Source organism: Rattus norvegicus, chromosome 1, assembly GCF_021556685.1.
Source record: "Rattus norvegicus strain SHRSP/BbbUtx chromosome 1, alternate assembly SHRSP_T2T, whole genome shotgun sequence".
Taxonomy (NCBI): domain Eukaryota; kingdom Metazoa; phylum Chordata; class Mammalia; order Rodentia; family Muridae; genus Rattus; species Rattus norvegicus.
Genome location: NC_141534.1, coordinates 156777542 through 156921720, shown reverse-complemented (window position 1 = coordinate 156921720; position 144179 = coordinate 156777542). Strand labels below are relative to the sequence as shown.

At 41.7% G+C, this 144179-nt stretch overlaps 2 protein-coding genes across 27 annotated transcripts; both read right to left on the bottom strand.

The window, feature by feature from the left end:
- Positions 1 to 23930: 23930 nt before the first annotated feature.
- On the bottom strand, positions 23931 to 25193 carry Ccdc89 (coiled-coil domain containing 89). Its single transcript, NM_001134833.2, has one exon. The coding sequence runs from the start codon at positions 25162 to 25164 to the stop codon at positions 24052 to 24054; it is 1113 nt and encodes a 370-aa protein (NP_001128305.1). The 5' UTR covers positions 25165 to 25193; the 3' UTR covers positions 23931 to 24051.
- A 7059-nt stretch (positions 25194 to 32252) lies between these two features.
- On the bottom strand, positions 32253 to 139837 carry Sytl2 (synaptotagmin-like 2). 26 transcript variants are annotated; one of them, NM_001108492.2, is given in 20 exon segments: positions 32253 to 33296; positions 34140 to 34345; positions 37455 to 37554; positions 39952 to 40030; positions 41475 to 41645; positions 43482 to 43584; positions 47363 to 47532; positions 48840 to 48959; positions 51752 to 51846; positions 55420 to 55467; positions 56669 to 56722; positions 59033 to 59134; positions 60897 to 64586; positions 67894 to 68694; positions 71391 to 71505; positions 72783 to 72864; positions 83859 to 83991; positions 85723 to 85874; positions 94671 to 95142; positions 139407 to 139837. In NM_001108492.2, coding segments are annotated over 19 exon segments (6468 nt in total). In that variant the 5' UTR covers positions 94772 to 95142; positions 139407 to 139837; the 3' UTR covers positions 32253 to 33150.
- Between the last annotated feature and the right edge of the window lie 4342 nt (positions 139838 to 144179).

Genomic DNA, 144179 nt, shown 5'->3' with positions numbered 1-144179 from the left:
GCACAGACCAGAACCGTGGGTCCTGGTGGATGTCTGTTCCTATATTCCTGTGTCCAGAGGCACTGTGCAGTTTCCCTTTGGATCTGGGATGTGGGAAGATGTGTGCAGAAGTGGCAGTCTGTCCTGCAGTCTCAGGATGTCTGCACTCTTGGGTGTTGGGCTCTCTCTTCACCCATGGGATTTGGGTGCAGGGAACTCTTTCCATTATTTTTATTCAATGAGTTCATGCTCATAGCACTGATGCAGTGAATTCTTCTTATGAATATCACTGTACTTTGGGCAAATATTGTGAGGGTGGGAGCGAGGGTCTGTAATTACCACAGCAAGCAGAGTAATGTAGTTCAGTTTAATACACTTGGTAGTCAGTGTTGATTCAAACTTCAAGAATATGATCTCAGAGTATGCATTTTAAAGCAAAACACTTAGTGAAAACATTTCCTGGTAATAATTAATCTAGTGTACACAACAATATGACATACGTGACATCTTCCATAAAGAGAGATGTCTTAGATAGGGTTTCCATTGTTGTGAAGGGACAACATGACCAAGGCAACTCTTAAAAAGGACAACATTTAATTGGGGTTGTCTTACATTTTCAGATGTTCAGTCCAATATCATCATAGTAGGAAGCATAGCAGAGTCCAGGCAGGGTCCAGTTCCCCTATGGAAGAAACTCAAGAGTTCTACATCTTGATCCCAAGGTAGGCAGAAGGAAGCATGTCTCCAAGCCCAACACTGACACACCTTCTCCTACAAGGCTACACCTACTCCAACAAGGTCACACTTCTTAATAGTGCCAATCCCTGGGCCAAGCATATTCAAACTACCACAATAGATTTTATAGATTGATAGAGAAAAACAAGCTCAAGATAAGGGTCTAGAGAAGGATCCATTGTGTCTCTGCCACATGGTGTAAACGATACCAGGTTATTAACCACATTTGCTCCCAGCTTTCTGGGAGAAAACACATTATGTCTCTTTGAAGAGACCACAATGTTTGGTTAATATTTCTGGTTCCCCTAATGCTTATCTGCGAGCACAAGGACTTCCGTGCTTCCCACACATTTAATTATTTTTACTGTAACTCTTCCAGGATAAAAACACACTGAATTCATACAGACAGTTTTTTGCTGCTTTTTAATGGAAGGCTCTATCTATGTCTTGCTGGAAAATGGATCTAGGACTTTTGTGTGCTAGGCAAGAACCCTATTAATTGAGCAACATCAACAGCTCTTAAATTCTTAACTGAGATTTTGTCCTCTTCTTTTTTGCTGATCAGGTCAACAAATTTGGAAGCAAAATAGCTCCATTTTCATTGTAAGTTGTTGCAGGATATTTGATCACACTTCGAACTCCAAGATTGTGTTAATTACTGGAAAAAGAAAGACCTGCTCTGACAAGGGATCATATCCAAAGACCTTCTTGTTGGTATCAAGAATTGCCTTCAACCATCAACGTGATCCATCATATAAACAAACTGAAAGAACAGAACCACATGATCATTTCATTAGATGCTGAGAAAGCATTTGACAAAATTCAACACCCCTTCATGATAAAAGTCCTGGAAAGAATAGGTATTCAAGGCCCATACCTAAACATAGTAAAAGCCATATACAGCAAACCAGTTGCTAACATTAAACTAAATGGAGAGAAACTTGAAGCAATCCCACTAAAATCAGGGACTAGACAAGGCTGCCCACTCTCTCCCTACTTATTCAATATAGTTCTTGAAGTTCTAGCCAGAGCAATCAGACAACAAAAGGAGATCAAGGGGATACAGATCGGAAAAGAAGAGGTCAAAATATCACTATTTGCAGACGACATGATAGTATATTTAAGTGATCCCAAAAGTTCCACCAGAGAACTACTAAAGCTGATAAACAACTTCAGCAAAGTGGCTGGGTATAAAATTAACTCAAATAAATCAGTTGCCTTCCTCTATACAAAAGAGAAACAAGCCGAGAAAGAAATTAGGGAAACGACACCCTTCATAATAGACCCAAATAATATAAAGTACCTCGGTGTGACTTTAACCAAGCAAGTAAAAGATCTGTACAATAAGAACTTCAAGACACTGAGGAAAGAAATTGAAGAAGACCTCAGAAGATGGAAAGATCTCCCATGCTCATGGATTGGCAGGATTAATATAGTAAAAATGGCCATTTTACCAAAAGCAATCTACAGATTCAATGCAATCCCCATCAAAATACCAATCCAATTCTTCAAAGAGTTAGACAGAACAATTTGCAAATTCATCTGGAATAACAAAAAACCCAGGATAGCTAAAGCTATCCTCAACAATAAGAGGACTTCAGAGGGAATCACTATCCCTGAACTCAAGCAGTATTACAGAGCAATAGTGATAAAAACTGCATGGTATTGGTACAGAGACAGACAGATAGACCAATGGAATAGAATTGAAGACCCAGAAATGAACCCACACACCTATGGTCACTTGATTTTTGACAAAGGAGCCAAAACCATCCAATGGAAAAAAGATAGCATTTTCAGCAAATGGTGCTGGTTCAACTGGAGGGCAACATGTAGAAGAATGCAGGTCGATCCATGCTTATCACCCTGTACAAAGCTTAAGTCCAAGTGGATCAAGGACCTCCACATCAAAGCAGACACACTCAAACTAATAGAAGAAAAACTAGGGAAGCATCTGGAACACATGGGCACTGGAAAAAATTTCCTGAACAAAACACCAATGGCTTATGCTCTAAGATCAAGAATCGACAAATGGGATCTCATAAAACTGCAAAGCTTCTGTAAGACAAAGGACACTGTGGTTAGGACAAAACGGCAACCAACAGATTGGGAAAAGATCTTTACCAATCCTACAACAGATAGAGGCCTTATATCCAAAATATACAAAGAACTCAAGAAGTTAGACCGCAGGGAGACAAATAACCCTATTAAAAAATGGGGTTCAGAGCTAAACAAAGAATTCACAGCTGAGGAATGCCGAATGGCTGAGAAACACCTAAAGAAATGTTCAACATCTTTAGTCATAAGGGAAATGCAAATCAAAACAACCCTGAGATTTCACCTCACACCAGTGAGAATGGCTAAGATCAAAAACTCAGGTGACAGCAGATGCTGGCGAGGATGTGGAGAAAGAGGAACACTCCTCCATTGTTGGTGGGATTGCAGACTGGTAAAACCATTCTGGAAATCAGTCTGGAGGTTCCTCAGAAAATTGGACATTGAACTGCCTGAGGATCCAGCCATACCTCTCTTGGGCATATACCCAAAAGATGCCTCAACATATAAAAGAGACACGTGCTCCACTATGTTCATCGCAGCCTTATTTATAATAGCCAGAAACTGGAAAGAACCCAGATGCCCTTCAACAGAGGAATGGATACAGAAAATGTGGTACATCTACACAATGGAATATTACTCAGCTATCAAAAACAACAAGTTTATGAAATTCGTAGGCAAATGGTTGGAACTGGAAAATATCATCCTGAGTGAGCTAACCCACTCACAGAAAGACATACATGGTATGCACTCATTGATAAGTGGCTATTAGCCCAAATGCTTGAATTACCCTAGATCCCTAGAACAAAGGAAACTCAAGACGGATGATCAAAATGTGAACGCTTCACTCCTTCTTTAAATGAGGAAAAAGAATACCCTTGGCAGGGAAGGGAGAGGCAAAGATTAAAACAGAGACTGAAGGAACACCCATTCAGAGCCTGCCCCACAGGTGGCCCATACATATACAGCCACCCAATTAGACAAGATGGATGAAGCAAAGAAGTGCAGACCGACAGGAGCCGGATGTAGATCGCTCCTGAGAGACACAGCCAGAATACAGCAAATACAGAGGCGAATGCCAGCAGCAAACCACTGAACTGAGAATAGGTCCCCCGTTGAAGGAATCAGAGAAAGAACTGGAAGAGCTTGAAGGTGCTCGAGACCCCAAAAGTACAACAATGTCAAGCAACCAGAGCTTCCAGGGACTAAGCCACTACCTAAAGACTATACATGGACTGACCCTGGACTCTGTCCCCATAGGTAGCAATGAATATCCTAGTAAGAGCACCAGTGGAAGGGGAAGCCCTGGGTCCTACTAAGACTGAACCCCCAGTGAACTAGACTATGCGGGGAGGGTGGCAATGGGGGGAGGTTTGGGAGGGGAACACCCATAAGGAAGGGGAGGGGGGAGGGTGATGTTTGTCCGGAAACCGGGAAAGGGAATAACACTTGAAATGTATATAAGAAATACTTAAGTTAATAAAAAAAAAAAAATTGCCTTCAGCAGTGACACCATTTGGTCACTATTGCCATGGCAATGGCCATACATTCCCAGAAAACCTTTTGGCTCAATTCGCAACCACACCTGGGAGTAGTTACATCATATTCTAAATAAAAGGCAGACATCTTCTGATATCTCTCTCTCTCTCTCTCTCTCTCTCTCTCTCTCTCTCTCTCTCTCTCTCTCCTCTCTTCTCTCTTTTATCTTCTTTCTCTCAACCCCTTCCTTTTGTCTCATTCTCCCATTAAATCTCTCCATATGGTTTGGTGTGCTTTGTCTGGATGGGCATGGGATGATACTTAAACAACACTTCTAGGTCTGTGAAATCTAGCTGAAATGATACATCTTTAACCTGGCTGAAATACAGACAGGGCCTTAGTACATACCTTTAATCCCTAACAATGAAGGTAAAGCTAGTTTATAGAAGGAAGTGGCCATGTTTAAAAATGATGTCTAATTAAGTAGCAGACAAAGTGATAAATCAGAGAAGGATCTGACAGAGTGAGTCAGAGATAAAATACTCCCACCTATCATGTGACTAGCACAGAGAGTCAACTTAAAAGAGCAGCACAGAGAGAGGAGGCAGTTTTACTGAGACAGTTTTAGAGAGTCAGATTGCAGGTAAGACAGAATGAGCTAGAGAATGAGAAGGAGCCAGAAGATTAGAACAGGTTGCCAGAGTTAGTTTGAAGCCGGGCTGAGCAATTTAGTCAGAAGCTGAGAGAAGCCAGATTTAATCAGTCAGCTTGGAGAGGAGTTAGGACCAGAACAGAGGAGTTGAAACAGCAAGCCAGACCTAGAAAGGGTGAGTTTATTTAGCAGTAAGCCTCTGAAATGAGAATTACATCTGGTGAATAAAAGATCAGGATGGTCAGGGAAGTATTTCCTAAGGAGATATTGAAGCTGAAATCCAAAGTGGGCAAGGAAAGGAGACAAATGAGCAGCAAGAAGAGGAATAGTGTGCAACAAACATCTCAGCATCCGTGATATCGGCAAATGAACTAAGGACGTGATTATAAATGCACAAGGATGTCATGGGCATCCTGTCATTACAATCCTTGTAAGTTTGTAGCGAGCAAGCAATACAAAATGAAAATCAATGAATGGCAGTCAGGAGATCAATATTTTCTTTGTTAGCCTTCTTTGTTTCCCCATAACACAATCATTTTTTCCCCTACTGTGAGATCTATAGTTCTTCAACAATAAACTTCTCAGGAGAAGACTGTAAACTCTTCTCTGAGACACGTATATGTAAATTTTTCATTTGGGAAACTAGAAGACAAAGGTGGTATCAGAGCTTGATGGATTCACAGAAGACTTCAGCCCATTATAAGGAAGGTAATAATTGTTAAGGATATGGGCCCAACCGTCCTACATGAAAAAAAATGGGAGTTTTACAAGGCTGATACACTTGAAATAGAGTTGTCATGGCGGCCTAGTATGACTACTGTCCTTATAAGATTAAAAAGTTGCAGGGGTAAGATTGGCAACATCACTCAGCAAGTTCTTGCTGTATAAACCCAGTGACTGTGTTTAATCCCCACAAACCACATGAAGGTAAAAGGAGAGAGCCAACCACACAGTTGTTCCTTGACCTCTGCTTACACACTGTAACACAGGCAACTCCCCCTGCATATCATACACACACATACGATGAAAATAAATAAAAGTCTTTCCATTGTAATAAAAAATTAAAATAAGAAAATAAGAATGAAAACATTTTTGAGATCTGGAGACTTAGCTCTGTTGGTAGAGTCCTTGTCTAGCACTTGGATCACCCTTGTTTGACCTTCAGAGCCATATAAATGGGGCAGGGTAGGGCGCACTTGAAATCCTGCATGGAAAGGGTTAAGGCAGAAGCACTTCAGGGCCAGACTTGGCCATACAGCAAAATTTTTGAAGCCAACCAAGGTTATGTGACACTTTCAAAGAAAGGGGGTAGGATGGAGAAGGAAGCCACAAGAAAAGAACAAAGAAATACAATGGGAGAGGCTGACTAGACAACTGGGGCAGAAAGGAAGAAAGAAAGAAAGGGAGAAAGAAAGAAAGAAAGAAAGAAAGAAAGAAAGAAAGAAAGAAAGAAAGAAAGAAGGAAGGAAGGAAGGAAGGAAGGAAGGAAGGAAGGAAGGAAGGAAAGAAAGTACAGTAGCCATGAAAGTTAGCACATCCTTGCCAACAGCTCGTTTCTGGTTTTAGCTCCTAGAATGGAGGCAGTGAATTTCTGTTCTTTTTTTTTTTTTCTCTCCATCTTTATTAACATGGGATTTTCTTATTTACATTTCTTTTTTTTTCTCATTACTTTTTTTTTTATCTTTACTAACTTGAGTATTTCTTATTTACATTTCGATTGTTATTCGCCTTCCCGGTTTCCAGGGCCAACATCCCCCCTAACCCCTCCCCCTCCCCTTCTATATGGGCTTCCCCTCCCCATCCTCCCCCCATTACCGCCCTCCCCCCAACAATCATGTTCACTGGGGTTTCAGTCTTGGCAGGACCAAGGGCTTCCCCTTCCTCTGGTGCTCTTACTAGGCTATTCATTGCTACCTATGAGGTTGGAGCTCAGGGTCAGTCCATGTATAGTCTTTGGGTAGTGGCTTAGTCCCTGGAAGCTCTGGTTGGTTGTCATTGTTGTTCATATGGGGTCTCGAGCCCCTTCAAGCTCTTTCAGTCCTTTCTAAGATACCTTCAACTGGTGTCCCGTTCTCAGATCAGTGGTTTGTTTAATGATGGCATTCGCCTATGAATTTGCTGTATTCTGGCTGTGTCTCTCAGGAGAGATCTACATCCAGTTCCTGACAGCCTGCACTTCTTTGCTTCATCCATCTTATCTAGTTTGGTGGCTGTATATGTATGGGCCACATGTGGGGCAGGCTCTGAATGGGTGTTCCTTCAGTCTCTGTTCTAAACTTTGCCTCCCTATACCTTCCTAAGGGTATTCTTATTCCCCTTTTAAAGAAGGAGTGAAGCATTCGCATTTTGGTCATCCTTCTTAAGTTTCATGTGTTCTGTGCATCTAGGGTAATATGAGCATTTGGGCAAATATCTACTTATCAATGAGTGCATACCATTTGCTTATGAATTTCATAAAGTCGTTGTTTTTGATAGCTGAGTAGTACTCCATTGTGTAGATGTACCACATTTTCTGTATCCATTCCTCTGTTGAAGGGCATCTGGGTTCTTTCCAGCTTCTGGCTATTATGAATAAAACTGCTATGAACATAGTGGAGCATGTATCTTTGTTGTATGTTGGGGCATCTTTTGGGTATATACCCAAGAGAGGTATAGCTAGGTCCTCAGGTAGCTCAATGTCCAATTTTCTGAGGAACCTCCAGACTGATTTACAGAATGGTTCTACCAGTCTGCAATCCCACCAACAATGGAGGAGTGTTCCTCTTTCTCCACATCCTCGCCAGCATTTGCTGTCACCTGAGTTTTTGATCTTAGCCATTCTCACTGGTGTGAGGTGAAATCTCAGGGTTGTTTTGATTTGCATTTCCCTTATGACTAAAGATGTTGAATATTTCTTTCCGTGTTTCTCAGCCATTCGGCATTCCTCAGCTGTGAATTCTTTGTTTAGCTCTGAACCCCATTTTTTAATAGGGTTATTTGTCTCCCTGCGGTCTAACTTCTTGAGTTCTTTGTATATTTTGGATATAAGGCCTCTATCTGTTGTAGGATTGGTAAAGATCTTTCCCCATTCTGTTGGTTGCCATTTTGTCCTAACAAAAGTGTCCTTTGCCTTACAGAAGCTTTGCAGTTTTATGAGATCCCATTTGTTGATTCTTGGTCTTAGAGCATAAGCTATTGGTGTTTTGTTCAGGAAATATTCTCCAGTGCCCATGTGTTCGAGATGCTTCCCCAATTTTCCTTCGATTAGTTTGAGTGTATCTGGTTTGATGTGGGGTCCTTGATCCACTTGGAATTAAGCTTTGTACAGGGTGATAAGCATGGATCGATCTGCATTCTTCTGCATGTTGACCTCCAGTTGAACCAGCACCATTTGCTGAAAATGCTGTCTTCTTTCCGTTGGATGGTTTTGGCTCCTTTGTTAAAAATCAAGTGACCATAGGTGTGGGGGTTCATTTCTGGGTCTTCAATTTTATTCCACTGGTCTGTCTGTCTGTCTCTGTACCAATACCATACAGTTTTTATCACTATTGCTCTGTAATACTGCTTGAGTTCAAGGATAGTGGTTCACCCGGAGTCCTTGTATTGTTGAGAATAGTTTTAGCTATCCTGGGTTTTTGTTATTCCAGATGAACTTGCAAATTGTTCTAACTCTATGAAGAATTGGGTTGGAATTTTGATGGGGATTGCATTGAATCTGTAGATCGCTTTTGGTAAAATGGCCATTTTTACTATATTAATCCTGCCAATTCATGAGCATGGGAGATCTTTCCATCTTCTGAGATCTGCTTTAATTTCTTTCTTCAGGGGCTTGAAGTTCTTATCATACAGGTCTTTCACTTGCTTGGTTAAAGTCACTCTGAGGTATTTTATATTATTTGGGACTATTATGAAGGGTGTCATTTCCCTAATTTCTTTCTCCGCTTGTTTCTCTCTTGTGTAAAGGAAGGCTACTGATTTATTTGAGTTAATTTTATACCCAGCCACTTTGCTGAAGGTGTTTATCAGGTTTAGTAGTTCTCTGGTGGAACTTTTTGGGATCACTTAAATATACTATCATATCATCTGCAAATAGTGATATTTTGACTTCTTCTTTTCCAATCTGTATCCCTTTGATCTCCATTTGTTGTCTGATTGCTCTGGCTAGAACTTCAAGAATTATATTGAATAAGTAGGGAGAGAGTGAGCAGCCTTGTCTAGTCCCTGTTTTAGTGGGATTGCTTCAAGTTTCTCTCCATTTAGTTTAATGTTAGCTACTGATTTGAAGTATATGGCTTTTATTGTGTTTAGGTATGGGCCTTGAATTCCTGATCTTTCCCGGACTTTTATCATGAAGGGGTGTTGAATTTTGTCAAATGCTTTCTCAGCATCCAATAAAATGATCATGTGGTTTATACCTTTCAGTTTGTTTATATAGTGAATTACGTTGATGGTTTTCCATATATTAAACCAACCCTGCATCCCTGGGATGAAGCCTACTTGATCATGATGGATAATTGTTTTGATGTGCTCTTGGATTCGATTTGCCAGAATTTTATTGAGTATCTTTGTGTCGATATTCATAAGGGAAATTGGTCTGAAGTTTTCTTTCTTTGTTGGGTCTTTGTGTGGTTTAGGTATAAGAGTAATTGTGGCTTCATAGAAGGAATTCTATAGTGCTCCATCTGTTTCAATTTTGTGGAATACTTTGGATAGTATTGGTATGAGGTCTTCTATGAAGGGCTGATAGAATTCTTCACTGAACCCATCTGAACCTGGGCTCTTTTTGGTTGAGAGACCTTTAATGACTGCTTCTATTTCTTTAGGAGTTATGGGGTTGTTTAAATGGTTTATTTATTCCTGATTTAACTTCGGTACCTGGTATCTGTCTAGGAAATTGTCCATATCCTCCAGATTTTCAAATTTTGTTAAATATAGGCTTTTGTAGTAGGATCTGATGATTTTTTTAATTTCCTCTAGCTCAGTTGTTATGTCTCCCTTTTCATTTCTGATTTTGTTAATTTGGACACACTCTCTGTGTCCTCTGGTTAGTCTGGCTAAGGGTTTATCTATCTTGTTGATTTTCTCAAAGAACCAGCTTTTGTTTCTGTTGATTCTTTGTTTACTCCTTTTTGTTTCTACTTGGTTGATTTCAGCTCTGAGTTTGATTATTTCCTGCCTTCTACTCCTCCTGAGTGTATTTGCTTCTTTTTGTTCTAGAGCTTTTAGGTGTGCTGTCAAGCTGCTGATATATGCTGTCTCCTGTTACTTTCTGCAGGCACTCAGAGCTATGAGTTTTCCTCTTAGCACAGCTTTCATTGTGTCCCATACACTTGGGAATGTTGTATCTTCATTTTCATTAAATTCTAAGAAGTCTTTAATTTCTTTCTTTATTTCTTCCTTGACCAGGTTATCAACTTCCATGTATATGTGGGCATTCTTTCCTTAATGTTATTGAAGACCAGCTTTAGCCTATGATGGTCTGATAGGACGCATAGGATTATTTCTATCTTTCTGTATCTGTTGAGGCCTGTTTTATGACCGATTATATGGTCAATTTTGGAGAAAGTACCATGAGGAGCTGAGAAGAAGGTATATCCTTTTGCTTTAGGATAGAATGTTCTATAAATATCCGTTAAGTCCATTTGGCTCATGACTTCTCTTAGTCTGTCGACATCACTGTTTAATTTCTGTTTCCATGATCTGTCCATTGATGAGAGTGGGGTGTTGAAATCTCCCACTATTATTGTGTGAGGAGTGATGTGTGCTTTGAGCTTTAGTAAGGTTTCTTTTACGTATGTAGGTGCCCTTGTATTTGGAGCATAGATATTTAGAATTGAGAGTTCATCTTGGTGGATTTTTCCTTTGACGAATATAAAGTGTCATTCCTTATCTTTTTTGATGACTTCTGGTTGAAAATTGATTTTATTTGATATTAGAATGGCTACTCCAGCTTGCTTCTTCGGACCATTTGCTTGGAAAATTGTTTTCCAGCCTTTTACTCTGAGGTAGTGTCTGTCTTTGTCTCTGAGGTGTGTTTCCTGTAGGCAGCAAAATGTTGGTTCCTAATTGTATATCCAGTTTGTTAATCTGTATCTTTTTATTGAGGAATTGAATCCATTGATGTTGAAAGATATTAAGGAATAGTGATTGTTGCTTCCTGTTATATTCGTGTTTGGATGTGAAATTATGGTTGTTTTTGTCTTCTCTTTGTTTTGTTGCAAAAAGTTTAGTTTCTTGCTTTTTCCAGGGTGTAGCTTGCCTCCTTGTGTTGGGCTTTACCCTTTACTACCCTTTGTAGGATTGGATTTGTAGAAAGATATTGTGTAAATTTGGTTTTATCATGGAATATCTTGGTTTCTCCATCTATGTTAATTGAGAGTTTTGCTGGATACAGTAGCATGGGCTGGCATTTGTGTTCTCTTAGGGTCTGTATGACATCTGTCCAGGATCTTCTGGCTTTCATAGTCTCTGGTGAGAAGTCTGGTGTAATTCTGATAGGTCTGCCTTTATATGTTACTTGACCTTTTTCCCTTACTGCTTTTAATATTCTTTCTTTATTTTGTGCGTTTGGTGTTTTGACTACTATGTGACGGGAGGTGTTTCTTTTCTGGTCCAATCTATTTGGAGTTCTGTAGGCTTCTTGTATGCCTATGGGTATCTCTTTTTTTAGGTTAGGGAAGTTTTCTTCTATGATTTTGTTGAAGATATTTACTGGTCCTTTGAGCTGGGAGTCTTCACTCTCCTCTATACCTATTATCCTTAGGTTTGATCTTCTCATTGTGTCCTGGATTTCCTGTATGTTTTGTGCCAGTAGTTTTTTCCATTTTACATTTTCTTTGACAGTTGTGTCAATGATTTCTATGGAATCTTCTGCTCCTGAGATTCTCTCTTCTATCTCTCTTATTCTGTTGGTGATGCTTGTATCTATGGCTCCTTGTCTCTTCCTTTGGTTTTCTATATCCAGAGTTGTCTCCCTTTGTGCTTTCTTTATTGCTTCTATTTCCATTTTTAATTCCTTCACCTGTTTGTTTGTGTTTTCCTGTAATTCTTTCAGGGATTTTTGCGATTCCTCTCTATAGGCTCCTGCTTGTTTATTTGTGTTTCCCTGCATTTCTCTAAGGTAGTTTTTTATGTCTTTCTTGAAGTCCTCTATCATCATGATCAAATGTGGGTAGTGTCTGTCTTTGTCTCTGAGGTGTGTTTCCTGTAGGCAGCAAATTGTTGGGTCCTCATTGTATATCCAGTTTGTTAATCTGTATCTTTTTATTGAGGAATTGAGTCCATTTATGTTGAGAGATATTAAGTAATAGTGATTTTAAATCTAGATCTTGCTTTTCTGGTGTGTTTGGATATTCAGTGTTTGCTTTGTTGGGAGAATTGGGCTCCGATGATGTCATGTAGTCTTGGTTTCTGTTGCTTGGGTTCCTGCGCTTGCCTCTCCCCATCACATTGTCTCTGGTGTTACATTGTTCTTCTATTTCTGACAGTGGTTAGACTGTCGTATAGGTCTGTGTGTCAGGAGTGCTGTAGACCTGCCTTCTTGTTCTCTTTAAGACTGGTATGGGAACAGTGTGTTCTGCTTTCAGGCGTGTAGTTGTTCCTGTCTAGTGGTCTTCAGGTGTTCCTGTGGGCATGTGTACTGAGTCTACCAGTCAGGTCACTGGGAGCAGGAAAGTTGGTCTTACCTCTGGTCTCAGGCCTGGATTAGCTTCTCAGATCCGGGTTTCAGCTCTCCATGAGGGCAGCAACCAGAATGGCCTGCCCTGTCTTCACTCAGGATCCTGTGCACAGGGGACCCAGATGGTGCTAGGCATTTTCCTCTAGAGTTATAAATGTAGGCAGAGAGTAGTCTCCTCTGGCTTCCCAGGCATGTCTGCCCCTCTGAAGGTCTAGCTTTCCCTCCCACGGGATTTGGATGCAGGGAGCTTTTGACAGGATCCCTTCAGATCCGGGCAGTGTCTGGACCACAGCGTTGAGTGCCCCTATCTTCCTATTCCCAAAGGCTGTATACAGTTTCCTCTTGGGCCAGGGATGTGGGCAGGGGTGGAAGTACTGGTGGTCTCTCCTGCCCCGCAGTCTCAATTTCTGTTGTTTTAAGCTGAGTTTTTGTCATTGATTATAGCAGCCATGTAGTAAAACTGTGGGGTATGAGAAGCCTGAATAGGCTGAGGATATGTCAGTCATTGCAAACAGAATTGAGTCCAGCTTTTCTAAGTAGGATGAAACATAATGCCAAAACTTATGTTAAAAAGTCAGTGGACAAACTGAAGGAGTGGACATCAGAGTAGTTAGTGGTCAGGCTTGCCTCAGGCCCCTGAAGATACAGGCCAATGATAGAGTGCTTACGTAGCAAGGAGGAGATCCTAGGTTTTAGTTCATTCACTGTAGGGTGGAGGAAGTAAATGGGGGCCAAACAAGCACATTAGGGAGGGAGTTGGTCAACAGAAAGCTGGAATGTTGTAATGGGTGAAGAGGTGCTTGCGTTTAATCCCTGCACTTGGGAAGCAGAGGCAGGTGGATCTCTCTAAGTTTGAGGTCAGCCTGGTCTACAAAGTGAGTACCAGGACAACCAGGAGAAACCCTGTCTTGAAAAATAAAGTTGGGGAGGAGGAAGGAAGGAAAGAAAAAGAGGGAGGGAAGAATGAAGAAAGGAAGGAAGAAAAGAAAGGAAAAGGAAGGAAGGAAGGGAAAGTCAGATGGGAGAGGGACAGAAGGAGAGAGGGAAGGATGGAGGAAGGGAGAACAACAGAAGAGAATTCTGCCCAAACTCTGTCTTCAAAATCGCACCCCCCCCAAAACAACAACATTTTTACTTTGTGGATTATAAGACTTAAAAATATTTGTTATATCTCTCAGTGTGTGTGTGTGTGTGTGTGTGTGTGTGTGTGTGTGTGTGTGTGTGTGTGTGTGTAAGGGGATTGGCGATATGACTCTGGTATTCTGGTATTCTCATGGGGTTTAGTCAGACTTAACTAAGATGCAAAGATTTGACTGGGGCTTGATGGTGAGCCTGCAAGGGGGTTCATTCTCATGGCCAACAGGCTGGGCATCAGGAGACACTTATTCTTCCCCACTGTGGGACTCTCCAAATAATTGCAAGAATACTTATATGACATGGGACTTTCACTGCCCAAAGAAAATGGCTCAAATGACAAGAAAGGATGCAGCAAAGCCATTTATGAGGTAAACTCAGAAGTAAGACGCTCAAGAAGTAAGACACTCTAACACTGTTCTATTGGGCCCCCTACTTCACTGAGCCTTCCAAACCCCTGTAGCCAGAGAGGAATCTGACAAATGCACTCTGCTTTTGTGGGTTTGTTGGTTTGCTTGCTTTCACCTTTATGTTAGAAGGGGGATTGATGCAATGGTGAGTATCGATACCGCAACTCTTCCATAAAGACCCCGATGCCTACACTGATACATTTTCTAAGGCAGATAATCAGATCACAGACAGCAGAGAGTGAAGTTGTGCCTTGCTTAAGAGGTTTTGATAAGAAAGAAGAGTAAGTATATTACAAAGACCAAAGTGCTCATTTCATGTTTGCTTTTCCATTTACCCTTGACCCACACATTATGAGGAGCAGTGAGAGCAGAAGGGGCCACGACTGGTTCTCAACTGAAGAACCAGGTTGGTAACATTATCTAAAGAGCAGATTTTCTAAAGCCTTTCCATTGATGACCCCTGTTGTGGTATGTCTTCTAATCAGTGAAGACCCATTGTTGTTGCTGATGTCAGAGGGGGGAACAGAAGTAAAGAGTAGAAGTTAAGCAGAGGTGGTTGGAAGGATGCAAATGATGCTTGTCATCACAGCAAGGTCCTACTAGAGTAGATGCCATCTCATGGCCCCCTCACAGGTACCTCAGATCATGCTTCGGTGCATTCTAAATCTTGCTTTCTCCAGAAACTCCAAGGTGGATGTGCTGGTGCATGTCTTTAATATCAGCATCTGGGAGCCAGAAGTAGGCATATCTCTGTGAGTTCAAGAGCAGCCTGGTCTACATAGTGAGTTCCAGGACAACCCAAGCTACATAGTAAGACTCTGTCTGAAGCAAACAAGAGGGAGAGAGGGGGGAAGGAAGGGGGAGAGAGAGAGAGAGAGAGAGAGAGAGAGAGAGAGAGAGAGAGAGAGAGGATAAAAGAACAAACAAAAGAAACTCCAGAACTTTCCAATTTTCTTTATATGCAGAAATTTAAATTAGATGCAAGTTGAAAAGAATAACATACCAATTCCCTATGGGCCTATCATCTACTATCATCTATATTTAACTATATAGGGCCTCACTTGCTTCATCTTCGTGTTTTGCTGAGATATTTTAGAATAAATCATAGGTATCATGCTAATCCACCCCTACATGTGGCACTGGACATTTTTTATTATAAGGCTATTTTAGTTCCATAACCACCACACATGGCTATAATAAAAGCATTATGGATCTTATTCTGGTGCTAGGGGAGATCATGGGCCCTTGTGAATGCTAAGCCAATGCTCTATCGCTGAGCTACACCCAGACCTCTTTGATTTCTTGATATTTATTTATTTATTTATTTATTTATTTATTTATTTATTTATTTATTTTGGTTCTTTTTTTTTCCGGAGCTGGGGATCGAACCCAGGGCCTTGCGCTTCCTAGGCAAGCGCTCTACCACTGAGCTAAATCCCCAACCCCGATTTCTTGATATTTAAACTCTATCCCTTATCAACTGTGTTGCAGCTAATGTGCCAGAATCAAAGCCAAAAATTCTACACGCTGGTCCATTTAGTTATGTCTTAAGTTTCTTTTAACCCAAAACAGCACTTCTCCCATTTTCCCCAATGCCATTTGTTTGGAACCAGGTGCATTGTCCTGTCTGATAATACACGTTTTTAGATGGGCTTGCTGTGGAATCACTTCACTTCTCCCATTACCCATTTTCCCCTCTGTCCATCTTTGCAGGAAACAGGAAGTTAATTGCCTGGGCCAGAATCATTTTCTGATGATTCAGTAACCTTGGAATATGTTCTAGGTAATACTGCTCTGCTATGTGGGCTGCACGCATTGTGGGTACATAATGCTTACTGCTTTCTGGTCAGTGGCCAGGCTATAAAATTTTCCACTAACCTATCTCTCTTTTCTCTCCCAATTCCTCCTTCTCTCTTCTCATCTCTCCTTACGGGATCTTGCTGTGTAGCCCAAGCTAGCCTATAATCCACTAGACAGCCCAGAATGAACTCAAACTTGTCATCATCTTGCCTGAAAGTCCCATATCTGAGTCTTGGGGGCTGATGATAAGTACAAGGCACCATGTTCAGTTTATTAATCCTTATTCAGTGCTAGATGACTTCCCTACAAGTTGTAAGGTAATTTTTTTATAATCTCTTTATGTTCTACTGAACACCACTTTGTCTCATTATAGATGAGCTGTTTTATTCCTTGAAATACAGGGACCAGGATAAGTAGACTAAATATCCACTCAATTCCCTTTATGACTTAATAATTTTCAGAGTAATAAGTCAAGAGATCGACGAGCATTTTATTTATTTTGCCTTTGTTATTGTTTGACTCTGGTTTTCTTCCTTCCTCTTTCTGTCTATTATTATGAATTTATACTTATAAAATATTCTATATTTCACTCAATATTATTCTTTTGATAACCAAATTACTCTCTGGCCATTGAGAGCCCCTCCAACTTAGGAGGTCTTCGCTTTTTGACAAAACAATATTAGTGCCTGTTTCTATTATAACTAGATGGCTCAGGTCCTCATGCTCTTTTTCTAGTCTAACCACAGTATCAGCCTCTCTTCTAAGAAGTGGTGTTGAGTAGAAATAGTTTGTAGTGGTCACCAACATGGCCTTAGGGACGTTCATAGCACTGGGTTGCCTTTGCTTTCGGCCATTCAATTGATGAAGAAATAAGTATTGGTAAAAGAAAGCTATCATGGATTTAGAATACTACTTATTTGAATTTAAGACTAAAAGGTTTTTAAACTTCTTTTATATCTGCCTTCAAAAATTTTGTTTATTAACATTAACGTATTTTTTGCTTGAACTGAAACATGTATAATTGTTTTAGCATTACAACCAACCACTACTGAGTACAATTGGCAATGATGTCCTTGCAGTTCTATTTCCATTAGAATTCATTCCATTGAGAACAGTCATTTAAAATGCTATTTCTAGAGTTGTTACAAGAGTTCATCTCTCTCCATACTTACACCTATGTAAAATCCATGCCTGGTTATGTTCATTTCTCTATTACTCAAGATTTTAGTTCTCTTCTTTTCTCTCTACTCAGATACACTTTCTTTAAGATCACTCAGAGAGCTGAATGAACAGAGATTGCTTCTCTACCCAGGAACAGAAGGTCCTTGTCATTCTAACACTTTTAACGCTAACATGTTTTAGTCTTCTCTTAGACCAGCAGTTCTCAACCTGTGGGTCACAACCCCTTTGGGGGATGAGCTACCCTTTCATAGGAGTCACATATCAAATATCCATCCCACTTATCAGATATTTCCATAATGATTAATAACTGTAGCAAAATTGCAGTCATGAAGTAGCAATACAAATGACTTTATGGTTGGGGGGGTCAGACAGCATGAGGACGATTGAGAACCACTGTCTTAGACAACTACTGTACATTCTACTTCTACAATGTTATTACACAATTCACTTCTAGAAAAAAGCCTTTTCTAATGTCTCCTAAATTAAGTTTGGAGACTGTATGTATTTTTCTATTCATCCCTTTCTTGAGCATTCTTTCTCATCTGTTGACAGCGAATTCAATGAGAATAAGGTCTTATTTGCATTGTATTCCAGGACTTAACATAGTGACTGGCCTAGACTAGATTACAAAAAGCAATCTATTAGATGAGTGCAATGTATCAAATATAAGTAAAATTGAAAAACTATAATGGCTTGACTTGCCCTGCCTCTATCATCCTCTTTGTAGAGTAAATGCAAAAGCCATGATCCAAAGTCTATAAGACTGAGCACATGAGGAAATGCAGACCTAAAACCCAAGGTTATAACAGCATAGAAGACATACAATATAAACCCAAGCAGCTAGAGTCACCTGAATTTTGACAAAGATGCTAAAAATATACATTACAAAACTGATAACCTCTTCTGGAAAAAAAAATGGTCCTGAGAAAACCAGATATGTACATGCAAAAAATGAAACTAAATCTTTATCCCTCACTGTGTGCAAAAATCAACCGGAAATGGACCAAGAGTCTTAAAGTAAAACCTGAAACTCTGAACCATTAGAAGGAAAAGCAAGAGAAACATTTCAAGATATAGGGAACTCGTTTCTGAATAGGACCACAGTTGTTCAGGAAATGATGCTAACACATGGAAAATGGGATCACACGGAATTAAAATTATTCTTCCCTTCAAAAGAAACAATCTGGAGAAGAGACACTCTACAGAATTGGAGGGAAATCTTCGTTAGTTATACATCTGGCATAGAATTAGCATCTAGAACATATGAAGGACTCACAAAACTAGGTAAATAATCAAAGAACTCAATCAACAAAAGGACTAACGTGGAGTAAAAATGTCCAGTAAACATATGTGAATATGTCTGGTCTCACTGGCCAGCAGACAAATGCAAATTAACCTACACTGAAATTGCATCTCATTCTAGTCAGACAAACAGGCATTACAATGGTATCAGTGCAGTAGGGATGTGGACAATAGAAACCACGAATGTACTGTGGGGATGTACACTGGCCCAACCACCATGGAAAGCTGTAAGGAGTTTCTCCTAAAACTTAAAGTAGGTGTATCTTATAACGTAGCTATTTCCCTCTAACTGTCACAGGAAGCATATCATGGAAGCATTTTTATAACTATGCTTTTTGTAGCACAATTCACAATAACTAGGTTATAGATCCATTCGGGGTACTCATCAGTATAGGAAGAGACAAAAAGTAATGTATATAGACAGAATGATAGTTTTTTTTAGGCACAAAGAACAACAAAGTTATGTTATACAGGACAATAGAAATGGCGGGGGATAATCATTATGCAAAGTAAGCTAGTTTCAGAAGGACATTGTGTTTTCTCTCATTTGTCATTTCTAGATTTTATAGACACATAAAATCATATACATGTTTGCATGCCTTACTTACAAATGCACATGTGACATAAAAGCAGAAGTGAAAATGTCTAGGAGGACAAAGGGGACAAACAGGAGTAGGGTGGGGGATGGAACATGTGCTTAAGGAACACTGTATACCTGCATGAAAGCAGTCCTTGTAATACATTATCATGTACAATGGATACACACCAATGAAAATAAATATATAAAATCTTAGGATTTAATAAAATGTGAAAATCCACAAAAACAGGCAGTAACATTCAAATCTGTAAATTTGAGAGAGAAACACTAGCTCTTAGGAGGCACTCTTTGGTGTACAAAAGATACTGTGATTTTCCATATGCCATTCAACATCTGCGAGAGTTGCAGCTTCCAGCTCAATGACCTGACCCAGATCTGTCAGGCCATGCGTGGCTTGCTCCAAAAGAAATCTCGCCTGCCTAGGTGGAGAAAGAAAATTCTGCAGGCCTTAAATAATTTACATAGAGATGGAGCCTACTGGAAATTAAGCAGGCATGTAGAAGTTTCTTTCATTTTAAGTTAAATTTAAATTCATTTATTTTCAATGTTACTACCTTTTGAATATGTAAGGTGGTAACATTTGGTGGTTCAAAAACCAAATGACATCAAAATTGTCTATATCAAGAAGTTTCATTCCAAACCTTATTTCTGACAACTTCATTGCTTATGGTTCACTACACCATTAATAACCACTTTCATTGGTTTGTTTTCAATATTTATTTGTATGTCTAGAAATAAATTGTATTCATAGTCTTATATCTTCTTCCCAGGACATAAGAGATAGTATATATTATATTGTACCCAGGACATAAGAGATAGTATATATTATATTGTATAACCTGCTCAAATGTATCCTGAAGATATTTATATTATATATATATATATATATATGAGCTTTTAAAAATTTTCCACAGATATGTTGAATTAAAAAAGGTAAAGTTAACTGATTGCTCTTTAATGCTGTATAGGCTATTTCTGTTGAGGTTTAAATCTCAACCCCATATCCAGACAGAACACACCAAGCCAACATGGTTCCATGTGGAGAGGTTTAATGAGAGAAGAAGAGTAGAAGGGGGGATAAGTAAAGGCTGGTCATGAGCATGTAGAGGGAATGGAGGACGGGGAGAGAAGGGACAGGGATAAAGAGGGCAGGACAGCAGAGAAAAGTAAGGGCAAGAGAGAATGAGGAGGGGGCAAGCAGCCCCTTTTACAGTGTCAGGCATAGCTGGCTGTTGCCAGGCAACTGTGGGGTGGAGCATACCTGGCTGTTGCTAGGTAGCTGTGGGGGTGGAGCTTAGACAGAATACCAACAATATCTAATTGTTTACTACTATAATGATGTAATGAATATATAACCTCATGTTCGCTTTCCATCACTACAACAAATAGTGAGACAGTTGGCTGATGAGGGGGAGAGGTTTATTTTCACTTACAGTTTTACAGTTTTAGTCCATGATTACTTAGCCCCGGCAGTGTATCATGCTAGAGCACACAGCAGAGCAAGGCCACTCACCTCATGGTCAGGGAGCAGAGAAAGAGGAAAGGAGAAGGATCTCACAGTCCCCTCCCATAGCAAGTGACCTGAAGACCTTCTGTTAAGCCCCAAGTCCTAAAGTTTTACCACTGCCCAATGGTGCTCCCTCTGGGGCATGTGGACATTTAAGATCCAAACTGCATTAAACCTTCAATGGGAAAGACAAATTTATTTTAAATGAGAGCACGGAAGAGTGGATCAGAATGTGGATGAGAGCAAGCTGTCATCTAGCAAAGATCAGAGTCCCCCTGTGGGCCTGGGGAGTTGGGGCTTGTGGGATATCAAAATCAATTAGATGCATAGTGAATGACCAGGCAGATTTTTCAAGGGGACATTTTTCTTGATTTGTTTCACAGGTGGAAAATGCTTGGTTCTTACATTTTTCCAAGAGAGATGCTCATCAACCTCAGTAAGGTTCAACTGCACAGCCCAGGGCATTAAACTTAAGACATTTTAGGAAATAACATCAGTGTGTTCTTAGGAAGATTGAAAATAATTGCAAAGGCCTGTTCTTAGCCAGTGTTCCACATTCTGAGAACTGTTTTCAAGATTTATGATTAAATTTCCTTAAAAAGTACTCCCCGGCTGGCATGGACATGGGAACATAAGTGGATGCACTACAGCAGAGACTGTTAGTGGTCCATTAAACATTCATCTGCCTTCCTAGCTCTCCCCGTGTCAGGGCATACGTTAGCCTCATCCCTATCACAGTGGCGCAACCTGATTCGTCTGAATTAATCATAGCAGCATGTCCTCTGAAAACACTTAGCCGAAGTATTTCCAGATGGCCTGGTTTGGGACCATGGATGCTAGAAGACACACCAACTGGTTGGGTGGGTAGGCATTAGGGAGAGAGGTAAGAGTTATGGCCCTTTTTTGCCTTGCGCCCTCATGGTTACATCTTGAAGGTCTGCCCAGTCTCATAAAGGGGAAGGTAGATTCATCTAGTCAGGGCCTGACCCAGCCACAGCTACTCCATGGTGTCTTGGTGAGAGAATAATAGGAATAACAGGCACTGGTGCCAGGGCTCCTTCCAAGGCTTGAAACTTTTTTTTTAACCTTCAATAGGATAGAGCTGTGGGGACCTTTGTTTTCCACCCATTCTTTCCTGAGAACTAACCTGAATTCATTTCACTGGAACAGGGGCAGAGCTCTGAAAACATGGCTGTTCATCAGTGTTTCTCTTTGCAAATTCTTAGCACACCTTTAGCGTTTACACTCATCCTTCGGGGCACACCAAGGACTTACGGTTTTGTACTTTTCCAAGAGATCACGCTTAGTTCGGCATCACGGCAGACAAGGTGTTTTGAGTGTAGAGTCTCTGTTCTGTTGCCTTTCATATTAGGGTGACTGCTTGTCAGCATTGAAAAAAATTAGGCTGGCTTTAGAAAAGGGTTTTGTTGCTTTGCTTTAAAATTTTCCCTCTAGGAGTTGGGGATTTGGCTCAGTGGTAGAGCACTTGCCTAGCAAGCGCAAGGCCCTGGGTTCGGTCCCCAGCTCTGAAAAAAAAGAAAAAAGAAAAAAAAGAAAAAATTTTTCCCTTTAAAGATAATGGTTAGAATAGGCCAACTTACATGTCGTCGATTTGTTCCAATGATAAATATTACTTTATAAAGGAGTGCACTCTAGTAGATACCCTGATTGCTGCTTCTTGAATGGTCAGAGATTAAGTACAAAGCGCTATAGCACACAAGGAATAGCCCACCCCTCCATGCGTGTGTTTGTTTTTCAAAGTAAGTTTATATACTGGGAGGAAGCATGGATTTTAGCGCAGACTTGCTTGATTAATTGGTAGTGTTATGCACAGGAATAAAAGTACGATGCCCTTTATTGAAACACTAATTTTGTGACAGTGATAAGTATTAAAGCAAGTCGGGGGAGTCCCCTGGCACCCTGCTAAGATCGTTCAGTTTAGATTTCCCTCAGCTTCTCTAGGTCTTCGCGGCTTTACATCAGCCAACCTCTTAGAGTCTCACTGTCTCATTTATAAAATAGTGACAACACGTCCTCTCTGAGTGTGCAAAGTGTTTGACTTGGCGGGTGGTGGAGAGAGGACTAGGTAGCTAAGAAAACATGTTGTTCTTGCTCAGTTCCCAGCGCCCACATGGTAGCTCATATCTGTGACTTTAGTTCCAGAGAATCCAACGTCATCTTCTAAGCTTCTTGGATACACACATGATGCAGGCAAAGCACTCACCCAAAAAGTCTAAAAACAAATCATTAAAGAAGAACAACTTGATATACAACTGTCCCATTCTTCACTCTTCCTTCTTCACTTATATCAGGCCATTGTCTACGTAAGTTCAAGGGCAACTTGGGCTGCATAAGTTTCTCTCTCTCTTTATCACAAAACAAAACAAAACAAAAACTAATAACAACAAGCAAAGAAAGCCCCCAAGTAATAGTTTTTGTTTGCTTTAAGTAAATCAAACTTGCTATGTAACTTTTGGTGTTCCTGGCACCAAATGAATAAGAAAATTACTATGCTATAATCTATCTTATAGGTATTCATAATTGCATATAAAACAATGACTAAATATAGGAGAAATAAGAAAATTACATTCTGGTAATTAACTTGAACACTTTACTTCCTTAAGAACTTCTACATTTAACTGTTAAATAACTATTTTTTACAAAACTGAATAATCCCTACAGAGAATGCCATAATACACATATACACATTCAACTTGGACTTTTAAGACACAAAGGTTAATTACACAAAAAAAATGTATCCACAGGAACAGAAAACAATATATGAGCTACTACCAAAATCAAACAATCTGCTATGATTCGTTTCCCTGAATTGAGGTATTTTTGCCTATTAACATATTGGGAAATAGAAAATGAAACCATTGAGAGTCTCAATAGAGAACATCTAAATCCTCTCAGTTATTAAGCAGAAAACCGAGAAAATGGGAATAAGATAAACTTGTAGGAAATTTTAGAATTGGTTGACTTAATGAACTTGAATCTTAATGCTCAATAGAATGACTAACACAGCTGGCTTTATACTTTGGCACAAAAGTGAATGATCAAACTTTTGCTTTGCCAAGCTAACACAAAATCATGTCCAATCAGACTCTTTTTGCTGAGAACTATTTGTTCTACCAGCTGACAGCTCTCTGTTTCTACGCCCAACCACAGTGCTGTACGGCTATTGTTCTGCAATGACTAATGGGGCTGTGTCTTCCCCTTTTTCACGATAGCACGTTCATTTTAGAATCCTTTAAATCATACATCTTTTCAAGCTATAGGAAGATGTCTGAGGCTGAGAATGAGTGAGTTATGAGCTAGAAGGTACAGATTATCTTAAGAAATCTTCGAAGGCACAGAGGGGACTCTGGTTAATCTTAAATGTATTCTAGGGGGTAGAACTGAAAATTAACATTAACTGTGCAACAGGAACAACAACAAGGTCATAGTAAAGTGTTTTTTGTACTTAAAAGTATAGTAAATGAATTTTCTTTGTTTTTGCCATAAATCTAAGGCACATATACTTGAAGTATTAACTGGAGACAACAGGAAGCACAATTTCTCTTATGGAAAGAGATGGCGGAGTTTGGCATTAAGTTCTCTCTCTTTGCTTAAAAGATCCAGGCTGTGCTTTTTGAAGGCTTCTGATTGGAGACGCAGATCATCGTAAGCTTTCTGGATCCCATCTACCTTGCGCTGGAGCTCGCGAACTCTCAAGTTGCTATCAACCGCCACTGCCTCTTGCTCAAAGCGTTCTAGCGCATGCTTCTTGGCCATGGCTGCTGTCTCCAATTTCTCCTCAAGCTGGCGGATCTCAGCCTGTTTGTTCTGAAGCACCTTGCCCCTCTCCATGGACAGCTGCAGCAGCTCCTCTTTCTCACGCATGACAGTGTGCAGCCTGGCCTGCAGCTCCTGGTTCATGTTGATATTCGCTTCTTGGTCCTTCCCCATCTGTTCCGTGGCCTGCCGGTGTTGTTGCTTGATGCTCTGCAGCTGGCTGCGCAGCTGCTCAGTCTCCTTGGCATGCTCACAGGCCTGCTGGTTCTGCAGAGCCAGCAGCTCCTCCTCTCGGGCCCGAGCCTGACCGGCTTCGTGAGCGCATCTCTGTTTCAAGACCTCCAGTTCCTCCACCAGAGCCTTGTTGTGTGCAGTGAGCTGCAGTACCTTGTTCTCCTGGTCTTTCAGAGCCTGGCTGAAGAGGCTGTTATTCTCCTGCCTCAGCTTCTCATTCTCCTCCTTCAGCTTGATGTTTTCACTCTTGTGCTCATCTTTGAAGCGGATCATCAGCTCGTGGTTGGCTGCTAGGGTCATAAAGCGACTCTCCAGCTTTTGGACCTGCTCATTCTGGACCTTCATCTTCTCCATCTCCTGCATCCTCTTCTCCTCCAGCTCCGAGTTGAGCAGTTCTAGGATCTGGCAGCGTTCCAGGGCCTCGTCGGATCTGCGTTTCAAGATGCAGATGAGCTGGGATTGCTCTTGGATGCGGGAGCGGAGCATTGCCTTCTCGCCCTTCTCCTCCTCGGACAGTCCCCTAAGGTTGGCCAAAGCTTCTCTCAGACCGTCCATTTCCTTAAACCCCAATTCGTCATCCTCGTTTTCCAGGTTTTCGTTTTGTCTTCCTAGGATCTCGTCGGGGGGTGGGGTATCCATCCTAAGCGTCTTCTCCTTCTGCGGCATAGACGCTCTGCAGAAGAAATGACTTTAGTCTTTCCCCCTTCTGATTTCAAAAGGGCGTTGCTATGGACGCTTGGCACTCTCTCTAGCAGTTGGTTTTTCCAGTAAGGAGTCCTGTAATTGGTGGACAGACCTGCCGAACGCAGTGAGGTAATAGGGGGAGTTCAGTGCCAATCTGGTCAGGCTACGCCTGTCTTTTGAACCAATCACAGTTCTCAGTTCACTGTCACTGTCCAGCCTGGGCAGCACAGCTATAAGCCAACCACAGAGTCCGCTTCAGGACTATTCGCAACAGGGGACAAATCTGATTTCTCCTAAGAGTAAACAAAGCAAGCTTACAGAGACTTATTCTCCTCTTTGTTCTGAAAAGAACCTTCTGTCTATAGAAACACAGTTGCTATAGGCGCGTATAAAGGAGAGTCTGGACCCAAGTCTTAGCTCAGCTGCTCTAAATGAAATTCCTTTTGTTTCTCTTAAAGCAGATACCTTTAGTTAGATACCTTTAGTTAGACACTCAACCTTCCTGTTTACCTGTTGGGAAAATACATTAACAGAAACACAGTGAACAATACAGAGGCAATCAAGGCTGAAGCAAACAACAAAATGAAAAAAACAAAACAAAACATGATGATTACACTTGTGCCTTGCACGCTGGAGAGATGGAGATACAAGTCTGTTCAACGAGATGCCAGAGGTGGTAAACAAATATGTCTAAAAGTGTCAGATAAGATTGACATATTAATATAAAGTTTAGAGGCATTAACAGAGCATCATGTTAAAGGGGAAATGAATAAATGCATTTAAAAAACAAGGAGACAGAAACAGATGCGCGACGAACTTCAAGAATGATCCAACAAATGCAAGTAAAAATGAGATGGTATTTCATCCACCCAAACCAGTAAAAATAAATAAAATTCTCATTATTTATGATTTCCAGGACTTGTAAGGGGATGGTGAAAGAAGTCCTTTATATTGTGAATGAAAGTCAGTTAAGAGTGTCTGTGCTAACTAAAAGTGCTTGAACTGTATTGAGAGCTGATAATTGCTCTTGTGAGGAGTTCTTTGTTTAAAATAATCTGAAAAAAAAAAACCCTTATGCAAGGGTTTTGCCTTGCCATCTGCCTCATAATTATTAAGAAACTTGAAACCTAAATATCCCAAAGAAATGGCCAATTGAGCATTATCATGTTTAAAAGAAAATTTTCATGGCACAGAAAATACTTACGTTAAAAAATAGCTGAAGAAAAGTAAGGTACAAAACTTGATGATCCAAATAAACTTGGTACCATGAAGCTTAGGAATAGAGAAATAGTTGGCTTTGTGTAATGATGGAGTTGGGAAGTTAGATTTCATATATACCCATGTGGTGATAGAGAAGTCTGTGTCATTACAACTATTGTAGAGATGTTTAAATGCTTCCGTTTTCACTGAGAACAAAACATTAGACAAAAGGGTTGAGATGCTGTCTTTGGTCTTGAAAGACCACCGGGGTGGGGAAGACTCCCACTCAAATCTCGAGACAACGCAACCCCCAAGAACTCACAAGAAACCAGTCTTGATGTAATAAACAAGAGGTGTATTTGAGGAACCAGAGCTCTGGGGACGACACGTATCTCACACAGGAGACAGAGGAGTCCACCCCGAGCCCAATTAGGGGAAGGGATTTATAGGGAAAATTACATAGGTAGTTGGCAACAGTCACACAAAGCAATTTCATTGGTTTGTAACTTGGGCTCAGTTCAACTCTAGGCCACCCTCCTTCTGGGGCAAGCTGACCCTAATTCTTGTTTTTCTCAGAACTGTTGAGTCAGGCCCTATCAAGGCCAGATGGTTTGTGGTGGCTATAGCCAGGCTACATCCCCAAAATATGTTATGTTATTCTTTGCTGTGAGGTGCACTTGTCCTCACAGCAGGGTCAGTGGGGGATAGTTTAAACTCTTTATTCTTTCAGTCTCAAATATTTGCGATTGTTTCCCAGATCACAAATTTTGTCTATACAGGGATGGCAAGGCTGAGGGCTAGAAATGTTCCTAAACTGGATGTTTTACACTTTTAAAACGTTTTAACTGATAAAGGCATAAATATTATAAATATCAACATTGTACTGCAAAATATTTCATATATAAATGACATATACACACATTTCCAATCAGATTAAATATATCTGTCTCCTCAAACTTTTACTTTGTCACCTCTTTCCTTCCCCCTCCTTCTCCCCCTCCCTCCCTCCCTCCCTTCTTTCTCTTTCTGTGAGAAAGGGTCTCATTTAGCCTAGGCTGTCCTCATAACAACTATGTAGCCAGGCCTGACTCTGAACCTCTTACCCTCCCATCTCTGCCTCTGGAATGTTGGGCTATAGGCGCTGAGCCACTGCACGCTGCTTATGGATTAGCTTTCCTATGATGAAAAGGTTTGCGCATCCTTTCTTCTGCCTTTTGAAATGTACCTACCGTGTGTTCCCTGCGTCCACTCTATTATTTGATGGCATAGCAGAATCTTGCTCCTATCTACATTTAACAGTGTCTTAGTGATGATTTCCACTGCTGGAAAGAGGCATGACCAAGGCAGTTCTTATAAAGGACATTTAATTAGGGCTGGCTTACAGGTTCTGAGGTTCAGACCATTATCATCATGGCCAGAAACATGGCGGCATCCAGGCAGGCATGGCACAGTAACTGAGAGTTCTACATTTTCATCCAAAGGAAACCAGGAACAGACTATCTCCAGACAGCTAGGAGGTGGGTCTCAAAGCTCATCCCCACAGTGACATACATCTTCCAACAAGGCCACACTTCCTAATACTGCCACTCCCTAGGGCCAAGCATTTTCAAACCACTACAAACAATAAATGAGTACCAGTGCTAGTTCACATTTTTGCTATTGTGATAAATCAAAAACTTCTTGCTGAAAAAAACTATTTTAGGTTATAGTCTATCACTGAGGGAAACCAGGAAAACGGCTCAAGGCAGGAACCAGAACAGAAACAATGGAGGCGGGCTGCTTTCTCAGAAATGAAAACAAACATGCCACAGACAGGGCGGCTTGACTGTTGTTTTTTATACAACAAACATTGGCAGGAAACAGAAAACAACTTCATTGGCTCCAGCCTTGCAGAGCCAGTCAACTAGTTATTAACTGGCTGTAGGGTAGTTCATGTAACAGCTGCTACTGAGTTTCCACTCTTAAACTCTGTGTTGGTTTGGGTTGCTAAACTGAAATTTTAACAAGTCCTGAAGTTTTGTAAAAAAATACATATCGAAGACTTTCAAAATGTGTATTAACTAGGCTACTGTGGAGAGTTTCAAATGTGGTCACACAGGCTAACCTGGCTAAAAACCAGCTGGTCACAAAAGAAAAGTAAGCAAAACAAAAGGAGAGGAATCTGGAGGAAAGACTTGTAAGGATGGGGGCGGGGCGTCATCAATGGGAAGGAAATCAGAGGTGGGAGGATGAGAGTTATTAAACTGGATTATATAGTTGTCTGAATTTATCAGAGAAATTTTAGCCAAAAATGATGAAAAAAGAAAATACCAAAATGTAAATAAACTTATTGTAACTTTTCACTCATTTTTACACCTCTTCCTTAAATCTCAAGCTATGTTGCATGAACTAGAACATGCAGAGTGGACACAAGTGACCAGAAAATTAGAGTGTCTCTCTTCTTGTTTTACATTTAGTGAACATTGTATTTGTTGGTTACCTTATATAGTTATGTGACATAACAAACTGAAATTACAAAGTATATTTTCTTTCCTTTTCTACAAGGTATATTCTCTAAGAGCAGGAAAAACTCTCAAAATATTAATAGCAATCGTTTCTCCAGGATGGAATAACAGTCTCCCTCACCACCTACCTCAGCACCACACACATAAGGAATATTCAGTGACCTTTGTCTGTTGAATAGTTTTTTCCACATTTAAAAATGTATTTTGTTAAGTACAAATTAACTTCTGTAACATCAAATCCATAGGTATTTTTAAAAAAATCAAAAGGAAGAACATTAAAAGATTTATTGAGGGGGCAGGAGGAGGAATAGTAACACAAAGGATGTTTGAAAAAGTTCAAGGAAATCTATTTTATAAGCTTTCTAAATATAAATATTAGAACACACACAAATATATGTATTTGGTGCATGAACTTACATTCAGGCACACACACACACACACACACACACACACACACACACACACACACACACACACACATATATATATATATATATATATATATATATATATATATATATATATATTTAATTGGAGATAGCTTACACAGGAGACAGCATCCTCCCAGAAGCCATAGATCATCAAACAAAAAGCCAAGTGTCAGAAACAAGACATTTGCCTTCAAGTTGTTGAGCACAAAGAATCCCAGAGACCCCTAAAACAACCCAGGCTGTCTTCATTCTTCTTGGTTGCCCACCAGGACTTGCTAATAAGACCCTATTCCTGAAGAAACCACACGCTTTCTGTCCCAGAATATGGAAAACCGAGCTGATGGTGGCCTGGAAGTGTCTTCCTTATTGGCTGGCTTTCATAGTGCCAGGACGTGCTCTGTAGGCTTGCTGGGGGGAAAGACATCAACAGTCTTACCCAGCTCTGAACCCTGCCAGCTCCAATAAGATCAGCTCAGCAAGACGTGCTCCTTGGAGCAAAGATGACATGAATGCTATTCAGTTTAAGGCCTATTCCTCAAGGTGGAATTCATACCTGGTACTTAATTGGGGCAAGAAAGAACCCACGCCACGGTAGGTTAGAGGCCTAAGGAAAGACTATTACTATTGTGTTGTTAAATGGACATAGAGACAGCAGCCTTCTAAACACTTATCTTCCTACCCATAGATTAGTGCAGCTCTCAACCCTGAGCAGAGAAACTACTTTCTTTGCAGTAGATAGGAAGAAGAAGTAACTAGAATGCTCAGCTCTAAATGCAGCATCCGTATTACCAGCCCCCTCTCCTCACCGGAGTTCATAGGTCATCACAGAAGACGGGGATGGAAAGATTTAAAGGTTTGACAGATTCAGACCAGTGTGTCCTGGACACCAAAGGGTACTTTCTGGGTGCAAACTCATGCAGTCATGAGTGTACTCACGAGACCCCCCACAGGATCAAGCCAGTGAAAATTTCCACAAGGATTTGTTGTATAACAGTTTCCTCAGACATATCATTCTGCAGGGAAGCTCTGCAAGCAGGAAGTTAAACAACTCAAAATAGCTTTAGGAAGTCCCTGAGACTGATCAGATCCACCAGGCCCCTCCCTGCCATCGTAAACAATAAATGCTGACAGTCACTCCCAGACTAATTGAGCTAAACTGCAAAGAAGACTCTGAGACCAGACCAGCTGTCTGGAAGAAGGAGAAAGCAGTCCAGCTTCCTGGAAGAGGTTCTGACCAACTAAGGCACATGGAAGGACACTCTCCAACCTATTGAGTAGCCTGCAGGCTGTGCCGTGTGCTCCAGGTTCCCGTCTTTAGGGAGTTGTCATCCATGCTTGTGTGGACTTTGGTGATATAGCCATCTTTGTTGAGTCATTTCTGCTCCTGTAAGTAACCCCTCATGCATAATCCGGTAAGTAACCCCAATAAAACTCGTTGGTTTGCTGATGGTATCGTCCTTTCCTGGGTAAGGAGATGTGTGTGTTGCATCTCCTTAGGAAAAGTTTTGTCACTCAACAGAATGGAAGTGGAGCCCCACCCGTAGAGGAGAACCTGTTGGCAGTTGATGGCCACTGGGAGAGGAAGCACTAGTTTTCTTCAGAGATGCTACCCTGGGTAGGTCGCCCTTTCTCCAGCTGAGGGCCCTACACCTATTCATGAACTGGAGTGCCAACTAGACTGAGTGATTGTATAGAGAAAAGGTGAGGTGGAGAGGTGGCAGGTCAGGGGTATCTGTAAGGAGTATCTGTTGGAGGGATAGAGGGGGTGAATTTGATCAAAATACATTGTATACAGATAGGACATCAAAAATTAAAAAGAATGAGTCCAACATAAATGAAAAGTGGGTGAACAAAGAGATGGAGTCTCAGGACACTAGACAACCTTTTATCCTGATTTTTACCGCAGGGGAAACCTCACTTACCTATCTAGACTTTGATTCATCAGGAAACACCAATGGTAAACCTTATCATTCCTACTCTGCACACAGTTAATGTATGCTTTATAAGCAGTATGTCCAATGAACTAGCTGGGCACTTGACTAAGGAGTGAGGATACACGCTTAAAATCCTACTGCAACACTTGAGAAAACTGCCAAAATATTCTTTGGTATATTCAGCAAGCCCAAGTGCTGTGGGGGTGAGAGGAGGCAGGTAGTCCTGGCTGGAGTTGGAGGAGGGCGACTGACGTCTTTAGTGCTTCTGAGATGCACGGATGTTGGGAGGTGATTGCACTGCGACTGTGACACAAGGCAGAGCGGGGCTTGCACTGACACTGCAATTCCAGTGCAACCTCAGAGGGGTGGCTCTGTTAACAGCACCTAGTGGATTGAAGGCTACAGCATTTGCTTTCATAAAGAGGTAAATGCCTTAGTAGGCTTTGATTTTATTTGTTTTAGTGTTCTTTGGTTTGTTCTTGTTTTTCAACCACTCTCACCATGTACCACAAACCAGCCTCAGATTTGCAACAATTCTCCTGCCTCAGTCTTCTAGGTCAGGGGTTATAGGCAAGAGCCCCGTGGCTTTGATGACATCCATGAGACATTATTACAAGATTTCACCTTCATTCATTTTTCAGACTTCCTTAACTCTACATTAGGCTGGAGCTTGCCTTTAGAAATTAAAACTAGCCGAGGTCTTAAGGTGGAACAATGCTTCCTGAATCAAAACGATCCAAAGATATCTCTGTGGAAAACTTTAAGAAGAGACTTTATCTTCAACAATAAATGCTGACTTTTTTCAAGCTTCTCAACAAGTCTTTGTAAAGTAAAAATTCTGCCTTTTATAATAACCAGAGAGCTCAGTTAGATGAGACAATGCCGAGAGCTGCATGGAAGACTCTGGAGAAATTAGCCATACCAGAGAATTTATATTTTAGGATTCCTAATACAACGTATTGTTTTTAAATCTAAGAAGGTAGGATAAACTACCAACACAATTTAAGTCATGATAATTTATTCTAAGGGTTTTTACAAAATACCTTCTGAAAATTATACATAGGAAGTCCAATACAGTTGAGCAATTTATATTTCGATTAAAACTTTGTAGCAAAGCATATCTGTGACTATTATGCTGTTTCCGTATAGTAAAATTATAAGAAAAACCATCATTATATGCAATATTTTAGCATAGTCTTATAAAATACACACTTGCCACCCGTTTTAGCAAAAATGAAGCCAAAATAAGCCAAGAGCTGAATTCCATATGCAGCCAGTAGGTGGCACCAAAGTCCGTTTGAGACTGAGAAAGGTGACGTTATAGGAGTCGGGGTGTGTGGGGGTTTCTCAAGGCAGATTTATGAGCAGTGAAGTCAGTCTTACTGCCCTGAGATGGAATTCAATGTTTCATTAGAGGTTACTAAGTAAATAGTTGTCATATTATGTAGGTCGTTGTCATCACCTCTGTCCTTCCTCTCTCTGCCCCAGCCCAGGAGTATCCTTGTCCTTTTGCTCGTAACCTTCCTATTTATATGCCCAGCAAGCATTTTAATAACCAAAAGGCAGGCCTGAACTGCAACACAGATTGTGGTACGAAACATGTAAAGCTAGCTTTTTCTTTGGTGTGGGAGCAACAGTTCAGTTTTCCTAGCTCGTTCAATTGTCTCCATGAATGTTGGCATCACATCGCACTTCTGGGCTGTACATCTTGTCATGGTTTAGTTCCCTTGAGCCATGCAAGCAAAGGAATGCGTGCAGATTAAGTTGAGCATGCTTCATAGTAGTCATTAGTGACGATGGGAGAGGATATCTGTGCACGACGTCAGCTCAAGTTCAGATCCCCCGGGGAGTAGCTCCCCCCGGGGAGTAGCTTTTGATGGTGGAATCCGCTGACTAAGATCACTTGGAAATCTTGGCGATGAGAAGCATCCTGAGGGGCAGCATTGCTTCAACCCAAGTGTTGGGAGAGTTTACCATCTTCTCCCAGAGAGCAGCTTCCTCAGAGGTAGAGTCCATCCAATCCACTTCAGTCCCGTAGCTTTTCCCTGAAAGAAAGTTGAACATTTTCATTTACGTTTCCCACTGTCGGGCAGGGAAGACAAGGAAGACTGTGCACGCCTGGGGAGCACATCTAGGGCATAAGGAAGAGCTGGTTTACCACCCAAGGAGCTTCCTTGTTTCAATCCTCCCAGATGACTGATCTTCACCTGAATGTGAATGTGAAAGCTGGATGATAATTTCCAGGGCATAGAGGAGGGAGGATTGTGTTCTGAGGTAGAGAAGACACTGGGTGATGCCTTAGGAATACTGGTGAAGGCGTTTTGCCTGAAAGACTCAATCTCATAACTTGCCTCAGAAATGAACTTTATTATTATTAATCATTATTGTTATTATTTTGTTTTGGAGTATCAGGGATTTTTTTGGCACTATTACTAACTAACTCATGGAACTGTGAAAAAATGTCATAATGTAATAAAACACCTAACACAGTGATGAAGTGGTTGTCTCTATAATTGTTAGAGCAGACTTATCTTGTTCACCTATCTCCTTGAATGTTGGCAACACCTGTCTTCTTGGGCATACCTGTTGTCAATTGTTTAACTTTCTTGAGCCCTGTAATCAAAGAATGCATGTACATTGGCTTGGACATGCAGCACAGTACTCATTAGTGGCCCTGGGTATTGGTCCACAAAGTCAGAACCTTCAAGCTCTGATTTTGGAACCTGCCAACAGTATCAGGTTCTGAAAGGACAGACTCTGCAGACCCTCTTAACCAAGAACCCTTGGACCCCTGGTGACCTTTCACCCAACGGTTTCATTACATTTAGGATTTTAGCATCTCTTGGAGAGTTTGGCTCATAGAGAATTAAACTTGTGACAAATGTTACCTGTTCCAAAGCCGATCCGGAGACCTCCCAGAAACTGGTTGGTTAGTTTATAATGGTCCCAGACTGTGAGTTCTACACAGGCTTCCATCAGATCTTCAGGCCTGAACCCATCATACACCATGGTATGGTTGAAGACGGGGTTGCTGGTTTTTCCTACAGCTCTTGTCTTCTGGCGACTTTTTCTACTGGTATCTGGAAGGATGGTACTATAAAAGGAGAAAGTGATGTGAGGGCATCTTAGTTAAGAAAGTGAACATCTGTGCTGTCCGTGTCCCTCAGCACAGCTATCTCACAGGCAACGGAAGAAGAAAACATGGAAGCCATGTGTGTGGTTCACATCTAGAAATCCGGCATCCATCAGGCTGAGGTAGATTGAAGTGAGTCTTAGAAACAAAGCAAAACTGGGGAGATAGCTGTCAGTGGAGTGTGTTGACAAGCATGAGGACCTGAGTTCTATCACCAGTGTCTGTACCAAAAGCTGAACACGGTAGTATGCATGTTAAATCCCAGTGCTGGGAATTAAATAAAAATGGAAGAATTCCTGAGTCTCTGTAACCATGCAGAATAGCCTAACTAGTAAGAGCCAGGCCACCAGTGAGAGACCCAGTTTCAAAGAAAGTAGATTCCATTCCTGAGAAACTCTGGCTTTCACACACACACACACACACACACACACACACACACACACACACACACACACACCAGAGAGAGCACATGTTGGAGAGGTCCTGCTGGTAGTTTTATAAAAGTCAGGGGAAGGTAAATTGTGTTAGAAAGATTAGGCACAGAAACAGCCAAACTGAGTTTGAAGCCTGCCTCTGAGACTTACTGCCTATAAATTCCAGGAACGTCACTCATCTCCTCAGACGCTTGCTGCCTCAGTACAAAGTTGGAATGGTGATGTTGACTTTGGGAGACTGACATTAGAAGTAACTAACATGCAGCATTCGCAGCTCAGTTAACTGAAAGTTCTTAATGAGATAGGAGCTGTTAGAGGCTTCTCGTAGAATTGAGCACAAATAAACTGAAGATAGTCATGTGAACTGAACCGTCAGACTTAGAAAGACACAAAAAAGTCACGTAGAGTGTGTGTGTGTGTGTGTGTGTGTGTGAGAGAGAGAGAGACAGACAGACAGACAGACAGACAGATACATAGACACAGACACACAGACACACAGAGGAAGAGAGAGAAAGGAAAGACAGAATTGCCTAGGAAGGAAACAAAGAGGATAAATAGAAGGAGGCAAGAAGGGGGAGGGCAGAAATACTCAAAACACATTGTGTACTTTGAAAAAATTTTTTTTTTTTGGTTCTTTTTTTCGGAGCTGGGGACCGAACCCAGAGCCTTGTGCTTCCTAGGTAAGCGCTCTACCACTGAGCTAAATCCCCAGCCCCCTGAAATGTTTTTTATGTGATCTATGTTCTTATATAATCTAGCACTATGTACAGTGAATATATGTCAATGGGGATTAATTAATCAACTGATTGATTAAAAAATAAAAACACTTTTAAGTTCACAAAGGCTTTTTATCAGCTTGTAATGGACATGAGCTTCTTCCTATCACATTGTCCTTTTGATCTCATAGTAAAGCATTGATTAAAATGTAAAATATTCATAGTAAACCCTAGAGATATAAGATAATTTGTGTAGATTAATGTATATCAGTGTAATAAATATTGGTAAGAAAATAAATGGATTAAATATAGAAATTACGCCATATGATCATAACAGTAAACTTCATTATGTGTTAAAATTTTGTCATAATTTGAGACTTATTGGTTAATGTTTCCTGAAACCAATAATTTAAAAATTTAGAACTTCAGTGTATTTCTGATTGTCAGTCTAAGGAATTAATGTCTTGTAAAATTGAAAAAATAAAGAGAGAAATCTCTCCAACAGGCTAGGTTTGACTTTTAGAATTAATAATTTGACAATTTTATATCGCATTTATTATAATAACTAAATGAACATTAACTTTCCATGCATCTCATAAAGACAAGAAAATCTGAAAGTGGGAGACTGACTTCTTGAACTGAATTAACTTACCAGAGAACCTAGGCAGAGTACTACATGTCTAACAAACAAGGCCATATCTTATACATATAAAAGTCTACGTCATATATGCCTACATAGTATAACTTATCTTCTAATAGAGTCTCTAGGGATAAAACCGGAGCTAGAAGGCCACACCAATATTTACTCAATGGTTGTTTACTAGACACAGTCATTCTGTATGTATAACAGAGGAAAGTTTGCTGTCAGAAAACTCAAAAGTATCTTATATGCTAACTCCTGCTTGGAACTTGATTGGCAAATCACTCTCAAGATATTTGCAATCTGATGTAAATAGGCAAGAAAGAAAAAGAAAGAAAGAAAGAAAGAAAGAAAGAAAGAAAGAAAGAAAGAAAGAGAGAAAGAAAGAGAGAAAGAAAGAAAGAGAGAGAGTGAGTGAGAGGGAGGGAGGGAGGGAGGAAGGAAGGAAGGAAGGAAGGAAGGAAGGAAGGAAGGAAGAGCAAGCCAAAACAAAATCTTGGCAAACAGAACATAGGAAGTAAGAGAAATCCTCCCTTGTTCATTAGGAAGCCAAATAGAATGACATCCAGCATTAAAATTTGGTTAAGCTATTGTCCTGGCCATTCTTACGTTAACTTGACACAAGCTAGAGTCAAGGAAGGAAACTCAACTGATAAAAATGCTGCCCTAAGATCCAGCTGTAAGGCATTTTCTTAATTAGTGATTGCGGAGAGAGGGCCCTGCCCATTGTAGGCGGAACTATCCCTGGGCTGTTGGTCCTAGGTTCTATAAAAAAGCAGACTGGGCAAGCCATGGGGAGCAAGCCGATAAGCAGCACCTCTCTGTGGTCTCTGCATCAGCTTCTGTCTCTAGATTTCTGCCCTGCTTAAGTTCCTGTCCTGACTTCCTGTGATAATGAACAGTTATGTAAAAGTGTAAGCCAAACAAACCTTTTCCTCCCCGACCTAATTTTTGGTCATGGTGTTTTGTTACAGCAACAGAAGTCCAAACTAAGACAGCATTTTTGTAGTAAGAATTGCCCTCAGAAACGGAGGTACCCCAGAAGAGTGAGTTACACGTGAGTTTCAAATATCTAGCTTCATTTGTAGACACAATCTCTTAGGTTTGATTTTAAAACCAAATAAAGCTTTGGGAGCTGATGTCATAGACTCTTACAGTTTGATGTCTCTAATAATCTGTAAGTGATGGATGTTGACATCACTGATACAGAGAATTGACACCAGCCAGCAAAGACAAGGCTATATGAGAGCTAAGGAAAGTGGAGTCATGAATATCCTTACCACTTAACAAAAGAATTTAGGTGGCTCCCCCTCAGCAGTGGGAGGTCAAGGCATTCCTTCACCCAGATGTGCACTTCTCCAGTAGTAGGAAGCTTTTTGCCTGCAGTTGAACAAGGAAACAAAATGTGTTGTCATTTCTTTTTGGAAAAGGTGTCACCTTGCATATGGGATAGCATGAGGAAACAAGCTAATGCTTGACAGTGTTAAGCTGATTAAGCTTAGGACATTCAGCCGTGTGCTTCTTAGTCTGAATGTCCTGAGCTCAGCCAGCTCTATAAAAATAGGAGCTGCTGTCAACAAATAGGTGCTCTGAGAGGGAGAGTTACTTTTCTTTAAGGATGCCCCCCCTCTGGTTTGTTGTACTTGAGGTTGGGGGATGGGGAGGACACAAAGTTGCTTTGGTAGGGAAAGGTGGATCTGGGAGGTGTTGGAAGAGAGGTGGATATGATCTGAATATACTCCATAAAATTCAAAGAACTAATAAAAATGGGGGAAACAATTCTGGACAGTAGGAACATTCATATTGCTTCCAAGAACAGGGCATTTGTCCTTTTTTGGGGGGTTTCACTTGGTTCAGTAACATCAGACATCAGGGGTATGGGTCATCTGTTTACAACTGTATTCAAAACATCTCAAGACAATGTACAACCCCTTCAAATACCATTGCCAGTGTGAACTGGTAAGCTGAAAGACATTTTAAAGGCAGGTTTGAGTGTAAAGGAACCCAAACTAGATACTGGCTTTTTTATTGCCCCTTCTTCTTACATGTGCCATAAGGCTATTGAACATACAAGTATAATTGTTAGTATTGTAGGTAATTACTAAGAAGTTGACTTAGTATAAAGTTGATGCTAGACTGCTTGCATATAAACAGAGGAATATTATTAGATTTTTCTTGGGTGGTTTAGTCAACTAAACCATACTCATTGATCTATAGCCACATCTATAAAGTGCTCGTGTGTGTGTGTGTGTGTGTGTGTGTGTGTGTACAAGATACACACATACATACACATATAATAAATATGATAAATAATTTATGCCCCTTGGAAATATATGTGGCTATACAGGAGAAATCAATTTAAATAAATCTAATGCAAATAGAAGCACAAAAATGAAACATGGTATGAAAGATCAAGCTATTACCCAGTGCTTTAAAAAAATGATGTGCTTTATATGTGCTAACTGAGTCAGGAAACGCTTTGTGGAGCTGAGACTCCGTCTGAGACTAAGGGAGGTTGAAGAAGGGAAGGCAAATGTAGAGAGAAGCACCTACAGAGTAAACACTCAGACAAGGAAAAGAACATTGCACTGCATAATCCCCTCAGCCCTCACCACCAAGTCAGCGAGGAAAATTAGAAGTGGCACTTCTGTGCAGATTGACCTCAAGTGACAGGATACAAAGTCATATGCAAAAAGATCCTGAAGTTATAGAATAATGGTTGGACCACAGTTTAGCTTAAAAATATGCTTTGCCCTCCTCCTCCTCCTCCTCTCCCTACCCCCCTCCTCCTCTCCCTCCTCTTCCTACCCCTCCTCCTCCTCTTCCTCCTTTTCCTCCTCCTACCCCCTTCTCCTCCCCCCTCTTCTTCTTCTTCTTTTCTTCCTTTAAGTGAAGAATGCCCTTTTCTACTTCAACCTCGTCCTTCACCAGCCATTATCCCTTTTCCTAGTAGCTTTATGGCTTGGTTATTGAACACATGAGTTACACAACTCCTGACTTCTACTACAATATTTCTACAACTTCTTAAGGACAATGTGCCTGGGAAATTAATTGTTTGTGGGATCTGTCATTCATTTCCTGCCAGTTTTTTTTAACTTGTTGAACTGGCTGGAGACCTAAGGCCCCAGTGCCCAACCTACAATCAGTAATCAAGACAGAAAGTTTTATGAGACTAATAAGGGAAGATCAAGGAGCTCCAATTTCCTAATCACTTTCTATGAACCCTTTTAGTTCACATCTGGGAAAGGAATGCTCGAGTTTCTCTCCTATCACGGCTCTGTCAATAGGTCTAGATTTTCACTACAGCAAAGCCTATTCACATGGTACAAACAAACATTTTCAGGAACCAAGAAGTCAAAACAATGGCTATCTACAGGGCTGCAAAAGATAGAACAAAGAATTTCCTCATAGAAATGGGAAGTAAATTGGTATTATCTACACTCTGGGAAAGGACAAAGGGGAGCTACTGTTTAAAGGGTATAGCATTGTTAAATGGGGCAAGATGAAAACGTTCTGGGAATCCGCTCCACAGCAAGGTCAGTACAGCTCCTATCACTGAGCTAAATGGCCAAGACAGGATTACGTATTTCTTACTATAAGAGAAGTAATGAGATTTTTCTAGTTTACAACTATGAGTTGACTCCTTTAATCTGTACAATTATTAACTTAAGATGTTAGCTCAGGAATCCACCTTTGAAAACATAACAGGGCCCAAGTTATCTGGAGAGCAAAGAGGTAAGGGGAGGCTTTGGATCTGAAGACAAAGTCATTGCATACCAGGGCTTGGCTCCGGAACATATTGGAGAGCTAGCTTCATTTCACCTCTGTTTTCTGTCTCAAGGGCAACTGGTGCTGTCTAAAAAAAAAAAGAAAAAGAAAAAAATGTTAGCAGTGTAAGGAACAGATGTTTTTCTATCCTGTTAGTGCATACTGTGTTACAGGACCATATCTGTCCCATTTCTGAGATTATGGATCACATGTTTGCTCCAAACTTAGTTTTTCCTCTACCTCCAAGCTCCGTGCAATTATTTTTTTTTTTAACTAAGAAAAAAAATGTTACTGTTGGACGGTAAAACCATGCCAGAAGCTTGGTAAGGTAGAGCAGGTTGAGACCCGGAGAGTCGGTGGCACACACGTGAGATTTAGGCGACCCTGCCAGATTCCTGGTCTGGATCACGTGCCACACTCCTCACAGAAGGAAACAGAACCTGAAGTCACGTAGGCCCAGAAAAGAGTTCCCCATGCTCAAGAGGTACCTAGAGGCCCGGAGGGCTTAGCCAATAAGCTTCCCTTCCCAGACATTCCTCCCTGCAAAAGGTATTTAATCTCAGGTCCACCCTGAGAAGTGGGTACGATATGGTATGCATCCATTTTCCGCGGTGATCAGCCAATGATATGGTTAAACATGGACTGTCTCTTTCATCAAGACCCGCTGTGAGGGACCTGGGGAAGGCCTTTGTCTACAGATTCGCAGCACAGCTCTCCCATGGAAGGTCCATCTATGCTTTTCTAACTCTGCCAAGCTAAGGATAATCACCCTAAGACAAGCCGGAGCTCTCCCTTCCCCTAGCCCTGGCCTAGACACTGTCCCCAGCCTGCCGGCCTGGGCCCCTGACTCAGATCTCGACTCTTCTGAGACTCCCAGTAGTGCCTGGATGTCCGGGAGTCAGAGAACCCCCACTTTGGTCCCGGTCTCATCACAGGCTGGGGAATCCCCGAGCCAGCTCCACTTTCCCACATCTCAGACTGTGCTTTCCCACCCCTCTAGCGGTGTCTTCCCTGAAGCCCAGCGAGCGCAGTCAAACTCCTTCTCCCAGGCTGAGGTGCCCTGAGGAGTAGGACCTTAATGAGAACAATTGGGGGCTAAACGGGGAAGACCATGAGCCTGAGGCTACCGTAGGCCAATGGGCCAGCTCCCATCAAGCATGGGCTATTGTAATAAGACCCTGTAACTAAAAAATAAAAAACAAAAAACAAAAAACCCAAAAAACAAAAGGCACATTCTTCTCAAGGGACAATCTGACCATATGCTAGGCTCAAAGTCTATCTCAGATTTCAAAGAATTGGAGCACTTAAATGACCTTTTTGAAGACCGAAGCCAAATATTTGCGTTGAATGATGTAAGTTCTCCATATAATTTTTAAAAGTCTTCCTTTACCAAATACACAAAGTAAATTCAATTCTAGCTTCAAATGGTCCCAAGTTCCACACTGGCACAATGAGGTAAATGTTTCTGGGCTCTTTCCTGTACCCCAGATCGCGCACCAACCCACCACACAAACAAGGGGATCTGAACCCACCTTCCTCTTCAGCGGGTACCACTTCAGTTGTTTGTTCTGTTTGCTGTCCCAGTCCCATGTTTCGAGGTCAAGTTCTACCTCCCCCAGAAAGCTGTTGCGCTTAAACGTATCCCGATGCCAAACAGACAGGTTCAACTTCTGTGTCTTTAAGACTTGCCTTTCAATTTTATACTGCAATGGTGAAGAGAAGAAAATGAAAACGATGACTAGCATCACCTTATGCCAAAGTTATGACACAGAGATGAAAGGTCATCTGTGTGGAGCCAAATGTCTCAGCTGTTTGATTTCCGATATCAAAAGGCTTGGGGAGGCATCTTACTCCACGTGTCTGATTTCAAAGAGCTAAAGCCCCATCTTTCACGAACGCTTTCCCCACTGCTGGAAAAGGCAAGCCATAGTTCAAATATCATAGCTGGAAATAGCTTTCTAAAAGCAAAAGTCAATTATTCAGCCTTTGCTGGATGCTTTTACAAGAGATAGATCATAAATCAGATTCAATCTAAAAATATAATTCAATATAGAATCTAGTTCTAGTTTTCTACCTAAGGACAAGGTCTTTTTTTAGACTTATTTCTCCTGTTTCTTTTTCTTGTCTTTTTGAGAGAAGGTCTCACTTAAGGCCTACTTCACAAACTTGCTGTATAATTGAGGATAACACCACGTTCCCCTTACCTCCTTTCTATGTTCTCAGATTATAGGTGTGCACTACCGTGACCAGCTAGACTTCATTGTTTAAAATAGTTCTGCATTCACAAAAAACTTAAACCCAAGGTACAGCCCCCATATGCAACCTGCCCCTACATAAAGATCTCCTGCATTATCAGATCTAATAACCATTTTTTTTTCTTAAAAAAGTAAATTTGATTTTTCCAGCCTCACATGGTTAGGTAGGAAAGACTTGGTGCCCTAACAGTTTTTCATCTCAAATTAAGTCAGTCCTTGATTATATATAATCATGGAAGGAATAATAGTAGTTCCAATCTAAAAATAATCTTCATTTGGCTTTGTGACATATTACTTGAAGGTCCATTTTGGTTACATCAGACCTACCATTCTCTGAATTTACAATTTAAATCAGCTGGCTTTTCCTGAGTATAGGGTTGAAGCAGCTGACCCAGAAATAGCAGGGTCCTGGGATATATCACAGTCAAACAGTAATTACAAACTTGCTACATAAATCCACGGATGGCTAATTCAGTCATGGATGACTGACACCATCATTAAACCACTTCTTCCCCCTTTCCTGGAGGATTATCAAATACTTGTAGTTTTCTAAAACAGAGAATGAACAACACTTCTTATTTAAGTGATTTGTCAATCATAACAGATACTGCATGACATCCCATGTAGGGAAAAAAAGAATGGATGTGAGCTAGGCAACTTTCCATTTACAACCCACCTATCCATCTTTCCAACAAACATGTGTGTGGTGTCCCCTACCCTAAACACTGTGCCGTGAATCAGTATGCATTAAATGTCTAATGTGAGGCATTAGCTCATTTAATGTCTAGTCTGTGATTCCCAAAGGGGGTAGGTAAGTATTATTATTTCCCCCTTTGTAGATATGGAAATTACAATTAGCCTTGTTTTTGAGATCTGAGGTGTGGGAGTGTTATACACTGTCGGTACACACCACAGATTAGTCCTTGCCCTGGTGGAACTTAACCCTTAGTGTCAAGGTTAAAAAGTACTGAATGTTGGCACAGGCTGTCATCAGAAAGGCTAGGGGATCAGTGGTCATCAGAAGAATTATGTTTGCTAAGGCAGAAGTATTTAAGAGTAACTTAAGGTACAGTTAAGAAAGGGTTGGGAGGAAGTCTCTTCCAGCCTGAAGGAACAGAAAATGTGGGAGTGCGCAGAATATGGACTTCTGCTGAATTACATAGCAAAGACAACGGCAGTTGAGGCCGGGGTGCTGACATTTTCAGACACCACCCAAACAGATATGACTATTTCAATGCCCAGGTTATCACAGAAGCTTTGCCTGTGGACAGAGTTTAGAAATACCCGCAATATCTCGTTGTATACAGGATTCAAGGTCTTCTTCACTACAAGGGTCTTCTTCTTGCCCATTTTGCCTTTGTCTGGTAGAAGATAGGTCTTTACATATCTAAAAAAGAAAGGTGGAGAGATGTGAAAGTCAGAGAAGATGAGTGATATTGTTTGGTTTGCATTTACCTTTTACAGCACATTGAAAACTGAGAGCAGAAATTATTACGTGGTGCTGATAAAAACAGTAAGAAAGAAATGTTCCTGTCCACACCTTTGTATTTTAAAATATTTAAATGGATTAAAAGATTTAGTAGAATGGGTCACTTAATGTTGTTTTAAGATTTGTAAATGGAAATTTCCTTTTAGAAAATGTGTTTCTTTATGTTGCTCAAGCAGGCCTCGAACTCTCGATTCTCCTGTATCCACTCTTTAAGTGCTTGTAATATAGGTGTGAGCCACTATGACTAGTCTTGAATTCATTATTTTCTGTTGGCTTTCCTAATGTGGTACATAAGGAAAAATAGACAACAGACTTCTAGTATAATGTTCAATTCTTTTGGTCTGTTTCCTGTTGAGAAAAGGCTTTGATGACTGTGGGATTTGTAAACTATTACTTTATTACCAACTTATGAACAAATGAATCTTGGCATACATCTGCTTGGTCCATCCATATTTGGTATAAAACCAATGAAGGATGCCAAGGAAGCTATTCTGCAAAAAAAAAAAAAAAAAAGAAAGAAAAAAAAAGAAAAGAAAAGAAAAGAAAAGAGAAAAAAGAAAAGAAAAAGAAAAAAGGAGGTCCAGGGAGGTTGTTCAGTGAGGAGGGGCACTTGTCACACACACCTGATGACATGAGTTTGGCTCCCCAGAACTTACATAAAAGCTGAATAGGGCAGTGTGCACCTGTAATCCCAACCCCTTTGCAATGACATGGGAGGGAGAGAGGAGAAGCCCCCCAGGAGCTCATAGTCACTTTCCATGGAGTGTGAGGTGAAGCAGCAGAATCCACAAGATAGACTCTGCCTCAATATAGTGTGGAAGCAGAGAACTGATTCCTGAAAGTTGTGAGGTTTACCCTCTGACCACCACATATATGCTATTACATATGGGATTAGTGCATCTACACTCACATATACATCACTCACACACATACATATGCCACACACAAACACACATGCGTGCATGTGCGCGCACACGCACACACACACACACACACACACATCCATGCATGCACACAGACAGAGAGGGAGGAGGAGGAGGAGAGGAGGAGGAGGAGGAGGAGGAGGAGGAGGAGGAGGAGGAGGAGGAGGAGGAGGAGGAGGAAGAAGAAGAAGAAGAAGAAGAAGAAGAAGAAGAAGAAGAAGAAGTAGTAGTAGTAGTAGTAGTAGTAGTAGTAGTAGTAGTAGTAGTAGTAGTAGTAGTAGTAGTAGTAGTAGCAGCAGCAGCAGCAGTAGTAGTCGTCAGGTGGAAAGAAGTTTCACCAAAACTAGGAGCGGATGGAAAGTCTTATGGATATGGGCAGCCTTAAGAATATCTGATACTTTGTAAAATTATTGTTTTAAAAAACGTTTAAAGGGAGTTTGAATGGGGGTAACCTGCATGGATCAATGATATCCCACCCCCTAGAAGCCAGAAGTTATTAAGTGAAAAAAGATCCTACTGCCAGATGTGAATTGTCTAAATTGTTGGTCAGAGAGGTCCCAGAGCTGCACCTTTGAATAATATAGGCTACTGCCATTGGTTTTGGTTGGCCACTAGAACTATATACTAAGACCTAACTGCCTGAATACACCACACACTCTGGTGGCAGGGCAAAGAGTAACAAAACTGAAACTGACCTGGAAATTTTCTTCACTGGCTCGCTTTCATAGTGTTGCAAGGTGATCTATATCAGCCACCAGGGTGGAAAAGTGATCGGCTATCTTACCAGCAGCGGACCCTGCATGCTACAATACTGACCTACTAGGCAAGACAAGCTCACCAATGCCACAGAGACATAGCTGTTACAGGAGTAACCAACCACTTCCTGATTGGAGTTGAAGTCTATTCTACAGGTCATAGCTCATATGTGAGTAAACTTGGTCAAAATTCCATGGTGGTATTCATGGAGTACCTACCATTTTTATGTTGCTAAGTGTACATGTTATCAAACTGCCTCTAAGTGTTTGTGTTTATGGCCATAGGTCAGTGCTGCCCTTACCCCTGGTCGGAGAAACTTCCTTTTGCAGAGGGACGTTTTTAGTGCAGAGACTCATAACTGGTCACAATGCTTAGAACAAGTGACCTTGTGTGCCCATCCCTAAATGGGTCATCTCTCTCAATCTCCTCACCCCCAAGCTCAGAGAACATTGGAGAAGGAAGAAGCAGAAGGGTAGGAGCTGGAGGGTGAAGAAGAGTGCTGCAAAACCCTTTGCTGGACATGACACGGGATAACACTCATGATCTCACAGCAGCTGTAGGTACCTATACAAGATGGAGGACTCCAGCACTCCAGGACGCATGGGGGAAGTGCTCCTAGTAGAGAAGCTATTGGCAATTGATGGGTGATGGGGAAGGACGAGTTATTTTTCCTCAGGGGTACAGCTATGATAAAATTGCCACTGATAAATCACCCATTATAAAATGACCATGGTTATGGTAAACACACACATTCATAAACATGTGAGCAACTCTAATTAAGCTTGTGTTTTGTTTTTTATAGAAATACTTGAGAGCAGGAAAGGAACATGTCAGGATAAAGAAAAGTTCCAGAGGGAGTGGGAAAGGGACAAGAGAAGGGAATGGAGATGAGAGAATAGGATCAGAATGTTTATATATATATATATCAAGGTAAATAAAAATATTGTTAAAAAGTACTCAATGGTTCAGAGCACTTTCACTGTCTCAGAGGATCCAGGCTGGTTCCCAGCACCAACATGCAGCTCACAACCATGTTTAAGTTCTAGTGACTCTCTCTGATTCTCTCTTCTGGTCTCTATAGGCACCAGGCTTTCATTTGGTTCATAAACATTCAAGCAAAAAACACACTCATAAATTAAAAGTAAAATTACATGCCTAAAAATACAAAAATGGAACGTTTTACCATTTGGTGTCTGTAAGTACCTTCTAACTTTTAGTGAGTTCTGTTTAGAATGAATGTGGTCATTCAATCTACTCTGTAATCAAATGGTATATTGCTCTTTGAAATAAAAAGAAAAAAAAAAGAAATAAAAAGAAAATAAAAACCAACTGGGAATGACCGAGAAAAATGGTCACAAATCGAACTTCTTCAAAGGCCAACCTTCAAACAAACTGAAATGCACTCACTCCTATGACTTAAAAGATGAATCAGCCATTCTTCCTAAAGACTTAACCACATTTCTTACTCCTTGGTCTTGAGACAGGGGTCTTCCTGTACAGCAGACGCTTGTTCCCAACTTACCATCCTCCAGCCTCTACCTCCCGAGAGCTGGGGTTACAGATGTGTGCCATACCACATTGGCTTTGTGGGACATAATTTAAATATGGGAACTACTTTATTAAGTCTTGAGTGTTTTCACAACAATGAACGTTATGAAGTCTGTTCCTCGTGTCTCTAATTTTAGGAAAGTTTTGAAAGTCTGCCAGGAGAGCAGGGTTCTGACTTCATTCTGGGTTTTGCTGCCTCTGAATCCATCTTTATGGAGTTCTTGTCTCAAGTGATGCCCCCAGAGTCCCCAAACTGAAATATTTAGTGTTTCTCTTTATCTTCTTTTATAATCGAATGTTTGACATATGGGTTTATAAAGCAACCAACATTTCAAATGCAAGCACACACAGACCCTGTCTTTGATGGCTTTGATTGATTCCTTGATCCCTACCAGATTGACTGAGAACTAAGAAAAAAAATGGGTGAGCCCTCCCAGGTCTGTACTCACGGGTCTGAGCGCTGTTTCTTAGCATCTGCTGCTGCTAAGTCCTTACACTGGGCCACAAACACATGCAGCTCTTTCAGGGACTCCACGTAGTCGATTGCAAACTGCACACTTCCTTTCACTTCCAGGTTGCCAAAGTCTCCGCTGTAAACGCTCATCACACTGCCACTCGCCTGGGTGTATCAGAAACAGGCAGTGTTCACATCGCGCTCCTGACACCTCAGTGCAAGCGGCTCACACACAGACCCTGCTTGGCATTACGCTTCCAGCTTGCATAGAAAACGAGTTGATTTGGTGTGGTATATGGTAATACCAACACAAGTGATCTGACATGATATATACGGCTAGGCTTCACTTTGGGTTGTTCCTAAATGACAGATTTTGCAACATAAAGTCACTTCGATGCAAGTTCACCTCTAAACAGGGTGGTTTTTAAGATAGGTGGCATTCTCTAGCCATGCTTAGTGTTTAAAGTGCTAAAGAAAAAGGATGTGAGAAATTCCAGGCACACAAATTACAGTGACGTATCATTTAAAATCCCATGGCACTGCATAGGAGTTTTACCATGTTTCTTCTCCTCTGAATCTAGAAAAGTTCTTGCTGAGCCTTGCGCTTTCAGAGTTCAGGGAGGGTAGACTATAAATGATTGATGGAGGGAGCTTAGAGCCTTCCCCAGGCATATATAGATTATCAGGGGAGAAAAATCAATTTAAATGGATTTTTTTAAAGGGCTTCAGAAATACAAGACTAGTAAGAATTTAAGCATGGCACCAGTTGTCTAGCATACCTGGTGAGCTGTGTGAATATGTATGGATAGTAGAGAATTATTTAAATAAATACATGTCGAGGCCATTTCATATGTGTTTTTCTACACAGACACTGCATGAAGTACCTTAAATTATGGGAGAAGTTCCACATAATCACATTCACTTTCATCAAATCTGAGCAACTGTGCTTCTACGGGAGCTCTCCATTGAAAAGTCTGTTCTGGATCCTTCCAGAAGGCAATGAAGTACTAACCCATTCCTCTCAAGACTCAATCTAGATTCCAAGAGGCTTATTTAATGGACAGGTACAACCATGTGCCGGAGAGTTATATATAAAGTCATGTCTGAGATAAGCAGGTTCTGTAATAGCTACTCTGTTCCACAAAAAAAAAAAAAAAAAAAAAAAAAAAAACAAAAACAAACAAAAAAAACCCAAAAAACAATTGAATGGTTCCTATTACTGCCAATTTAGAATTTTAAAGCACATCAAAAGGTTGTTGTTGTTGTTTTTTTTAATTACAATGTGCATTAAACCCCCTCATTCTATGAGAATTGGAATGTATAGCTAGCTGGAAGGTAATTACAAATTAAAGGAAATGATGTTGAGTTTTAGAGATAAGACAAAAGGCTACTTTACAGTGAGCAAGGGGCACAGAAGAGCAAAGTTTAGAGCAGCAGAGAGAGAGATTAAGATGGAGCCTTTGTTTACATACAGAGGACAAGGACGTCATGCCAGAGGAGCTGCTAAGATTGGTTAATGAGCTGGGGCTCTTCTTGTATCTCCTGAGCTGGTAGCTGCTCTCTGATGCTGTGTCTGTTTCTCTGTCATCGCTCTACAAGACATCACATCACATATGCAGTGTTTATATTTGGAATGAGTCAAGGTCAGAATATTTTAAGTTTGGAATGAGTCAACGTTAGAATCTATGTCTGGGAGAGGATGGTATCTTATAACACAATGATCTGTGACATTTCCCAAAGGCAGTGCTAGGGCTAATTGCTGGGGATTCTGGATAGAGTGGTGGTCTGCAGTGGGCCTCACCTAAGAGAACAGTGTGCTAAGAGGATGATGAAGTGATGTTTTCCCACAGTGTGACCTATGGAAGACAGTACCACTGTGAGCTTTCTTGTCACTTTTTTTTCTTTTCTTTTTTTTTGGAGCTGGGGACCGAACCCAGGGCCTTGCGCTTGTTAGGCAAGCGCTCTACCACTGAGCTAAACCCCCAACCCCTCTTGTCACTTTTAATATATTTATATACCCTACAGAAGATATATATTGATATGATATATATCATAAAATATCCATGAAATCCTATCAAAGTATAAAATACCATGCTTAAGTCTTTTCATTCTTAATATTTTAGCTTTAGCTTTCTTAAAAATCAAAATCTTTTGCTAGTGATACTATTAAACTAGGAATAATAAGGGCTAGTCTGATGAGTTTTGATTACATTTTATACTTTTAACCGTAAGGCACCCCTTATGTAACCTATAGTGTTGTTGTATTTATCCTTTTGTTGCTTTTAAGTCTTTGAAATTATCCATTCACTAGCTTTCAACACGTTGCTTTAAAACTTAAAAAGCAATAGGATACTTATTTTAAAAACATCCCAAGGAACATCTACTTAGAACAAGGGGGAAAAACAGCAATGACAAATTCAATTGCATTTGTACTTAAAGTTTGTTGAATGCTTTCTTATAAGGTTCATAACTCATAACAATTTTATTTGGGAATTGCAGGACCTATGGAGCAGTTCGATGGCTCCAGGATTATGGAAGAGTAGTTAGTTCATGCTAGTATATTCCAGCTCATGCGATTACACATCAACATCATAGGTGCCATTATAATGCAGGTTAATAAAGGAGTTAAAGAAAAAATTAATGACTAACATGGAAAAGAAAATAATTGGTCTCGAGGATTTAAAAAAATCCATACCTTCTAAATACCTCTGATGTTACATTCCCTTCCCACACACTAAACAATCCATTCTCCTCTCCCAGAACACATTATATATTCTACTAGCATACCAGATCATCAATAAGGTATGGGACCCTGTCTTATTGACCTGGTACTGAATTTTTCACATAGCTAGCACTCTGTAAAGGTGACTAAGTTTCAAAGGGACAGCTGATAAAGGAGCAAAGGTTGATTTCATCACTGAATCCTTTACTCTCCAGTTCAAGCCTACGTGCTTTGAAGGGTAAAGTGATAGTTTCATTCCGATGCCTCTGATACACAAAGCCAAATAAATGTCCCATTAAGGGCTGAGACAGCAGGTTAAAACTGAAGGATAAACTTAACATATATACCGGTACAATTCTCCGCTCAAATGATGTTTCATTCCTATGACCACCCAAGACCAGAGCCGATCTTGAAAGGTCTAAATGACAGAAATTGTGTGGAGTTTATATGTGGCTGGCACCAGCTAATGAGTTAGTTCTCCCCACAAAATAAGTGATTTCTTTTCCAAACTAGTGTAGGGCTCTTAAACATCTGCAAGGGTCAAATATTTGCAGGTGCTGTTCATCTGAAGTCCCTGATGGACAGAAGGGCACCCAGGATGGGAGTAGGGTGCTATTTACATCTTGCTCAGAATTTTGCTCACATCCTGTCTTCTAAGAAGATTGGCTTGAGTATAAAGCCTCCCATTTCCCCTTCAGAAACCAGGGCAAAATCTAGAGTCACAGATTCTCACCTTTACTGAGTGAGTGTTCACTATGCTCCAGGCACTGCGTTATATGTTTTCTTTGCATTAGGTCATTCGGTCCCAACAACCTCATACAGTAGAGAGTCAAAAACAGGACTCACCGAAAGTAAAGAATTTACAACAACCTAACTTTATAGCCAGAACAGGGAATATCTTACTACAGACCACAGGCTTCTAATCATGTGACCGCAAGAAACTGAGATCTTACTAAGTCAAAAGACCTCAGGCCAAGGGTTAGATCTAGTTTGTAGCGGTTTCTGGGTATTTGGAAACTACCTGGAGTATTGAGTTCATGGTACATATTCTGTACTTGGTAAATTGTGGAGCATAGCCACGTTCCTACACGGTTATGACACAATGGTTACCAGCAGGGAAATCAGATCTGGATGCCAGTCCACAATCTGGCTGTTTGAAGATATTTTAATTCCACAGGCTTTATTTTTTCCACCTGTAATATTTGGAGATAATGGTGGTGCATACCTTTCACAGCCATTGGAGAACTAAGTGAAATAAATGGAAAGTTTGTGGAAACCATCCGATTATTTTAACAGGTGCTCTGGAAATAGCTGTACTTTCTTTTTACAGACCAGCTCTTAGCTATAGATACAGTTAATTTATATAACATATTTCTCCCCAGATTTCTTAATTTGTACCTACTTTGAAGCAAAAGTTTCACAATCCTAGGTCTATTCAACCCAACTTCACTGGCCAGAATACCTACTGTTTGAGAGAAATGAGACACACCTTGCTTGCCCTATGCCTGGATCAACACCACTGCCTGCGTTGACTTGGGAGGCAAGATTCACCCCATTGACATCCTAGGTTCAGGTCATACTCAGAGTGCAGATGCCCTGATGGTGGCAGAGCAAAACTCCTATCAGGCTCCATTTCCCCAAAGGTTCAAAACATAAACTTGCCTCATCTTGAAGAAATGCTGGCACGGACTTGCTCATCCTTTTGAGTTTGTCAGGGTGGGAAAACGGATTATCAGGCAGTGAAGGCACTGTGGAAACTAGAGAGCAGCATTTAGATTTCAAAATTACTCACGACCACCAGACATTAGGCACACGTTGAGAATACACTTTGCTTTCATTTATGGATGCTGTTCTGTAGAGAGGTTAAAGGTGTAGTCGCTGGCATGCATAGGATCATGAGGTAAGTGACAAGCAGTCCATATAAGTCATATCCAGAGAGAGAACTTGAAGGGAGTTGAACCAAATAAAAATGAGTTGACGAGCAAACAAACGAAACCACTTGCTCTTGTTTAATTTGTGTTGGTCTTGTATTATGTTATGCACCAGGCATGAGAGCTCAGGTCTACAATCCCAGCCATGCACTATTGCTGAGGCAAGAGCATTGCTGTTGGCTTGAAGCCATCCTGCCCTATGTAGTGACTTCCAAGACAGTCAGGGATACAAAGAGACAGACCATAGCCTCAAAAAGACCCCTGCTTGACAACGTGAATTCATTTTATTTTTCCCCACATCAGAACTCTGAATCCCAAGTGCTGTAATGTATTGGTTCATCTCCCCTACCCACCCCCAACAAGATCCATCACATTTCAACATGCTGCAGGCTGAAAAACTATTTCATTTGGACACTTAGGAATTTTGTTCACAATTTAACAGTAAAGACCCTTGACTATGGAATGCCTGAGACCAGGTTTGGTTGTTTAGTGATTAGGAAAATTCCTGTTTGGTGCTCTCTCTCTCAGTATGTATGAGAGAAAGAGAGAGAGAGAGAGAGAGAGAGAGAGAGAGAGAGAGAGAGAGAGAGAGAGGTAATACCATGGATCTGATGGTAGTTGTTACTCAGAATCATGAAACTCTATAAGTTTTAAAGTAATTGTTTTAGCCAGTGAGGTGGTGCATGTCTTTAATCCCAGCCCTTGATATTTAGAGGCAGGACAATTTTCTGTGAGTTTGAGAAAAGCTTAGACTACATAGCAAGTTCCAGGTCATCCAGGGCTACATTGAAAGACCCTGTATTAAAAAAATAATTTGAAGGATATGTTTAGATACCATTTGGCTCCAAGAAGTTTCAGTATATCAAGGTCAGGTGTAAACATTTCAAGTTAATATACTCTACTAATTGATTAAGAAAAGATAGCACATGACTTCTTTTTAATACAATAATGTATGTAAAGAAGGCCTAGTCAGAGGGGGAGCTTGAGTCATAATTTGCATTTATGTAATTCGAAAATTGTTTTCTTCTTTTGTACATGAGTCCCAGTGGGTAAGCTTTTATTAAGGTGGAGTAGTAGCTCTTACAATGAAAGAGCTTCTATTTCAAGACATGTTACACTGCCTGGTGTATACTGGGTGCTCTTTAAGTATTTTCTAAGACACAAACATTTCTGATACATCATCTTCATGTTATGACTTAAACACAATACAAATATGTTGAGTTGGCTTTATCCTTAAATTACCATTAGGAAATACATGCAAATCAAATTGCCTTTCTCGTCATAACTTAAGGACATACATTTAGCCTGAAACATTAGCTGATTTCACCTTCAGTTAAAAGAAATATAAGGAGGGGAAAAACACAACTGAGCCGACTATGTTAAGTTTTTGTTTATTCTATATCAGTTCTCACCCAGCCCAGGGCTCACAAAGGGAAACACCTACAGAAAATCCATTCCGTGTCTCGTTAGAATGCCCATTTTATCATTTTCCATGCAGTTAAAGCATGTGTGTACATGTGCATATGTGTGTGTTTGTGGGAGTGCAGCTGCATTTATGAACCTCTGTGTGCATTTCTGTCTATGTGTATACGTGAGAGAATGTGTGCAAGTGTGTACATGTGTGCACATGTGGACACATGTATGCTTTTATGTGTGCATGCATTTATACTCTTGAGTGAGTTCCTGTGGGAACAATTCAAGATGAGGTCATATCCTATGTTTAGTTCAATAACATTGTAAAAGCCTTTTTGTTGCGTTGTTGCAAAAATGTATATTGTTGGATGATGTAAATAGGTCAAATTCAGCTACACCCATTACTCAAATGTAATCAGTTTTGTATTTATGACCTTCAGCTCTTTAATTTTCAGCACATAGTTTTCCTTATGGTAAGAATGTTATTTACTGGGGATTGGGGATTTAGCTCAGTAGTAGAGCGCTTGCCTAGGAAGCACAAGGCCCTGGGTTTGGTCCCCAGCTCCGAAAAAAGAACCAAAAAAAAAAAAAAAAGAATGTTATTTACTAATGAAAAGAAAGTAAGAATCACATTTTTAAAAAATTTCTAAAGAAATTACTTACCTACATCACAGCACATAATTAATCTATTAGGTCATGGATGAAGACAGAGGCATAGACATGTGTCCATCTGTGCTTTGTTTTCATGCATCACACAAAACGTTAAGCAAACGACAACAACAAAAAAATCAGACGCCCATACTTTTGCACATCCTAGTTTGAAGGCAACGGAAAAAAAAAGTCCCTTTGTCCATAAACATCTCCAGGGTCGGACCTTGTTTTGTCTGCAGCAGCCAGACAGTAGCATACTCCCAGAGTCAGGTCTGAATTGCCTTCTCTCCTAGGCAGCTCTTAAGAATTTGTCAAGTCATGTGCCAAAGCTCAGAGCCTTCAGGAAGACCTCATGAGCAGTCTCAGATTTCAAGCTAAGCATTAGAGACTCCCGGCATCAGCACAGGATTTCTCTATCTACTGGCTCCTCCACTGAGAAGCTCTCCTCAGGAGGCCCATTAGCTTATTCAAAGGCTTTAGGGGGTTATTACACACAATACTGTGGAGCTGAAAGCAGGCCTGGGTAGCAATCGATCGCTTCATATCACCAGTGTCTACATTTATGAAAGAGGGGCGTTGAGGGGCGTTAACAATCATGCAGGCATGGATGCTTGCTTTGTCACTGCCCAGAGAGCCACTTCAAATATAGAATTTGCCCTATGTAGAATAGTCTTAATACTGAAAACTGGGAACAAATACTATCTTTGTCTTTTGGTGGATATAAATTACTTGCTGGACATTAATAGCAAAAGTATGTATTTTGTTCAGATTCAAATGTTAATTGTTTTAAAAAAAAGATTGAATATTTACTGTTTGAAGCTAGTTCAGAACTTCAGAATTTAAACCCTGAATACAACAGAAATTTACTTTTATAGATATGCAAGGAGGTCTAGCAACTATGCTGGCTGTGAACCGTCAAAGCAGAGTTCTTTCAGGGATCCAAATCAGCAATAAATTGCTTTCTGTTTGCTGCTATATAAAAGTTATACAGACCCCAAGTGTATGGCATAATGCAGCACAAAAGGGAACTACAATAAAAATGCGCCAATTTGATTTTGAGCAAAGATTCAAAGAACAGAGTAAGAGAAGTTAATAGCATCAATAACAATATGCGTAAAAACCTAAGATATACAAGTCTCCTTTAGTGAAAGTATATTCTTTCAGCATAGTAAACTGTTTTTAATATGCCCTTATCAGAATGAAATAGTTTTTTTGCAAGCCTCAGAAATATAGTATTAATAAGTGCTGTGGTATTAATGGATTAGTTCATTAGCATATTTAATGTTATGTAGAATGAAATGTTTAGTCATTTATGAGAAATGTCCTGCTACTCACTTCCTGGTATACATTCATTTGTATCTGGGTCCTGGTCTGCTTTTTGATCTACCCAGAAGAGTAACATTGAGAATAAATACCATTTCGATTAAGGATTAAACAGACATGAAAGTCAAACTCAAATGCCAGTTTTACGACTGAAGTTGCAGAGTTCATCTGACAGGTTTTCAGCTTTTGTGGTGTCTCAGTGGAATCCTTCATTAACCTCCTTAAAGCCTCCCGTTTAATTAAAAATCTAAGACTCAGGGTAGGAGACCTGAGTTCCCTTTTCTGTAAGCCACTCAAACTCAGCAGGGACACAGGAAGGAAGCACTGGCCAGGAGCATCCAAATCGTCACACCCTGCTTTTTCTCTGACTGATAAGCTGTATGATTGCAAAAAGGTCACCTCACTTTTCTGAGCAGTATTTTTTAAACTTCAAGATAAAGACTAAAATTATTTTCTCAGTTGTTTCAACAAGGTGGTTGTAAATATAAAACGAGAAAACCTAGCATAATGTAGAAAAAAATTACCTCTGAGGTCTTGTGCTGCATTTTGCGTAGTAAATACACATTCTTATGATTATTGCAAGAACAGCTTGCAAAACTTAAGAGCTGTCACCAAATATAAATCATTCACTTTTAAGTGTCGAACTGTACAAATAAGACTCATTCCTTCCCCTACCAAGGCTCTATTATACAGTTAATGCTGTAACAAAAGAAATATATATTCCATTGACATGCTTCAAGAGCTTGTGGCTCCTTAATATTTGAAATCAATTCATCTCGCCATCATTCCATACTCATTTATATAATCACTGGCAGGTTTATCTACCCTAGTCCTGGGGCCCTTTCCTTTGAAATAAAGACTCTATCAGTTGTGCCTAGAAAGATCTAAATGATGAGATTTGAGAATCAAGTACAAGAACAATTTAACCCAAGATCCCCACTCTATCTACTCTTTCTGCCTTCAGAGGGTTCTGCAAGTCAAAGTTAACACAAATTAGCTCATACCCACAGAAATATAATTTCCTATTTATAGAAACCCTTGCTTCCCGAGTCTCTCTGATGAGATCCTCATGTTATCGCCAGCAGAGGCTTGAAGAATATAGGCAGTATCAAATGTACCACATTTTATAACTTAGGCACTATCGGCTACATACTGGCAAGTGACGTTCTTCTATTTACCCAACCGCTGCATGCCAGTGACTGCCCAAATCACCCCAGAACTTAATACGCAAACAGACATGCAAACACATAAAGATATTTACCATCTTCAGCACTACGGACTAATTCTTCAGGCAGATTATCTACTTTTGCTTGATCTGTTCAGGAGAAATTAACAAACGGTTAATGGGGCTGATAAGAAGAGAACAATGAGTCTGTCCCTGGGAGCTCCCCGGAGGAGTTGGAAGCAATTAGTCAAGATGCAGTGAGGGGTGCAACCAAGATGTCTTCCCCCAAATACTTTCTCTTTAGATTAGCTACTTGAGCCAGTGTCTTAGCGGGCGCTTCCATTTCAGCCTCTATGCTATGCGGCTCACAGCAGCAAACTGCTGCGCACTGACTCCCAAGGGTTAGAGGGTTTGCTCATTGCAAGCAATCCGCTGACAACAGGGAAAGCACAGGGCTGAAGCAGCCTTCTGTTCTTCTGCAGAGGGTAAGACTCTGGCCATGACTAACACCTTCCCAAACCTATGGTCATTAACAAATATTTGTGTATGCGCATCATCGTTGCATATGCCTCTGGGAGGCTTGCTTGGGAAGCCAACTTAAGAGATGTAACTGGGGACCAGCTGCTAAGTGGAATCTTGGCAGGCTAGTGTGAGAGTGGGTATCGGTATTTGGAAGAGAGAGTGCAAGAATACCCGTCAGCTGACTGTGACTTTTTTTTTAACCCTATACATTCCTGAGTACTCTAGAGCCGCACCTTGGCAATAACCCTACACTTCTCAGACAAGAGGGTTTTGTTTTGTTTTGTTCTTTTACTAAATAGGATAATTGTTGTCTTTTTCTTCTTTTTTTCCCCTCAGTGCCCATCACCAGCAAAAAAGGAAGGACAATCAGAGCTGTCCCACAAAGGACTGGGCATGCCTTTTCTGGAAGCATTCAGGCAGATGTGGGGGTTGGCCACCTGTTGAGGAGGCTTTAGAGGGAATTTTGACACTGAGAGAAATCAGAATGAGTGATCTTCAGGGTCCTTTCCAACCCTGAAATTCCAAGATCCTTAGGAGGGTTAGAGCTACATTCTGAAATGGGAATATTATCTTCCATGCCCTTGCAATCTCTGAATTTTATGAATTGTTTTGGGGAAAGAGCTTTTCTTCATTTCTGTTTAAACCCTGAATTTTGTTTAAAATCCCAAACTGAGAATACCTAAAACTTATTCAAAGTCGGACAATGTCAGCAATCAGTTGAGTTTGGCAGTGGTTAATTTTTATTTAACAATTTTTTTTCATGGCCATCTGAGACCCCAGGATAGATCATAACTTCGAAACAGTTGGAACAAAATTCCAGAGGCCATGATTTCTAAATCTATTGGTGTCAGATAAGTCCCAGTGGACATTCTGCCATATCTAAAGACCCCTCCCTGCCTTTAGCAGTTAAAGCAGCAGCCTGTGCGATACATTACCGTTAGAGCATTTCATGTTAGTCTTTGGTCAGCGTCAAAAGAAGTGTGCGAGTAGGAAAGAAGTGACAAACAAGAAAGAAAAGCTCTTGAAGTCAGGGACTAAATCTATTTCATGGGGCATTTACTGTCATATGTGATGTGGTCACTTTATAAATACTGTTCACAGTAGTTTATTGTGAGCTAAGGTATTTTTACCTCTTAAAGTCCATTTTTCCTCAGTTGTAAAATGAAGATGACAATTCACCTCTCATGGGCAGGTACATATGGAAAAATTCTTAGACCATTTGCTGAACACAATAATATCCAATAGATTCTGTTGGTACAAATTTCACCAGCACCACTAGTACTATGATTCTTTAAAACTCACTTTACTTGGATTTTTTATTGAGAATCTGTGTGTGTATGAATATCTACATATGTGTATATTTGTAGGCATGCACACACATGAGGCATACACATGCTTGTGGATGCCAGAGGCTTGATACAGGCTGTCTTCCTTGATCACTCTCTTATTTACTGAGCCATGGTCTTTCTATGAACCCAGAGTCCACTGTCTTGGAGCATCCAGCTAGTGAGCTTGCCCTGGGGCTCCCTTGTCTTTGTTTGTCTATTGCTGGGATTAGAGACATGTTGCCATTCCCATCCAGCTTTTATGTTGATCCTGGGAATACAGTCTATAGTAGTCATGCTCATACCTCAAGGACTTCATCCACCAAGCCACTCCCAGCCCTGTGTGTTTTTAAAGCTCAAGCTGGGATTTAACAACTCAAGGAAATCTAGTTTTCTCATAATTAAGTTTCATGAATTATTTAAAAGCAAAGTTGCGGACACTGAACACCAAGCCGCCTGAGCACGCGTGGAAAAGGCTCGTCTCCTCTGTAACAGCTGCGCCGGAGGCTCTGGTGCAGGCCAGCATGCAGTGAGACCACAGGGAAGCACGTACACACACAAGCATGTTTAAGCTTAGGGGAGGCACGGACTGTGGGACAAACTTCATTCTCACTTGATGAATCTGATGGAATGTCTTCCAGACTTTTGGAAGGTATTTTCCTAGCAGCTCTCCTTTCCAAAGTTTTCAAAACAGGGCTGTGTTCTTCTTCTGAACCTGTTACAAGACAAAACGGATGAACACTGCACACTACCAAAGCAAAAGCATCCCCAGTCTGCAGAGGGCAATGAAACCGTAGACTGAAAAGAGAAAGTATCCCCAGTCCCTCTAAACGCTTCACAAGAGAAATGGAAATATCTCTATTACCCTTCAAAAATAATTTTCCTGGTTATTTGTGAACATACACCAAAAGTACTGAGGTGAACACTAATACAAAAGTACTCAGGCATTCACACTTTCTGAGTTATTCACACTTCTATTTTGGGCACACAATTTATCAAGCCACACTTTTAATCTTCACACTTAACGTTCTAGCTTTTGAAGACAGCCATGAAATAACTCTTGGGCCATTTAAAAAAAAGTTCCCAGAAAACCACAGAAGACAGGGTTCAGATGTGTAACATCTGTGTACGGTTGAACACTCAGCTGGTGAGTTCTCCAGATCTACAGATGTAGGTCTTCTAGATTCAGGAAAATTACCAACCAAGTGGCAAACCGTGTAGCCATTCTAGTAGTACACCAGAATCTTACTAAGTGCAGATTTATACGGGCCAGTTTTCTCTCCTAACTCAAAGGGCAGTTTTGTAAGAGAATACCTCCACTGGATTAGTGGGATGGTTTTATTCTTGGGTATGTTTAGTTTTTGAAAATATTTCACTTTTCTTGTTTATTTATTTCTTTTAATTAGCAACATTTGATAAAAGAGCTTAAACTTGATTAATTGGGATGCCATATAGATCCCTTGGTCAGTGGTCAAGAAGAGATGCTATGGCTACTTGTCAAAAACAACCCTGACACCTCATCAAGTCAGCCACTTAGTAAAGCTCATCTAGTTCCATTGCCGTTATCAAAGCACGGGAAGATGACCGACTGCCTTAACAGCTTTGGTGAAAGCGCCCCAGTCATATAGCATCCTCCACTGCCTCATGCTCTGATCAGGTAACTTCTCATTCCAATTTGCTTGGCGGTTTTTCTGCCAAAATGCCCAAGAGTTGATCAATATCAATCGGAGTCAAGCCCTGGTTTTATGGCTAAGCTGAAAAGAGAACCCCCAGTGCTCTCAGACAAATATAGCCATCAAGTAAGAGCCCACAAAATCTAGCTGAGGTAGCAGGCCCAGGCAATGCCCTTAGGTGGGATCAGGTGACCTCATTTGGCTAAAAACGTATTTGAGAAGGGGAAGATGTTCTTGCAGGAAATTGCAAAGAGAGAGGAAAGAAACATGAGGTGGGGTGGGGGACCCTCAGCAGAAAGTATCTGAGGGAAGGGAACTCGCAGCTTTGTATTTGGCCCTGAACGTGAGCTGCACCCCTGCTAAAGCACTGACCCTAAATGCCGAGTTTGTGTTCATTTGTAGAACTTTCTCACTCTGACTTTTCCTAGAGATGTCTGTGAGGAATGCTGGTTGAGATAATTTTAATTGTTTTTAAGAAAACAACTCGTTTATCTGTCTTAAAGGGTCTTGTTAATCTAAAAAAAAGTTCTTTAAAAAATACTGCTGGAATCTAACAATTTTATAGATTTGATGAGATGATTCTAAAACACAGCCTTGTGAGAAAACCTGTTCTTATTCCAATTATCTGAATAAAGAAAATAGATCAAACGGCTCTTTCTAATGAAGAAAAGTTTGGAAGAACTAAAAAAAAAGAAGAATATTGTTATGGAAAAATATCAAAATGACCCCAATCAAAACGCCATCCTTTGCACATTTATCTGATGAAGCAGACTCTTCATGGAGTGAAAGGTCCCAGACACTCACTGGAGGTATTTCTCCAGCTCTCCCTGTTAGAGCTGGTGTTCCCATCTGAAAACTCAGATTCAGAGCATGCCTCTGGTCCTTGTTCTTTCTCTTGTCTCTTATATGCTGTTGCTAGTTCGGATTTAACTGTGCTTGTTTCTGTAGCCTTTCCTTTTGTTTCCAGGAGAACAATGGAGCGCTTATTTCTGGACACCCTCATTTCTTTAGGAGCTTCTTCAAAGCCTGGTTTCTGGGGAGCCCGTGTTGCTTCTGCAATAACCTTTTCTCTGCCTTTGTCCTCTACAAATAGCACAGTTTCAACGTCCTCTCTTTTATGGTCTTCATAAGGTTGGGGGCATTCAGAGACCCCAAACCCACCTGCGTAACCCTGGACATCTATCAATTGACCAGTGACAGCTTCATCTCCTCCTAATTGTTTATCACACGGGCTGACTTGAGATTCCAAACCACTACTTGCAAAGTTCATTTTAGAGGCTCCTGAGTCATCCAAAAAAGGATGGGGTGTTTCTCCCATGAGCCCTGCTTGCTCTGCCTGTGAAGTCTGCTTCTCCAAAATGTCTCTTGTCAGCTGGAGCTGACGAGGCCCTTCGAACATCTCTTTAAGAAGTTTCTCAAGACCAACATCAAAAATGCTCTCAGTAACTGATGGAGCCTCAGCCTTCTCTACAGTTTCTTGTATTTCTGTAGGATGGAATTCAAAAGCAAGCTGATGGGACGTCTCACAACTACCTGTTAAGGCTGATGGGGAAATAGTCACTGTATTCTTGTCGTCTTTTGACAGGGAAGTTTGCAGTGTTTCCTTTCGTAGTTTTTCCAAGGCAGCCCTGAATTCAGGGCACTCTGGCTTAGGCTGAATGATCGTCTCCCTCACTGTCTCTGCCACTTCCTGAAGTAGCTCCTGACCATACCGAGTCACAGTATAAGTAGGTGACGTAGTGGCATGTGCTGATGGTGCCATTCTAGCAGATCTGCCTTCATGAGTTGTATCAGGAACCGGGTAAGAAGAATGGGAGTCCTCATTTGGACCAACAGGGTCTGGAGCAGCCCACACAGAACTCACTCTCTGAGGGCTTAAGGGTCTTTCAGGGAGCTTGGTGTCTACTTCTCCAGCTTCTCTAAGTAGCTTCTGCAATACAGCATTTATATCGGTCATTGCTGGTTTGGAGGGAAGAACAACTTTCTCTATAGCCTCAGAAATTTCCCTCTGAGAAGACAAGGTGCTATCCTGGGACAGAAGAGGAGCATTCCAAGATAAAGACACATCTGCTGGAGGACTGGAAACTCCCTCAAAAGACTGGGAAGGCTGAGCCAATGGAGGAGACCCTTCTGCAGTCAACTGAAGCATCCCTTCTGTGTTACAATGTTTGGCCTTCGAGGTGAAATCTGTACCTGCCAAAGTTTCAACACCCTGTGGGGAAGGAGCTGTTCTCTCTCTCTGATCTGCTGAAGGACTGTGATTCTCTCTTATCCACTTTTTAAACAATAGGTCCTCTTTAGGTGGGGAGGAGGGTCTAGTCATAACCGGTTCCTGCAGAGATTGCAAGGGACTCGACGGAGTTCCAGTTGCTTCCTTCAGGAGTTTGTCCACACTACAGTCCTGTGGAATCCTTCTTTGGAGCTCTTTGGTGCTCTTCTTGACCCCTGTGAGTTCCTCCTCATCCTTGACAAAACTTTTGTTTTGAGGCCATGCCCCATTTTCAGAAGCACCGACTTTGAGCGCTTGCTGCTCATGAACTTCCTTGCCAGAAGTCTGGCCTGCTGGTGATGTGGCTTCTGCCACTAACTTCTGTACCCTGTCCTTGAACGTGTCTGTAGAGACTTTAGGCAAAACACTTGTTTTCACTATGGATTCTTGAATCTCTTGATCCGAGCAAGCCTTTTCAGTCACTGGGGTAACCAAGCATTCTGTATTTTTTCCTACATCTTCCTTCGAAGGCTCATTTCCTACCAACGGATAAGTGAACTTTTGTGGTGTTTTCTGTGGAAATTTGGTTTCGTCTGGTGGTGCTGGAAGCCTGCACTTTAAGTTTAATTTCTCCATCTCTTCTGCAGCTCCAACATTTCCCTGCCTTAAATGTCTTCCTTCTTCTACTTCAGGGGTCTTTTCACTTGATAAGTTCACGGTGTTAAACTCCTTGGATTTCTGTCTGTTCGACGGCACAGACGTTTGTTTGTTTGTAGCAGTATTATTCCCATCACTATGTTTACTGTTTCCGTCAGCTCCCAGGCCCCAAAACTTCCTCAGATTCTCAAACTGAGAGTGACTATAGACGTGTTCTGTATTGCGTTCATCCATCCTTTCTCTTAGAGACAGAACTTTGAAGTTGCCATTTGATTTATCAATCAGAAATCTGTCTTTCTCCAAAGAAGGGTGTGTTTCATTCTCCATAGTTTGAGGTAGAGTTACTTTACCGAACTGGTTACCTGAAGGGTGGTTTTTGGATAGACCTGATATTGGGGACCCGGTTGTTTCAGGTTTATTGGAGGAAGAAGAACTAGCGAGACGAGGTGTTTGGTCATCCCCATCAAAGACCCCATGTTTAGCTGTGACTTGACTATAGTCACTCTGGCCTAAAGATAAACTGCCCAGGGACATGACTTGTGACTTCACGGGCTGGTATGCTTTAGTTGAAGATGACTCCTGGCTACAAGAAGATGCAGGCTGTGGTGCCTTTAACTTAGCACCAGCTTTGCCTCCTTCCCAAAAAGATATTCTGTCGCTCACCCGTTTGTATTTCTCTCTCAGCACTTGGTTCTTGGGTTCCTCACCAACTTCTTCTTGGTCCTCAGGCTTCCTCCAAGAAGATCCACTGTCAGTAGCCCCAGGGGGCAACCCACTATTCTCTGTCTCTAGAGAAGGTTTTAGGAAGGAGATATTTCTGGTTTTGCTTTTCCTCTCTGCATCGTCTTTCAAAATGGAATCTAGGAAAATTACTGAAGAGTCAGCATTTATATGTGTGTTCCTCTTACTTTTTTGAGGTACATGGAACTTGGTTTTCCCTTTACCTAAGCTGCTGGGATGCGTAGTGTTCCATGGGGCTTCCTCTGAATCAGATCTTTTCAGAGGTCTGAGCAGGTAGTCACTGTCTGCAGGAAGGGTCCCAACTCCTTCTCCTGTACTCTCTGAACCTTGGCTATCACCCATGTTTTCATTCTTGTGACTTGGGATTCTGTATCTTTCAAATCGTTGCAGTGTATCTGGACCTTTCTTGAGGGTGCCTTGTTGGGACAAATCCTCAGAGTTAGACTTGAGAAGTGCGTCACTGTCTCGGCAACTTTCAGAAGCCAGCACATCTCCCTCTTCTTGAAATGTTGAGTCAGGCCTCACAGGCTTCACCTTAGTTGTAGTGGATGCTGGGACCTTTGTGTCATCTCCCTTCAGAGACATGTTGTCTGTCATCAAGGTATTGCTAATCTGTGCTCTCGAGTCTGTTTGCTCTCTGAGATCTAGTCCTTGAAGATGTTGGAGAGTTGATGTACTGTCCTCTGTATGAGAACTTCGATTAAACCAGTCTAGGACTTTAGATATGGAATCATCAGTTGTCTTCCTTATCTCTGTAGCACATGGACCCACGGGTGAGGCTGTCTGATCAGTGAGAGCCGTGAGAAGAGGCTTACCTTGCCGATGGTCTCTAAAACTGTGGTCTGATGTCTGGGATGGCTCAGGCTCAACACACTGAGTCAGTTCATCTGCAATACAGAAAGGCTTTTCTAAATAAGATCATGTTTACAGGGCCATTTTTCAATAATTCATACTATGTTCTAAAAAGGGCACTTTCCACAGTACAACATCTTTCAGGGAGTTTAGTATAAGGTATACTTATTAACTATTCTGCAAAAAAATACCTTGTAACAGGAGAGGAAAACAAATGTAGACCCCTTCAAGTAGTGTGAAGAGGTACTTGAAAAGTTTTTATTAGAGTCCATAGTATATATGTTTTAAAAATCCTATGAACTTTGCATTCTGCTCCACGTTATATTTAAGTATTAATCTCCAACTCTCAAGTATTTGCATAAAACTGAAAATCCAGCAGTGGATGTCATACTGGTTTTATGGCTTTGCTCATCCAAAGGGAGTTGTCATAAGCCATAGGGGAAGCTTTGAGAAGCACAAACTAAAGGCGGTTCAGGAGTTAGAAAAACAACTTTCAAGTAAGACTAAACAATGAATTCTTTCCAGAACACTTGGATAAGAAAATGAGAATCTTCGCATTCCTGGGCCTAACTCCTGATGTATTAAATCAAAAATCTCTGAAACCAGGGCCCAGGAATCTTGACTAACAGCTGTCCTGGTGATTGGTCTGCATCCTGGAGTTTTAGACTCTAATCAGAGCAGCCTCCTCCATTGTGTCTCATTTCCTTTCCACTTGTCGGGAGTCTGTAGTTAAGTAAGCCAAGTCAACTGAGCTGGCTGCCTGTTGTCAGCTAAGCAATGGTTAGGGGTCTAAAGAAAGGTGGTTAGAGTCTTTTTGAGCCACAATTACAAGGTGCACGGGCATTTTGTAAGATCTCATTAGGCATTTACTTACACTAGTAAAGGCTCATGTGCTTTAAGACTTCTCTTTAAAATGCTAATTTTCTTTGAAATTCAGGGGGGTATTCCTAACATAAGATGAGCTGAATATTTTTACAGTCGGCCACATTTTCAGATCAATAAAAACATGTCAGTTTATAAAATTAAATCTTTAATTTTAATTAACTCTGACTAAATGCAAAAACATAAGAGACTCGCACAATACCAATACGTAGTAGATACCAGCTTTCTTACTTAAGTACATATCGTATCATTAAATATTTGTCAATAATTGTGAAAGTCTTAAAGAATTATATGTCTGTTTACAGACTAATAATGAGGAAAACATTTGTAAAAAAACTCTTGGCTAAAATAACAAAGTTTTGTAGGTAATGGTTAGAGATGACTCAGTGGTTAAGGGCACTGGCTGTTCTTCCAGAGAACCTGGGTTCAATTCACAGCATCCACATGGTGGCTCAAAGCCATCTGTAACTCCAGTTCAAAGATTTGACACCCTCTTTGGCCTGCAGAACATGGTGAATAGGCACAGAATCAGGCAAAATACTCATGCAAAATTAAAAGTAAATCTTAAAAAGTCAGGGTATTATAAATATATTTTATGAATTACATACGTACCTAAATTTTTTGGCAGTGTATATAACTACCAGTTACCAAAAGTTATCGTCGAACAGCAATATCACAAATGAGAACTTTTAAAATCGTGTGTGTATATGATTCTTCTTAAATATAAAGCTGTTACACTAAAATATGAATATTTCTTTAAAAATTCTATAATGAGTAATATTTCCTTCTCTCCAAAGAATGTTTTTGTGTTGTTTGTCATTGTGAACATAAGCTAAGTCTTGATTGTACTGAAGCTGTAACTAAAGCCAAGCCCTTGGGGGTCACGTGCTTATAGGGAGGTCTTTGAATGTATAGATTATTTTAATAATCAAGCAGTGAGAAGGGCTCTTAGTGAATGGGCATACCTTTGTATGTAAGCACTCTCTGAGACTAGGAAGGCTATTAGCCTATCTGAAAGAGCTTTGCTGACTGTATTTTCTTCCAAAAATGAAAATAGTCAGTCATGATTGTAAAATCTAACAGAACAAATAACTAAATGCAAAGTTCCAAGGACAGCCTGTGAGGAAGCAGGTGTAGTTTCAGGACAAGGAAGTCTTGTCACGTTCTCCTTATAAATTATAACAAAGAGAAATATTATCCCTGGACATTTTTCATCCTTAAGATAAACGTCTAAGTCAGTGGTTCTTCACCTGTGGGTCATGATCCATACCCTCTGTGTCAGATGTTTACATTACAATTCATAACAGTAGCAAAATTATAGTATGAAGTAGTAACAAAATAATTTTATGGTTGGGGGGGCATCATCTCATGAGGAACTGTATTAAAAGGTCACAGCATTAGGAAAGTTGAGAACCACTGATTTAAGTAAATGCCATATAAATACTAGCTAATGTTTGGGCAATCATCAGTAATTTCTTCTCACATGAATTATATGATTACTTGAAGAAGCACTTGTTTTTTTTTTTCTAAAAAAGAGTTCTATTATATTCAAATAATTTAAATGGGCAAAGAGCAAAGGAGTCTTGTCTCTTAGTGAGTGACTGACTCAGACATGTATGGAGCTACAGGGTTAAGCTAATGTTCTTCAGCGTTGGCCTAATGTCAACAACCGAAGAGGTAACTTATTACGGCCATTTTTAAAATCTTATGACTTTAAAAACATCCCAGGATCAGATGAAGATGTAATTAAGATGTGAGAAGGTACAAAATATTACATTTCAAATTTATGTTTTTCAAGGTCCAACAATGATGTAAAAAAGCTAGAAGGAACAGGAGAAGGTAGTTTGAAGGTCATTCCCTCATAAGTCTAGTTTCATAGCCCTAAACTAGGAAATAATGATGTGTTTATGCAAACATTTCATAGTTCATTTACTATCTACTCTCTATACTCATTTTTATTTAACTCAAAACATTGTTATCTATACATGTGGTTTCTTTTTTCACCTCTCTCTTTCTTTCTTTCTTTCTTTCTTTCTTTCTTTCTTTCTTTCTTTCTTTCTTTTTCTCTTTAAAACAGAAACAGAGGCAGCTCTGAATTTCCTGGAACTCACTATGTCAACCAGTCTGGCTTTAAACTCACAGAGATCCTCCTGCCTTAGCCTCCCAAGTGGTGGGACTAAAGGCCTGTGTCACCATTCCTGGCTGATTTCATTTATTTTTTATTTTATATTTTTAGGATCAACTGTAAGGGAACTCATATTAAACATAAGCTAGACACTGTGCTATCCTGATTCTTTTGACAATGGTGATGATTTAGGAAAGTCACCAAATGGCAGCTATTTGAAATGTAGCTGGCAAGCTTAAACAAAACCTTGATCTTCTACAGGGATGGCTGGTCTGGTCATTTCACCAGCTTGTCTGGTGAGGTCAGCTTTTGTAACTTGCAATGGCAACTCTTACCCTCAGGGCTTTTGGACATTTCTGATTGAAGCTTTGTAAAATGTGATGATTTATCTTGTTCACTGATGATGGATGAACTCTCCACACACTGAGGTCTTGTGGGTAGAATGTCTGAATGGCAAGAGATCTCCTCACTTGGAATAGACCCAGAAGACATCGGCTGTTCTGTTTCCCTTTCCGAAATTCTTGGGTTTGTCACTGACTGATAAAGAGACAAAGGTTTTCTGTGGGAGAACTCTGGGTGATCCTGAAACTCATCTATGTCCCCTGTATCTTCAGTTCCATTTTGCAACCTGTCAGATTCTAAAACAGTAAATTCTCCTACTTCCTGGCCAAGGACAGGTCTAGGACTCTGTGGAAGGTCATTCTTCACGGCAGAGAATCTCACATGCTTTAAGGGCTCAAGTGAGTTTGTGCAAGAGTCATCATCTAAAGAATGTTCCTTTTCAGAAATTCTCTCATGGATGGTGAGGCCAGGTGATAGGATTTTGTTTTTCGGATCCAAGTTGTAATTTAAACGGAGAGTCTCTGAGTCCGTGCTACTGGAACTGGAGTTGCGCTTTAGGATCCCTCTTGGAGTCCCTCTCGCATTCAGGGAGTCCCTCCTTTGTCCAGCAAAAGACAGGTAATCGTCGTTCTTTAAGTCATTTGATTTGTAGATCAGTTTTCTGGCTTTGGGGATTGGAGCTTTGATAAGAGACGCATTTTCTGTCTCCATGGATACAGGTTGCTTTGGTTTCTCTGACTTTTGACATGACATATCTGGAATAGATGGCTTTTCTTTTGATTCTGACAACCCACCTGAAAATTAAAACATATTAGGCAATATATTAAGTGGAGAGCAACTCTACAATTTAAAGGAGACCTAAGTTTAGTCTGCATCTAGTAAGCACTATGGGAATATTAAAGATAGTAAGGGAAGCTGCATAAATGCAGACCTGATAGGGAAAGCACTTACAGACCAGTATATTACACACTACACGGATGACTTTTATAGTAAAAACATTATCCTATGATACTGCAATGGTAATACATGGCATTAAACATTTGTCCAAAGCCACAGAAGATAGAACACCAACAGTAAATCCTTGATGTGAACTATTGACTCTGGATGACAAAGATGTTTCAAAGTAGCTTGTCTGTGTGGTATGGTGGTTAGAATGAGAGAAGCCTACACAGGCTCATCTATTTGAATGTTTTCTGCCTACTTGGTGGAACTGTTTGGGAAGGATTAGGAGGTGTGGCCTTGATGGAGGAAATGTGTGACTGGGAATAGGCTTTGAAATTCAAAAGCCCACCCATTCCCAGTTAGCTCTTCTCTCTCTCTCTCTCTCTCTCTCTCTCTCTCTCTCTCTCTATCTCTATCTCTATCTCTATCTCTATCTCTATCTCTATCTCTCTCCCCTACTTTTCAGTAAGGCATAGCTCCCAGCTATTGTGCCAACACCATGGCTACTGCCATGTTCCCACCAGGATATCATGAACTCACTCTCTGTGACTGTAAGCAAGCCTCCAAATTAGATGGTTTCTTTTATAAGTTGCCCCGATAATGGCATCACTTCACAGTAATAGAGAAGTAGTCACACTTTTATAGTTATAAAAAGCATACCACTGTAGTAGCAGATACTAATCATGGGGGAGGATCTGCACATGTGGGAATAGGACATATATAGGTATTGTATATACATTCTGTTAAATGTTATTGTAAACAATGTCTTCTCTTAAAATTGATGTACAAAAGCTGATAAGATGGTTCAGAGGGTAAAGGCATTTTCCACTCAAGTTTGGCAAACTGAGTTCAATCCCCTGAAATCCATAAGAAGTAGACAGAGAGAACCAAGTCCACAAGTTGCTATCTGACCTCTATATGTGTGCACACACAAGATGTGAAAGTACAAGAGGCACTATATAAAGAGAGGTTTAAAGAGAAAGGGGAGAGAGAGAGAAAATATAGAGAGAAGCAAAAATATCACATATTTTTCTTATGTGAAATCAAGGTGTGTGTGTCTGTGTGTGCGTGTGTGTGTGTGTGTGTGTGTGTGTGTGTGTGACATAAAGGTTGAAGGGGGTTATTTTTAGCAAGTGGGAGAACTAATGAGGAATGGGAGGAATGGGGCAAGGTAGTGGGGATTAATGCAAGCAAGATACAGTGAAATGTATGTGTAAAATGTCCTAACAAGATTATTTTTGTATTATTTTGTATGTAAAATTATTGAAAATATTACTGTGCTTTATTTACTTTGCGATACTTTATTTTTCATTAATTTTTTATTGGATTTTTAAATTTATATTTCAAATGCTAGTCCCTTTCCCAGTTTCCTGTCCAAAAGCCCCTATCCCATTCCCCTCCCCATCCACCCCCCTTCCTGCCCCCTGACATTCCCCTACACTGGGGGTCCAACCTTGGCAGGACCAACAGCTTCTCCTTCCATTGGTGCCCAACAAGGCCATCCTGTGCTACCTATGCAGCTGGAGCCATGTATAGTCTTTGGGTAGTGGTTTAATCCCTGGGATACTTTATACTGATTATAAAAACTTTTAAAACAGAGTTTGTAGGGGCTAGAAAGATCTCTCAGTGGTGAAAAGCACTTGTTTTTACAGAGGACCTTGGTTTAATTCCCAACATCCACTTGGGGACACAACCATCTGTAACTCCAGTTCCCAGGGAATCTGGTGCCCTCTTCTGAACTCTGAGGGTACCAAACATGAATAAAATAATCTTTAAAAAGTTTTTCTTAATTTCTCAAAGGAGACTGAAAGGAAAATACAAACACCATCTTTTAAAATCATAAAAAGTAACTCAATATTTAAAATAAAAATCCCCAATACCTAAAACTAATGTCTTATCAAAAAAGTTTAAAAACAGCTAACAGGCTTCAATTCCTACATGACATTTGCGTATTGTAAAGTGTACCTGATGGGAAACATATTAAGACAGGCTAACTGAAGGCTCAAGGTCACTGTCCAACTGTTTCTCATCTTTGATGAATTTCAGTGAGTGACATCTTCTTACAGTTGCTTTTGAAGGAACAGAATTTTCTCTTCCTGGCATGTAAACTTCCATAAGTGGCAAATTTCACTCAGTCAAACCACACACTTGATCAAATGCTCCTGAGAAGAAAGCCTTATCATTTCTTCCTGAGACAACTTCACATTTTTTTGTCAACTTCTTTTAAACAGACAAACATGTCGGCACATGGAAGGCATACAAGAAGTACTATTATGTGGAAGACTGCATGCCTCCAGTCCAAAACTTTCCCATGTCACTGCTGAGGGAACTCAAAGCACAGAGGTCACAGAGCACGTGGCAGGCACAGGACTGGAATGTGCAGACATTCAGCTCCTAATATCTAGACAATGGACAGAGCAGCAGGAGAAAACCATCAAGACTTCTCACTTTCTCCAGGGAGTTATTTTAGTGAAAGGAACTCTGAGCATTTCCCCCTGTCCACAGATAACAAAGATAAAAATAGCTGGGCCAGGAAAATAATATTTACCCTCTTTTGAAATCTGAAATAAACCAGCTTTTCCAGTTTTTGACTGCTTGGTTTTGGTTTGTTGCGATGAGAGATCTTCTGGCGTCTCGAGGCTGTCGAATGGATTCTTCCTTTGCTGGGGGAAAATATTGTTTATTAAACTTGGTTTAAATGTCATAGCAGCAACTCAGCACTAGCAAATGCTTATGAACACACATACTTGATAGCTTTAACCAGTTCAATCCAGGCATGTTTGGACCTAAGGCCACTGTTTAGTTCGGTTAGCATAAAATTACTATACCTCATTCACAAACACAGGTACAATTGTATAAAGTATATGCATTGCCAAAGTCCTTTGAGTTAGACCAGAAGCAAAGACTCAGTCAAGGGCAAGGAAATCCTAGGTTTCTAATTAGGTCAGATTCCCATCAGGGCACTTCCTACCACACAACTTACTACACCAAAGAACAGCTCTTTGACATTTACTTGAATGATGACTTCAGTCATGTTGAAGTGCTTCACAGTCATTGTTATGGACAACTCTGATGACAAAGTCATAAGTACATACAGACTGGGTTTGATGCTGTTCTGAGACAGGGCCTTCCTACACAGGCTATAAAATGTCTTATGCTTCCCAATATTCCTGCCTCTGATTTTTCATATTAATACAACTGTCTATAAAATTATTACTGTTTGTAGTCTTACAAATAGTCAGTTCCCCCTGGAAACCGACCTCTACTAGACATTCAGGAAGCTATGCTTAAAAATAAGGACTGTGGGAGAGCTGAGAAGCCACATTCCATAGCCTAAGAAAGGCAATACCATATAGGATGTTTACATTTAACTTTTTACTGGGGTCTCACTATACTTCTCTGTCTGGCCTAGAACTAGCTATCTAGACCGAGCTGGCCTGGAACTCATAGAGATCCTACTGTGTCTGTCCTCTACTCATCCCAAGGCCTGGGATTAAATGATGGCTCACCCCCTGGCTCTTTTTAAAACAATTTTAAGGCTTAATTATGTATATGTTGTGGGGTGGGGGTGGGGTAGATGAGCATGCAGGTACCCACAGAGGCCAGAAGCATTGAATCGCTAGAGCTGGAGTTACAGGCAGGAAAAAAAAAAAGTATAAACAGTGAACTCTCTTCAGCACTGAGGCCATCCATCTCTTCTGCCCTTAAACTGCTTAACTCATGAGGCCAGAAAGAAATCTGTGCCTTTAGCAACACAAACATAATAATTATCAACTTTATCCACCACAGGAATGACTTCTTAAACTAAATAGCCAAATTATGTACACCTGGGCCACACAATGAATTACAGGAGTCTCAGTATTTTTGTTTTGCTTTGACCCAATGGGAAAATTGGCATTCCTGCCAATAACGAGATTATAACTGTCTGGGCTCAATCTACCTTGGGCAGAGACACAGCTGGAGTCCTCGTATTTTCCTGGGACCTTTCAATCGCACTGGAAGCTGGATCCACCACACTGGAACTGCAAAAGAAACCATCACTCAGAAAATAAAGCCCCACCCTGTAGGAAGCATCAGTCTTGGCAGGAGCTTTTGAGACAAGAAAAAGGGAGACGTTTATAAGATGAAGCTTCTAGAAGGGAGAAGAAGCTGGGCTCCGAAGCAAGGGCAACGGTGGGACAAAGAGGTAAGGGCAGCATGAGAGAGGACATAAGCAGCTATTAGGGTCCTTGACGATGTCCAGGGTACAGGCACACAAGAGGTTCACAGTTTAACCTTGCAGAAATGAACTCATTTCAAACTTAAATCTAAGATAAGGTACAAGTTAGAAAGTGAGCAGTGGGCTTTATGGGTGAAATACAGTCACGAAATCTTGATTCCACAGGCTGGTTCCCCTAATGCACATAAAGCACAACTGAAGCAGAGACAGTAAGGCAAGTGACCTGCCAAGGAGATAGAAGGACTAAGTCAGATACACAATGGCTGGTGGGTTAGGGCAATTTCTTATGACCTTCATCCCAAGTTAATAGATGAGTTCTTACTCAGGTACAAAGAATAAAATAGCAGAAGGCCATTTAGAAAGTGCTGGGTAGGTAGATGACTTCAGCTGGCTGAAAGAAGTCCACAGGATTCTCTAACCATTCTCAGTTCTGAGGTGTTGGCCTTTCACTGTGTGGCCCCCAAGTTCTCTCAGTGGCTGTGCTTCTTTTTGACATGTTGCTGTTACACAACTTAATTTGGCTTTGTGTCATAGCCCTCAGCCCAGGAGTGAAAGTAAACAAAGCAGTCACAGAGCATGATGAGTTGAGCAGGTCACTCCCTTGACTCTGAGTAAGAAGGAAAGTGGGTCACAGAATCCCAGGACAAGAGGGAAGTCAGCTTGCTGAGGAGGCTCATGCCAGGAGCTTTGCCGTAGACATAAAAAATGAAGTCACTACTGGCGGAACCGCTCCTCCCTGTTAATCTCCATCGGTTCTTAGTGACGTCAGGATCAAAAGCTGAGAAAAATCCTCTGAAGGTGATGGCTTTTCCCCTCCTGGCCGAGGAACAGAAAGCCCAGGCAAGGAAACAATTCACCCTAGGGCCATGGAACCTTGCCCAAGATTGCCGCCACTAAACCCCAAGGCTAGCTATTTTGCGGTTTCATTTCTGTACTTGAACTGCTATTTTTTTCACGTACTAAGCTCTCCAGAAAGCCATACTTTCTTCTATCACCTCTCCTATTGATCCAAAAGTAAAGTATAGCAGAGAAGTTGTCATTTACAGCCCAAAGGCAAAGTAAGGGGATAGGATGTATGAAATGGAAAACACAGGAAGAACTTGTGATGGAACCAGAATTTGGACAGAAAGAAACCCTTATAGGAAATCTATTCCTGCGCTAGCTGGACACAAAGCCAAATTAAGTTGTGTAACAGCAACATGTCAAAAAGCAGCACAGCCACTGATAGAACTTGGGGTCACACAATGAAAGGCCAACACCTCAGAACTAAGAAACCATTTCTCTCCTGTGCCACTTTAAGAAGCTGGGAGGGGAAACCCACCCAACTACCCAGTGCTGGTGAGGTCATGGGTCTTGGAGGAGAACCCACTACTGCCACTCTATTAAACTAGCACAATCCCTAGCTATAGTCTAACTATTTGTCCTTATACCCACAGATACATTTCATCCATCACCAGGCAAAGTCCTTTGTAACAAACAGAGGCTATTACAGAAAAACATAACAGGTCAAAATGCAGAATTCTGCAGCCCGGTTGATGTATCTGTAACACAACTTCTGTACCTTATCCTCAGGAATCACTGTGGAAGAGGGGACAGAAAAACTATAAGAGACATGGAGGGAGTTTGCTATAAGATCATGTCTCCAGAGGCTACACCCATGAAGTCTTAGCAGTGTGGCTTCTGAAGCATGAGCTGAACAAGAAGAGCAGCTCAAATGGACATGCTAACATGGCTAGGGAAAGCCTAGCCATACAAGCCTACCCTGCACAGGAATGCTGAGAACAAGAGAGATACTCTTCCCCACGGAAGAGTACCAGTTAGTTATCCAATAAGGGTCAGCCCTAAAACCATATACATACATGTAACATTAAACAGCCTGAGCAGGTTGTTTATTCACATAGGCAACAACAATTGAAAAAGAGGTCATGGATTTGAAAGAGAGCAAAGGGGGACTATATTAGAGGGTTTTGAGGGAAGAAAGGGGAGATAGATGTAATAAATCCCTTATAAAATGAGCCGGTGTGAAATATGATGAACAGTATACATCAGATACCTGACTCAATGTAAATGATCTCCCTTAGAAAGTAAAGCAGCAAGATAATCAGAGGATCTGACCCAAACACAGAGGTTGGGCGTCCCCAAGGGGCAGACATGTTTTTTTGACATCTTGATCCTTCCCACTCCCCAAACCCAAAGGATAAGCAGGGCCTCTATACTACTGACCTCTGCATCTAGGCTCCAGAGGCCCCAGTTGTTCATCCTGATTATGACTCTACTTACTAGAGTTGAAGCCAGTCTCCCCCTTAGGGGAAGTCTGTCCTAGCATTCTCTTGTTACACAGAGCAGTTGACCTATTCCTGTGACTCTTGGTGGTTTCCACCCCACTCTGCACTGCATTGTCTGCCACAGCCAGTCCAGTCACTGCCACAGTGCAAATCTTCCCCCTGTAGCATCATTTGTCTCATTATTACATGTTTTATTGGCACTTTGTGTGAAGAACTTGCTTCCTGCTTGGCATCATGAGATCAGATCTCTACACAGAAGATTTATATTACCTAAAATCCTAATCTTTTAATGGTCACGTAGCATATATTCTGTTCCTTAGAATCCCACTCATCCCAGAGAGAGGTAGACTCCGTCATGAACACAAAAGACGCTCAGTATATTCCACATGAAGTTTGTTGTTTGTTTGGTTTTTTGTTTTGTTTTATTTTGTTTTGTGACAGGGTCTCATTATGTAACCCTGGCTGTTCTGGAACTCTCTATGTAGACCAGGCTTGTCTGGTACTCACAGAGATCCACCTGCCTCTGCATCCTAAGTGCTGGAATTAAATGTCTGAGCCACCATGCCCAAATTCTTGATGAGATCTTTAAACTGGGAAGAAACTCAAGTTCCACAACCTGTGCTTTGTAACTTTCTTCTTCCACACATTCTTCAAAAAGGACCTGTGATACCAGACGTCACACTTGGGGGGAAAAAAAGGCATGTTAAGATTATTAGAACACTAGTTATTAGTCCTAGTTCTAGAACCAGAAAGAAATTCTGTAAGTGATTAGTTTGATTTTTAAAAAGTATCCTTATCTCCTTCGGGGCTATTAAGTTCCATGGAGGCTGCTGTTATGTGTCTCCCTCATGGGCTGGCTCTGTGCTTGGTATGTGGTGGTACTCAGCGATGCTACGAAAAATTAACAAACATATGAAGAAATAAGCCAGAGACAAAGGGAGTGAGTTAGAATATGTACTCTAAGCCCTTCAGGTCGGCAGTATTTTCGTGAGCTCACACACTTCTTTCAACACTGGAACAGTCTACACTACAGACTTGCTCAACACATTCCCATCCGAGTAGCAGGCAGTGTGGTGTGCCTAAAGAGCTTTTACTACCATAACAGACTGGAGTAAATCTAAAACCTGATAAGAGCTCTTGAGAGCGCGATATAAATGATTCTGTGGGCCAGACGTCTTAGAAATGAAGTTTTCTTATGACTGGATTTTCTATCAAGCCTTCAGGGGCCTCGGGGAGGGACAAATGTGTTGACTTATCCCTATTTTCTTCAAGAGCAAGCTGGTTTCTTATACTGACCCTATTACTGAGGGTTCTAGCGAATAGCTAACTCTTCTGGTAGATGGAGATGGATATACACAGAGAAAAGCCATCCTGGAAAGCCATCATTAGGATAAAGTAATAGAATTTCAGAGCTGCAGATGAAGTTGGGGTTTATTGGCTCTTTTTTCCACAGAGGGTAGGGGGGAGGTTGGTGGCAGAGTGAGCATTAGGGAAACACAGGGAGTGAAGGAAGATGCCTGCCACTTTGGTTCACTACACCAATATACAAAACAGCATCTAATTCTTCCCTAACCAAAGGTGAATGGGATGCTGGGAAGTTGACCTTTTTGATTATTTCAGAAGAAATAATTGAATTCTTTTCCAGTTCAGAAGAAAATGTGCCAGTGTCAGAGAATGAAATACCGTAGGGAGGGCTAGCCTCCCTCAACCCATTTGGGAAATGTTCTCCAGAGAGACTGTAGCTTATGGACAACACACATCCTGAGAGCAGTCAACCTCTCCTCTCACTCCATAATTTCCAGCTTTCCATCCTCAATGCTCCAATCTCAGGGTTATGCATATTCAAGAGGATATGCATTTCAAACCTCCTTCATCTTTGTCTGCTTGTCAATGCCGAGGAACCCACACATGCAAGCAACCCGTACACTTTGTGTTACTGGATGCTTTCATGCCCTTCCGAGCACCACAGTGCCTGTATAAGCTGACCTATGACAGGTCTGATGCTCTCTCCATCCTTCTTCTCAAGAAAGAGGTTCTTAAAAGCGAAGCGATGCAACCTGGAGACTGCTGATTTCATTGTTACCCATAGTTTTAGGTTCTTCTTTCTTTCTACTCCTTTCTTTTTGTTTGTTATTGTTGTTGTTGTTGTTTGTTTGTTTGTTTGTTTATTTATTACCCCTGGAGTCCAAACTCTGCATTCGTTCATTAATTTACTTACTGATTTATTTTTCGCCCATATCCTCCCACACCATTTAGTCTTTACTTAATAATTCAGGATCTTATAAATTATTTTCTTTTGTTCACTCATTCACTCATTTTCCTTCCTACCTTCATTCATTTCAGAAGTTATTTACTTGGCACTGTGGAAGAACTAAAAGTAACTTCATGGACTAAATGTCCCTCTTCAGGTATTGTCTGCTTCCTAGAGGAAAGAGAGCTGAGGACCATAGTGAGGACCTTCTCTCAAGTAGCTCTGTGTGCATCATTGAGAATGTCTGTGTCCCTAACAAATACCACAGTGTCTTTCTAATGATCTATGGATCTGTCACATTCTATCCTAACTCCATTCCCTTATTAGTATCTCCCCATCTCTCACCTAAAGTACTACAGTATCCCCCATTGGACTATCTAGCCCAGGTCTGCATGCAGTTACCACAAAATTGCTCTAAGAAGTAAAGAGAAAAGAATCATTTGGTAGCACCTCATGGATTAACAACAAAGAGTCTAGCTTCTTGGTCTGCATTCAAACTTTGCTAGCTTCTTCCTTACACACTCTTATCCACCACACGTACCTGACCTGCTGCACCAAACCACATCCACTCCCCAGCAAACCAGGGAAGCTCAGAACACCCTATCTAAACAACTGTCCCATCTAATACAGCCTTATCATTCTTCAAGAATCATCCTAAATGTGACTATGTTCAGACTACTTCTGCAATCCCTCCACCCCAGCCCCATGGTGGATAGGATCAGTACTGCTGTCTGCGTTCTGCCTTTTCAATACTGCTACCAACTAGGCCTTGTAGCCAAGGGCTGCAATTCCAACTACTCAGACAACCATGGCAGGGAAACCACTGATTAAAGATCTGCTTAAGCCACAGAGTATGTTCAAGGCTAACTTGGACGACTTAGTAAGACTCTAATATAAAATGAAATAAAACCACACTGGGACTGCAGTTCTGTAATAAAGGGACTTGTTTAACATACACAATACCCTGGGTTCAATATACAGCATTGGATTAATAAACGTAAAAAGTAAATACTATTATTATAGTCAGTCCCTTCTACAGAGAGTGGTTTCCTAGAAGTTGAGAGCAGGGCGGAGCAAACCTCATTCACCTTTGAATTCCCTGCTACCACCTTGTATGTGACAAATACTTAGAGTGTTGACTGACGGAATAAACCACTGATTGGAAAGTGAACTAGTACCCCTAAAAGAACTTCTTACTCTACTAGATGCATGCAAGACATTAAATGGGTGCTCTCAATGACTCATAAAGATGCATATTTAAATACCTTATTCCTATACATATCCTACAAGTAGGTGTAGACAACTTGTGAATTAGTGACTATGTCTTCACCATGCATACCTATTTATAGTCTCTTCCTTCTATTTTTTCTTTGCATCCTATACGTCCTAACTCTTTTACCTGTGGTTCTCATTTGTCAAAGTGGCTACAATTAAAGTAGTTACTGACTTCTATGGATGACATTTAGTTTTGGGGTCCCTTTCTTACAAGATATCAAGGCACTGAGATGACCACTACCTTCCATGGTCCTCCTATGAATTTGTCTTGCTAGATTGAAGATGTTCACCTTTATGAAGTTTTTAAAACAACTCTTAAATCTTATAAACCATCAGTTCTAATAAAGCTTTCATGGTACAATGGCAAGGACCTCTCAGATATCTAAATCTTGCCTGGATAAAACTTCTTTTTGCTACACAAGGGATGTGGACCACCTGGCCTACCCAGTAGGATGGCACAAATATGTTTGTATTCACATTTCAGGAAGGTGACTGTTGAGAAAAAGAAAGGAGATTGAAACTTCCAAGTACCAAGGCTTATTACTTAGTAATAAGTATATAGGCTTAGTACTGGGGGAAAGTCAAGTATTCTTTATAATTTATTTTATATAATTCATCCCTCCAAGAGAAAGGGTGACACTGATAGGCATCTGAAGGGTGGGTGACAGGGAAGAGGATAAGGGACTAGAAGAGAAAAAGAATTGGCAGCTTAGAATGCATCTGAGCAGTATTTGTTATTTTAGATGTCTCAGTTGGTATCTCTGCAGCTCTAGAGAGGGAATAACTCTAAACCGTCAGAGGGTAATCTCCAAAGGTGGCCTCAAAGGAGAAGACAGACGGACAGACAGACAGACAGACAGACACACACACAGAGAGGTGGGGGGCAGGCAGGCAAGCAGACAGACAGACAGAAATTAAAAGGTCCACCCTTTTCTAGGTTCATTTGAGCTAAAGAAGTGCCTGTAGCAGAGACATCAGAGGCTCTGGTCAGTAGACACCTATTAGATTCGCGGTGATACCCAGGGCTTCAGACTTGTTTCAGGGAACACATTATTATCTTAGATAACAAAGATTGGCTTCCCATGCCAGACAGGATATATTACACTTCACTTATGGGCAGGGCTCTGACATACAGAGGGAAGAGCTTCTCTGGTCTTTATTCTGTATGCTTCACTTTGACTAAGCTATGTCCTATGGCTTGTTGTGTATACGTGCTCAGCGATGATTTTAGGAGGGGATATGCTATGCTATTGATGTGGGGTTCATGGGCCAGTGACCCATGATGCGCTTATTGCTTATCACTAATTCATGGTGATGTAAATACATGGACTGAGCATGCTCAGGACCATTTATAGCAAGTTTTCAAAATGCCCAGTTGACAGTGACCTACTGTGTTCTTTTACATTTAATGTTTTACAGAAAGCATCAGCCTGTGATATTTGGAAATCCACATTTGAAAGCAAAGGAAGCAGGCCTTCCACCGTGTAGTGGTAAATACACCACGACAGTTTCTGAAGTTCAGCAAACACCGTCCAGCTAAGTTAGTGGCCAGGACTCCAGCTGCTGGGGACCAGATTCTCAGCTGCTCTTCAGGGAACAACGTTCTCTGCTTGTAAACCTTTCTGAGCTTCCTAGTGCCACAGCTGTAAACAAAGGTGAGCTCATGAAGAACACAGGTGGTTGACCATGTCCTATTGCTTGTTGATCACCCGTAGCATTTTATGAGTGGGCTCCCACAGTCTCGTGTCTACGACACAATAAAGGCTCTTGTTACCATGCCTCATTAAGAAACTGCACTGCCCAGCCTCCCATCCCCCAACTCTTCGCGCCTGGCTAAGAAAATATTGACAGGTGCTGAGTCATTTCTATTGAAAACCACTTGGCCTATAAATACAGGCCCCAAAACACACTCAACACACCCAGTTCACAAAGGTTAAACAGCATAAGTGGGTGGCATTGGAGGAGATTGACTCTAAGAAAAATGGTGGCCTCTGACACGGAGAGGAGGAAGTACAGCTGACTGATTACCACCCATGCCACGTCTCACACAACTGGCCTTAACTGAGCAAAGTGTGCTTGCTAACGCCTAGCAGCTGCGTGCTGGCCTTCTCAGCCACACTTAATCCACGTAATATAATAGTGTAATTGTAATGCCAGCTGGGAGGTGCCAATTATTCTTCCTAAGAAATGCTGACCAGTTCCCATGTTTCATTTCAGTTACTCTCACAACATCCTAGTGAGGCAACCTGGTTCCAATTCACACGTAAGATCCAAAAGGTCTGTCTGAGGCTACACAGAACACAATGCATGTTCAAATCACAGATGAATTAGCCTGGAAGTAAGGAAGATGGGGGAATGCTCTCCATCCTGAGGGGACATGACAAAATGGAGTTGAGCAGCTTTGCCTCTCAAGTCCTTTGAGATGGAGTGAGAGCCTGGGAGTAGGATAGGAAGTCTGCACTTGATCAAACATTGGGATGAGGTGGTTGCCTCTGATGCCCCAAGCTGTATTCTTGCTTCTTCTGTAGTTGTTCATATTCCCTCTACTGGTTAGTGCTCCATGTTCCTCAGCCTCTATCATACACAGATTCTAAGATCTGCTCCCAGGACCTTGGTCATGTATCTAAATGACCATGTCTTTTCTACCAGGGTTTCTAATGCTTTGGCTTCAGTTGTTGCTGTTGTTGTTGTTGTATTAATGTCTTATTGTAACTTGATATACCATGCCTGGTTGATATCCCTTAAAGGCCTGCTTTTTTTCTGAACGGAAGCAAAGGTAGAGTGGATTTGGGGTTAGAGGGGAGAGAGGGGAAAAACTGGGAAGAGATGAGAAAGCAGAAACAATGGTCAGGATGAAATGTATGAGAGAAGAGTAAATTTGAAAAGGACACCAAGGGGAATGCGTATCACCAGTTCCTGAGGTTCTTGAAATGCTACATTGAGTACCATCTCTACTTAGCATGCTTACTACATGCTGTGAGCTATGGTAAGAGTTCTACATGTATTGTCACCAGGGAGGTTTTACCCAGAAACTGATGGGAACAGAGACAGAGACCTGCAGTCAAACCATAGGTTAGGCTCGAGGCATCCTAAGGAAGAGACAAAGGAAGAATTGTAGAAGCTAGAGGCATCAAGAACACCACAAGAAAACCCACAGAATCTTAGGCCCATAATGGCTCCCAGTGACTGAATCACCAACCAGGGAGCCTACATGGAACCTACAGCACATATGTTACAGTTGTGTATCTTGGTCTTCTTGTGGGAGCAGGAGCTGTCTCTGACTTTGCCTGCCTTTGGGTCCCTTTCCTCCTACTGGTATGCCTTTCTAGCCTTAATAGGAGAGGATACACCTAGTCTTACTGCAACCTGCCATGCTGTTTGGTTTATATCCATGAGAGGTCTGCCCTTTTTTAAAAAAAAAGAATGAAGGAGGACTCAATGGTGGGGTAGGATGGGGGACAATACTGGGAGGTGGGGAGGGGAGTAAAACTGTGGTTGGCATGCTAAAAAAAAGTAATTACTTTTAAAAAGTATTCTACACTTTCTAGCTATTTGGTTTCCTAATAACCGCGGTTAAGGGAGTATTTGTCTTGTTATATATTGGTGGAAGGCTTAAGAAATTAAGTTGGCATTACTTTAAGATCACATATCAACCAGAAGGAAAATGGTAAAGCTCATTACTCATGGAAAATAGTTAATTAACAGACACCTTATTTGAGTCAGTATTTCATTTCTCACCTGTGTGACTTACTCATAGTCAACTCTGAAATGCCCATTGGTAGCTGTCTTTTTTTTTTTAACATTTTTTTCTTTTATTGGATTTTTTTTTTTTACATTTCAAAATGTTATCCCCTTTCCTGGTTTCCCCTCCAGAAATGCACTATCTCCCCCTGCTTCTATGAGGGTGCTCCCCCCACTCCTTCCCACCTCCCTGCCTTGACATTTCCCTACATGGGGTATGAACCTTCACAGGAACAAGGACCTCTCCTCCCACTGATGCCCCACAATGCCATCCTCTGCTACATATGCAGCTGGAGCCATGGGTCCCTCCATGTGTGCTCTTTGGTTGGTGATTTAGTCCCTTGGAGCTCTGGAGTGTCTGGTTGGTTGATATTGTTGTTCTTCTTATGGGGTTGCAAACCCCTTCAGCTCATTGGTAGCTATCTTAGACGCCCATCATTCTTTGACTTTAGACTGTTGGAAATATCTGCTTCCACAGTGCCTTGGTCTCAGACCTAAACTCAGTGTGTCCCACCACCAAAGACATGGTCTTCATGCCAGTATGAGGCTCCACTGAGACAGTAGAGGTAAAACACAATTGCTCTCCCTACCAAAAGGCATTAACTGTGACCTGAAGAAAAATATGGTAAGGAGAATACCTTTAAGTACCTAAAAGCAACTCAACAAGTTCCCAAAGTTTTGAAGCAACATAGTCCCACAGCTGGTTACCTCCTATAAAAGTCAACAAATGTCATCCAAAACTTTTGAATAAAAGCATCGAAAAGTCAATACTGGAATACAGAAGAGAATGCATTTTAAAGGAGCATTTGCTGTGTATGACATGCCCACTGTTCTGCATCCATGAGAGCCAGTTCTGATCGGTCTTATCAATCCTATCTGTATTGCCTGGCATTGCGCCAGATGTAACCATGTGATCAGGGGTCATCTGTCCCCTGAAATGAACTGTAGCACTCATACACTCCTTTACTTTACCTTAAGAAAATCTTTAGTACAAATGAAAACCGCCACTCCTGATATTGGAAGAAACAACCATTTAACATTTTGACTCCAAGACTGAGATTTATTGGAAATTCTGAAAGCTAGGAAAGAAACTTTTCTAGATTCCATTCCCACTGGAGTCCAGAGCTCCCCCAACCATCACCCGTCCTCACACCTAGGACTCCCGTCCTGTCCTGCCTCTGTACCCCACGCCCACCTTTGCCTGAACAACACATTGAGCCATGAAACCCACAAGTTGGGTCATACCTTGGGCCTGCTGGACCTGTGTCATCTGCTGGCTCTTCCACAACAGCTAGCTCTGGGGGAAGGGAAGCGTCTTTGTTGACATTATTCACCCAGCTCTCCTTTGTCCTCATTGCTGTGTCCTTCTTCTGCTCAGCTGAAACAGGGAACAATAAGGATAGAAAGGTCACCTCTCATTGCTACGCTCTATACTGCTCGCATTGGCTCCTATCCACAGGGGCTCAAATCTGAACCTCAGGACTCCCAACTGCCATGACGGTCACTGGGTCTCAGGACCTAAACTATAACTGCGAGAGAAGTTAGTAGATCTCCCTGATTTCAGATCCCTGCTTCCCAGTCTCCTAAAAGGATAGGTGGACCTTTAAAGGTACAGGTACCCTAGAGACCACTGAAGCAAAGTTCTAACTGCCTTTAGGTTAATCTGACCTGAAGTGGATCCAAGACTGGATATCCTTAGCCAAGAGATGCTCAGAGTGGGATCCTTAGCAAGCATTTACTCAGTGCCTATAACCGGCTAAATACAATGCTTGACTCTGTGGTACAAAGGTAAACAAATGACCTTAATTTAGGATGTCCCTCTCCAGGGCCTCTCCTGCCTCATAAGTCTGTCCACAAGTCCAAATTCTAAGTTCTTCACTGCATCCTGCTTAAGTGTCATCACCCCCATAAAACCTCTGTGCCATGTCTTCAGGAAGATTCCCTGCCTTCTCTACCTGAATCTCTGTAATTAGCATCAGCTGAGTGATGAGTAGTGACCAAGAACTGTGCTAAGTTCTTTGTGGACATTATCCTATATGGTGAAAGTTGTCGTCCACGTTTATAAATTTGGAAATTGGAAATTAAAAAGCTCAAGAAAATTGCCTAAGGCCACATTGTATGTGTCAAGGATATGTTTATTTGGTGTTAAGATGGGACAATATTGGGGCTTCCAATTTCTAAATGCATTTCAAGGTGCAATCTATCCCCTATTGGTCTTGCCACAGAAATGTCTAGTATCTTCGATTACAAATAGAATCACAGTACTAGCCAGTACCACCCAAGATTTCTCATGGCCTGAGTATGCTTGGAAACCAGGAGAGCTGCAGTCAGCACACTTTACATGCTTGGAGGTCAAAAGTTATCAGTAATAAGTGTGCCACAGTCCAAAGATTTTTCAGTCCAAGCTCTGCTATTTAGCAATACTATGACCTTTGGCAGGTTAACCCTAGTTGCCCAATAAAGTTTATAGGAAAATTATACATACCTTACAAAATTATTTCTACAGTTAAAAATAGATAATTAACAATCAATATATATTAATGCTTTAAAGATGATATTTTTCTTTGTCTGTAATCTAGACCCAGAGATTTACAACGATTGATCTTGGGTTAAATAGAAACTACTTAGATAGAAATTTGTAAACACACAGACAATATGAAGTGGTGAAATAAAGAGAATTATAAATAAACTCTTATCGTCATTTAAGTGATCTGTTTGGCTGCTTAAAGAAGAATCATGTGTCAAGATCATTGAATATGAAACCTGGTTTCACACAGCTGTGCATGTACATGCTTACAGTGACACATACACATGCTGTGTGCATGCTTGCACATGTATGCACACACACAGCTAAAGAAAGGCATGCATATAATCGCCAGGCACCAAGGCTACTACATTATAAAGTGGTACCCAAACAGCTGTCTTCCTCTACAGCCATGCACTTAGCCCTGCCTTCATCCATCCAAATTCAAGGCAAGAGGATTTTGACTGAGAAGGGCATACACTATGCAGAGCATAGCCACAATTGATTTCCTTCAGCAGATTTCAGTGAAGAGTCTCATACCCTTCCCCACCCTCCTTCCTAAACAAATGTCAGCTGTGACCTCACCTGCCGCTGGGAGTCTCTTCCTTCTCATGGATGCTCTGATGATGTCAGCACCATGGATTTTGTCCTTGTGTCTTTTTGCCTTAGCTTCATAAAACCATTGGCCACTCATGTTCTTTAGTTGTTGGTCATCCTTAATTTTTTCAGGCAAGTGTCTGCAAAGGGAAAAGAACTTTACTTGTCTGAAAATGCACAATAAACAAACAAGTTCGCTGTGATTGTGTGTGAAGAAATTTGTAAATGCACAAGCAAAATGAAGCTCTTCCTAATTCATGTGCCACAAACATCCAAGATGACTTATAAATGTTCTGCTTTGACTAATAAATGAATCAGAAATGTCAAGCATGTTTTTTTAAATGACTTTATCGTTCTGTGTTTGAATGTTTTGTGTGTAAGTAAATGCACAATAGACATGAACTGCTCACGGGTGCTAAGAGAGAGCAGCCAGTGCTCTTATCCTCTCTGCCTGACATTTCTCAAGAGTGGAACCATTTCCTAGTTGCATTCTTCTCTATTCAAATGGACACACTTGAGAGGAGTAATGGAGAAAGTGTCCCTGGCTTTTTCCCTCAGCTCTAAAATGGGGAAAATACCCCATCTCATAGGGTTTCCCCTGGAAGTGTGTTAAAACACATAGCCCATCCCTGCACATGCCAAGGGCCTATTAAGCATTGGTTGGACAACTAGTGTGTGACAAACCATTCCCAGGCTCTTCCCTTCTCATAAAATGAGCTTTTCAGAGACTATCCTGGATGGCGATGGGGCATGATGATCTGTGTGCTGAGGCAAGCTAAACGGGGGAGGTACAGGCAAGTCCCATGAGCGCAGACATTGTTTTTTTTTAAAGTTACCATAATCATTCATGCTCACCAAACAACTGAAACCCAAATAACAAACGTACTGGTGCTGTCCTAAAGCATCCCTAGTTTCTGTTGGTTGTGGAAAATGGTGTTCTAATCAATGAGTTGTTTAACCTTTGCATCTTTCTAGTGAGTAAAATAAGAATTCCAAACCTGTCCCCTTGTCCTCTTAGAGATATACTCAGTAACATCCAATGAAAAGCACTTGGGAAACTTAGAACTCTTGAGAGACAATGTGTTGCACAAATCCAAATGGGTTCATTCAAGCTTAGACGTCTATGGGCATGGCTGTCTTAGCCAGGTAAAGCGAATGGGGCTCGTAATTGTTGGGCTGGGGATGAGGACTGCACACAGATACAATGGGGAAGGAACTGGAAGGGTGGTTGCCCTGGCCTGGCAAAGATACCTCCTTCTTTCTTAAGTATGCTTCAAGGAAATGGTTCTTTGTCTACTGAATATATGTCTAGAATTGCCTCTCCCAATCACCAAGGAAGAAGTGTTCATCAATTCCTTAGTCACACATTGTCACAACAGTCGATCTACAAATCCTGACAGGGACAGTGTCATTAGTTCCCAGCCCTGAGCCACCAAAGAATCAGTACTTCTGATAGTTACTCATTGCCTAAGGCTTTGACCAAGCAGACAGTCCTCGGTGAGCTGCTGGTGGTAGTTCTTAATTTTTCTTCTCCCAGCAGGACCACAGTTCTGTCTAGTTACAGAAGTAAAACAAATCCACCTTTTCATAGTCAGACTGGGCTCTTGGAAGGAGGGCCTTCATTCAATATATATATTTGCTTTAAACACAATGTGCTTGCAGAGGCAGATGTCATATGAGACCACTGACCACCTGACTTCAGACTGACTCTTTGGATTTATTTCCCAGAAGACACTCCTAAGCCCCAGTTGCCAGCATACTGAACTTATTGTTCCTGACACTGCTCCTGTTATCTGTATGTATTAGTGGTGGAAATGTCTGGCTGGAAGACTATGGAGGTTCTTCCAAACAGAACCAAAACAAAGCCTTACTCAAATTCCACCCAAACATGACAATGGACAGGGTAGTGGACCATGCTACATTTCAGTCTTTTTGCTTATAAAGTTGGGGAGGATCAGACCTCCTCTTGAAGACTTTTGAGATAATTCACTGGCATGCTTGCCTGGTTGTATTTAGCAGTGCCCAGCTCTTGTAAAGAGGCTGATGACCTCTGGATGTCTTTGTATGGCTTTTTTGTCCAGCACATTCCTCCTGCTGCTGCTTCTTCAGACCAAGCCTGAGCACCACAAAGACACATTGCCCTTTTTCTTGTTCCCACAATACCTCCCCTTCCACATCCACACAGTTTTCCTAGGCTCCATTATCTCTTTCAGCCAGTCATCATTGGAGGCTACAAACTCCTTAAAGACAAGGCTTACATCCCTATTCAATTTATAGTTCCACCATGAAGCACAGAGACTGGCAAGAGATTGATACCCAGTAGCTGTTTGTTAACTAAATCATTGAACAATTAAGTGTTCAACAGCCACCGTGGTCTGAATAAGAAAAGATATAATGAAGATCCCATCACTGCCAAGTTTCAGGGGACTGGAAGCCATCATGGTGGCAGGGTTTCTGATGAGGTACGACTACACATCTCTCCTCAGAACAGGAAAAAACACACCATGACATATGGTAACCTATTGGTGTACCACAAACCCTCACAGCAGTGACTCCCAGTTTCTTTTCATGAGATTGTTTTTGCTAACCAAAAAGTACTTTGCAATAGAGCTTTTGGAGGTCTTTGCAGCCTTGGTCTTCTCTCATCTTCATAAGCATCTGCAAGGCCCCAGTGTATGCACAAATGGCACAGAGGCTATGTGAGTCATGCCCTCAGAGACACATGGCTCCAGAAGCGATTAGTCAGCACTGTGGTAAGGACAGGGTTGCTGGCTCTTGTGTTTGAAAGTGGCAAAAGAATGAGAATTCTTTCAAATTTAGTGAGGGCCACTTTTGCATTTTCTAAGATGATTATTGCTACTGGTTTTAATATTCTCTCTCTTTTTTCCTATTGAGGTCACTTGTAACATTCTGTAGATGACTCTATGTGTGTAACATCAGAACTAAGTTCATAAAAATTTCAGTCATTTGAATAGCCCCACTGTGATGGTACCAAAATCTTCTCTTCTAATAGTTCTGTTATGTTTCCTTTCTTCTGAGCTACAATTGAATGAGCCATGTAGCCCTGGATTTTCTAATTGATGTACCATCTAGCTGAGGGGCAAAAAGGTAGATTTCTTGGCATTAACTCTGCTTCTGCCCACCACCCTCTCTACACATGCACATTAGCATAGAGAAGATGCCTGCTGGTGGGCAGGTGGGCGGGAAAACATCACTCAGCCCAGAAAGGCCACCGTCCTGTCAGCCTTTCAGAGCAAGCACCTAGTTGTTTTTGTCAGTTGAAAAGTATTTTGCAATAGAGCCTTTGGAGGTCTTTATAACCTTGATCTCCTCTCATCTTAATAACCGGATGCAAGGCCCTGGTGCATATACAAGCAGCACACAGGCTGTGGGTCACTCCAGTGCACAGGCCTCCATGTTTAACTTCCACACAGTCTGCTTGCACAAGCATGTAATTTCATCTCTCTCTTTCTGTCTTTCAATCCCACCCCAACCCCCAATATATTCTGGGAAAGATGGTAAGATTCTATGACTTAAAAATGACCTCATTTTCTAAATGGGATGATTCAAGTCCAGAGAAGTTAAAAGTCTTGCCCAGGGTAGCACAGGGCCGGGCCTAGAAGTTAGTTTGATTTTCTGCTCTCCTGTACTGCCTGTGAAAGCCTAGCAAGACTTTGGATTCTTAGGTAGTTGTCACACTTTATTCTTTCTACCAAGGGACTCACGCACTGATGGAGAGTCTGGAAATCAACAGACCTAGAAAGAAAGTGAACTAAAGGGGCTGGAGAGATGGTTCAGTGGTTAAAAGCACTGGCTGCTCTTCCAGAGGACCTGGGTTCAATTCCCAGCACCCACATGGCAGCTCACAACTACCTAGTAGATCTGACAGTCTCACATGGACATGCATACAGGAAAACACCAGTGCACATGAAAATAAAATATTTTTTAAAGTGAACTGAAATGTCCCTTAAAATGATAAGAAATACATGTAGGGGGATGTGGGCACATCACAGATCCCTACAGTCTCCTGAGATTCAGCAAAGAGTAGGAAAGCACCCAGGCTTTGCTGGTGGATGAGCAAGACTGTCATCTTGCAGGCTGTTTACTCTATTCTATTCCATTTCCCCATCTGTTGAAGGGGGTTGAACTCCACTACTCTGAGAACAAAAAGGAAATGCCTGTGAAACTCCCTGAATGCTGTAGCCCCCAGGATTTTGCTTTCATGGAAAACGCCACCAGAAGTCCTGGAAGCTAATTCTTCAGTGAAAACTGTCTTTACTTAAAAAGAAGCAGCTGAGAATCATAAGATGTGGTGGCGGTTAAGAAAAAACAGCCCATCTCTGTAGATGTGGTTGTATGCGTATGGGGGTCAGGACATGGTGCTAGTGTGGTGTTCAGACAGATATGTGCAGTAATTTCCTGCTGGCAGGGTGACGCAAAACACAGGAAACGCCACCTCGGCAGTGTGTCATTTTCAAACCATAAAAGACTAAAATTACACATGTGTGTGTAGTAATGTTCCCATTAAGGATGGAAGTCTGAGACAGAGGGATGGAGTGAAAGAGAAAAGCATCTATCTTGGTGTCTGCTTCTCTGTTAACCTATCAAACATCTCCACCCAGAAGTTAGGGACACAAGATGACAGTAACTTGAGCCCAGTGCTTGTGAGTGAAATCAGAAATAGCACAGAAGACAAATATGTGTCAAGGATAACCTGGAGCTGTTCCCTTCCCACGTGCAACCCAGAGGCTGTACGAGAATATTCTCCTGGGACCAGGTCCATATTGTACTGTTAACAGCTTAGGTGGCTTAGGAACTGTGCACTCCTGCATGATGCTCATTTTATCATCCAGTAAGTCAGCATGGAAGGCAACATATAACATAGAAGCACCATATGACCTATGCCCCCCCAAGGTGATTTGTATAGATTTGGATATGAACACTTCAAAGATTAGATGTATGAAAAGAAGCAAAGCAACTTCAATAAGAATATAAACCTTGCCTCCAGCCCTACTGACAAGGATTCTGAATCAGTGCCTGGCCTTGTAGACAGCAGTGCAAGGGCCCTCCACTGACATCCTCATGCCAACGGGAGGGATGCATTCCCAATGCCATAAAGAATTACATATTAAAGCCATTCACAGGTGGGATCTCAGCACATAAGGAGCCGAGGTGGAAAGAGCACCACAATTCGACTGCACCACTCTACACTGAGGAATGGGAAGGGGCTGAGAGATGGCTCAGTGAGAAAAGCACTTTCCACACAAGAATGAGGGTCTGACCTAAATCCTCAGAACCATCATAAAGCATAGTACAGAAGCACACATCCGTAAGTCCTGTATTTCTGTAGCAAGATGGGAGATAAAGACAGGACAGTCACTCATAGGATACCATCCTGACAGCAACAGGAGACTGTGTCTTAATATATATGCAAGTGGAGGGCCAGAACCCAAGGGTTTTCTCTGACCTATCATCACACACACCTGCACACACACACACACACACACACACACACACACACACACACATGCACACATGCACACATGCATGCACACACACCCTACATACTTCCAGAATACATATTAATGGCAGACTAACTTTTGTAATGATGCTAACTATAATTAACACATTACTGTTTCCTCTTAGCAAGAAAGAGAACGGAAGCTGTAAAATCATGTTAGGACAGCAAAATTTAAACTTTTAAACTTCTAATCAATAATCCTTAAAATGGAGGATTTAAATAAAGGCCAGGGGATGGTAAATTCCTCAGGGTCATGTCTTCAACCATCTTGAAATACCATTCACATCACTCTCAAGGGCAGGTCCTTCATTTATAAGAATGCAATTAAATTTTACTGTATTAAAAGTAGTTGAGACTTTGGGAAGTAATTCCCCAATAAGGAATCAAACTATTAACCAGCGTTCTCTGTGCTTTTGAGAGGTACAATCTCTGTGAAGGAGGATTCAAATGTCCCTGTCATGTTTGCATGCCAGGAAGAGGAAGAAGCAGTTTTTAAAATGACTTGGTCAGGACCTGGTCATTCTCAGTCTGAGTTGAGGTCCGAAGGGGAGGTGAAGTGACTTTGCCTAACGAGCCACAGATAATTAACTACTGGTGAGGAGATTTGGCTCCAAGGTCCCCGTGTCATTACCAAACTCTCATTTTTTAGTTCCAGAGGAAAATTTTCAATGAACAGCTTAAGACATAATGTGCTGTACTGAGATCGTGGCTTTATCACTGAGCAGTTGTGAGGTCCTGGGTAACTCATTTCCCCTCTCCCGACTTTGCCATCCTGCCTGTCTGTAAAATGGCTGAACCAGATCAAGAAGTCAGAGCTATCTAGCCATAACTGACCAAAGAGGAAAGATAAGCTTTGAAGAATTACAAAGGAGCTGTTAAGCCAAAGCCCAAGAAGGATCATTTTCAGAAATCAGAGACCAGGTCATGGCCCAGAAACAGAAGGGATTCAGAAACATGCCTACAAGTCCCTTTGGCCCAAAAGCAAATTGGTTGCAGAGCAAGAATCTTCCTGTGTGGAATCTTCTTGTGTGGAACACATCAAATGAGGCCCTGTCAGAGGTATACACACCCCTGTGACCGTCTGCCCTTTCCAGTATATACTATCTCTATCCACAAGGTCCTGTCCCTGCCCATGCTCAAGAAACTCTCGGTGCCTAATTAGAAAGATGTCCAAGAAGTATTAGTAGCAAAGGGCTGACACAAGATTTTGTTGTCTTCTTCCTATTTACAACAGCAATGAAATATCAGTGCCAGGAACCCTCAGAAACCTGCCTGGCCCCTCCAGAACAGCAGACCCAAGGAGAGTCTGCACAAGAACACACGGCACTAACACGGAGGCTGCGGCCTAACTGAGCTTTGCTCCTAAGTGCATGGTCCACTCCTTGCCTTGCAACAAGAAACACACGAGGGTAAAGTTCAGCAAAGGGTTTGTAAACTGTAGAGGAAGCCTAACACTCTTTATGGTCTTTATGGGGAGACTCCAGAGAGTGTTGTAAGTGACATGGGGGAAAGTGTGATCTCATTCTCATGATCACAGCTCCATGTCAGCTTTGTGTCATGACAGAAGTGCCCTTCTCCACTGGCACATCTCAGGGGGAGGAACACTAGGGATGAGCATTTGATTTCCACTTTGTGAAACTTACTAGTTGAGCAAGTCACATAGTCAATTTCCACATGCAATCATTGGGGGGTCATCATATTGTACTCTATTGCCCGACTCCACAAAAGAGTGCAAAATCGTGAGACATGTGGAGCATATCAAACCCCTTGTAACTTGATAAACCTGTTTGTTTACTGTCCTTAGTAGCAATAATTGGGCATGCTATCGTGCTTGAATTGAATCATTTTATAAAGCATTCATGTTTAGTCAAATAAGTCCATTGTTTGGAGTCCTAATGTTCCAGCAATAAGCACACAGCTTATTGCTCCTTCTGGAGAACTGGAATGGGAACCAGTAGGGTAATAATGCTAACCTACATTCAGGAGCCCCTTCACTGCTCTCAAAGCCTATGACTACAGAGACAGTGGGTTGCAGGACCCAGAACCTAGAAGGAACAGTGAAGAATTAAGTCCAGTCATCCAGCAGCAAGCTTTGGTGTTCTTTCTACCATGGAGATGATCGGATGTGGTAGGAATGTTGATAGGGAATATTTGGCTTCCATTTAAAAAAAAAGAGTAAAAGGTTAAGTTGGCACTTTTCTTTGAAGGATCCAAGTCAAATGCAAACTTGACCTGTTTGGAGAGCACTTTTAATTTTTCTCTTAAAACCAATCCTAGCAATTCTGAAAGTGTTCAGAAACATGAACTACTTATTTTTTTTCAAATCCAGGATTTGGACTGGATTATATAACAATACTGTCTCAATCATTCTCCTTTCCCCACCCCATCTCTCATTCTCTCTCTCTCTCTCTCTCTCTCTCTCTCTCTCTCTCTCTCTCTCTCTCTCACACACACACACACACACACACACACACACACACACACACACCCCAAACAAAACACTAAACTACATTTCTTCTTTTCTGTATTTAATTTTTTCTTTATTTTTTACATGTGGTATTGGCATGTGCATGTGTATGTGCATGTGTGTGTGCTCATGCCCAAGTGTGCATTCATGCATGCAGGAACATGTGGAGACCAGAAGTTGGCAAAAGGTGTTCATGCTCACTTCCTCTCCGTCTTGTTTATTCAGACAGGGTCTCTGGCTGCACCTGGAAGCCACCCATTCGGATGGACTGGCTGGCCAGGAAGCCTCATCAATTTTTGTCTGCCTAGCAATGGGATTATAGGGACATGTGGCCATGCCTAGCAGGTCATTATGCTTAAGTGGCACTTGTCTCAACTATCCCTCCAGAATCTTTTCTGTTGTTTGGGTTTTTGTTTGTTTCTTTATATTTTAAAAGATAGGGTTTATATGATAATCCAGGCTAATCTTAAACTCCAGGCAGTCCCTCTATAACTCAACCTTTTAAATTCTGGGATTACAGACAGACATGAGTCATCATGCCTCATCTATGACTCACTCATTCTTAAATGGAGTCAATGGCAGATAGGGGTGTGTTCCTAATTTAAAGAATAGGATCTCACTGATCTCAAACTGTGAGCTAGAGCGCGTCCACCTCACCTTCTGGAGTAGCTTGAAATCCACATATGTGTAACATGCCTTGAACTCAACATATGTGTAACACGCCTTGCTAAAGTTTTTCACTGAGACCCTATTTCTGCGGGGAGCCCAGTAGGAAAATTAAGAAACATCAGGAGGGAAACTTCTGTCCCGGAAGTTAACCTAAAAATGGAATGTGTAAGTTTAGGCTGCAAGACAAACTACCAGTTATGCCTGAGAAGAAAACAGTTCTATTTTCTGTGAACTGCCTCTTTCTTTCCTTCATACCCAAGCACCTTTTTTGCCTCTTACCTGACCCTCTCCTCTTCAGCCCTCTTCAGGGCAGCATCCCTCTGCAGAACCTTTAAGATGGCATCTTGTTCCTCCTCTGTCAGGAAACTTAAGTCGATCATTTTGGAGCACAATTTACACAAAAGGAACAATTGTAACAAACAAATGTAGCTTGAGGTTCTCAGGGAAAAAGAGCTGAGACCACAGCCAGGATGATTACAGGATGCAAAATTAAATGGTATCTTATTTGGTAGTAAAAGTCTTGACTGGAATCCACAAAAGTTTTAGGCAGATGACATCAAAATCATAAGAGCAAGGTTCCTTGAGGTAGCAGTGGTCTATGGGATGAACAGGTCTCAGGAGGATGCTGCATGCCTTGTATACGCCTTCAGCAGAATTTCTTCAGTGCACCCTCTCTGGACCTGTCTTAGACACAGTCTCTCTCCATGCTCATCACCATCTTGAGCAGCAGACTCCTTGGTGCATCCTCGACCTGGAGAATCATGGAATGACAAACACTAGTCAATGAGAAGAAACTCCTGTAAGCACCATTCAGTGGTATATTTTTCAGTGGCCATAGGTGATGGTTTTTGAACTGAGAAAACCAGTTTTTCCAGCTTCTCGAGCTCAAGGTCAATGAGTCAGAAACATGCTTCTCCCCAATTCTAGGCCACAGAGATGGACCACACAAAGACGCTTGTCAATGTTTAACAGCCCACCTGAGCAGTGGAGAGTCTTGATTTAGAAATTCCTGGCTTAAAATGTGATGCTGGAATTCAGCAGGACCCAGGCCATGTGACTGAGGGTATCAGAGAATTGTGGGAAAGAAACGGGAAAGAAAGATTCGAAGAGCTAGCTACTTCGCAGGTGGGAGCGTTCCACTGGTGTGCGTCTGCATTCTGCAGTGCAGCAGAACTCACCAAGGGCAGAACTAGACTAGTATGATCCAGTTCACTGGGCTGCACCTCTAACCTTTGCTGGGTCTGGAGGAAACTGCCAAGCTTGTCCTTCTTCATTTCTGAACGCTTACTGATATGTACATATAAACTGGGGGAAAGGAAGAAAGGGGTGAGTTTCAAAACATCCCATCATCCCAAGTCAGCACCTTTGAGTCCCAAGATAGGTAAGAATCCCACTTGCCTAGAGGAATCCTAAATCTGAAATAAGAGGATGAAATTTGAGGAATGCCATGAGGCAAGACTTTGGAGACGATTTACTCCCAGGCACGGGTCTTTTGACAAGTCTAAATGCTCAAAGCCACAGGCCTAAGTGTTTCTTAAAGCAGTGTCATTTAAGAAGAAAAGACAGTGTGCACACAAGCGAGTGAAGTTTATGCGTAGATACCTTGCAAAACAGAACGACTGCACAGCTACCATTGGCCTGTAGGTATAAGCCATTAACTGAGTTACTCTACCAGAGCTTTTATCTGCCCCTTTATATTCAACAGCAGGGTGTCCTTTGCAGACTATAATAATCAAGTAAAGCAGCGACTGTAAAAAGAATATGTCTTGCATCCTGTACCAAGACTAGCCAGTGAAATACATTCTTGCTCCCTCTGAACCCAAACTTTTGTTACTAAGTAAGATTGTGCTCGTGGTGGCGGCAGTGATGGTGGCACACACCTTTAATCCCAGTGCTTGGATGGCACAGGTAGAGGCAGGTGGATCTCAAAATTCAAAGCCACCCTGGTCTACAGAGTGAGTTCAAGGCCAGCCAGGTCTACATAGAGAAACATTGTCTCAAAATACAATACAAAACAAAACGACAACAAAAAGACTGCTTGATCAAAAGGGACTCGAACATTTTTGTGTATTTTTGGTTCTTGTTCTGTTTTTTTTTCATTTTTTGTTGTTTTTCTTGTTTTATTTTTTTGTGGAAGAAAGACAGAGACAGAGACCATATACCCATACACACACACACACACACACACACACACACACACACACACACACATATACATACACATATGTTCACACATATATATACACACACATATATTTGAATGCATTATGTCTAATGTCCTTTTAAACTTTTCATGTCCTTACATATGCTACACCTGCCTTCCTGCCTTAGAAAGTGTTCATTCTTCAAAGCAGATCAGAGTTACAATCTCCACAAAGCCTTTACTGACTTTCATAGCCAGAGGAAAGATGTATAATATACTAAATTATTGTTTCTAATGTTTCATGTCCTTCTTGTAATAGATTTGAACCTGACCCACCTGAAACAGGGTGGCTTTGACTGACCCACAGCTATGGCAGAAACAAACATTTACTGTTAGAAGCCACCAAAGTTTCACATTAGCAGCAGACACCTCACTGATACAAAAGCCCCCTCCTTCTTCCAAAAGTGCATATGTATGTGAATATATATATTTCATCAATAAATATGAAAATCTATTCCTTTTATCCGTGTATAATTATAATAGTGCACGTTATATGTTATTGAGAGAGAAAGAGAGAGAGAGAGAGAGAGAGAGAGAGAGAGAGAGAGAGAGAGAGAGAGAGAGAGATCATACTATAATTGCTCTCAGGCCCCTATTTTATTGTGTCTCTGAATATTAATAAATATAGTGAATGAATCAGTCCATCAATCAGTTTCAACACATATGGTCACCAAGATATAGCCTTCTTGGTTCTTTCCTTCTTTCACACACAGCCACCTCATCAGATCTCAAAGGTTGGCAAGGAAATGGACTTAGGTCACATACTGATCACGGTCACAGTGAAGCCTTCCTTGTATTGCCATTTGGTTCAGAATGAGATTGCTTCTATGTTCCAGGAGTTGGAACAATTTCAATGGTCTCACACTAGAAATGGGAAGAGCTGCCACAGGTGGAAATCCACACATCCAAGGAAAAAAATGCAAGCTAACCAGTGCTGCATACCCTGATGTCTAAGGATTCAAACAAACAAAGGTGCCTCTTAGAGAAGACTAATAGCAAGGCAGAGGGGAATTTTCTCATTTCCCAATGCAGTGCAGGGCTCGCACCCTCTCCTAGGTAAATAGTCAGGAGTTTCTATCCAATCTCATCATAAGAGGCTAACTGGAGGACAGTTGAGACTCCTTAGTACCGCATCCTTGCCTGCTCCCACTATTTCAGATGGCAGTTAGCTAGGAACTAAGTGACTGTTTGATTTGTGCCTTCAGTCAGCCAACTGAGAGCCCTTCTGAACTCTAGAAAGGCAGCAGGCAGGGAAGGGAAGCTCCTGATTGTGTAGACCTTACTCATGGCCCGCAAGAGTCTGGTTAGATGAAATCATACAGATAATTCTTTAAAACTTCTAAAGTCTATAAATTAGACTATGATGTTGCAAGGTGACAGAGCTGTGGAAAGAAAAGATGGACAGAAAGTAGAACAATCCTGTGAGATAAGAGGAGCTGGTTGAGGGCCTCACGGACATGACATTTGAACAGGAACTTGAGAAAGATGAAGAGATACACTGTGCAGATATCAAAGCACCCTGAGATGGGAGTGTAAACCACAAATTGGCTAGGGCCGGTCACCACAGAGTGAGCTAGGATAACAGGAAGAGTGGGTCAGAGAGGAAGTGGTCCAGACTGCATTGGTTATTGTAAGGACTGTAAGGGTCTAGCTCTCAGTCTGAAATGGAGCACTGGTAAGAAGGGGTAGGTAATGGGAGAAGGGAGCCAGTGTTTCCTGGGCACCTCCACTGTGCCTGCTACTCCTTCTGTTTCCCCACAGACTGATGCTGAGGTAGGCGCTGTGTTCTTACAAACAAAGGGACTGAGCCCTAAGAAGGCTTTTGCCGTCAGGTGATACCTATCTTTGCCAATTGTTTTAACAGAATAGATCACCCTGTCACTGGTATCTTCAGTGCCCATTTCCACGTGGACTCCTCAAAACGAGGTGGCAAAATAAAGTTTGTCGTCTGTGGACCATCACTCTCTCCTTAAGCATAGAGGAACCATTGACTGTGGCTATAAGATATGGCATCCTCTGAATTACATGGCACTGTTAGCACATCCTCCCTGTAAGGAGGGAGATAATCTCTGTGGTGAGGGGAAGTGAAGAATGTTCCTGTGCTCATAGGGAATCACTGATTCACAGAAGTATCCCAGTGGTGAGCAGAAACATCCTTGTGTCCAGCCTCCCACCCATGTTCTTCATGCTGCTAAGTGATTGTTCTACAACTCAGCTCCCACCAAAATATATGCCAAGCTGAAAACGCTGTGCCAACTTTCCATGATCCAATACCTGAAACTGAAAGTCCTTATGACAGTTTGGGAACTCACACCTATTTCTTCCTTGAGCTCTTTCCCTTCATAACCCCATGCTCAACACTTGCTATTCCTCTTGTCATTAGGTCTGTGCATGAGCTATTCTTTCCTTCTGGGTCCTGACTTAACTGCTCCTTACTAGATGCCTTCTCTAACTACTCTATGCCAGGCTGGAGGCCCTCTAGTGTGTTCCATTAGCACCTGACTCAGACTATCACAATAGACATCAGTCCATCTCAAACTCAGCTCTACTCATTTGCCGCCCACTTATTTCCAGGTAAGGATTGGGTTCTGAGAGCTTTGGGTCCACAGCACCTGCCACTCACATATAAAATGTATCAAGTATCTGTAGAAAATAAAGATACCCAGGTTGGGGGCAGGTAGGGGATGGAGCTTCCACTTCACAAGAACCAAGCTTTAGGTTCCAGAGTGATCTCAAGTTCATGCTATCCACAGGGTTCTGCCTCAGGGTTTGTATTGTGGTTTGAATATCATGTGACTTCTCTAAGACTATTGTTTTATGGAAGAGTCTAAGAATCATGTGTGGGATGAGTGAGTGTGTTCCTTTCTTTAGGGAGATACTGAAAGGCTCCGTGTAGGACACTGCAGATGTCACACAATGCAATGGTTGGTTTTGTACACTTGACACAAACTAGAGTAACCTGGGAGGCAGGAAATCTCACTGGAGAACTTGCTCCACTAGACTGGTCTTTGGGCATGTCTGCTGGAGCATTTCCTTAACTGAGTATTTTCTAGGAAGGCCGAGCCCACCATGGCCATGTCACAGAACCCCTCCCCCCACATACACACACAGGTGGCCCTGGGTTCTATAAGAAAGCAGCCCAAGGGGCTGGAGAGATGGCTCAGCCGTTAAAGGCTAGGCTCACAACCAAAAATATAAGAAAGCAGCCCAAGGTTGCATCCGGGTTCCCGCCCTGTTCTGGTTCCTGCTTTGTCTTCCCTCCATGATGAGCTCTGATCAGGATGTGTTGACCAAATAAATCTTTTTTTCCCCAAGTTGATTTTGTTCTCAGCAGCAGACACTACACTAGGGTATCTTCAAAGTCCTAGGAACAGCAACCCCGATGGGAGAGACTTTGAATGTGGACTGTTTGGTTGACATTTCCTGTGTGTCATCTCCGCCATGGCTCATCTATAAAAGTGAGTGTTTCCCGTGTCAGTTGTCCAGATATTAAACTGAAGAGTGAAACCAAGATTGTAAGCAACACCTACTTTTGCTAATAGCAAAGAGCAGAGAACAAAAATCATTTGTTGACCAAACCTCAAGTTAAAACCTAGGTAATTAAAAAATCTCTTTCCCAGGATGCTCTGCTGGAAGACGGGAATCCGAACCCATCTTCTGCTCTCCTGCAAAGCTGTTGGTGTACCGGTCAAGGCCTTGAGCCCCAAGAAAGGGGAGGAAAACTCATGCCAGCTGTGGCTCTCACATGATAAGTTTTTTTCAGAAGAAAAGCAAATTGTTCTGACAGTCCCATGACATTAAGGAAGAAAACTCAAAAGAAGGGAAAACCCCGCTGGGCAATAGAAGAATAAATACGAATATGTCAGAGTTAGAGAGAAGGGTGCTTAACCAAAATATAATAAAAATAAAAATAAGGAAAGCTCTGGTCAATGACCTCACCATCCCTGGTAGTAATACTTACACATCCCGTTGTGCATAGAGTTAGCTACCTCATATCCTTCCTAAATCACAGTGGCATTGGAGGGTGAATGGAATCAGTCGCAGGTGATATCATAAATAAACAAATTTAAAAAAGAAAGAGAGAAAGAAAGACAAAAAAAAGAAAGAAAGAAAAGCTCACAAGCCACAACCATCTGTCACACCACATCATTTTGGAGGGGTGCTGTCTCAAGACGGGGTTCTTCTGTGGTAGCCTTGGCTGGCATGGATGCAGGAAAAGCTGAGGATGGGGTGAACAGTATCAGAATCTGCCTGTCTCCCTCCCAGCAGAGAGGCCTCCCCTGAATACCCTACACCACACACATGTGCAACCAGGCATGAAGGCTGACACTTATACCAAGGTGGAACCAGTTTGTCAGTTCTACCTGTTGGCTTCCTTTCTCCCTGCCCTTCAGAACTGCATGCATCCCACTATCCTGTTTGCATCCACGGTCCTGCCTTTCCCATTGCTCCCTGGCCTTCCTCTGCAGGTTCTGGATTGATTTCCTTCACTTATTCACCTGTCTGTTTGTACCCTCTGGGCTGTTTTCATGTGTAGACTTCTAGCTTCCTTATCTTGACTTTTACCCACTTTTGTATTTTTAGATTTATTGTGAAGGAGCAATGATCTTTTAGAGGAGCTGCAGGACTTGTTTCTGTGTTGATGTTTGTGTACCTGCTGGGCTGGGTACTTGTTTGGGTTTTATTTGGAGATCGTTACAGTGAGCAGTTCATGCTGTTGGTGCTCTGGTGCTCGAGCCTAAGCAAGACTTTTGGATTAGGCTCCTGCTGTCCCTCACAGCACCTCCAGTTTAGTTCCCAGATGATAGAGTTTATATTTTTAAATGGTGTGTGTGTGTGTGTGTGTGTGCGCGCGTGTGCATGCGTGCATGCATGCATGTGTGTGTGTGTGTGTGTGTGTGTGTGTGTGTGTGAAAGAAAGAGAGAAAGAGAGAGAGAGGGAGAGAGAGAGGGAGGGAGAGAGAGAGGGAGGGAGAGAGAGAGAGGGAGGGAGAGAGAGAGAGAGGAACTCATGCTCATTTTAAGGATGAATATGATCATTCCAAGGCACACACTTGGAGGTCAGAAGACAGCCTGTGGGAGTCAGTTCTCTCCTCCCACCACGTGGGTCCTAGGGATCACCAGAGCACCCAGCTTAATAGCAGGTACTGACTTGCAGAAATGCATATTTCCTAAACTATCCCCACCCACAGTGTTGTTCTGCCTGACTATGAATGGGATCACCAGAGAAGATTCCCAGTAGGTCAGAAATGGCAGATGACTGGCTAAAGAGTTCAGCGATTATCAAAAGTTGAACAGATCCCTTTACATACCAGTTGTTTTTCAGCTGTGGTGAGAGTGAGCTCACACTCCACACCCACAGTAACAGCTGCACCAGAGCATCCTCACTGGTTCTTTGTTCAGACGAGAAAATGCAGACAAAGGGACGAGTTAGACGAGTGCCTCAGGTGACACAGCTGCCTGACATCGGAACCAGGACACTCAAAGAAAATCTCTTTTTCCAGGGCAGATCCCATTTCGGTGGAAATACAGATTATTACTAGATGAGATGCGCTGCGTTTCCCAGCGTGCCTAAAAGCTGCACACTTTAGCAAGTGGGAATTACGGACCAACCCCAGATTTAATGATTTTCCAGGTTTCACAGTTAAAGGAAAAGAATGGAGGCACCAGCGGATTCATTAACTAGACTGGAATTAAACCCAGAAGCATAAAGCTAACTCAACTGGAGCTGTCACCGGCTTAGACTTTAAAAGCCTCATTTGTGTAGAGGTATGTACATTCCCAGCCAGGCTGGAGGTAAAGGACTCTCTCCAGATGAATTAACTTGGGGGTTTCCAAAGCTAGCTACTGCATCACCTGAAAATTTCCAGCTCTGTTGGGGGAAGGCAGGGCACTATCAGGAATGCTCAGGAGAAATGGAAGTGGGCAATGGAGATATCAATCAGAGCAAATAGGGCACATATAAAGTTCCAACAGTCAGGCCCATCGCTCCGGATACTAATTTTAAAATTCTCCTTTTCCTGCTACTACCTACCCCAAGTGATTCTCATGTAACAGGGCAGCGGTAGGACCTCATCTAGGAGTGTTTCATTGCAGGTTTTAGGTGACAATATTATAGAGAGATGAGACCACTAATTGATCTTCTCCCCTATCTAAACTCTGCTCGGATCTAGTATGTAGGGACGAAGCAAGCAAGCTACCCAGGGCTACACCCTGACCATGACTGGGATCACTAGAGAAGATTTCCAGTAGGCCAGAAATGGCCAATGACTGGCTAAGGAGTTCAGCGATTATCAAACGTGAAGCTACACCACTGAGTTGAACACCCCAAGAATGAATGTCTCTGTAAGAGTGATGCACACCTGAGGCATAAATTTCAAGGAGATACTAAAGATGTTTCCAGTACAGCAGCAACACTTAGCATCCTTGTCTCAAAAGCTATGGTACCCTGGGGTGCCTCACCCTCGTCCTATACCCACTCATATCTCTGCTCAGCCCATGAACCATGCTATCAAAGATACACTAGTTCCTACAATGGACAAGGCCTTCCTCCATCCTCTTCATCTTCTAAACAGATGATTTTGAATGCCATGATCATTCCCCACGACATAAAGACTTGCTGCTGAACATACTGGCCTTTAAGTAATAAAAAAAAAAATCTGGAAGAAGACTAATCTTCTCTGAGTCCCCTGGTCTGTATTGTATGGATAGCAGAACACACTGGACAGGGTTATCATGAGGATGACATTTGGCGTAGTGAGTGCCCTGTGAGCACCCTTTCACAAGAAGGCTCACATCTCACCAGCTCTCCACCTTTCCACCTTGCCTTGAGACTGAAGTGTGACAGCCCCCACTTTTCCTCTTACCTCAGGACACTCTCTTTTTCCCCCACACTCTCACCCCATTTTAGCAAATAAATTACAGGTTCCTACAGGCATACTCATGCAGACCCCATGATTGAGGTCTTTGAAGAGATTTTTTTCTTTAAGTCTTCTAAATTTCAGGTCTGGGTAAAAGAGATGTTGGTGAGAGGATTGCATTTTTTTTTAACATTTTGGTTGATTTTATTTATTTTTTGGGGGGGGTTCATCGCAATTTAAAAAAATTTTTTTTTATTAACTTGAGTATTTCTTATTTACATTTCGAATGTTATTCCCTTTCCCGGTTTCCGGGCAAACATCCCCCTAATCCCTCCCCCTCCCCTTCTTTTTGGGTGTTCCCCTCTCTATCCTCCCCCCATTGCCGCCCTCCCCCCAACAATCACGTTCACTGGGAGTTCAGTCTTAGCAGGGCCCAGGGCTTCCCCTTCCACTGGTGATCTTACTAGGATATTCATTGCTACCTATGAGGTCAGAGTCCAGGGTCAGTCCATGTATAGTCTTTGGGTAGTGACTTAGTCCCTGGAAGCTCTGGTTGCTTGGCATTGTTGTTTATAAGGGGTCTCGAGCCCCTTCAAGCTCTTCTAGTTCTTTCTCTGATTCCTTCAACGGGGGTTCTATTCTCAGTTCAGTGGTTTGCTGCTGGCATTTGCCTCTGTATTTGCTGTATTCTGGCTGTGTCTCTCAGGAGAGATCTACATGCCGCTCCTGTCTGCCTGCACTTCTTTGCTTCAGAGGATTGCATTCTTTCTTTCTTTCTTTTTTTTTTTTTTGGTTCTTTTTTTTTTTTTTTTTTCGGAGCTGGGGACTGAACCCAGGGCCTTGCGCTTCCTAGGCAAGCACTCTACCACTGAGCTAAATCCCCAACCCCAGAGGATTGCATTCTTAAGATGGTAACAGTTCTCAGTCTTCCCAGTTAGACTTTGACCCCAGTTCTAGCATACCATAAGTCAAGAGTGTGACATCTTGGTCTCTAGTTCTATAATAACTTCTCCACTCTGCTTCTACCTTTTTCTTTTCAATACCTTGCAGAGTCCTTGGCATTATTACTGTGCAGTGTACCAGCACCTAGCATGGTGTTTGACTCATAGCTGGTACCTCATCTATTGCATAATTGAAGGACAGGGGAAGAGGGTAGAGAGGAAAATCAAGTCAATTCAAAGATACAAAAATAAATAAATAAATAAAAGCCAAGCTATATTATAAAAAGCATACACAAATTTTCATAACTTATGTTCCATATATGTATTTGTTGACTCTGTAGTAGGCAGGATGATTGTCTTCCAACTCTCACCACATGGTATCTTCTAGAAGCTACAAATACATTGCCTTGTGTAATAAAAAGAACTTTGGAAATGAGATTGAGGACCTTGCCATAGGGCGATTATCTATACTAGGTTATCTAGGTAGTGCCAACATAACTCTGGGGACTTTATGTGAAGGGGCAAGAAAGTGGGGGGAGATACCTGGAAGAATCCAGTTGGAATGGCATGTTTTGAAGTTGGAGGAAGAAGTCAGGGGCATGTCTTCTAGAAGCTGCAAAAGCTAGGAAACATCTTGAAACTGTTCCTATGACCCAGTCCTTTCACCAATACCCCTACTGCCAATATTAACTCTTTCATTTAGCCCTTGGAATGCTTCTACATCTCTCCTAGAGAGTAGTAGAGAACACAGTCTTTGGAGTTTAATAGACTAGCACAGACTGTATGCATCCTACAGTACAAGCTACGTAGCTTCCCTGAGTATCAAGCTTGTCTGAAAGTAGAAATCATACTGATCTTACTAGTTTGGTAAGAAGAATAAAACAAATAGACAGTGTCTAAAAGACTATCTATTTGTTAATGAATGTATCCGAATTATTCTAACTTCTAAGTGAAATTCCGACTTACATACTACACTCTTCATGGATGACTCCCCTCTTCTTTGTTTTAATCTTATAAATACTAAATGAGGTATTAAAAGGTTAGGAGCATTCCTCTAAATTTTCTGCCTACCTAGACAAGAATGACCTCATCTCCAAATGTTTCAGAGCAAAGGAAAGGAAAAGGAGACTGGATCTATTTTCAACATCAGTGTTAGAATTCTTTTGCATTCATATAGCTGGTGCCCACATGTGCACACATGTGCATACGTATATGTGTAGTGGGGTGTACAAAAGCCAGAAACCAGTGCCAAATATCTTCCATGTTTGCTTTCCTCCTTACTGATTTGAGACAGAGTCAGGCACTAATCCTGATTTTACTGTTTCAGCTAGACTGTCTGATCTGTCTGATCAGTGAGCTCCAGGTAGCTGCCTGTCTTCCCCTCCCCAGCACTGGAATCACAGGTGTGGGCCACTTCACCTGACTGGTTTTGTTTGTTTTGTTTGGTTTTTAAATGTCGTGCTGAGGATTCAAACTCAGAACCTACCGTCTAGGTGACAAGCACATTACCCACTGAGCCATTTCCCCATCTCCAATAGAAATTTTAAGACGGAAACTTTTCAGAATCTGTTTTTGGCTAATGTTACTAACCCACTATTTATTCCAGCCAGGTAATAAATAAGTATTGTTTTCATTAGCGTAACTGCACATTGTTATTGTAACCTCATTGAACACCAACTTAAACAACAACCCCTGTTCCAGAGCTGATGAGACAAAGGTGTTCTGACCTGTCATGTTTAAAAAGCCATGATACAGACTCTCCTTTAATGCTCAAGCATATGTGCAGCCAAGTTTCCTTCCATTAAAGATATCCCTTAAACTGCTTCTATGGTGAGAGGGAAAACTGGCCCCCTTTTCTCGGTCTGTTTGGCATTGTCACAAGGGAAAATCATGAGACTAAAATCCACAGCGAATTGTTAGAAATGTGGTCACCCACTTACTAGCTAGCTGACCAGGGATAAAGCACTTACTGAAGGCTCCATTTATTCCACTCTGAACTTGAGACAAACCATTGCCACCCCCCTTGGTATGAAACACTGCAGGGAGCCAATAAGACAACATATCCGAAGACATTTTGTAAATAAAACGCTGTATGAGAAGGCATGCATGCCTATTCACTTTCTAACACAGCATGAGTTTGAAGCAGATAGCCTTGACTTTGGCTAACAGAAGGGTTCATAGTTGCCTGTGGAGGCAATGGGGTATGTCTTCATCTGCCTTCACTTCACAGACACATCCCCTTGTCTGACCCTAAGCCTTCCTCTCCTTAGTCCCTAAGACACAAGAGGAGTAGTGTAGTTACAGATGCCAACAAATACCACTGAAACCCTCCTTGAAGTCTTAAGGTATACCTGGCTTGTTCTCTATAAAATTGTTTGAGTAACATTATGGAGTAAGAAGTACTATCCATAATGGTAACCGCTTCATGATGTTAATTAACAAGTGATTTGGTCAGGAATTCTTCTGCTTGTGTGTCATATTGAACTGGTCCCTGAACCATTCAAATTCCAACCATCCTTCAAGAGAATGGTCATTTGCCAGAAAGATACCCCCTCCTACACACACACACACACACACACACACACACACACACACACACACATACACACACACACTTGTATATATGAGAAGGTAAGGGAAATCACCACTTTTGTTCAGAGCTACACTTAAGGTTACTACTAAATGTCAAAAGGAGCAAGGATCTCAGCACTGGCTCCGTTTTCCTCAAGCTCCCCCTTTGCTTATTTCCCAGACTGCCCTGACTCAGACCCAGGACAATGCTTCACAGAAGGCTAAAAGTCCTAATGAGCAAATCTCATGAAATATTCAGCTGGTCTTCTGGAGAAAAACAGCTGGAGATGACCTTAGGAATTCCACTAATTTCCCCCTACCACACAGTTTAAAAATAACCAAAGAGCATTTCTAGGGAGAGATGGCCTTTCCTTTAAAGGCAATAATAAGCAAAAAGGCATGCTGAGGTCATTAGCCCAAACAGTACAGTCCCCATGATAAATCTTCAGCCGAACGTTCCTATGAGAATCTGCCTTCAAAAGGTCAAGGCTGCATTTCGTTGTGATGGCCACCCTCCCCCACCCAGCCCTGACACTCCACTATATAAAGACATGTGGATACCATCGACCCCTCATAACCCATGTGGCCATGAGAAACCTTTCCTCCATTGGCAGAGTTTCCACGTTGATCTAATGGTGGGCTTCAACCTAAGGTCCTCTCAGCTTAAGGCTCCTCCCTGGGAGGTGTATTAATGACTCCTGTCTGCCTGGAAATAGCAGTCAAAACTCCAGTGTTACACTGGGCCCCCATGTCTGCTATTGAGCCTTCCTCTCCATTTTCCTTATGCAATGCCTTCAAGTGCCTTTCACCTACCTCACACCTCCATTCCTTTGAAATATTCAGCTCGCTCTACTTCAAGGCCCACTTGAACTTCTCAAAGTCCTACTCATCTTTCCACATATCTGTCTTCTTCAGAAAGATGAGGCTAGCCCATCTCACAAATCATATTAGCATCTCTTCAAGGATGGTCTCTGGGGCTTTGTGTGATAAAGCAAGCAGCTGTCTGCTTACTTACTGTCTGCCACACATCTGAGCTCTCCTGCAAGCAAGAACAATCATGGCTGACTCTCTAGAATTCCTGCCACTCCATGTTTTGTGACCTTGTACCAAATTCCACTGAACCTGCATTTCATGTTGTTCCAAAAGACCAGAACTTTCCTTTTTTTCCCAAGAAATGTTTTCTCTACTCAAAAAGCAAGAAAGTAACATTTTTCTCTAAGCTTTTGCCATATTAGGATAAAAACATATATAGCTGCTCAGGACTATGACATAATCCTTGCTGAAGTTGAAAATATACATTACATTTATCCCCGAGAAACTTCCATTGGTTTGAAACCAACTGAACCACAGTCCTTAAAAAGGCAACTCAGTGCTAAAAAAGATGTCCAGTTTGGCGGGATTCTTTTTCTTTTGCTGAGCCAAAAGAAATAATTATACACTGCTTTTTCTGAAGATTCCCAAGCAAATGCTGGAAACTCGAATGGGCAAGCAGCAAGAAGAAGACAATCTTCTACAGGAAAAGCAAAGTGCCTTATTAGCCACTAATAACACTAAAGTATGCATGTGATTTTAGGAGATAAAATAAGCCGTTAATTCAGCACACTAGTTGGATGTGCATTTGGTGGAAGAAAAGAAAAGACATTTTATCTTCTTCCAATCCCTTTCCCTGCCATTACACATAACATATACTGTAAGAAAAACCTAGCAGAGTTGCCCATCATCCATATTCCAGAGAAGTCCCTAAAGTTGATGGAGATTAAGGACTTAACTTGCAGCCACACACTTCTAAGCAAGCACCAGAACTTGCTCCAGATTGCTACAGCTCCAATGTTCTATCTGACACACCAGGGAAAGAGGAAGTAAAGACAAAAGAAAGGGTCAGGTGTGTGTTACACTACGCAGAAACTCCCATGCAAATTGGGCTGGCCCTTCATACCAAGCCCCTCTGAGTGCCTACTGCACACATTTGTAAACTTGCCACATGATGCAAAGTTTCATTCTGCACTTAGCTCCAACTTAGCAATCTATAAAGAAACTCTGAGTCTGGGGTCCAGGTAGGAGGTATAATGTTGCCATGTCAGCAAATCTGTTTTTCCTAAATCTTTACAAAAAACAAAATGCCCTTTGCACTGATGTAGGAAAGAACTTGGGGGTATTAGTCAAACCTTAAAACACCTCCAAAGGCAGATACAAGTAAGTGATCATTACGCCGTGTCTGCAGGCCCAGTCATGCCCTGTGCAGAAGAACAAAGAGCTGGGTTCTCTTCCTTGCTCAACTACTAATGACCCATTTTTATTCTTGTGGCTGGTTGACCTCTCTTGTAATACCCACTGTAATACCCACTCACAGTGGGTATTGTGGGAGCACCATGTAGAGCTACGGGAATGGTATCTATGCTGCTGAGGTGTACCTACTGAAATCTTTTTTTCCTCATAGGTACAAAGTTAAATTACAAAGTAAATACCAATACCTCTATTAATCTAGCTGAGAGAAAAAGAAATTCAGAGACAATCTATTTAAAGTATTCAAGGAAAAAAGGCATCCTGCTGTATCATACAAAAACCTAAGCACCTTTCATATGCTATAGTGACAGTGAAAGAGAAAAGTGAGTGTAGGGGGTAGAATGTGTGTGTGTGTGTGCGCGCGCGCGCGTGCGCACATGTGATTGTGTATGTGTGCGTGTGTCAGAGGTGTGGGGCTAGAGTTTGGAGCCAGGACCTCAAGCATACTACATCCCTAGACTCTCTTTTCTTTTTTTCTATGTCTCCCTTCCCTCCTCCTCCCTTTCTTACTGAGAATGTCCTCTCTTTGGGATCAGACAAAGGACAACTGATATAAATACTAAATAGGAAGACTGGGTTCCTGTCATCAAGAAGACTTTGACTCGAAACAGTACTAAGCACTCCCACTAGCACAATGTTGTGGGCCTGCACTGCACCAAGAACAGATGTGCTGGACAGAGTATGGAAGAATATGTGTCATCTTGTGACACCTGGGGTTATTGGAGGTCGAAGGCTCGTCAAGGGTTACAAAGGTGTTGGGTGGCAGGATTGAGTAGACAATGCATTTAGAATGGTGAAGAATGACTAAAGCCATCAGGGTGCATTTAAATGTCAGTTGTGTGATTGGAGGAGGACGAGGGATGAGGATAAAAACTAGAAATCGGTGAGGGTTGACCTGAGCAGGGATATGCTTTAGACAAAGCATGAGTCAACTCGTGAAATTCAATGCAGAAGACAAGACCCTCAAACTACTTAGGATAGAGTGGAGTTCAGAAAGAGAAAATTCCTTCTCTGCCTCTACATGGAAAAGCACATTGTCTTCCTTAGGAAGTGGGCCTTCCTTTGTCACCATTAGTTATCAGCATGTATTATCTCTCCCAGGAGTAGAAGTAGACATCTCTGGGCCTTGGTTTTCCCTTAGCACTCACAGTGGGTATTGTGGGAGCACCATGTAGAGCTATGGGAATGGTATCTATGCCGCTGAGAGAGGATGAAGTCATCTGACCTTGGCACTGATGACTGTGAGGTAGCTGGCCCTGTCCATCATGGCGAGACTCCCATCTGGAGCTGTGACCAGTCACACTCCTGCACAGCAAGCCTGCCTTCCCAGACCACAATTGCTGCTACCGAGCTTCAAGAATGTGATTAATGAAAAATCTGGACCTGTTCCTGAGGCAGGAGGGAGAGGAGGAGAATGGTTGGAAAGATTTCAAGGTGATGATAGGACTTCAGACACACAGGAAGGCTTAATCAAGCAGGCCCGGCTCTGTAGAACAGCCAATGTGCTGCATGTGCTGCATTTCAGCCAAAATGCCAGGAGGGAGGCCGTAGAAGAACCAGAGATGCTTAGGGGAAAGGCCTCACACACAAAGGAGAGCAAGACCTAAGTTAACTGCAGACCTGCGCTTGGAAGGGAGCCTAGCTAGCAATCCTAGCATTTCCTCTTAGCAGAATTACAGGTCTTATGCCTTTATATTTTTTGACTGTTCTTAAGGATAACTTTATTAATTTATTGATTTATATGGTGTTTTGAGGAAGTGGTCATCTCACAGTCCTTTCTAATGAGTGTGGAGTCAACCCTACAGATAACTGTATTTCATATGGAAACTCTCAAATAATATCTATTTCATCAGGGGTAATTAGGTAAAATTCATACAACGTAGGGAGGGTATGATGACATATGATGAAATTTTTTAAAAACCTTCCTTCATTCCCACTCCAAAGCAAGCAGTGCGGCCAGTGTGGGGACAGGCTCTACAGGATCACGTTACCCAAAGAATAACCTTGGAAATCAACTCTAACAAAGGGAATTCCCCCTCTACTACATTAGCTTTGAAGCTAACAGTGAAGCAAATGCAATGAGCAAAAGAACTGGAGCTCTTGAGCTAGAAAGCACAGCCACTGCTAGCACATTTTTCAGGATTTTGGCATCTTGAGCTCCCATGAAGGTATCAAACTTTGTGTAGACAATTGCCAATGGAGTTGTGAAGTGTAGTCTTGGCAAAAAACCAATAATGTTACCTAGTGCCTTCACCAGTATTCTATTGCTGTGAAGAGACACCATGACCATAGCAACTCTTATAAAGGACAACATTTAATTGGGGCTGGCTTACAGGCTCAGAGGTTCAATCCATTACCATCATGGCAGGAAGAATGGTAGCACTTTAGGCAGACATGATGTTGGAGAAGAAGCTGAGAGTTCTGTGTCTGGATATGCAGGCAGCAAGAAAAGAGAGTGACACCGGGTCTGGGTTGAGCTTCTGAAACCTCAAAGCCCACCACTAGTGACAAACTTTCTTCAATATGGCCACACCTATGCCAACAAGGCCACACCTCCAAAAACGTCACTCTGTATGACCATGTTAATTCAAACTCTATGGTGACCCTGTTTATTCAAACGACCACACAGTAAGAACAAGATGTACACATGGCATTGTATTATATTAAATACACTCTGTAGTATGTATATATGTCTCTGTGTATATGTAGTGTGTATATGTTGTGGTATGTGTGTGTATGTAGTATGTATGTACTGTGCCATGTGTGCAGTGTGTGTGTGTGTAGTATGTGTGTATGTTCTGTATGTGCACATGTAGTGTGTGTATTTGTGTATATGTATGTATGTGTATTATGTATGTGTGTTCTTTCATTACTGCTTAGGCTTCTCTAAAGAGTGAGATAATTCTTTCCTTCTCTTCTTCTTCTTCCTCTTCTTCTTATCCTGTTCCTGTCCCCATCCCACCCCTGACCATGGGTCTCTCTCTGTTTAGTTCCCAGTCATTTGTATACATTTTTACAAAAATCATTCTGTAATACAAATAAAGCTAGTCAGGGTGGTTGCTAAGTGACCATAGAACTGGTACCCAGGGAGTAAAAATCAAGCACCCTCCCCTACAGAGGAATGTTCTAACGAGGGTTCAGATATAAAGGAATATTGGAAGCATAGTAGTAGGATTTTATGTGAGGTCATTGTCACTTTAATGGAGATATACCATACTTGTCCAGGCTGTGTGTGTCTATATAGACACACACAGGTGGGAGGGGAGGGTGGGGGTGTATATGTACAGTATAGTATACTACATATGTATGTATAGTATACACATACTAATACATATCTCATGTATACATATATAGTGTGTATGTGAGTACACAGTGAATGTGTATATAGTGTGTATTTGTGTAGTATGTATGTATAGTGTATGTGTGGGTGTATATATATATGTATTTATACATATGCATATACATATTATACAGATTCCAAAAGCTCCATGACACAATTTCAAATTTCATTCAAAAATTTTCAAACATGAGTCAAGTAATACTTACAAAATCTGTTTTTACCCATGATGCAAGTCCAAGTAATATCAGCAAACAAAATATTTCACTAAAACAAGTGTTACCTATAATTTTGCTTTCATAGAAGATAAACAAGCACTCATTTTGTTAGTTTTTCAGTCAAATAGGGACAATGGATGAGTCTGTCCTAAGGACATGTTTTGTGAGACCCATGAGACACAGTCACTGCAGAGAGAAACACAGTTGTAGAATCGTGGTGTCTAATACAAAACCAAAGTCAGTTTTAACCTTCGGAAGCTTCTCTCCTCACTCACAGATGAGGTCATTGAAAAGGTGATGTCTGTCATAGCAACCTTCCAGCAATAGGCACTCTACTCTGACTGGAGAAAGAACACATGTGGCTCAAGCCATGGCAGAATCGGGCTACTACAAATCGTGCATCAGTAGTCCTGAGCTTCACTCCTAAATGCCAGAGAGCCACCCCACAGTCCATGGGCATTTAATAAATCATTCTTTCCATAGTGCTTAGAGTCTTCCAAAAGTGGGATGCTTTTAACTAATTCAATGACCCTACAGGGTTGATGTTTCCGTAAGATACGGGTCTGTTGGAGTTGGATGAGGTCCTCTAACTCTTCCATCAAGACCAAGTAGGAAGCAGTAGGAAGCCCATCTTATAGTCAGAAGTGTAAGTGACAACCTATCATTGGCAAATGTCATCTGAGGCAAAGGCAGTCTTGTAGAACTGAGCCCCTCAAGCTGATGCTGTCTGCCTACACTTGGTGAGAGGATACTCAATGTGTGAGAGAACTGATTGCTCAGCTCCTATGTGGGAAACACATGATCTAGGGTCAGGGTCACAAGAATGAGACTAGGAAACCACATTCCTTTTTTCAATATCCTTACAATGTTTTTCTTCATGATAAATAGAAAACTAGGCAGAAGTAGTTAATATTAATTAATAACAATAAGACTATCAAATATTCTGAGCGTAGCACTCAGAAGATGCCAGTTGTCGTTCTGAGCACTTCATGTCTAGTGCTCCCTCACAGTGTGATGCAGTAAGTATGTTAAAGAGATCCAGCTGTAGTGTACATGCTCCCCACCCCCAGTCACACTGCCTTCTTCAGTGGGAGCACCACAATGGCTGCTAGGGTTGCACCCTAGTTAGTCCTTGGCTCTTCTTCAGCTTTCACAATGACCTTCACTGGTGCCCAACCTTGGCTCATTTTCTAATCTCTAGCTCAGTCTTCCTAAGTTTGACTGAAATTCTCAAAAATCCCAAGAAACAGAGTCCCTAGGAGCCCCCTCCCCCCAACTCCCCACTACAAGATAAAGTTTAGCCACAAGACTGTGTGTTGCACAGCAGATGCCTTCAGAAAGTAACTGAATGTTCTTGAGACAGTGTTACATTGTAGCCAAGGCTAAATCTGAATTGGGAATCCTCCTGCCTTTCACTCCCAGTCATGGGACTGTAAAGCCACAGCACCCCTCCAAACTGGAAATTTGAACCAAGAAGAATTCTCACCTGTGTCCAGAGAGCAACTCGAGGGAGAAAAGAAACATTTCCCCAGTAAAAGTGCTTGATGAGCTCATAAATTGGGACTGCAGTTTGCAAAATTTTATAGTCGAGATGGTGCAATACAATGGTATGAAAAGAAAGCTGGAGTGTTCAGGGTTACTGAACCAAGGAATGCCCCAGATTCTTCCTGCCTGATTCCCCCATTAGAAAGCCAAAGCCACCAAGAGAAAAGAAAGCCTCATGACCATCTTGCTCAAAGTAGTAAGTAAGTTAACAGATAGGTAGAACACAGAGTAGATTACTAAAAGAAATCAAGGAGAGCTATTGAGACCCTAATGCTTTTTCACCTCATACTTAGGAACCACAGTTATAATCATCTCTAAATATTGGCTGGTAAATGTCCTAATACAAGGGAAATATACCATTGTAGGATATATTTTATTACATGTTTATTTATATATATATATTAGAAGCATATAAATATATAACTCAATAAATATAATTCAGCATATGGCCTATAGACAGAAGTCATGTATAGTTAGTTATCTTGATAATGCAGAAGAGACCTTTGGCAAAGATCACATACCTTCATAATAAAAATCTGAAGAAACTAAGAATAAAGGGAATCTGACACACCTATATGTTCCCTTTAAAATCAGAAGTAAGATAAATGTCTTATTAAACAGTCAATATGGTGCTCCAAGTCTTAAAACAATAAGACAGGAAAAATTAAAGGTATACAAATATGGAAAAATAAGTCAAATTATTAAAATTTGCAGACAGTGATACTATACTTAAAAAAATTACTCCACTGGAAGATTCTTAATGACAGAGACAAATTCCGTGATATAGCAGGATGCAAATGCAACTTATAAAAAGCAGCTGCTTCTTTACACCGTCACAAACTTGCACAAAAGGAAAGCAGGAGAAGGATCCTGATCCCAGTCATAGCAGCTTTGAAACAAACAACAAACTTGGTCTTGGAGTAAACCTAGCAGAAAGGCAGAAGACCTCTACGGTAAAAACTTTAAGACACTGAGAAAGCAATTGGAACATATACTGAAAATAGAAAAAGTCCCCGTGATCATGGACTGCCAAAATTAATACTTGTAAAAATGGCTTTATCACTAAAAGTGGTCTTCCAATTCAATGCAATACCCATCTAAATTCTAATAACATTCTTTGCAGAAAAAAAATCTAAAATTCATGTGGAAAGGACACACACACACACACACACACACACACACACAAAAACCCCACAAATAACCAAAGTAACTAACACGAAGTGTAAAGAACTACACTAGGGGAACCATGAAGTCTGGCCTCAAACTATTTCCTGAGCTACAGAGTGATTGTACTGGCTAGTTTTATGGCAACTTGACAAAAACTGGAGTTTTCTGAAAGGAGGGAACCTCAATTGAGAAAATGTCTGCATAAGATCCAGCTAGTCGTAAGGCATTTTCTTTATTAATGATGGATAGGTAAGGGCCGAACCCATTGTGGGTGGAACCATGCCTAGGATAGTGGTCCTGGGTTCTATAAGAAAGCAATCTGGGTAAGCCATGATGACAAGCCAGTAAGCAGCATCCCTCCATGGCCTCTGCATCAGCTCCTGCCTCCAGCTTCCTGCCCTGCTTTTGAGTCCAGTCCTGGTTTCCTTTGACAATGAACTACGATGTGATAAACCTCTTCCTCCACAAGTTGCTTTGGTCATGGTATTTCATCACAACTAAGACAGTGACAAAAAAGACACAGTACTTCTAGTACTAATACAAAAGCAGGCCTGTAGGACAGGACCCAGATAAAAACCCTGAAGTACAGTCATCTAATTTTGCAACAACGTTTTCAAAAATTTACAGGTAGAAGAACAAAACAAACTCTATTATCCTGCACAAAGAGATAAATGTGTTAATGTGTTTGAACTTCAAGAGAAAATAAGAAAAATATTTCAAGATAGGGACATAGGCAAAGTCTTCCTGAAAATGTCCATGATAGAAATAATCTCAAATACTGATAAATGAAATTGTATGAAGTAAAACCTTTCAGCACAGCGAATGATGCACTCAGAGCAAAGAAAGGAGCTGCAGGATGGGAGAAAAGTGCTTCCAAGTGTACGTCAGACAGAGGATCAATGTCCAGGAAACAAAATAAGTTCCAAATATTTAACACAAAAAATTCTATAGGAGATCATTTAATAAATATATGGGCTAATGATCTCAGGAAACAGTTCTCAAAAACAATAAAGAAATACAAATGGTCAACAAGTATGTTAAAGTACTCAACATTTTTAGTTACTGGGAGATGTATCTTAAGACCATTCTGAGATTCTATCTTACCCCAATCAGAGTAGCTATCGTCCATAAAACAAATGTCAGCAGAGGCTGGCAAGGATGAGGGGAAAGAGGAATCTTTATCCACTGCTGGTAAAATTATAAACTATGGAAATCAGTATAGAGACTTGTCAAACTGAAAATAGATTCCTTATTTGTCCCTGCAATACCTTCCTCTCTCTCTCTCTCTCTCTCTCTCTCTCTCTCTCTCTCTCTCTCTCTCTCTCTCTCTCTGTGTGTGTGTGTGTGTGTGTGTGTGTGTGTGTGTTTGTACTATCCTAACATAGAAAAGGTTTGAGGAATGGAAGGAAGAGACCTTACAGAAGAGGAGAAAAGGGGAAAAGAGAACAATAGAATGCATGTGCCATGAAAGCCAGAAGTAGAACTATTGGGGTTGAAGGACCAGCACAAGGTGGTTAGTAGGAGACAACCATGAGAGAGCATGAGAGAGGGATGAATTAGAACAAAGTTTAATGAGACACATGTATATAAATACCATAACAAAGCCTAGTACCTTGTATGCTCACTTTAAAAATGATCAAAACGATGAGAAAGAGATAAATGAAAGAAATAGATTGGCTTAGATAATTGCTAAGTGGCACATGAGAAAGACCAAAATTGGATCGAGAAGAGGGAAGCTGGAGGAGGAAAAGGAGGAGGAGAAGCAGTAACATTGGTGTATCATCTTTAATTTTACTTTCTATAATTCTGCAGATCCACAGAGCTGGTAAAGAGAACAGGTCCCCATTATCCATTTTATAGACTAGTTTCAAACCAGCCCTGGGGATCTCTAGCTGTTCACAGAACAGCTAAGTAAAGGGTGCGTGGATTTCTGTGCCTTGTTTCCTTTAACCTCACACAAATCCACAGCTAACACAAAACAGAAAGATGAACTTTCAAACCTTCTAAAGCAACTCCATAGCACCACTAGCACCATCACTTCAGGGAGTGGGAGGAAGCAGTGTTTAGCACACACAAAACCTTTCCTGTCTCCACAAGTCTCTCCCCTATTAAAGTCACCAATGCACCAGTTACTTTTTATATCATGTAATCTATCTTCTGCTCTAACACACACATAGGAAAACAATTACTGTGGAACTCTACTTTCCTTATTCATAATATAGCTTCTTAAACTGTGGGTTGTGACTCATATAGCATGGTATAACTGGATAGATGTTGGGTTTGTGAAAAATGTGGCAACAGTAAAGATTTTTAAAAGCACAAGCACCAGCAATTCGAAGCAAATGAATCCATGTACGACTGCCGACACAGCACCGTGATGTCCCTGCAGCTAGATGTGTAAATATGTACACTTTGCGTTGCTCATTCCGTCATGTTACCAAAGACCACCAAACGAAGTCTTACACACTTCCACTCAGACCAGAGTGTCTTTACTATAATGTGGCTTCCCACTCTGACAGACAGATACTGGTTTACTCCCAGGCACTGATGCTCGCGTCATAATATACAGAGCACCAAGACTTCCGGCCTGTTCCTACCATCACTTCTCCACGAGGAAGAGTGCATCAGTATGTCTCAGGGTTGTACTGTGTTAGCATATCTGATGTTTCAGTTGCTGACGTGAGTTTCATTTTCAAAAACTATTTGGTGCATTTCGGTTTGGGGTTACAACAAAATTTCCAACTTTTCTGAGATAGCTCTGGAGAGATTTCTGTCAGTTGTGCCATGTATGTGTTGGGGGAAGAGGCACTGTGGGCATCAATCCTTACAAAATTAAAATGTCAATCAATCCTGAATAGTGTTGAAGATGCTTTATATCTTTCAGTGTCAAATATTCGGCCAAGATTTAATCCTTTAAAAAAATAAGCATGTGCAACTCATTTGTAAGTAAGTTTGCTTTCGTCTTTAATAAATGATAAAATCGTATGTATACCAAAGGATTGCCTCTTATATAAATTTCTTTACAGATTCTTCTAAGTAAGTGTTTGATTTTTATAGCTACTTATTATAGCCTCTATGGTCAGAGTTTCAAAAACTTTTGCTGGTGAAAAGACTGTTGTGTAGAAAAAATATAGAATAACAAAAGCCCCAATCTGGGGCAAATCTCCCCCATATTCTTTCTCAGGGATACTACAGCTGAGCCTTGAGCAAAAACTTGGAGAAACTGCTTTGTCTGGACAGATGAATGTACTCCCCCGTCACAAGCTTGATGAGCTATGAAACACAAACTCTGTGCCATTTTTCTGTACTTCAGATGACCAGCCATAACTGTGCCCATCTTTCTCACAGGCCTCTGTGGAGTTACATGGCGCCTCAGCTGAACAGTACAGTAACAAGAGTATCACTTTACTCCAATGTTCTCAACCTATGAGTCATGACCCCTTTGAGGTTCACATACCACATATCCTGCATATCAGATATTTACATGATGATTCATAACAGTAGCAAAATTTCAGTTATAAAGTAGCAACAGAATAATTTTATAGGTGGGGGTCACCATGATATGAGGAACTATACTAAAGGGTCGCAGCATTAGAAAGGCTGGAAACCACTGTCTTAGAGAGCTGTGCTAATTATTTGCTGTGAGATCTTGTACTGATTAATAACTTCAAATCTCTGAGTTTCCATTTAAATGGAGGATAATATTTTTTGCTATATGAAGGATGTGGTGTGGTGTTCATAAAATGTTGTGACTGGTGCTAACTTTATCTAATTCTCAGTACATATTTTTACCCTTCCATAGATACTGCTAGATACTAATGCCCACACCATAGTTATAACTGGAAGCTAGTACACCCCTCTAAAGATTGAAATTTGCTTGCATCGAAAACAGCAAAAGACATGTGAATAAGTTAAAGGTATAAGGATGATGAAGGGCTGGAGAGGTGGCTCGGCCATGAAAGTCTAGGCTCGCAACCAAAATGTCAAAAAAGATTATGAAATAAATGGGCAGGGCTGGCTCAACACAAAGATAATAAGAGCACTTACGATGATGCTGCGAAAACCATTTTTCCCCAAGCCGTGTCACTAGAGGACATGTTTAGGGCTTACTCATCTCCTCCATGGAATCATGCAGTGGCCATAGGCAGCAAAAAATGAAAACATTAAAAACACTTACCAACTTTTAAAAAAAATGGTAGACTGGGGGTACTGAAAGGGAGGAGAGGGAAACTTCTTATGTTCCCTGATAAGGAACTTGTTTGTTTTCAGCATTGGGAGTGTCTTAACCTATTCTTAACCCAGGGTGGTAACTCTTCCTCGAAGTATACAGCTGTCTGACAACATATTTGCTCTCAGTGTGTCATGGTCCATGAGGAATTCTCTGACAAACACTTTATACATGGCTATCTCTGAGCCCATGCAGTGGAAATATTAGCTAATCCACTAGGCAGGAATACACAAACATGGGGCGAGGTCCTGTGCCCAGTGTTTTAAGGAACCTACTAAGTTATGTGGCCAAGCAACAACTTTTGGGCTTCCGTTTATTCACCTGCCCACTGCTGAGAATGGAAAAGGAACCATCCGTGCCTGCGACGCACCCAGGCTCCCACCTCGAGGAGCTTGTGGATTTCTTCTGCACATCTGCATGTGTTTGCTCTGCTGTTGTGTGATCTTGCAGGGCACGTAGATGTGCATAGAAGCAACAGACTCAAAACAGGATATCATCCCAAGCACATCCCCTACATGTAGGATTAGCATGGGAAGTAGGACATAAGGAAATAGAACATAAGGATGTGTCCATGCCATCCAGGTAGGTGTGGTATATGCACACATCAGGGAAGATGGCGTGCTTTTCAGAATGAATCATAGGTTTGTAGTGCCCCATGAGTGCGTTCTCTTCCTCATTAGTACAGTTAGGAACTGAATAATCTTGTTAACGTTATGTGCCAGGCGAGATATATATATGCACATATACATACACGTACATATACATTCTAAGCTATTCAAAGAATCGTATTATTTAATTACAAAAGAAACATTCTGTTTTTTACACATACAATATTTTTATTATGATTATGTATTAATGTATTTACTAACATGTTTATATTTATATGTAATATATTGTATATAAATATAATAATTTATTATTTTATTATTAATTTAGAGGGTTAAGGAAAGTTATGACCCAAGCAAGCAGAGGGACACTGGAGCTTCCTCCAGTGGAAGAAAGAAGCCATTTTTCCTTTTCATCATGTCATCATCACACATTCTGCTCCCAGCTCAAGAGCCTCTGAAGGCCTCAGTTTCTGGGAAGGGGAGCCCAGGCCTATGAAAGGCTTTTCAGGCTCTGACTCATACCTACTCCTTCAGGTGTGCCTAAGCTCAGTTCTGTCCACTTCCCAGCAGCACCCTCCTAGACACTGCCAGATGAATTCCCCTGACATTCATTCTTCCTGTTTTCTACCTAAAGCTTTCTCTCTTGTTTCAATATTTCCACATCTCTGCTCAAAACAAACATTCTTAAAGTGGTTGTAGGGCCAGCAAGGTGTCTCAGCAGGAAAAGGCACTTCCTATGCAGGTCTGACAACCTAAGTTCAATACCACGACTCCACATAAAGGTGAGGGAGAGAGCTGAGATCACAAGGTTGTCTTCTGAGATTCACATGAGCACCATGGTATTTGCATACTGAACATGCATGTTCCCACATGCCATGCATGCATCCAAGTATACACAGCCATAAAACTTGTAAGAGTAAAGTGATGCATATTGTCGATTTTATTGTATACTCAATACAAGGTCAGCTTAGAGAAACCAAGGATATAAACCTAGGAGCTACTGACTCAGAATTAGTGTTCCAAAATTAATCCAACATTACTATCAATTTACTTGGTTATGGAAGAAAGACCAATGTTGTTATTGCTATTCCTAGAATGAAAATAGATATAGATCTTTAATTCAGTCTATGTTAAATTAGGCTGTACCGTTACACATAAATGGTTTTGATTCACTAAATTAGCCACTTTCCTTGGTTCAATCTTCTATGTCACAGGACAAACTAGCACAACACTAGTCCCAGCACCACTTCTGGATAATAGTATTATTTCTGTGGGTCATTTAGCATTTCCATCTTGCTTACTTCACTGCGTCAAATGAAAAAGTTGAGTTGAATGTTGCTTTATGCTCTCTTCTCTTTCTATAACAGCACAGGAGTTGTTCCTTTAACCCTTGGTAACTATGCCCTGCCAAAACTTGGACCATTCATCTCTGACATGCTAAGCTCACCTGCGTTGGTTTCCTCTCTGCTCCCAGGAACATCCTGTGATCTCTGCGCTCTCGCATGCTAAGATAAAGAGCAAGGTTTTAAAGGTTCTCCTTCCCTGGTTAGGGAATTTGAAATGCACCCTGGAGTACTGGCAGTTTCTATCACATCACAATCCTGCAGCTAGACCAAGGCACCTAGAAATCACTTCAGTGTAAAAAGACAACATTCAGCAGAAGAAATAAATGCTCAAGGGAACAAATGAAAGACGTCTCTGTAAATATTATTCTTGTGATGAGTTTCAGAATAATCTTTCTTACCTATACTGCTCCAGTAGGAAAATCATCTAGACTTGAAAAACAAATTTCAGGGAAGGAAGAGCCCTCAAACTTTCCTTGGGGGAGCACTTTCCCACTTACTAGGGGCTGATGATTTTTAAGGGAGTGAAGCCAAGGAATACCAGAAAACACCAAAGTGCAAGTCCCAAGACACCAGGCCAACATGCAGATATGCTAACGCTAGCTTTATGAACCTGGACTTACCCTGCTGGGAAGGGTGATCACTCGGAACCTTTCCTGATCAAAATGGAGGCCAGTCCTTTGATAGCTCCACTTTTACAGTTTAATCCACCATCTGTGGTTCCCAGAAGCACTGTCCACTGTGGGCACAGCTAACAGCTTCTTCCCAGCATGCCAACAAGAGCTCTACAGAGGCATACTGGGAGGTCCTCTCACATGCCCACCTCAGTCTCTGCTCTAGCCTAAAGCCAAGTCTTGAATGGAGTCATGTGTTTGGAGAGACATTAAAACAAATTCATGTGGACTCACGTCTGAACTTCAAGCTTGTGAGTAAGGAAATACATGTAGAACGTTCTCAATTGCTTCTCTTTGAGACAGGTAAAAGATTCGAGAGTCAACATAGGGCCACCAACAAGGAAAGTGCTTTACACTAAACTACCCTCTAGTCTCTCAACTTCTCGTAACTGAAAAATACCCATGGTTCTCAGCCCCACTCTCTGGAAATTCTACCAGCTACCCTGGGAATACAAAAGCTCCAAAAGAGGAGAATTAATAATCTTGATTCATTGATAATACAGTCAAGAAATTAAACCCAAACACAGTATATACTTGGTGAATTTTATAGGACATAGTATTGCTGTGTGTTAAATTTATGGTGTGTACCCAGTATGAGTCACAGGAAATCAGATAGAAAGATTAGCTGAGGAATACAGTCTGATCCAAGGAATGCTTGCTGCTCTCTAGAAGGTTAAACTCTAAATTATTCAACATAATGCAATGCACCAGAGAGGCTATGACATCATTGTAGCCTCTAGTAGGAAGCCATCAATCTTCAAGTTAGAGGTAAGCCTGGGCTCAAACAATATGGTTTCGTCAAACCTATCAGTCAGTAGTAGTTCAGAACAGCCCTCCTGATAAAGTAGTAGAGGCAACAAGAGTCAGATCTTTCTTACATTTCTACACTAGATTTCATGTCAGGGCCAGTCATTGGTATCTCTGCCTACTTGTAGCCTTTTGAGCCTGTTTAATGCAAAATATCTCTGAATGGGACTCCTGTGGAGTATGTCACATTAAGAACCTTCCAGTCATTTGAAAGGTTTTCTTTTTTTTTTTTTTTTGTTTTCTTCAAACAAGCAATGTTCTAGAAACAATAAACTAAAAGTTAAAATTAATTTTATAAGAGAAATCACAGAAGCAAATTATTTGCTAATGGTTTCCTGGCCCTAAGAATCCTAGTTTTGTATTTTAGTATGCTTCCCTCATTACAAAACACAAACACCCACAAGAAAAACAATTGAGCACTCTTACTGCCAATTTTTGTGTTATAAAGTCAAGTGTTTCTCTTTTCCTCCTTGGGGACTTTGAGCTACAAAGTTTCTCTGAGATTCATAGAGAAAAATTCCAGCCTTCTCAAACTTTCAGCACATCCGTGGAATCTAAGCCGCTATATCTCGAGATACCAATTTTTTATACATCTGTCATTAGAAATCAAGGCCATAGTCCCAATACTTCCTGTCATGGAAATTGCTTCAACAGGCAAAGAAATCAGGTCTTCCATGACAAAAGTGTCCCAGCTGTCACACAGTTTAGTTCCGCACAAGTGACAGCCCCTGTTAGCAAATGGAAGGGTAGAAGATCTGTGACCAGAATCCCGCAAGCACGCGCGTGCTTGCTGTCAGCCTCAGTGTCCTCTTCCCAGGCAAATACAAACCCTGAAACCCGTTTCAGTAGAGATAACTGAGTGATTTGAAGAAGAAGTCCAATGTGACTGTAAATACCTCAAAATGAGAAGCTAGTGTGTTCTCTCATTAATCAATTTTGCAATTCATTAGACAGGGGAAAATTCTCACTTCCTCCATCGCCGGCACCCTAGAGGGCAAATATAAATTCTAAAGGACCAAAGAAGTCTATGAAGATGGCTCAGTGGGCAACAGTGCTTGCTGTGAAGGAGTGAGGACCTGGGTTTGGATCCCTGGAACTCAGATAAAAGCCAGACACACAGTACAAGTATCTCTAATTTCAGCGCATCGAGGGGGGGATGGGAGGTAGAGCCAAGAGAATCCTCAGAGGTTCAGGGACCATAAAACAACTAAAGGACCCTGTCTCAAACCAAGTAGAAGGCAAGGAACAAAATTTGAACTGTCTGGTGGCCTCCACAAGCATGCCTATATTTACTGCATCTGAATGTATGCACACACACGCACACACACACACACACACACACACACCATATACACGTATGAAATAAGCTAAGGGACAAAAGAAGTACAAACATATTTTTTAGGGTCATAGAGTCTACCTCCATAACACAAAACTGAAGAGTATACAAACTTCCAGATACGCATCCTATCTTTCTATGAACTGGTCCTCAACTGAAGGAACTTAGAGTTTGCAAAGTCTTTCTAGTTGTTCGTGCTAATTTCTACTATTTTCTTGGGTTAAGTGTTAGAAATATGTCCATAGATTGAGGTTGACATATATGGATATCTGTAATTAATTAACTTAAACATTGATTCTCATTTGTTTGCATGGGGATGAAGAAAAAAAAAAGAGCTGGGTTTCCAGGAATTACTCCATGAATTTGTGAAAAGTGATGGCATTTCACGCTCCTCCTACTAACAACACAAGAAAGTCACTGTGCCTTTTAAATATCTAGGTCCTAATTCTTAGCAGGTCACTAAAAACAAAATAAAAACAAGTTTATTTCTGGTTTTATTTCAATGTGACTCCAGCTAGAGTCATTTTGGAAAAGGGAACCTCTCTTAAAGAAATGCCCCCACTCTAGATTGGCTTGGCCTGTGGACAAGACTGTGGTACATTTTCTTGATTGATGATTGATGTGGGAGAACGTAGGCCATTGTGTTTGTTGAGAGGAGCAGCCCTGGGCTGGTGGTCCTGGGTTCTAGAAGAAAACAGGTTGAACCAGCCATGATGAATAAGCCAGTAAGCCACACACCTCCGTAGCCTCTGGCCTCGGCCTCTACATCCAGCTGCCTGCCCCCTTGTTCTTGACCTTACTTCTGTTGGTGATTGTGATGTGGAACTGTAAGCTGAAATGAACCCTTTCCTCTCCGAGCTGGCTTTGGTCATGGTGTTCTATAACAGCAACAGAAACCCTCAGATAGCATCTTCATTGGTCAAAGGTCTACCAAAAGTCATGACGTGAAAAATCAGATGAGCTTATATATTTGAGGACATTATCACTATGTAATTATTAGCTGATGTGACTACTCACACTGCTGTGTTCTTGGTATCCAAAATAAAATAAAGCCCCACCCTCCAAAAGAATGTTGGCATTTCCATCCCCTGAAGTGATGGCGACCAGTCCCTGCTTCACTATCTAATCTAGAGCGGCTGAACCTTACTCACCACCTGCAGGCAGAGCGCACCAGCAGGGCGAGCCTCCCTGCTCTTGGAACTGAGCGTTATGCTCAGGAATCTTGGTTTCCAGCATTTAACGTTGTTAATGGTCTGTGCTCAGCAATATATCAGCCTAGAATTTATGTGGCTGTGGTCAGCTCTTCCATTGTACCCTAAGAAGCAATGTCTTTTAAGTGCAATGTGCTGACTATTTAAAAGGAATGATGCTAATGGTAGCACCAAGTATTTAAACGATCTGCTTTCTTCTTTCCTAGAGGGCAGTAATATAAAATTTTTTTATCTAATAAGGCAGATTTTTCCCAGGTGATGAACTTTCAACAAGAAGGGATGACTTTAGATAAGCTGGATCTGCAACCAACAGACACAAGAGACCACTGCTGACCCTTTTACCTAAGAAGAGTAAGAAAGTTTGCTCTTCTTGAGTCCTGTGGGACCCAGGAATTGAAACACATTCAAACACAGAGCATGGACTGTCTTCATTAAGAAGATCTCTACGATTTGCAATTATGCTTAACATACTCACTAGAAGAACTTTACTCCTTATTGATGCCCTGGTAAGAATCAACCATATGCTAATCGTGGTGGCTCATGCCTGAAATTCCAGTACTTAAGGAGCTGGGAAAGTGGCATAATGGGTAAAGTGTATATTGCAGAAGTCTAGGGTCCTAAACCAAACATAGTAGTACTCTGTGTAACCACAATTTGGGGTTGGAGCAAAGGCAAAAGGATTACCTAGAGCTCACTAGCCAGCCCATCTAGCCAAAACAGTGAGGTCTGATTCGGTCAGAGACTCTGTTTCAAAAAATATGGTGAGGAACAATAAAGACTCTCTACATTGACCTCTGGCTTTTCACACATGGGGTGAGTGTACCTGTGCGTGCACAGAGAAAGAGAGGGAGAGAGAAGGGGGAGAGAAAGAGGGAGAGAGGGAGAGAAAGAGAGAGAGATCTTTGTGAAAATTAAAGAAATATTTTGTGTTAGACATCTGACACATATAAAACTCAATATAATTGATTACTATCCCCAAGGGGTTCATTGTGGATATACAGAAACAATCAGAAGGAATTGAAAGCAATTATTAACTGTAGTTTATTTAATAACTTAATTCTGTTCCTTTTAAAACTCTGATAGTATCTGAGATGCTCTGAAATGAACAACCAAACCTGCTCCCAGTTGGCTCCTGGAGAGGGACAGGGGTAAGACTTCCACCTTGTCCAACAATTTATCAAGAACAGAGACCTGCAGCTCACATCCTCCAAGATCCTCTATCCCTTTATCTTGCTGTCCAATTCTCAACCCAGGTATTAATGCATTCCCTCCCTATAAGTAAACTATATCCAAGATGGCACCCAGCAAGAGTGGAAACTCAGTCCGAAAACTTTCACTTATTCCGTGACACCCTTCATTTCTGAAGCTTGACTGGTACACACTTTAAAGTCAGAATCCATCAGGATTCTACCAGACTTCATAGGGCTTGAGCTTCTCTGGATCTAAATTTAAAATGAGAAAAGTTGGGTGGTTCTAGGTGAACTAACCAAGTCTGACAAAACACTCATTTTTCTTTCTGAATCATAGTGTTCTCGTCTTTGAACTGATAATATCACCCATCCAGTAAGGATACTTTTGTCATCAAATGATAGATTTGTGGAAGCATTTTGAATGTTGCATATCTCCATACAGATATTATGTTAAAGGATGTTAGTCTTTTTGTTGCTTCCTGTTGGGTATAGTCTACACAGCTCAGTAAAAAGTTAAGGTTCTTGTGCTGATCCACAGGTCTTCCCAGGTGGCTACATCCTTCTCCTTCAGGCTGTTCTGTCTCACCACACTATACTGGAGATGCGCTGGTTCCAGTTCAGTTTGGTGGTGGGTGTCCGGTTTGTGAACCCTCCCATTTTCACTTGCTTCCAAAATGAATAAATTATCAGAGACCATAACCTTCTCAGAGTTTGGGATTTCAAAGTCTAACTTTTTTTTAAAGGATGAAATCAGATTTGGCATATGAATTGACAAAAACCATGAAAGCTTTGAAATCACTTCTTCCCAAGCCTTTACACACACAGGTGAAAAAATGGCCTCGTCTCTAAAGAAGGACCAGTAATTCTATGAGTCTTTGTATCCACAAAGCCCTAGCTGGAAAATTAACAACGCATAAGTAGCTTGCCTCTGCACTTTGTGGCAGTTCACCCTATCTTGAAGCAATGGTCAAGTGCAGTCTCAGGTTTCAACATCAAGTCATGTTCACTGCTATAAAGTTTTCATAGGGAACACATACAAAGCTGAGTCAGCAAAAGATAAAGTACATTCATTAAAGTCAGGAGGAAAATGGGTCTGAACTTCCAAGGTCCTCACCAGGGGAGTCACAAAGCAGAAAGTGACAACATACGTGAAATGTTACTAATTCAGAGTTCCTTAGAGACTTGGTTGAATTATTTGGGGAGATGGTCACATGGGCATGTATCTAGTTTCAGAATTTCCAGAAGGAAAGGAGGTACCCAGCATAAGCTATTCACACAGTCTAGTTCAGTGTTTCTCAACCTTCCTAATGGCGTGACCCTTCAATACAGCTCCCAATGTTGCGGTGACCTCCCAATCGAAAAATTATTTCATTGCTACTTTATAACTGCGATTTTGCAACTGTTATAAATTATAATGTAAATATCTGATATGTAGGATATCTGATATTTGACCCCCATTGGGGTTGAGAACCATTGGTCTATATACAGGGAGCTACTCTTATCATTTAGAGTAGTGGGAACCCTCCTGACATCCAGATGTTAGTCTACAGCCAACATTGTAAGTGGGTCTCTATACAAATAAGCAATTTCAAACCTGCTGAATTAATTTTTTCAGCTTCCATAGAAACAAAAACTCAAATTTGTATTTAAGAATTATTTGGATGGATTGAAGAGGTGGCTCATCAGTTAAGAGTTCTTGCCCAAGTTCTCCTCCCAGTATCCATATCAGGTGACTTCAACTTCAGGGGATCTGCCCTCCCTATCCTCTGTAGGCACAATTTCCCTCATACACACACATAATGAAAAACAAACATTTTAAAAAGATTAATCTCTAAATTCTTCTAAGAAGCATAACTTAGTGCTTTTAAATACCTTTATTCTGTGTACTTTCCCATGGTTGTTTTTTTTTTTTTTTTTTTTTTTTTTTTTTTTTGGTGCCGGGAACTGAGCAAATAATCAGGTCCCTGAGGGCCTGCCTCTAAAAGCAATCAGATCAAGAAGGAAGATAAGTGAACACATGAAGATGGGTGTCACAGTGGTGGCTGATGATGCCAGATGAGGTATGAGACCAAACACTGAGCAGTTAGAGGGCAAGACTGTCCATGGCAGTGGCTCAGGAAGAGCTGAGAGAAGAATTGCCATGCCCTGGGGTGGGGGTGGGGGTGGGGGTTAAAGACAGCAGAATGGGAGAGTGACAGACCAGTAAGAGCTTGACAAGAGGGGGGCAAAATGCCACTGAAACAAATATCCAGTCTCAGCTGTGTAAATCTCTCTGGCCTCAGCTCTTGCCAGAGAGGTTGATGTCACTGTTTTGACTACACTCCAATTGGCCACCATATTATTTCTCTACTACTCTGAACTCTCCAAGGGCTATTCATTCAAGGCTCTTCCTACCATACCACCGGTTCTCTCAGAAGAACCTGGCTACCTGACCTCTGCTTACTTCTGACTATTAACATCACACTGCACAATAATGATGGACATCTGTCTTCCCCACTAAACTGAGCCTCAAACGATTTCTTGTATGTAGCAAACAGTATTTACTGAATGAGTTAATACATTCCACTAGGCCTATTGTCCCTTTTATCACAAAGATTCATAGTTTAATAAAAGTTTCAATGAACCATCATTTTATTTTCAATGAAGAACAACCAGTCATACTGCATTTGCATGTTAACCTAGAAACTCATGCATGACTGTGGAAAACTCTCAAGGACCTGAGCAGTTCCCACTCGCATTCCACAAGTCATAATACCTAGGTCTCAAAGAGAAGAGACCTGTGCAGAATCTATCATAGGACCAAGACCAATACTTGATTAACACCATGATGACATGTGCCTTGGCCCAAGGAAAAGGTCAGATCTAAAGGCTTAGTGTTTCAACAGCTTCACATGGGATGCCTCTAGAAGTTCAACATGCATGGCTTGTATCCTGTGCATCAAATATCATCCCAAAACTTGCTCTTGGTTTCTGGCTGCTCAGAGAGTGATCCTGGGGAATGTCTGAAGGATAAAGATAAAAACAAACAGATCCACCCACTCCTTACTTCCTCGCACCCCGAGCAAACAGCTGTTCTCATTTGCATGGCGCTGCATCTGTCCCTGCCAGGATCTGACAGGTGGGGTTACATTTCCTCCACACCCTTGGCTCCTGGCCACTCTTTGGTTCCTGTAGGGAAGCAAGTATCTTTACACTGGGCTCAAGTAACCAAGGCTAACTCCCCAGTGGCTTTCCCTAAGGAATTCCAGGTATAGGCCAGGTTTTCCCTGTGGTCTGAATAAAGCAGACAACACTCTGGAAAACATAAACACAGTCCTAGAAACACACAAACACACACTGGATGTCCTTGGGTCTTTTTCTAACTGCTCGTGGAGAAGAGTCACACAGCTTCTTGCAGCTTCCTGTTAGCGAGAATGTGACCACCTGAATCTCCCTGGTCTCCTGCCAGGAAACTCAGAAGCTGCTAGCTACATAGCACCTACTAAACACAAGAAACCATACTGTGGGTTGCACCTACTAAGCACAAGAAACCATACAGTAGGTTGCACCTACTAAGCACAAGAAACCATACAGTGGGTTGACCAAAGTCAGCAGGCAGTGGGTGTCTAATCCTGGAATCTTAAACTCGATTTTAAAGATGTGAAAGGGGCCCTTAGATAGTCTTCCTGAGTTTAAGACTCAATCATTTTGCCAAAAGAAAACTTATGCTCTGTATTTGAAATACCAAATAAGAGCTGGAGATGCAGTTCAATGATGCAGTGCTAGTCTGGCATGTGGGCAGCCCCAAGTTCAATGTCCATTCCAAATAAATAAATATTTTTCATACACATGCATATACCATACATATAGTCAGTTGATGAATAAATAAATAAAATGGAAAATAAGGTTACCATATATTTTACCTTTTAAAAAAATAAAATGGCTTCAATGTGAGTCATATAAATTAAAACATAGGGGTCATCAGTTTTCAATATGCTATTGTGATGGTTTGTATATGCTTGGCCCAGGGAGTGGCGCTATGAGGAGGTGTGGTCTTGTTGAAATACATGTGTCACTGTGGGTGTGGTCTTAAGACCCTCATCCTAGCTGCCTGGAAGCCAGCATTCTGCTAGCAGCCTTCAAATGAAGATGTGGAACTCTCAGCTCTGCCTGTACCATGCCTGTCTGGATGCCTCCATGTTCCTGCCTTGATGATAATGGACTGAAACTCTGAACCTGTAAGCCAGCCCAATGAAATGTTGTTCTTTATAAGACTTGCATTGGTCATGGTGTCTGTTCACAGCAGTAAAACCCTAACTAAGACAGCCATGTACTCTCCAGGAGCAATCTTGAATTAAATAACAGTATCTCCTATCTACACATAATAGTAACTAAAAAAATCTTTAAAATATGGTGCCTCATCTATACCTACAAGTGCAAACAAGCATGCTGGTCAACCTCAAGTGCCTTCTCTGTCCTTGGGGATGTGAACTCTCCTAAAGAGACTTAGTCATTTCATTTTCAATACTGAGAAACTTCTGTTAATGCTTGTGGCCTTCAAGATTAAGGGATTTTTAGCCTGGTTTTACTTTTGGCTGTCGTTTCTCCACATTAGTAGCACCTCCACCATAGCCTAATTTCCTTAAATGTCAACTCAGTGGCCTCTCCATACTCCCTTCTCAGGTCCCCCCATCTGTGTGCTTTTAAAGGTTTTATGTCTTGTATCTGTCTTCTCTGTTTTGTCCCCTTCCCAACCTGGCAAAATGCCACTCTGCCAGATTTAACATTTCCAAATGTTACAGGTCATTGCCTTCCTTTGTAATCTCACAATAAGCTGTACTTATTTTTACCAAAACATTCACCACCTTGTACCCTGACTATCAATTTACTGGTGTCAATCAAATGAACCGGAAGAAGAAGTCAAGAGAAATAAAGAGGACAGAGAGGAGAGGAATGGAAGAGAGGGAAATAACAATCAGTAAAGTGGATCCCAAACATGGAAACCTAAGTTCAGATTCCCAGCACCCACATTTAAAAGTTGCTGGAACAACACACACCCATAATCCCAGCACTGTGGAGACAGGAGGATTCAAGTGCTTGCTGACCAGCCAGTCCCATCCATGAGCTACAGTTTCAATGAGAGGGTCTGTCTCAAAAAATAGTAAGGCAGAAAATGACAGCCTGATGTCTCATCTGTATATGCATCCATGTGCACCTACACATATGAACATTCACACGTATAAGAAAACAGAAGGGAACTGACACTTGTTGAGTGACCTCCCTACCCATCTCCTAATCCTTTCTTTTCTCTTCTCTGTTCTATCTTCTTCCCTTTCTCTTGGTGTCTTTTGGCTGTTGGGACAGGGGGAGCAACAGGAAATTACTATTCGTGCTACAATATGTGCAAGGTCCAGCATTGCTTTAATATATTTTATCTTATACTAAGAGGTTATGAAGAAATATTTTAGGAAAGGAAATAGACTTTTCCTGAAACATACTAAGTTACTGTTCAATCAAGCAATTAGAAGTGGATCTAAAAGGTTATCTGAGTCCAAACCCAAGTTTTATTCTTCTGCCAATAGGTTTTGTGGGAAACATGGGCTTCCAGACTGACATTTGACCATGAACACTAACCAGAAATACTTGCTTGACTATAACCCTTCTCTTATCACATTGCTATACATATCGGAATCCCAGCTTCTCACTATCTATGGGTGTACCTAAAAAATATCTGTTATTAACTATCAATTGACAAAGTATCCCAGGATTCTAGAAAGACTGCAATGATGGTGAAGGTGATGTGTATTGTTTCTGAGGGCTCTCCTTCCAACTAGATAAGCAAGAGACTGATAGACTGACCCTGAGTGTGTACTTGGTAAATAATATCTATTCTAGGGACTAGAGTATGACTAAGCAGTTAAGAGTACTTGTGTTCTTCCAGAGGACCCAGGCTTCATTCCAAGCACCCACTTCGTCACTTACAACCAATTGTCACTCCAGTTCCAGTGGATCTGAGGTCATCCTCTGACCCCCACCCCACACACACACAGATACGAGGCACACAGGTACTAGACATGCATACATGCAGACAGAACAGTTACACACATAAATAAGGACAAATAAATCTTAAATGGATATTCTGCTTATCACCATTTTCTGATTATGATTTCATAGCAACACCAAAATGAATGGGGTGGGTGTTTTCTCTTCTAAAGCCCATAGATGATATCTTTGCTTAATGTAAACAGCACTGGTCCTTAACACTCTAAGCATTGCACATTAATCACTTTTTTTCTAGAGCAGTATTGGTCCTTTTAAAAACATGTATGTTTAATTTGAGATGGGCATGCATGCCACAGTACATACGGAGGTCAGAGGACAACCATAAGGATCAGTTCCTTCCCTCTACTATGTGGGTCCCTGGGATTGAACTCAAGTTGTCAGACTTGGCAGCACACTATACCTGCTGAGCCATCTCCCTAGGCCCAGTACTGACCCTTAGGTAGGCTGCCAACCTACTGACCCGTTGCTTTGTAGTTTATTGCCCCCCAGATACTCCCGGAACTACTCCATCCCCATTATTATTATCTCTCTATAGAAAAATCTCCCAAATTTGCAATACATCCTATTTCAAATATTCTTTTGTGTAGTCTCAACACCGCACAAGCTGTGAGTCCTATAAGCCCTGCATCTAGAACTCAGTCTGTGACCTCCTGCATTCCTGAGCAAGAGGACGGGTGCCATTAGGACACGGGTAGGTACTGAGTACTTTGTCTTCTGCTGGTCTGAGCCCTGGGCTCTGAGGTCAGATGGCTGAGGTCAAATCTCTATTGCTTCTCTTGTTAGCTCTGTGGCCTTGTACAATTTATCTGTGCCTCAATGTCCAGTGAGTGAAACAAAAAATACTAGAGTAAATAACTAACGGCCTTAATAACTAACAGATGTGTGATATATGAAGGTCCAGTGTGTAGAATAAAACAGGTTTTAGGAAATAAGTGCTAAATAAAGTTCAGGTGCCACCATCTTCGTCTTCTTCCATTGTGGGGTTGGAAAAAGCTTTCTGAAGCCATCAGAGATAATGTATTATGCGGCATTAGCAACCGATCCCATCCCAGCTCAGGCGAAATGCACTTAGAGTAAATGAGGCTGAATCCTGTATAACCAGTGATGATCACTTGAAAACATAGATGCACAGACTTACTGCTTTTGCTGATGAGTATCCATGACTTTAACTGCTCATGGCTTGCTGTGACTGCATCAGACAGAAACTAGTTAAATCAGAAATAGCCCAGATAGTTATGAAGCAACAAGTCTTTAAATGATGACTCTTGACCAGCCACTAAGCAACAACATCCGTTTTGGCTAATTTTTATTAAACATACAAACTTATCCAGTCTCTGCAACCTTGAGAGGTAGATAGGGCCGCCCTAGCCACTTTATGGACTTATGAAGTTTATAGGATATGGTAAGAATTTGGGGACAACAAGATGAGTTCCCTGAACATACCCACAATGACAAAACTTAACCGACCTTAGCACGCACTTGGAAAGCATCAAACTGTACTTCCAAAATTCAAATGACTGGTTTAAAACCAACAGTGGTGATGAATCTGCTGTAAAGACTCCAACTTGCCACATCTACCTTCTTCACAATGCAGATCACTGGCAGGGAGACCAGAGCACAGATCTGACTGAACAGATCCTTCTGGTCTGGTCTCCAGCTCATGCCCTCAGCCTCACAGCCCTGTGTTTTAACCGAGTGACTCAGCCAGTGGCAGGAAAGACCTGGCGCCTGTGGCCATGAGTAATGGCAGCATAAAACACATCTGTCTGATTGGAGCTGCTGGTGTCAGTTCAGTACTGTGAAAATGTCACAGTAAAACAATGCTCCCATGAGGGAAAAAGAAGAGCCTGGTCACCCGGGGCCAAGTTACGCCTTTCCTTCTCCTCTACTCAGACACGTGTGGAATTGCTTACAAGGTCTTTCTGTGTGTGCATGTGGGCCCACACTCTTGTGCTGCCATACATGCTGAGGATCTACTCCAGCCCCTGTGCATGCTAAGCAAGCACTTCACCCCTAAGATCCATCCCATTCCCACAACTATTCCTTGGTGAATTTAGACTCGGGAATATGTAGCCAAATCTATGTCTATCGGCGGCTACGAAGAATGGATAAAGTGAGATGTAAGGGGTTGGGGAGATGCCCAGAGGTTACATGCTTGCCTTACAAGTATGAGGAACAGCGTTAGGAGGCTCAGAACCCACATAAATGCTAGGTAGGCAGTAGCCTCAGACGCAAGAGAGAGGGGAATCTCAGAATCAAGTTGGCTAGAGAGACAGTCATGTCTGGAAGTGCTGGGTTTGATTTAGAGACCATGCCTCATTCAGTACAGCGAAAAAGTGATTGAGCATGTTTCCTGACACCAACACCAGGTCTCCACATGCATGCACTCTCACATATGTGTGAACACATATACATTGTGGGGTAGGAAATGCTTTTATTTTAGCCCTGTTTTCTCTCAATCATTGAGGAGAGATGACACCTATGAATGTAGTTTTGGAGATTTACATAAAAAAAAAGAAAAAAACAAAACAAAAAAAAATGGGGGCAGAGCACCATGTTTCAGCAGAGTGATTTCATACATTGTTTCATTTGTTCATTTATGGTTTAATTTAAAATACTTCACTAAGCTTCTATGGAGTGCCAGTCTCAGGGAGCAGCATTGAAGAGCACAGCCTGAGCCCTGGGGATCTTTGCTTTGCTGTGCTCTCTCCTGTCTTCTGTAACCTCTTTTCACTCCGCCCAGTGCAGTGCTAGTCAAGTAGGGTCATGTGCCTCTCCCACATTCTACCACATGGCCAAGTGCCCAGGGGGCACTGGGGAAAAACAATGTACTTAGTAACTTAGCAGCAAATACTTAATGAACCACATGACTTTATTGTGATTTTTTTTAAAAATTGCTTTTATTATATTTCTATATACCTACCATTCCAAAAATTATTCCCCAAACTGTTCTCTCCTCCTGACATTTTAGGTGGTTCTAGACTAATAGCTAACAATTAAGTGACTAAAAACAATGTGTGAAAGACAGCCAGGTGAGGACTATCACAAAGGTGTCACCAAAAGCTCCATAGCAACAGAGGGTAGGACCTTTTTCCCACTACCTGAATCATTTGGTACATGAGCAGAAAATAACCTAGAATCAGATCTTTAAGATTGCAAGAAATCTCATCCAGTCCAATTCCCTAGCTGTTCAAGTAAAGAAGCCCAGATTCAGAAGGAAGGAGAAAGCCCAGTTTGTACAATTTGTCTTCTGTGAGTACAGAATAGCCAAGCCACCAGCTTCCCATAGCAGGTCCCATTTATCTGTCTCCACAATCTGTCAAAGAATATGATGAATGCCTGAGAAAGCCCCCTTGAGGTCATGGCTCATAGCTCCCAATCTTCACCAGTGTGCCCCTGCCCTTCAGGCTGTTCTGACTGTTTCTGCCTAGCATGCCTCTGCCTGGCTTAGACAGCTCTCAGAATTTCCTGTATAAGTACAAAGCTCCCCTGAAGGTCAGGTCTGCCTTGACTGTAAAACAAAGGGCTACTCACTTCTTCTGATCAGGACTTTGAGATCAGTCTTGGATCCTTAATCTTAAAACAGGAAGGAAGGAAGGAAGGAAGGAAGGAAGGAAGGAGGAGGGGAAGGGATGGGAAGGGGAGAGGAGGAGGAGAGAGGAGAGGAGGAGAAGAGAGGAGAGGAGGAGAAGAGAGGAGAGGGAAGGGAGGGAATAGAAGGGGAGAGAAGAGAAGAGAAGAGAAGAGAAGAGAAGAGAAGAGAAGAGAAGAGAAGAGAAGAGAAGAAAGGAGAAGAGAAATTTGGACTCAAGTTCCATAAAACATTTATATTATAATTAAGTTCTATTGAGTCAAAAGTTGGATCCTACCGCATCTTTAAGTTTGACAAAGCTTTTGATCATTCTACGTTTAAAACATGTCAATAGCACACACGCTTTTGTACAACTCAAGTAATAATAACTAACATGAAACACTTGGTTCTCACGACTGACGGAGGAAAGTAGTAATATAGTTTATTTCAGAAATGTCCCCTGAAGGTACAGAGTGCTTGGTGATACCATGGGGACATATTGGAATCTTTAGAAGGAAGGATAAGGAGACTGTAAATACAGCTCTGTGGATAAGAGTGCTCAGAGGAGCTGCAGAGATGGCCCAGTGCTTAAGAGCACTGGCTGCTCTTCCACAGGACCCAGAACTCATATGACAGCACACAACCATCCTCAACTCCAGTTCCAGGGGAAGTGATGCCCTCTTCTGAACTCCAAGGGCACCAGGCACTCATGTGGTGCATGTAAAAATACTCACATACATTAAATTAACAAGAGCGGGGAGAGAGGGAGAAAAGAGGGCAGAGAGAGAGAGCAGTAAGAATACTCCTCCTCCAGCAGATTCTGGTTTGGCTCCCAGCACCCACATGGTGGCTCACAACATTCAGTAATTCCAGTTCCAGATGGTCTGACCCCCTGTTCCAGCATGTGGTGCACAGGTATGCGTGCCAACAAAATACCCACCCATAAAATAAAATAAGAAATCTTTTAGTCTTTATTTCTAAAAGGAAGTAGACTATGGTGGTTGGAACTTAAGACCTTGAAGGTGTTCACTTGCAGGGGAAACTGAGGTCCCAACGCTTTCTCCTCTGCCATACACTTCCACCATCATGCACTGCCTGCCACAGGCCTAGAAGCAACAGAACACACTGAACAAGGGCTGGAACCACAAGCCAAACAAACCCTCTTCACCAGCTGATCACCCGAGGTGTTTTGTCAGAAGGACAAAATTCTGACTATCATAAGGAGGTCATCACCTTCAATTTACAGAAGGAGAAATTGGCTCAGGAAAGCCACTACTGGCATCACTGACTTGGATTTTAGGACCCAGGCTGCCCCCAACCCCCATTGCTTCACCGTCCTGTGGGCAGCAGATCACTCTCCACAAGGTGCTAATTCATTCATTCATTCCACAAATGTTTATTGAGTAAAGCCTGGAACGAGCCCCCTATGGGACAGAGCAATCATTCACAAGCCAACGGTCAGGTCTAACGGATCAGATTCAGACAATCAATCTTTCATTAGACCCCAAACCATTTCTAGCATAAAGCAAACAGAACTCTTGCCCCACCCAAGCAGTAGCAGCTGAGTGGATCAGACAGGCTTTCTGGAGCAGGGCTGCTGAGAGAGAGGCATTGTCAGTCTCTGATTCCCTCAGAAAGATGGGCATTCCTTACCACACAGGCCAATGGGACCTCTGAGATGCTTTACAGTGCCTGGTACTTAGTGACAGCTCAATAACGCTTGCTTGCTTGCTTCCTCCCTGCCCTGACTAGTCTTTACAGAAGAGCACAAAGTAGGAAGGTTTTAGAATTACAAACTAGGTTTTGACCCCAACTGCACCAGCGTTTAGCTGTGTTAGAATAAGAGAACCAATCTTTCTGAGTCTCTGCATCTCCATTATAAAAAGAAGTATAGTGTACCAACCTTGTGAGGCCTGTCCCATAATAAATATTCGGTAAAGAGAAATTAGCGTCTCCCCTTCATCCTCACTGGACCTCTTTTCTCCTTTCCTGACACTTTTAGTGGGTCCGAGAATCTGACTTCAAATGTATACCACTCCAGGAATGATGAGGGGCAGAGATGGAAGAAATTGTTTGGGGACTGGGTGCTAAAGAGCTCCAGAAACCGAGTCAAGACCTCAACTACTTTCAGCTAGCTTGCTTTGTCTGGCTTCTCCATCCTGCAAACAGCAGGACTACCATTCTAGCCAGGAAGGGCTGTCAAAATGAGAGAAAGCTGGACAGCAATTTGGAACTACCCACCGCTCCAGGTGTGTGTCTGAATTCCACCCGGCTTCCTTTGCCCACTGCTACTAAGCAGTAGGGTCAGAAAGCTGTGATTCAAAGCGTGTGTCTAGGCTTCCCTCTGAACCTGGAGCTCAGAGCCCACAACTTGGAGTCCTGGAAGCAGCTAGTCACATTCTAGTCTTTGGTGAAAATGAGAACTTTTCAAAGATGCAGGAAATGGAGCCCCTCATAGCCAAAGACGACTTATAAAGAGAGGAAAGGGGAAAAGGAAAAGGGAGGAGGCACGGTGAGCACAGAGACCCACTTCCTACCCCACTTCCTACCGCTGCTGGATGGAGTCTTACACCCTGAAATGCGCGGTTTTGCAGTTTGAAGCTGGCAAATCCCACCCATGTGACTTAGCTCGCTACGAAAAGAGGTCTGGTTGGGTGTAGAGGAAACTGACCCAAAACAAATCTGTTAATTTTCAAACTAGAGTTCGCGGGTCCCTTCGCTGGCTCCCTTCGCTGCACCTGGGGAAAGGTCTGCCCTCTCGGGTCCTCACCTGAGCACCCTGCGTGTGATTGCTCGCAGCCAGGTCCCGCCAGCCTCCAGCCCCAGGTCTGGGGTCGAGCCTTCAAAGTACCACCCCCAACTCCATCGCAACCCGCCTACCTGGTGTCCCTAGCTTAGCTGACACACAGCGGCGAGGGCAGCAGAAGTCACTCTTAACTAAAGGAGAAACTGAGGAGCGAAGCTTGTCAGTTGCCAACACCGGCGGTTCACGTTGTAGCAGTCAGAATAGCAAGGACAACAAAAATATCTCTCTACACCAACTCCTCCAACTACACCAAGACCCGGAGCAGGACCAGAAAGTAGTCCCGGTGACACCGTCAGTGTGCAGAAAAGTCACACCCAGAGCGCGCCGCGTCTCCCCCCAACCTCCCTGGCCGTTGCCAGAGCCCTCTGTACCTCCTTGGAGCTGCCAGCCTCTCTCTGCCGCCCGGCGCTGGCAGCCTGTTGCGCCGCCCAGGTGTCACCCGCTGCTGTTTGGGGAGGGCGGAGGGGAGGGCAGCGCAGGACCTTCCCGGAGCACAGGGCTCGCCCCGCCCGCCCCGCCCGCCCTCGCCCGCGGGGCCGCCTCCTGTGCGCAGGTCCCTGCGCTTCTCTCTTGCTCCCTTCCAGGCCTCCTTTTCTACTTGTCAGTGAAGCAATCGAGTTTTAAATCCAAAATACCGGAAACCATACTTAAAAAAAAAAGAAGAGTCCCAGTGCATGAGGGATGCGGATACCTTCCATTTGAAACGGTCACCACCTTGCGGGAAGAAGAGGTGCCTCACGATCTGGCAAAATGGTCTAAACCCGGGCATCAGTTTCTTTATATAGATAGTTTGGATTAAATAGTGTGATACTTTAAAGGTAGCACTTGGGAGACTGGGGGACAGAAAGATTACCTTGGGTTTAAAGCTAGCCACTACTAGAGAATGAGACTCAGTACAAAGAAAGAAAAGAAAGGGGTGGGGGCATTAAAAGCATCTACTAACACAGGGCCAATGAGATGCCTCAGCAATAAAAGTACGTTCAGCACAATCAGAAAAACCTGAGATTCCTCATTCCACCGTGGAAGGAGAAAAATCAATTCTAATTCTCCCACCCCTACCCCACCCCCCCACCCCCACCTCCGCTTCTCTGCGCGCTTGTGTGTGTGTGTGTGTGTGTGTGTGTGTGTGTGTGTGTGTGTGTGTGTGCGTGTGTAGAGCTGTATCTGGATAAACAGTAAATGTGGTGTACAGTGCCTGGGCCACCAGGGTGAAAAGAGGTCAGGTTTCAAAGCTCTGGCCAAGGCAGGTACACTTTAAAGGCAAAAATGTATTGTGTCCAGCTTTAAGCGTAAGAGAACAGAGCTAGCCCAAGCAAACTTCTGGACTTTAAGGCCTTCTCTTCCCTCTTCATGTGCAGGATTAGTGTTGTCCATCCCGCTGACTCTGGTTCTTCTAAATTTCTTCTTCCAGACTAGCAAAAATGTTGGTAGGCAACAGCCTCATTCTGTCAGCAAGTCACAGCTCCACACAGCCTGTGAAGTTCCCTTAATATTTTAGAGACCTGAACTCAGATAAAACTGGGTCCTTGGCTTACGTGCAGGAAAGAATTTCAGGATGAAGCACAGTGGGAATTTTTTTTCTTTTCTTTTTTTTTTTTTTTTTTTCTTTTTTCCCGGAGCTGGGGACCGAACCCAGGGCCTTGCGCTTCCTAGGCAAGCGCTCTACCACTGAGCTAAATCCCCAACCCCTTTTTTGTTTTTTGTTTTTTTTTTTTTCTTTTCTTTGGGAATTTATTAAAGATGGAACCACACACAAAGAAAGACTAAAGCACACCTGACCCGTGGGCTTCTCAAAAAAAGAGTCTCCGGTTAAGTCTTAACGACTCTTAGGATTGTGGAAGCTTTTGCGATTTCACTGAGAAGTTTCCAAGGGACCTTCCCCTGCTCAGCCCCTATTCTCCTTCTCTACATGAGATCAGGTGTGAGTCTGGAAGTGCCATGGGTGGGCTTGCAATCTGGTAAAGCCGGGAGCCACTAGGGTTTTGCAAGGGATTTCTGGAGAGGCCTAGAAAACTTCAGGTTCACAGTTGGCACAGGAGAATGGCCTGAAGCAGTGCTCGACTCTCATCGGAAAGAAGCTTCAACGAGAACCTAGGCTTCACGTTCCGTAATTTTCCCTGTATATCTATAATGCCTCAGTTCTATCGTGGGCTACAAACAGGCCTGGGAGTCCTTGAACTATATGTGTTTAAGGAACATATTCTGGCCTTTTTCCCAAGTCTGAAGTTTCATAGGTCCTGTGAGAGAGCATTTAGGTTCCAAAAGAGGAAGCTAAACTACCAGTCACCTTGCCTTTAAAGAGGCTACTTTATAAATAACTTCCACTTTGGATAAGTGATATACTGGGGATGGAAAAGCACCACCATTTATGATGAAGATTGTCACCATAAATGATTAAATACGCATGCGACCCAAGGTAGGTTGTTTTGAAAAGAATGGTCCCAGTAAGGTCAGCTGGAAGGGATGAAAAAAAAGAAAAACCTGTTGGAAATGTACTGATTGTTGTCATATTACCACAGTGACAGCAAGGCAGACATGAAGAAATGGAAGAGTAGCTGTGCCTCCCCCTTGAGGGAAGCAGGCTGTATCCGGTTGGTGATAGCTACTGTGAATGATTTGAATGGCGGGTGTGGCAAGACATTTTCCGTATCTCACTTCCGTGGCTGATTACACCTGCCTTGGTTAGTGTCTTCCTCACCATCTCCAGCCCTGGAGGGCAAGCGGACCGCTGCTCACCTGTAGAAACATTGCGACATCTGGGCACTGAAGAAACTCAACCCCGCTATGTCCAGTGTCAAATCTACCCAAATACTCATCTTAACTTCTTGGGCACTAATTACACCTCAAAACGGTTTATGGAGGAGGCTGGAAAGAGAACTCCGTGGTTAAAAACACTGGCTGCTCTTTAGAGGACCCAGGTTTGATTCATGGAACCAACATTACTCACAAGCATCTGTAACTCCAGGTCCAGGGAATTAGATGCCCCCTTCTGGACACCAGGCAAAAGAGCAGTGCACATATTCACATGCAGATAAAATATCCATCCACGTAAAGTAATATAACAAATTGTAAGGAATTTGCGTCACAAAAAGAAAGGCGGGGGAACACACTTAGTATAGAGCAGGACTAAATGTTCAGACTTTGCTCCAGGTTCCTCCATGGAACTAGTTGGATCACTTTGGCCACTCATTCAGCCTCTGCTGATGTGCAACCTTCTATTAAATAAAGATGATAACATTACCTGAACTGTGCAAAGGAGACAGTGCTGTAACACTCTTAGTCCTCTTGGTTAACACTAGTTAACAGCGTGATAGTGATTTGGAGGGAGTTCTTGGAGTTCCAAGAAAGCAAAGTCGAATTGTTGAAGCCTGCCTCGCTAGCACTGCAGCAGCCATTTTGTTTCATGCCTACCAGCTATTTCATACTGTTGCTGTACTATGCCTGCCCATCATTGGTGCAGAAAAATAACGACTCCAAACCAGGGTCCTGCTGACCACATACCCTGTTATGTTCTGTGTGTTCTAAGGTTTGTTAATCTTAAGAAATTCAACAATTGTAAGCTCCACTTAGGACCAATCAGAGTAAAGGTCAGTTAGAACTGCTCTGTCTAACTAGCCAAAGTAGCCTGAGTCAGAGCAAACCACCAGGCAGCACTTACTGCACCTGCACATATAAACCAGCCCTGAGAAATGTTCAGGGTCACAGCCTAACTCTTAGCCACAGCCCTGATTGATCAGTCTTGGGGTGTGCATTCAATAAACCATCCCTGTCTGACTGAGATTGGTGTTCATGTGGTTTGTGGAGCAACTCCTGGACCCCAACACAATTTAATAATAATGCACAGGGACAGGAAAATGTGAATCCAGAAAAAAAAACCCTAAAACAAAATATGAAGTTTGGTTTGGTTCTATGAAGCAGAGTGGAGCATAGTATAAGTGAACTTAGAAATTTAGGAAGAACATGAATATGGAGAATTTCTCTATTTGAGTGTGGCTTACCTGAACGAGGAGAAAGCATGGCGTCTATAATAGTAACTTTTATCCACCTGGTGTCATTGTCATCTCAGAGACGTACTGCAGAATAAGCTCACCCTTTTTAGCTCTGTCTGAACTCTGGCTGGCTGGTTCAACTCAACTCTTCTCGGTCAAATGCCTCTCCAAGCTGACTGACTCAGTCTGACTCGTCTTTGCTTCTCACTGAACTGCTCTGTTTGGCCTCAATAACTCTGGCTTATAACTTGTTCTTATCTTCTGGATCCTTCTTATTCTGTGGCTTCAAATGCTTCTGCTGACCTGCACTGAACACAAAAAAGAACTCAACTCCACAGCACTGCACTTACTGCACTGACTCCCCACCCTGACCCACTCAACTCCACTGCACAGAACCCAGAGATCTGCATGCCTCTGTCTCCTGAGTGCCGAGATTAAAAGATTAAAGGCATGTACCACCATGCCTGGACCTAAGCTTTTCTTTACCTGAAACATACTCTATACCAGCCTGGCCTTAAACTCAGAGATCTGCTTGCCTCTGTCTCCTGGGATTAAAGGCATGTCCGTATTCCAGACTTAAAGGATCACATAGACTTATAGGTCTTTGGATGGGATCCCTTGCCAGAGCAGCCATGTAGCTGGATTAAAATTCCTCTGCAGTCATCCCTATGGAACTGAAGAAAAACAAGTATTGATTTCAGGATCTTGTATGACATTCAATAGTTGCCTTCCTAGAAAGGTATTGCTTGCTGTGGGAATCTGAGAATTAGCCCCTAATGTCACTCAGCTGTGACTTTGTGGATTTGGGGACACACTACTGAACTGGTAAGTCTTATCAGCTTGATTACTTATTGATGT

Coding starts and splice junctions, on each gene's coding strand:
- Ccdc89 (NM_001134833.2), bottom strand. CDS start 25,164: ATGCCGCAGAAGGAGAAGACGCTTAGGATGGATACCCCACCCCCCGAC.
- Sytl2 (XM_087570030.1), bottom strand. CDS start 94,771: ATGATCGACTTAAGTTTCCTGACAGAGGAGGAACAAGATGCCATCTTA. Junction 83,992..85,722: donor GAAGAGACTCCCAGCGGCAG/GTGAGGTCACAG, acceptor TCCCTGTTTCAG/CTGAGCAGAAGAAGGACACA. Junction 34,346..37,454: donor CTAAATTCTTTTGTTAAGTG/GTAAGGATATTC, acceptor CTCCTTTTATAG/TACCATCCTTCCAGATACCA.